At 43.5% G+C, this 144,179-nt stretch overlaps 2 protein-coding genes across 3 annotated transcripts in view; both read right to left on the bottom strand.

Moving 5' to 3' along the window:
* Positions 1-39,823: 39,823 nt before the first annotated feature.
* On the bottom strand, positions 39,824-116,368 carry LOC147630508 (Nucleic acid-binding, OB-fold-like protein). Of its 2 annotated transcripts, none has more exons than XM_086810393.1 (14): positions 115,999-116,368; positions 87,942-90,025; positions 62,570-62,810; positions 62,380-62,478; positions 62,013-62,291; positions 61,812-61,925; positions 61,581-61,652; positions 61,267-61,353; positions 61,009-61,080; positions 60,798-60,887; positions 48,838-48,954; positions 48,571-48,639; positions 40,359-40,585; positions 39,824-40,243 (listed from the first exon to the last, which is right to left on the bottom strand). In XM_086810393.1, the coding sequence occupies exons 1-13, from the start codon at positions 116,284-116,286 to the stop codon at positions 40,505-40,507; spliced, it is 3,693 nt and encodes a 1,230-aa protein (XP_086666519.1). In that variant the 5' UTR covers positions 116,287-116,368; the 3' UTR covers positions 39,824-40,243; positions 40,359-40,504. The 2 variants fall into 2 exon arrangements, with proteins under 2 accessions (XP_086666519.1, XP_086666520.1); XM_086810394.1 differs by having other exon boundaries at positions 40,437-40,585.
* A 27,508-nt stretch (positions 116,369-143,876) lies between these two features.
* The window catches only part of LOC147630507 (uncharacterized), a 1,975-nt gene continuing 1,672 nt past the window's right edge, over positions 143,877-144,179 (bottom strand). Inside the window, exon 3 of the mRNA XM_086810006.1 lies at positions 143,877-144,139. Within this exon, the coding sequence (XP_086666132.1) occupies positions 144,056-144,139 (84 nt within the window). The 3' untranslated portion in view covers positions 143,877-144,055. The remainder of the gene's footprint in view (positions 144,140-144,179) is intronic.

Raw genomic sequence — 144,179 nt, 5'->3', positions numbered from 1 at the left:
GTCAAGCTCAACATGAGCTGACACTCACGAGGCGCCTGCATGACCGTTTCACATTTATATCACTGGCGGGTTTGGTAGTTGGCACTGACATATCTTCACCAGAGATTCTACAGCTGAACTACACTGACTAGTCTACATCTACTCACTCCTCTTAGCGTGTTCACACTATGGACCGCTTGTATATACTCTATTATGTGTGTTAGTCACTTTATCTTCTTTGTAGACCTCTTTTCTTGTGTGAAGAAGAAGAAGAATTTTTTAGCCTCTCACCTTTTGTGTGTTCTCTTCTAGGGTTTGTGTGAGTGTGTAAGTGCTTGCAAGAGCTCAAGCTCTCTTCTCCCCTATATATTTTCACAGTATCAGAGCTTGGTTTATCCTAAGGATTGAGCAACAAGCAAGAGAAGCATAAGGAAGCGGTACGAGGGTAAGAGCTTTATCTACTCTTCCCCCTTTGTGTTGGCTACTACACCCTTGTCGAGAGCTCTTCGGGAGACAAACAAACTTTGATTGAGGAGCTTTCTTCGTGGGAGCAAAGCTATAAGGCATATATACATCTGATTGGACAAAAGTTTTTGGGCCGAAATCGCGTTTCGGGTGCGTTTAGACCTCCGTTTTTCAGTTCGCATGCGTTCACAAGCACTGGGGGTAGGACTGAGCAACAAGCAAGAGAAGCATAAGGAAGCGGTACGAGGGTAAGAGCTTCATCTACTCTTCCCCCTTTGTGTTGGCTACTACACCCTTGTCGAGAGCTCTTCAGGAGACAAACAAACTTTGATTGAGGAGCTTTCTTCGTGGGAGCAAAGCTATAAGGCATATATACATCTGATTGGACAAAAGTTTTTGGGCCGAAATCGCGTTTCGGCAGGTGCGTTTAGATCTTCGTTTTTCAGTTCGCATGCGTTCACAAGCACTGCGGGTAGGTTTCGATTCTTTGCAGAACTCTGTTTTTGGAACTATAGGAAGGGCGATTGGTTGTGCAAACACTATGTGTGCTGTAAAGAGGTCTCAAAGTTGCCATTGGGTATATGTATGCAAAGTAAGGTCACTGGCTATGACAGTTTGGGTGCAGTATAGTACCGTTGTAGAGAATATAACAGTTTGTGTAGGTCAAACAAGAGTGCTGTTGTTGATAAATTTGTGTTGCAGAAAAGATGTCGAATGATGGAATAAACCAGATTGTTGCAGAGAAGCTTGACAAGAATAGCTTCCATGCTTGGCGGTTTAGATTGACCAATTTCCTAATGGGAAAAGATTACTGGGACTACATTGAAGGTGAACACGAGGAGGCACCGGAGAATAATCCAACTGCTGCAGATATAAAAGAGTTCAAGGATTGGAATCAAGGAGCAAGGAAAGTCATGTATTGGCTTTCTATCAGCATATAGGATACTATGATTGGGCATATACAGGATGCCAAGTCACCTAAGGAGACTTGGGACACCTTGGTGAAGCTGTATGAAACCAACACCAAGGCACGAAAAATTCAGTTGAAGAATGAGCTTCATACTATGGAGAAGAAGAATATGTCTGTGAATGATTATGCTTTGAAGATCAGGAATCCCTTGCATCAATTGGTGCTTCTGTGGATGATGATAATAAGGTGGAAGTGTGTCTGTGGTCTCGGGCCTCAATACAAGGCATTTAAGACGTCTATTCACACTCGGGAGAACATTCCCAACTTCACAGATTTGGTGTCAATGTTGATCATTGAAGAGAAGAACTTGGATGAAGATCAACAGTCTTCACAAAACAAAAACAGTTCAGAGCAGCAGGCCTTCTACACAAGTTCAGGTAGAGGACAAGGTAGAGGTCGTGGAGGTGGCCAAGGTGGTGGCCGAACAGGTAATCAGGATTATGGTTAGTAGCAGCAACAATCCCAGGATTCACAACAACAACATACAAGTTGAAGAGGCCACTTTAGAGGTAGAGGGAGTCAACGAGGTCGTGGTAATTGGCAAAGGCAACATAATGATACACGAGGTTGTTTTTACTGTGGTAAGCCTAGGCATATACAAGCAGATTGCTATAAGAAGAAAAGTGACATGCGAAATTGAAGAGTGCAACAAAACAACTATGCATCCTCTAGAAGAAATAATGAGGATAATGAGAGGTTGTTTGTTATGCAACATGTGCTTAATGCTATGTCTGGAAATGATGTAGTAGCATGTAAGGATGATGTATGGTATGTTGATCTAGGTGCTTCAAACCACATGACAAGTCATGGTGAGAGTGGTTCAAGGAAATGAAGAGTCTTGAAAGACCAGGTTTTGTTGAAACAGGGGATGACACTGCTCATCCGATTGCCCATGCTGGAGATGTGCCATTATCTATGTTGCAGGATAGTAAAGTGAAGTACCTTGCAGATGTACTGCATGTTCCCAACATTACAAAGAATATGGTTTCTATTGGCTAGATGATTGAGCAGGGTTTGTAGGTTCGGTTTAACCCTGATGGTAAAAGACTTCAAAAGGCAACGAAGTGGGCAGAATGTTTACATTGAATGTGAATATGCTTGAAGTGAGTGCTGCAATGTTTGCAAATGGTTCAGGAGTTGTTGTAGATACAAACATTTGGCATAAGAGAATGGGGCATGTTAATGTGCAAAGAATGAAGTCTATGCAAACTAAAGAAATTGTGACCTGCCTAAGTTTAAAGTTGAAGGTATGCACAAAGTTTGTGAAGCATGTCAATTTGGAAAGCGAACAAAACATGTATTTTCACATGACAGAAATGTGAGTAGGAATGTACTAGATGTTGTGCATTCAGACGTATGGGGTCCTGCAAAGACTATGTCTATGGGTGGCTGCAGGTACTACGTAATATTCATTGATGACCACACAAGGAAAGTGTGGGTGTACTTCATGAAGGAGAAGAGTGATGTGTTCACTCATTTTCAAAATTTCAGAGTTATGGCTGAAAAACAGTCAGGAAAGTATGTGAAGTGCCTAAGGTCAGATGGAGGGGAATAATACTTCTCTAATGAGTTCTCTGAATTCTTACAAAAGAATGGCATTCAGAGACAATTTACATGTAGATACACTCCGCAGCAAAATGGAGTTGCTGAGTGAAAAAACAGGCAAATTGCAGAGATAGCATGAGCATTGATGGCTGAGAAGAATATGCCACATAGCTATTGGGCTGAGGCTGTGTCTACAACAGTTTATATCATGAACAGGACTCCTATTGTAGCCATACATGATGTAATGCCAGAGGAGAAGTTTCCATTAGGAATTTTTTGGACCCAAAGAGGGCCTCTTGGATAACTTTTGATTAGGAATGGACTAATATAGGAGGAGGGCTCGGTGCACATTTTCGACTTCTTTGACCCTAGGGAGCCTAGGCTTTGGTTTGCTAATGGGGCCTAATTACTACTCTTGTCCCCCTACCTCTTGGGCTCAAACTTAGAGGTCCCCCCACACCGAGAATCGTGCAGATTAAAAACCCTAAAAATTTAAATTTTTTTAAATTTTTTTCCCAAAAGTGTGTTTTCCCTCTCAAACTCCCCCCCAACATACTCTAGGTTTGGAAAGCTCATTTTGAACCTCTTTCTTCCTCTTCTAAGCTCTCCATTGCTGCAGAAACTCCATACCTCTCAAGCTTTCCCTCCTTGTTAAGCTCCCTTAGTCTCAAGCTCCCTCTTCCTCTTTCTTCCTTTTCTAAGCTCTCCATTGCTGCAGAAACTCCATCCCTCTCAAGCTCTCTATCCTTCTTAAGCTCCCTCCCTCTCAATCTCCCTCTCTCTCTCTCTCAAGCTTCCTCCCTCTCCATTGCTTTGCAGAAACTCTATCCCTCTTTAGTTTACTCTAGGTTCAGGAAGCCTATTCTCAAACTCTTACCCTCTTTTAAGCTTTCCATTGCTGCACTGACAACCCTGAACTTTCTCTCCTCTCCACTCCTCTGTTGTAAAACAAGATTTTCTTTCCCCTTCTTCTCCTTTCTTACCGCCATGGCCTCTTCCAGTAATGTGAGAAGTCCTAGGGAGAAGAGCTTGTGCTACATAACACGAGATGAGAATGGAGTTTGGGCTCCAACAAGATTCAGGGTTGGGGCTTGGGTCTACATGCAGCCAAGCTCTAAGGGACCACATCAAGTGCGTCAACTGGGGAATATGCTACATCATTTCCAAAGGGGCGGCTACAAGGCTTCAAGCATACTAAGAAGGAAGGACTAGTTGCCATAGTGCAACATGTGTATACCCTTGGAGACCTGTACATTCAAGGCCAACGACCAATGTTTCCTTCAAATTGTCAGTGTAACATAAACACAGCTTTAACAACACGGTAATATTGGATTTTTTGTTTCAAATTTTCTTATGATCCTCCATTTTCTTATGTCTCTCTGTAGATACTTTCCTCTCTAATTATGTTGAGGAACAACCACTCCAAAGCCTCATTGGAGTTTTCTATGCTATGCATGCATCCATTATCGGAGAGGCAATGTTTGTATCTCAAAGTCCAAGTGATCTTGTACAAAACAATACCTTTTTCTTTTCTCACTCATATTTTGTAGATACAAAACCAGGTTTATTTGGCAAGCTAGAAGAGATCCCCAACCCCCCTCTTAACAATCCCAAATGGCCCAAACTAGATGCTTGGACCATCTTATGCTTAAAGTTTAAGATGGTAAGTAATATCAAGACATCACTCAAGTTTTCAAAGGCATCTAGGTTAGTAGGGCTAAATTGGTTTTGTCCTTTACATGTTTTTGTGCACATGTTCAATTCCATGCCAATGCACCAAACAAAAATAATGTATATTTGTAAGGAGGTACGGTCTGACGGAATTCAAGGATTACTAGGAGAGGGTTGGGAGGTTAATGAGGGGTCACATCAAGGTGATGTGTATAAGTGCAATGTAGTAGATTCTACAGTGTCTTGCAGGTTCTTGAAGGCACGCTCTATTTTGTACATGCGTTTGCACTACCAAAGATGGATGCAAAATCACGGGACATGGATCCCACTTTAAGCCTCAGAAGAAGAAATTATGCTTATTGAGGTAGCTGTGATGATGCAAAATGGATGGATTGAGCGAGTGGCAAGCAAGCAAGCATTGGAGCCTAACAGACCTACGTCAACACATTAGCATCATGGGCTTTGACAATGTGGAAGAGTCAAGTTTCAAGTTGATGAGAAGAAAGGTATATCTGATTCCACTACATGTCTAGAATTAACCCTTACACTTTCTGGTTATTGTGCCACTTTCTATATTTTTACAGTTTGGGAAGTGTAAGGAGGGGACAACCATGGGAATTATGTATAGGAAAATATTTTGATTTTTCCTTTGATTGCAGAGGGTGGTTGAAATTGACGCATTTGCAGGGAGAGGCGGCGGCAGCAGAGACCAGGCCAAGGTCCATGGACATGATGCTGCATTGGTGCACTATCTTGGTCGGTTTCTTGTGGATGGCATCACCATTATCCACAGGGACTACACCCCTCAATATGTCTTCACTCTCTTTGTTTTGAAAGCCCTCTCTAAGGTGCTCTATGTAGCCTCTATGGCACAGAGTACCAAATGTATAGTTCTGATTAAAAAATCCCTTGCCTTCGATGTTTTTGGTTCTCGATTTAGGGGTAAGCTTCTTGCTCGTATAGGTATAGCCAAAAGCATAGGCATAGAGGATCCTCAAGAAATAGCCCAATCACTCCTTGAGCACACTTTGCCCAATAAAACAAGAGAAGGAAGCTCAATATTGTAAGAAGGCTCTTGGATGATGTATCACTTCTTATTATGAATACAATACAGTTTTTTGCAAATAGGGGAGAGTGCCAGAACAGTGTGAATTTTGAGCCTGCACTACTGCTGTGTAGAGCCCAAATTCGCACTGTTTTGGCACAGCTTCCTCAGCCCTTCAGGAGCAATTCTGATGCATTGGATGACAAATAATGTATTTTTACACATGATTAAAGGTATTTTTATCTTGTAAATTACTGTTTTTCATAATCAATGTACTCAACTTCATTATAAATGCATCATAAATGATTCTGAGTGGCTGGGGAAGCAGTGCCAGAATAGTGCAAATTTTGAGCCTGCACCGCTGCTGTAGAGCCCAAATTCGCATTGTTTAGGCATAGCTTCCCCAGCCCTCCAGGAGCAATTTTGATGCATTGGATGACAAATAATGTATTTTTACACATGATTAAAGGTATTTTTATCTTGTAAATTAGTGTTTCTTATAATTAATGTACTCAACTTCATTATAAATGCATCAAAAATGATCGTGAGTGGCTGGGGGAGCAGTGCCAGAACAGTGCAAATTTTGAGCCTACAGCGCCATTGCACAGCCTAAATTTGCACTGTTCTGGCATAGCTTCCCTAGTCCTCCAGGAGCAATTCTGATGCATTGGATGATAAATAATGTAATTTTACACATGATTAAAGTTGTTTTTATCTTATAAACTATTGTTTCTCACAATTAGTGTACTCAACTTCATTATATAAATGCATCAGAAATGATTCTGAGTGGCTAGGGGAGCAGTGCCAGAATAGTGCAAATTTTGAGCCTACACCGTTGCTATAGAGCCCAAATTCGCACTATTCTGGCATAGCTTTCCCAGCCCTCCAGGAGCAATTCTGATGCATTGGATGATAAATAATATATTTTTACACATGATTAAAGGTATTTTTATCTTATAAATTACTATTATTCATAATTAATATACTCAACTTCATTATAAATGCATCAGAAATGATCCTGAGTGGCTGGGGGAGCAGTGCCAGAACAGTGCGAATTTTGAGCCTGCAGCGCCGCTGCAGAGCCTAAATTCGCAATGTTCTAGCATAGCTTCCCTAGTCCTCCAGGAGCAATTTTGATGCATTGGATGACAAATAATGTAATTTTACACATGATTAAAGCTGTTTTTATCTTATAAACTATTGTTTCTCACAATTAGTATACTCAACTTCATTATAAATGCATCAGAAATGATCCTGAGTGGCTAGGGGAGCAGTGCTAGAACAGTGCAAATTTTGAGCCTGTATCACCGGTGCTGCAGAGCCTAAATTTGCACTGTTTTGGCATAGCTTTCCCAGTCCTCCAGGAGAAATTTTGATGCATTGGATGATAAACACTGTATTTTCACACAGTTTTTATCTTGTAAACTCCTGTTTCTCACAATTAGTGTGCTCAACTTCAATGCATCAGAAATGATCCTGAGTGGGCTAGGGGAGAAGTGCCAGAACAGTGTGAATTTTGAGCCTACATCGTCGTTGCAGAGGTCAACTTTGCATTGTTCTGGCACAGCTTCCTCAGTCCTCCAGGAGCATTTCTGATGCCTTGGGTGACAAACTGGCACATGATAGACACTCCATGTTAAACAAACATGATGACACCGAGACATTGTAAGAGAAACTTAAAATTTTAATTATCAAAAGGTTACAAATGAAAGCCAGATAGGCTTGTTACAAAGGGGGGTTTGAAACAAAAGAGCTGCCTTAAAAAGAAGGTTAACATCTAAGATCTCTAGATCGTGTCTCACTCACCTTGAATGCGCCAAGCTAGTTACATGTCCTTGTTGGCAGATATGGTAATCCTCTTTGCATGTATTGCAAGGAGGTTGGTGTCTTCAAAAAGCCCAACAAGGTAAGCCTCGGAGGCTTCTTGCAATGCTTCAGGGCAATCCCCTGCACACGGAACTTTGTTCTATATCGTTGGAGAATCTCCTTCACTGTGCGAGCGAAAGGGGCTCTTGTTATCAGCAACTTAGTGTTCCTCTAATAAAACTTGATTTCTTGATTTATTGATGCTTGCAATTGAGATTGGAGAATATGGATTTGCCAAGCTCCACTTGTAGTCAATCTTCTGCAGTATCCTAGCAAGCCAAGCTCTCTTTCACCAACAAATTGCATAAAAGATGATAAATCACAGAAAGGAGGGTTTGCTCTTAATGGAGGGTCAATTGGATAGAGATGCCCATCAACCCAAAGATCTACATTTTTCTCCTTAGCTATCCTATGAGCTTGGACAGATTGTGCATCAGTAGGATGGGTTTTTTTAGAGCTACTATACTCTTCAAGAATATGAATGTGTAAATCAACCTTCCGTTTTCTAGCTTCACAAGGGGCTACACACAGAGCTTGCAAAGGCTCCATAGCTAAGCAGAGGAAGAAACTAAAGCTCCTCATCAGCGGGAGAGAGAGAGAGACAAAGAGAGAGAGAGAGAGAGAGAGAGAGAGAGAGAGAGAGAGAGAGAGAGAGAGAGAGAGAGAGAGAGAGAGTGTGTTAAAACTTTGCTGTTGGAAGTTTAACACAAATCCGTTTTTCTAAGTAGAAAATGTTATTTTTGATATACAAATATACTAACATGGAGTTTCTCATCAATAAATTACATTTATGAGAAAATTTAAAAAATAATAATTTTTGGGGTCCCCACAATTTCGGGATCTCATGGATGTAGTGGTTTCTGACAGTTAGTTATGTTTATGGGGTTGTGGGGACCTGACAGTTAGTTATGGATGTACTGGCTCCTCATAGGCTTCTGACGTGACCCTTGAATTACAAGCTTTTTGGAGAGAAAAAATTATTTTCATCATACATATTGGTTGGGTAGTGTTTTTTCCACCTCAAAATGTAAAAAAATAAAAAATAAAAAATAAAAAATTTTCACTTTTTGGGGCCCACCTAAATACGAGAATGTTTTGCTAATGTGGAAGGGAGATATGGTGGGAGTTAATGAGAAAGGAGATTTCAAAATGACAAGAAAGATTCAATTTGTAAGAGTGAAGATAAAAAATTCATACATATTGGTTGGCTGGTGTTTTTTCCACCTCAAAATGTAAAAAAATAAAAAATATTTTTTTAACTTTTTGGGGCCCACCTAAATACGAGAATGTTTTGCTGATGTGGAAGGGAGATATGGTGGGAGTTAATGAGAAAGGAGATTTCAAACTGACAAGAAAGATTCAATTTGTAGAGAGTGAAGATAAAAAATTCAAAAAGTAAGAGAGAAAGTATGAGAAAAGTCAAAAAGTAAGAGAGAGAGTATGAGAATATTCCCTTTAAAAAGTGAAACTAGGGGGGTATGGCTGATGTGGCTAGGCAAAAAATAGAGGTCATCATAGCCTTTTTCTCCCTTAAGCCCAACTTTCTAAGCTCTAATTGAATCCTTAGGAGGCCCTTTTGGGTCTAAAAAATTCCTAATGAATGGCAAGAAACCTGATTTGTCTCACTTGAAAGTTTTTGGATGTATTGCATATGTGCATGTGCCATATGAGTTACGTATCAAGCTGGATCCAAAAGTAAAAAAATGTGTGTTTATTGGGTACTCCCTTGAGCAAAAATGATATAGATGTTATAATCCTACTACACGTGAATTGAGGGTAAACATGGATGTTGTATTTGATGAGATGAGTAGTTGGTATGCTATTGAAAAGGATGTTGTTGGGGCTTATGTAAGTGGAAATGTGGTTGCATAGAATGCAGGTTAGCAATCACAATCATTGAGTGGACCAAGAGAGTCCTCATCTAGTGGTTTTGTTGATAGACCATGGAGTGGTAGGCTGCATCATAATACCAATCCTAAAAATGTAGTTGGTAAATCACATAAAGAGAAAGTGGTTGAGCCCCTTGGTATGCCTGACATTTCTGCAGGGCATTCTCTTGTTGATGGAGATTCTAGTGGCTCAGAGATGAGCCTTGAAGAGGAGCTTGGGATTCTAGCAATGAGAACACCTGATGTGAAGAAGGCTATGGAAGCCATGAATGCAAAGTTATGAAGATCTGGAAGAGTCAAAAATTTTGTGCAGAGGTTGACTTATGATGATTATGTGGCACATCACTATGCATATATGGCAAAACTTATGCAAGTTGTAGAACCCACATGTTTTGATAAGGCTATTGGAAATATGTGTTGGGAGAAAGCTATAGATGAGGAGATGGATGCATTGTATGGAAATGAGACTTGGAATTTGGTGCCATTACCTAAAGGGAAGAAAGCTATTGGCTGTAAGTGGGTGTATAAGGTGAAACATAACAGTGATGGTAGCATAAGTAGGTACAAGGCTAGATTCGTAGCCAAAGGATATGCATAGACACACGGGATTGATTATGAGGAGACATTTGCCCCAGTTGCAAAGATGGCAACTGTGAGAGTTGTGATTTTGCGGTGGCTGCAGCTAAAGGATTGTTTTTACATGAGATGGATGTCAAAAATGCGTTCTTGCATGGTGACATGTAAGAAGAGGTGTATATGGACCAGCCACCAAGTATTGAGGATACAGGTCACCCAGAGTACGTGTGTAAGCTGCGTAGGACCTTGTATGGACTGAAGCAAGCTCCACGAGCATGGCATGACAAGATTGTTGAGTATCTTGTCATCACGATTGGTTTTCATATGGCAGATGCAGATCACTCTTTATATGTGCGCAAGAGTGATAAGGGTATTGTTATCATCATCATTTATGTAGATGATCTTATTATTGGGGGTGACAACTTGGAAGAGATTGAGCATGTGAAAAGTCTTCTCAAAAGGAAGTTTGAGATGAAGGATTTGGGAGATTTGTGCTACTTTTTGGGAATTGAGGTCATTCGCACACCTGAAGGTATTTGGCTGTCCAGAGACAATATGCATTGGACATGTTGTCCAAGTATGGGATGGCTGATTGTAAGCCAATCTCAATGCCATTAGATCAAAATGACAAGCTTAGTGCGGATGTAGGTTATGTGTTGGAGGATCCCACTATGTACAGGAAGATTGTGAGGATTTTAATCTATGTCACGATCAACAGGAGGCTAGATTCGAGCTACACTGTTAGCTTAGAGAGCTAGTTTATGCAGGTTCCATGTAAACCACATCTTGACAGTGTGCAACACACACTTTGATATTTGAGGGCCACTATTGATTATGCATTGTTTTATGCAGCAGGTATACAAATGGAGCTATATGGGCGGTACACAGATGCAGCTTGGGTAGGTAGCATCTTGGACAGGAGATCTACTAGTGGATTTATGTTTTTATTGGAGAGTGCTACTGTGACATGGAGCAGCAAGCAGCAGTCCACAGTTGCCTTGTCAAGTACAGAGGAGCTGCGGTGGTAGCATGTGAGGTAGCTTGGTTATACAAGCTACTTGTTGATTTGGGGTTGCATTGAAAAGATGCAGGGGAGAAGAGAGCTTGAGCTCTTGCAAGCACACACACACTCACAAAACCCTAAAAGAGAACACACAAGGTGAGAGGCTGAAAATCTTCTTCTTCTTCACACAACACTCAACACACCATATACAAAGATAAGAGTACTCAACCAAATACATACTAGGTTCTCTATAGTGTGAACCCAACTAAATGAGCTGGCGCTATAACTATGCCAGTCTCTAGAATAGCTGTCACACAACCTATCATCTCACTGGCCGCATATCACCCATGATCTCACCAACCATGCCAGTGGTGTGAGTGTGGGGCCTATCCCCCAGGCAGGTCATCATCAGTGTCCACTGCCTCACTAGATGAGCTCGATATCTCAACACTCCCCCCCTCGAGCTCAACTCCATCTCATGCACACCCAGCAAAGTCCTGAATCTGCGGAGCTTCTCTGTACCCAACGCTTTGGTGAAGATGTCAGCAGGCGACCTGATCCTATGTGCTTACATAAACAAGGTCAATGTCTCCTGCCAAAACCTTCTCTTTGACAAAATGGTAGTGGACCTCTATATGCTTCCTGCGAGCATGAAAAACTGGGTTCTTGGCCAATTGTATACTGCTAATGTTGTCACAGAAAATGACAACTTGTCTATCCACTGATAGACAACTTGTCTATCACTGATAGACCCAAATCTGCAAGTAGCTTTCTTAACCAAGCTACCTCACATGCTGCCATAGCAGCACCTCTGTACTCGGCCTCTGTACTACTGGATAGAGCAACCGTAGGCTACTTCTTGTTGCTCCAAGTCACAGGAGCACTCCCCAAAAAAAACATGAAGCCACTAGTAGAACTTCTATCTGAGATACTACCAGCCCAATCAGCATCTGTGTATCCATGTACCCATATCTCTGTCCCAGTTTCATAAAATAGTCCACAATGCAAAGTAGACCTCACATACCTCAGTATGCGTCTTAATGCATCCAAATGTGGCTTCCAAGGAACCTGCATAAAGTGACTCACCAACCCAACAACATAGCTCAAATCTGGCCTGGTGATCGTCATGTAGATCAAGCTTCCTACTATGCTCCTATACATAGTAGGATCCTCCAAAATCTCTCTTAAATCTGCACTCAACTTGCCATTATGATCCAATGGCACTGAGATATGCTTACAGCCTGTCATACCATACTTGGACAACATGTCCAAGCCATACTATCTCTGTAGTAATCCAATACCATGTGGTGACATAATCACCTCAATTTCCAAGAAATATCTGAGCTCCTAGATCCTTCATCTCAAACTTCTGTCTAAGCAAGATCTTTACATCAAAGATCTCTGCATCATGGTCCCTCGTAATGATTAGGTCATCTACATAGATGACAACAAGCACAACCCCTCTATCACTATGTCTCACATACAGCGAGAAATCTGCATTGGCTACATGAAAGCCAATAGTGACAAGATATTCAGAAATCTTGTCAGACCATGCTCTTGGTGCTTGTTTTAAGCCATACAAGGCTTTTTTCAACCTGCAAACATGCTCGGGGTGACTCACATCCTCATAACTAGGTGGTTGCAACATATACACCTCTTCCTATAAATCCCCATGCAAGAATGCATTCTTTACATCCATCTGATGTATAGACCATTGCTTTGACGCAGCCACTGCTATCACAACTCTCACTGTTGCCATCTTGGCAACTGGGCTGAAAGTTTCCTTATAATCAATGCCATATGTCTGCGCATATCCTTTGGCTACCAATCTAGCCTTGTACCTACTTATGTTTCCATCACTGTTATGTTTTACTTTGTACACCCACTTGCATCCAATGGCTTTCTTGCCTTTAGGCAATTGCACTAAATCCCAAGTCTCATTTCCATATAGTGCATCCATCTCCTCATCTATAACTTTCTCTCCCAACACACATTTCCAACAGCCTCATCGATGCATGTGGGCTCTACAACCTGCACAACTTTTGCCATGTATGCATAGTGATGTGCCACATAACCATCATAGGTAAACCTATGCATGAGATTCTTCACTCTCCCAGATCTTTGCAGCTTTGTATTCATGGCTTCCATAGCCTTCTTTACACCAGGTGTTCTCATAGTAGCTGGTATGCCAAGATCCTCATCAAGGCTCATCTTTGAGCCACTAGACTCTCCATCAACATGAGAATGCCATGTAGAAATGTCAGGCATACTAAGGGGCTCAACCACTTTCTCTTTGCCTTTATGTGATGTACTGATCACATTTGCAGGACTGGTATTATGACGCAGCCTGCCACTCCATGGTCTATCAACTGAACCACTAGATGAGGACTCTCTTGGTCCACTCAAAGACTGTGATTGCTGACTTACACTCTGTGCAACCACATTTCCACTCACATCAACCCCAACAGCTTCTTTTTCAGTAGCATACCAACTGCTCATCTCATCAAAAACAATATCCTTGCTTACCCTCAACTCACGTGTAGCAGGGTTATAACACCTGTACTCCACCTGTATCCCTTTTGCTCAAGGGAATACCCAATAAACACACATTTTTTTAGCTTTTGGATCCAGCTTAGTTCTCAGCTCATCTGGCACATGCACATATGCAATGCATCCAAAGACTTTAAGATGAGACAAATCAGGTTTTCTGCTAGTAAACCTCTCTTATGGAGTTACATCATGTATGGCTGCAGTTGGAGTCCTATTCATGATGTAAACTGCTGTAGAAATAGCCTCAGCCCAATAGTTATGCGGCATATTCTTCTCTCCCATCAATGCTCGCGTAATCTCAGCAATGTGCTTGTTTTTTCGCTTAGTAACTCCATTTTGCTGCAGAGTATATCTGCATGTAAACTGTCTCCGAATACCATTCTTCTTCAAAAATTCAGAGAACTCATTTGAGAAGTACTCTCCCCCTCCATCTGCCCTTAGGCACTTTACATATTTCCCTGTTTGCTTTTCAACCATAACTCTGAAATTCTGAAAATGAGTGAACACCTCACCCTTCTTTATGAAGTATACCCACACTTTCCTTGTTTGGTCATTAATAAATGTCACATAATACCTGTAGCCTCCCATAGACATGGTCTTTGTAGGACCCCATACATCTGAATGCACAACATCTAGTGCTTTTCTGCTCACATTTGTGTCACGTGGAAATACATGCTTTGTTTCCTTTCCAAATTGGCATGCTTCACATATTTTTCGCATACCTTCAACTTTAAACTTTGGCTGCCCTGTCACAATTCCTTTAGTCTGCATAGACTTCATTCTTTGCACATTCACATGTCCAATTCTTTTATGCCAAATGTCTATGTTTGCAAAAATTCCTGAACCATTTGCAAACATCACAGCACTCACTTCAAGCATGTTTACATTCAATGTAAACATTCTGCCCACTCTGTTGCCTTTTGCAACCAACCTGCACTTGTCTTTAAAGTCTTCAAGTCTTCAACATAACAACCATCAGAACCTACAAACCCTGCTCAATCATCTGGCCAACTGCAACTCTTTGTTATGTTCGGAACATGAAGTACATCTGCAAGGTACTTCACTTTGCCATCGTGCATAGACAATGGCACATCTCTAAGATGGGCAATTGGATGAGCAGTGTCATTCCCTGTTTCCACAAAACCTAGTCTTTCAAGGTTTTTTATCTCCTTGAACCACTCCCCATGACTTGTCATGTGGTTTGAAGCACATGAATCAACGTAGCATACATCATCTTTATGTGCTGCTTCAACATTTTCAGACATGGCATTAACAACATGCTGCATAACAAAAAACCTTTCATTATCCTCATTGTTTCTGCTTGAGGATGTATACTTGTTTTGCAACAATTTTCCATTTTGCATGTCAGCCTTCTTCTTATAACAATCTGCTTGCACATGTCCAGGCTTACCACAATAAAAGCATTCACGTGTATCATTATACTGCCTTTGCCAATTTCCACGACCTCTTTGACTCCCCCTGCCTCTGAATTGGCCTCTTCCACACCTGCGTGTTGTTGTTGTGATCTCTGGGGCTGTTGTTGTTGTTGTGATCTCTGGGGCTATTGTTGTTGCTACTGTTGGGGGCCATAATTTTGATTACCTGTTCGGCCACCTCCTTGGCCACGTCCATGGCCTCCTCTACCTCATCCTCTTCTTGAACTTGTATAGAAGGCCTGTTGCTCTGAACTGTTTTTGTTTTGTGAAGATTGTTGCTTCTATCTTAACTTTGCCTTTAGGCTTTTGAGAAGGGGGAACTAAAGATTTCATGCATTTTCAAATCTTTAATGTATATAGGCTCTAGTGTTGGATCTCTGTGCGATATCTAATGTGACACAAAGAATGCATATCCTTGCTTATAATAGTAACCCTATGTGCATATCCTTGCTTATAATAGTAACCCTATGTGCATGGGCCACAAAGATAATGCTATCTTGAAAAAATTCAGCGAGCCAATATTTTTCATTCTCATGCAAGCACAAGGCTGATGATTGCCACCTCATTCCTATATTGTACTACTTACAAACTTGCCTGACCAATCTCTAGAAAGGAAGCTTTGGCATAGCCATATTTGTGCATTTTTTGGCTCTTCTGGGTTCCCTGCTATTGAGTGTATAAGTATGTTGCTTGAATCTTCAACTTCTTCCTAAATTAAGGCTTTCCATTGATTTCTCATAAGACTTTCCTTTCTTAGGTGTCTTCGGTACCTTGCTCATGGATGCCATCTCCTTAGCAACCTTTAGACCCCTAGTAACTTTTCTTATAGTGCTCTTTGGTACATGTCATATCTAGACAACTAACACATGCAACAAATAAGAAGTAATACAACACGGTAAGTTGGATAGACATAAGATGCATCAGACATATCGCGTTGTGATGAAATAGCACATGAAAAAGAATCACATGCAATACAACACAATATGGTCGACAGACATGAGATGCATTAACCATATCGCGTTGTGATAAACCAGCACATGGAAAAGAATCACAAACAATAAAATGCGATATGTTTGACACGCATGAGATGAATCAACCATATGACATTGTGATAATCAAAAATTGATTTCCAATGGATAATAATATGAGCAACATTGTGATATACAAACTAGATGAGTGCCATCACGTTGTATCTTGCCACAACCTGAAATAGAATCATGTGCAATACAACTAACACATAAAATAGAATCAAATGTAATAAAATGTGATGAGTTGAATAGATAGTACATACATCAGCCATAATGCGTTGTGACAAAAATAGCACATGGAAAAGAATCACATGCAATACATACGATATCGATAGACATGAGACATCATTCATATTGTATTGTGATGAACTAGCACATGGAAAAGAATCACATGAAATACATCATGATATGTTGACAGACATGAGATGAATTAACCGTATCACGTTGATGAACAAAAAAAAATCATTTCGAATAGATGATATGAGCAACACACTTCATTATATGGACCAGATATATTTTTTAATAAGCGACATCACGTTGTATCATGCCACAATGTGAAATAGAATCAGATGCATTACAACACTCAGAATTAGATGTAATACAACATGGTGAATTGTAGGACCACAGAGAGAGAGAGAGTCATATTGCATTTTACGGACACATGAATCATTTTAGAAAAACATTGCCAAGATTAGACTTAAGTAAGAGAAGGACATCATGCATACAAAAAGCAGAATACGTCCCCTAGAAAGTGACGCATAGTGTAGACATAAGGAACATAGTGTATCATGTTTAAGTGGAGGACACACGAATCATTTTAGAAAAACATTGTCAAGATTAGACTTAAGTAAGAGAAGGACATCATGCATACAGAAAACAGAATATGTCCCCTAAAAAGTGACGCATAGTGTAGACATAAGGAACATAGTGTATCGTGCAAAGATTACCAAAATTGATGCAGGATGATGGAAAACCGATCACATGATGCAATATCTCGTAGAGCTAACCAAAACTAATACTAGGCAACAAAAAACTTAACAAAAGACAGGTTATCTCATAGAGTTTTCTGAAATTGATGCTCCACTATGGAAAACCTTACGTGGGATCAAAAGATATGTGAATGATTAGCGACGATTGCAAATCATTAGCAAGCGAGCATGCTTAAGAGACCACGTATGGTAGCACGCTCTTTGAGAAAAAGTGGTACGACAATACATGTGAGTTAATGGCCTCCTTGCCACATGACATTCATTAATTCGACCAATTACATCACCTTGATCATTACATCAACGTGGTGTTGGTGGAGAGCGATTGTCGTACGCCTGTTTCTCAAGAACCGTTCGAAATTAATGACCGTCATAATAGAAATCATTTTGCTCGATTTCACACACACTTCACACCCGTTTCTACCCATTCATCCCTTAATATTCTGAATATTTTGTCTGTTATGACCATCCTCGAATACCTTAACTCATAGATATCATGCCGCACTTGAGTTTTGACCTTTCCACTGTTTCCTTGAAAAGCTATTTCGCACTTGAGTTTTGACCTTTCCACTGTTTCCTTGAAATGCTATTTCGCACTCACCTTTGCCAATTGAAAGTCCATTTTTCATGTTCTAAAGGTATACAAGTACGCATCGTATAACTTTCATAGACTCTTTATTGCTGCCATTGATTGCAAAACTTTGTTAGGCTATCAATTTAAGTTTGTTTTTATGTATGTTTCATTACAAAGTGATATTGTTGTTTCACTTATATAGGCTTGTGTCTATCACATTGTTATGCATCCCTACGAGGCTTCCTTTTCAGTCAACTCAATCTTAAATATAGATTCATGTTTTCTTCTCATCAATTCAATACAAAGCAATACCGTTATTTTATTGGTATAGATTTATCCATATCGCATTGTTATGGAAGCTCCCTTCTCGGTTAACTTATTCTTAAATATAGATACATGTTTTCTCCTTATCATGAAATATAAAGCGATAACGTTGTTTTATTTATATAGGTTCATCCATATTGTGTTGTTATGCATCCCTGTGAAGCTCCCTTCTCGGTCAACTTATTCTTAAATATAGATATATGTTTTCTCCTCATTAATGCAATACAAAGCAATATCAATGATTCATTTATATAGATTCATCCAAATCATGTTGTTATGCATCCCTATGAGGCCATCTTTTTGGTCAACTTATCCTTAGATATAGATTGATTTTTTTTCCTCGTCAATGCAATACAAAGCAATACCGTTGTTTCATTTATATAGGTTCATCCATATCGCGTTATTATGCATCCTTGTGAAGCTCCCTTTTTGGTCATTAGCTTGTTCTTAAATATAGATACATGTTTTCTCCTCATCAGTGCAATACAAAATGATACCGTTGTTTTATTTATATAGGTTTAACCATATCGCATTGTTATGCATCCTTTTATGAGACTCTTACTTGCTTAATGAGTTACCTTCTCAACTATATCTGAATGAGCCTCACTGTCAATATTAATTTGTTATTTCTTTATTCATGCATTTGTCTTTTATTATTTGCAATTCACCGATGAAGTTCTTTTCAAAGTGGAGCAAGATGTAATTCATGTATTTATATCATGTCTTTTATTATTTGCAAATGGCTGATGAAGTTCTTTTTAAAGAAGAGGAAGATGAAAATGAAGAGGAAACTCCACAATTTGTTACACAAGATTAACCAGCATCATCTTTGCCCAAAATTTAAGGAGTTGTTCAATATGCAATTTAGTTTGGTTGATATTCTTAGGAACACATTATATTATTTGAATGAGAAGCTAAAAGAGTATAAAAGAATCACGTACATAGATTTTGTGGCTTTTGAGAAAAAAACGTTTGTCCACATTAATGTCTTGGTTCCTTTTGAACATTTAAGGAGCAAGCTGAATAGAAGCATCACAAAGTTGACTGAAGACTATAAAAGAACAAAGCCCAAGTGTGTAGGCACATAAAAAATGCAAATTGTTCGATTATCACATTGGATTTGTTTGCTATCTTTTCATGCTTTTAGAGGAAGATAAAAAGGAAGAACATAAAAGTCCAAAGAAAGAAACCAATGTAGTGGAAACAGACCATTTAGAAAGTCTTTGACATAAGGGAGGATAAATATCTTATAATGATTGCTCAACATTTGGAACAAGAGCAAGCTTTTGTTGCCCGACAAATATTTGAATGATAAAAGACAATGAATATATGTATGTTGTAAGTACATTTTCTCTTTTGTACAATGATGCTCATCATTACCAGGCAGAAGGGCTTCCGAGCGAAGATGAATTTCAACAAATACAGAAAAGGTTAAATATTGAGTACATGGGGAAGATTCAAGAGAGGAGAGTCCTCTTCATCTACTTCACATTCAAGCATCGACCTTTGGATGGATGCGGTGCTTGTCAATGATGAAAATCAAAAGGTATCTAAGTTTCCCTTGCATTCAAGTACTTTATTAAATTAGAGATCAATAGTTATGTTAAACTTTTTACGTGTGGTGGTGTAGCTTCTAGTCCATGAAGACAAGTTCTTGAGTCAAGCAAAAGGTAAAAGAGTTGGTGGGCTTGGAAAGGATGCAGCATTGTGGCAGAATATCTAAAGTGGTTCAAGAAACCACAATTCCTTGTATTTCACAAAAAACTCTCCACCAATGTTCAAGCTGTGGTACCATTGTTTGTCACATCAAAACACTCTCTAGTTAACTAGCTGGATATCTAGTACGGTGGCATGCCAAAAAAATAATGATTTTGAAAAAGCAATTAGCTTTGCACATATTTAGACAAGGGCTAGGAGTTTATACATTCAAAAATGCATATTATTTGACAAACTTATCATATGCACTAGCATGTGGAATAGAGGAGCCAAGTCAACTTGCTTATTATGAAAAACATGAGCTTGTTCGATACAATAAGAAAATGTCATTTCCTTGGCTAGAGATTGAAGATCAAGGAGAGGTTTTAACCCCAAAAAAGAGAAGATCATGTAAAGCCAAAGATATCTATCCAATGAAGAGATATCCTAGGCCTAAGGAGTGATTTTTCCATTTTTTGATTCTATAATAAGGCTACCAGATTCTAAAGTAGTGACCCATATTTTTTTGTATCTTTTTGTCTTAATGCCCTCCATTCAAGATATTTAAATGCTCCATATGATCTATGTCAAGCTTGTTGTATTCTTTGTTTTTGAATAAGTTGTATTGTATTTTTCTCCCTTATCACTTGAAGTTTTTGTTCAAGAGCTTGAATCCTTTCTGTATAATTTTTTTTTGAAGACTGTTCTAATTTTTGTTTCATGAAATCAATCTCACAAAGACCCAAGTTGATTTTCTACTTTAAGAACATCATATTTCTTGTATTACCATAAAAACAATATCATAAATTAAAGCTTTCATACAAAGACGATAGAGTTAATTGTAAGTAAATCAGTTCGAGTAGGACATACGTAAAAGAAGAAATAACACAACGAAGAAAAAAGGTGAAGATCTTTTCAATGATAGCATCGTCGTCTAGGAACGCACAACCATAAGAGCCAATCAACTTGAAGCTATAGCATGAAGTAGAAAAAGTTGATCCTTCTTTTATTGCAAAAGATACCAGTACATAAAACATGATGGATGCGCATGTTGATGAAGCAACAAGTACAACAAAAGAGCCAAAGGATGCAGCTGTGTCTAGCTTTCTTTTGTGCTTAAGAGAGTGCAACTAGAATAATGTGTATAATAGTGTTGTTGATGTCTTAACATTTAAAGCATTCTTCTTGTCTTTTAGGTACTTGTTATTAAAAAAGTCATAAAAGTAAGTCAAATTTATATAAAATCTTGTTATGTTTATATAATCTATTATAATATATTGAGTCAAATTATACCTTTTGATTATTTACTTAAAAGAAGAAGTTGTAGTAGGAAGCTCTATGTCTTTTTCATTCTACTAGTCAGTTCTAAGTTGTGTCAAAGAACATTTTTGCCTAATGGATATTTACTGTTTTTATTGATAAAAATGTCAATATCCATGAGTGGATTATCATAGAAGTCATTCAAGTTCTAATCCAAAGGAACAAGTAGTCTAGCCACAGTGTGCCAACATTTATAGTATAAAGATAGGAAAAAAATTTGACTCCCTATCATGTATTTATATGACAATGAATATGATAGGACTTCACATTCCACACTGTTTTCTATTCTCTTATTCCATCCTTGCTCTAAGAATTCTAAATCTAGAGACTTGCATATAAACATCGTCTTTGTAATTTGAATATCTAAATCTGAGAAAAAATTGACAAAGACATTTAGAGGCATGTTTATCTTTATTTTTATTTGCTAGAGTAGGTAGCTATATATAGTTTCATTGACTTTTGTAATTCTTGAAAAATCTTGCGTCTACACTCTCACTAGTACAAGGCTTGGAAGTAACCACTCCTCACCTCTAAAGTCGGGCAAAGTTAGGCTTTGTAGTATCCCAAGTCTAAAATATTTTATCCTTCCCTTCCACGATGAGATAAACTCATTTGAACTTGATCTTTAAGACTTACATTTTTGTAGAAGATCCCAACTTTCTTTTCCAATTGCTGTAGGTATTCAATTGTTATCTTCATCGAGTGTATTTGATATAAAAATAGAAGTAATCAACGAAGAAGGGCGATGAGAATGTAACATTGTTTGTAATAATGTATTAAAAAATGATATACATATAGATAAGAGATACATAGATAATAGAAGATAAGGAAGAAAGGTAATTGAAGACAAAGAAGAAGATGGTACTGAATTTACTTGTTTTTAATGAATAATACGCCTTTTACGAGATCTTATATATAATAAATGAGTTTTCAATAAAGATTAAGTACAATTAGTGTCATATTTAAAAGTACTATTCAGATATTTTAGGATATTTATATACTATGCTATTATACTAAAAAATAATACATGATAAATAAGAAATTTCCGTGACATATGCCTTTCTCTTATTGGTATGTGACCCTTCTTTCTCTGGAATGAAATGATAAAAAATGACCTCCCAATTCTCCTAATGGTATGTGTGATTGTACGTTAAGGAAACCCTACCCTAACGTATTTTGGGAAGTTGCCTATTCGCCGAGCTCGAGCTAGGCTCAAGAGCTCCACCGTAGCCGCTCGTCACCGCCGTCCTTCCGCACTTGTCACACTGAGGCGGTTGCTCTAATCCAACGGGTGATGCAAGCTCTCTCCCAAAGATCATGTGGGATCTCCGTGGAAGAGGATCACGTTGGTTAGCCTAATCACTCAAGAAAGAGAGATGAAGTAAGAGGGAATAAGTGATTAGTACTAATCACTTCCAAACCCTAACCCTAAGTCACCACATGCTAGATTAAAGTTGCAAGAGAGAGAGAGAGAGAGAACACTCCACTTCTATTGCACAAATGGGAGAATAAGTAAAAAACAAGAAAAATTGGCTTTTATAGTTCCAAGCCTTTTCCCAATAGCCCCGCGACCAGGAGTAAGTGTCCCGGGCGCCCAAAATATAGTTACAAGGATTTTCTCTATGGTTTGGCCAATTGACCAAGATCCTCTTGTCTATCCTTTGAAGCTCAATACGTGGGAGCGTCTTTAGGGCGTTTCCCTCATCAAATCATGAGATTTACAATATATAGTGCCGGCGCCCATTACATAAGTGTGCGGACATAGTTGCCATAGGAATGTGTTAACCAACATGTGGTTAACATACTCCCCTTCCTAAAGTCGATCATGCCCTCGTGATCGGCGAGGGGTTGTCGAGGCACGCGGGGACGTGTCGTACTTGGTTCGTTCTCATGTGTCTCCGAAAATGAGAGAGTGTGGGAGAGTTAGCAAGATGAAAAGAAGTTAGTGGAGTACTGGTGATTAAGTATCTAGCTAGTCTGATGGGCGCTTATGAGTTTGATTTTTTTTTTTGTATGTGCCTAGTAGTACTCTTTATTTTGTTTTTGCGGTTTTTCTTTTTTTGTCGCCTTTGCGATGGAACATTCTCATTAGCGAAGGCAGAGTACTTGAATGAGTAGACTAGCACTGAATACTTAATGACTAGTATCCAAGTGGTAGGTGGTATTATTAAGGAGGGGTTAATAACAAAATCAGGTTAGTAAGCAAGTGGTAAGGGGGGAATTCCGGAGGGACAAGAAGGTAACACACATGTAGACTGCTTGCGCTCTGAGATGTTGTATGTCGATGGCGATGTACATGAAGCTCTAGAATCTTTGTTAAGACACCGTGATGGGTATCTTGGCTCCAGTGAAGGTATCAGTTTACGGTGTTCTCTCTGTTTCTTTTGTGCATTGTCTTCTTCTATCATTGGAACTTTAGGATCTTGTGGTGATAGGAGTTGTAATAGATGGAGAGGATCTGGACATGTGGAGCCGAGGAAGAAGTTAAGGGATGATTGATTAGGCATGAAGCACAGTTATTCAGGTGAAGTAGGGGTGATTAAGATCCAGGCGATGGGTCGTACCATTGACTAGGCTTGTGCCCACCATGGTCCCCCCATCCAGAGATATGTACTTGGATGGCTGTCGAGGATGAAGCTTTGTGCGGTGTGTGTGCATAGGACAGAGCCCCTGTGAGAATTGCAGGTGTTGTGCATGGACGAGGGTAAAAGGTGTACCCGTGGTCCTAATCACCTAGAGACTCCTTTTTTTTTCTTATTATTTTTTCTTTTTTTGGTTATTGGTCAACGCCTCTAAAGAGGGTTTTGTATTGAGTGGCTCATGTGGCTAGATTTGTGAGCTTACCTCTGAGTTTAGCTTTGAGTGGTTGGATAAGCACAACCATATGTAGCACTGCCCCTTGGTTTAGTGACAAAGTTGAGGGGCGGGGTGGAGCCTCGTGAAGGAGGCTCCATGGTGGGGGAAATGGAGTAGGCAAATTGAGCTTTTAAGTGCCCATGGGTTGGGTGTGGGCAAGTCCGTAGGATTTTGTCGAGGAGGAGGGGCCTTGCCGACCCGTTGGTCGGTAAACCATCTTTGTCAATTGGACAGGTACTGGCTTGGTTGGCGTGGTTTGGGTGAACTGTGGAGGGTTTTGCCGTGGGAGCCAAATGATGGAGTTTCCATCATGGAAGCCTTAGGCTTCTAAGAGGCGTGCGGGCACCCATCGTTGCCGAGTGATGAAGGTCAGTGGTTGTCGAGGCTTCCAGCTTTTTTGTCGACGAGGCTTTGAGTTATGATTTGGTTGTTGACGCGGAGGATAGGCTTTTGATTGTGGCTTTGGGAGCCACGGGTGTGTGTTGCCTTCATGGAAGCCTTGAGCTTTAAGTACATTAGTAGGCACCCAACGTTGTTGGCTATGCTGTGTTTGGGGTTGCCTTACGCGTGGCTATGGGACCTTTTGATCGACTTCCTGGAGAGTTCCTATGGGGAATGAGTACATGCAGCATGCTTGGGTAGCCAAAGGCTAGTGTTGCCTTCATAGTAGCCTTGTGCTTGTAACAGGTGGTCGGGCCAACGTTGAAGCTATGGTTTAGGGTTGGTTTTTGTTGGCGTAGTTGGTTTCTTGCGCTTAGGTAGTGGAGATGGACGTTTGGGTATCCATAGTATTGTGTAGCCATCGTGGAAGCCCAAGCTGCAAGAAGGTTCTTGGGCACCCACCATTGGTTGTCATGATAAAGATATGAGGTCGGAGTGCTTACAGTGTGGATGATCGAGGATGTAGAGTTGAGGAGCAATGTCGACGATGAGCCTTGATTGTCATTTTTGGATGGTGTCAACAGTGACCGATCGATGGGCTTTGGTGAGGCATGGAGTGTGGTCACAGGGGAGACTGCCAGTGAGATGAGGATGGGGCGTGAGGGAAAGGGCAGTCAAGGGGTGAGAGTGTGTATGATTTCCTTTTGGGGACACAAGAGGACTGTGGCCTTTTTGCTGTTGATTTCCACGGTGTCCGTTTCTTCGCGTCAATTGATTTGGCAATAGTGAGTGGCATCAATCCACTCTTTACCAATGATAATCCGGCCTTAGAGTGCCCCTGCATCAATAACATGTTTCCTATAGAAATTTTAGGAATGAAATACCCAACACTCATCAAACGCATTTCATGTGAAAATTGCATATAATTGTTTTCTTTTGTCAGTGTGGGTTTTTCAAGAGCTTTCCATGCCTCTAAGAATATGAGATTGATGTGGACTCTAGGATATATGTGGGCTTGTCACCATTGTAGACCATTTTTGGTCGAGAGTCCAATCCATATTCTTGGTGGGTTGAGTTCAAGGAAAGTGGAAGACTTACCAGTTATTGTGGGGGGGTGTGAGAATACCCTTTGTGCAAGTAGTTGGTGGGGGCAGAGGGTCAAATTTGAGGCACTCCCCGTCCGAGAGGATCATTGTTACCTTGCCTTAGAGAAGCTGTAGGGTAGCTGTGTTGTCAGCAGAGTCGATTGTACTTATAGTGTTCCGGACCCAGCTTCCTCTGAGGATAACCGCTTTCTTTATCTCACCTGTGGGAACCACATAGAACTTACAAGCCAATGGGTTAGATACAATATGTACGGTTTGTGTAAAGAACCCAAGGCTTTGTATAGGTTTCCACTAGGTAGGTATATAAATTGACCTTAAGCGTTTGCGACCCTTTGTGGAGGTAGACATGATGTGTGTCCCAGTCATGGATTAGTTGTGTTTGTCGCATGAAGGGTCTATCCAAGATTCTGTCATAGGCGGCATTACGAAAGTCCATGACCACAAATGTGAGGTGCAATGTCATGTCACAGACTTTTACCTTGAGGTCATGCACTATCCCAAGGATTTTGCAGATTTCCCATCCGCAAGCTTAATCACCAATGTGGTGGGATCAAGGTGTGGTTGGCCCTAGTTTTCCCAGCATGTTTGTGTGAGGATGCTTACGCCAGCACCTCCATCTGGGATGCCTTTGACCACATATCCGTTATAGGAAATGGGCAAGGCAACGTTGGTGTCCTCGCCTTGAAAGTAGTGGCCCAACGTATTTACGCGAATTGTGGGTGTGCGTTTGGGTTCTAGGTTGTGGTGATGGAGTAAGTTTGGATGATGGGGCTCAGATTCATCCGAGGAATCTAAGGGAGCTTCCTCCTCCACAGAAGCCTGGAGTTTGCGTTCCATCCAATCCCGAAGGTCATTCCATAAATTTGGACTAACTATTAACAAGGTTCCAATGGGCATTTGGATTTGGGACGAAAGGAAAGTTGAGAGGCCGGCCAAGTCGCGTTGATGTGAGTAGGAGCTTCCTAAGGTGCGGGGCCTTGGATCATAAGGTCGACCATCAATAGTATATGGAAGTTCATTTTGGTCCTTATTTGACAGGTGTGGAGGTTGAGATTTGGTTGTTGTAGAAGGATAAAACACCTCAAAAAATTTGGTGTGCGGGCCTCGTGAGTCGTTGTCGGACTTTTTGTCACTGTTCGCATCGAGTTATTCGATGTGAACATGGGATTTGGGCTTGGTTGTTTGTGGAATAGGCCTTGGAGGATGAGGAGGGTTATGAGAGACAAAATCGTCGTTTGTCAACATTACGTTGGCGAACGGATGTTCATCAACTTGGAGCGGGAGCAAGGGCTCCTGCCTTATCTTACCGGCTTTTACGAAAATGTAGGTTCAATTGGAGACGGTGCGCACTCAGGCACTGGGTCAAAGGTTACAAAAACAGGTGGCACTTAAAGTCGAGCCTGGTATTGTTTTGCCAGTGCTTGGGCGAAGACATTGCTTCTCAAGGATGGCATTGGGATATATGGCCAATCATTTTTCCCATTCAGTGAGTTTTTAGTAGGCTGCATGGGGGAGTGGTAGTTCGCATGATCATCGCTCCTGGAGGAGGAGGATGTGGTCTTTGTTAAGAAATGTGGATGCTAACCCGATCTTCTTTGTGGCCAATGTGCTTAGAGCGTGGTTTATTTTGGGATGTGGCCTTCTTTAGCTTGGCTTGCAATGACCATGTGACGACATTCAATGGGACAGTCGAAATCTTCCCATGTTGAATGTTCAACACGTTGAGAGATGGCATGCTTTCAACAATGGATTAAGAAGCTGATTGCAAAGGACAATCTTTGAAATAATGGTCTATTCCACATCCATGACATTGTGGTTGCATTGGCAGACATTTCTTTTGAGGGCATTTAACCACGCACAGGAAACACAGAAGAGGTGATCTCCCTGCGGGTGCACCTATAGCGTGCACAAGTGGTTTAGGGTCCATGTGAGGCACTGGCAAAGGGAGATGAGGTGTTAGAGGTGTCTCGAGGATGGTGGAGCGCGTGGGTTGTTTCACAGGTTTAGCAAAGGACCTGGTTGGAAGCTTTCCATGCGCAATAGGGTTTGCCTGGAGAGGCAATGGTTGGAATGGAAAGATTGGTACCAGAGAAGGTTGTGGTGGCGCTTTGTGTAAGTGGTTAGTTTGGGGTGGTGCCACCAATAAGCCTTGGGGCTTGGGAGGAGAAGAAAGGAATGCTACAAATAATCTTTGGTTTGGCATTGGCACGGTGGCCAATCGTGTTGTGAAATAACTTTCTCGCATGTTGTCATCGAGAAAGATCACCTATTTGCAGGCCTGATCAAAGATGGAGAGGTCCTTGACCAACATGTGGTCATATAGTCTTGGATTGTGCAACCCCAAGAGAAAACGATCCATTAAGTGCTTGTCACTTAATTTTTCCCTCTTTGCAATGCAAATCAATGTACTTAATGTGTGCGATGTAATCGTGTAATGCTTCCTCGGGTTTTTGTTCCAATTGGAACAGTTGGATGATGGGGCTCCATTTGGGCCCATAGGGTGCAAAGCCAAGAATAAAGGCCTCTCTGAGTGCTTTGAAAGTGCCTTTGTGCCAAGGGTCCAAGGATTGAAACCATTGCACGACCTTGCCTTCAAGGCTGAGTCCTAGAAGATGAACTTTGTGTTGCATCATCAAAAACTTCAAATGCTGACAGATTTGGTTAAAGATCTAGATGTGGTATACGGGGTCTCCAACTCGGTGGAATTTTGACAGAAGTTTAAAAATTTTCATCCACATAGGTTTTGTATGTGAGATTTGTGGATACAAGTGTTGTGACACTCCCCTTCCTAGCACATGGTATGGCCGTACACTCGGTTGATACGACCGTACGCTCAAGATGGTACACCCGTGGCTAAGGTTGGTACGGACATACGCTCAGAATAATACGCCCGTGAAAAAAAATAATCCCCGAGAATGGTACGACTGTACGCTTAGATTGGTATGATCGTACGCTTAGGATGGTACGCCTGTGGCAAAGGTTGGTATGGGCGTGTGCTTAGGATGGTACGGACATGCGCTTAGGATGGTACGTCCATGGTAAATTTTTATTTTTAAAATTTTGAATTTATTTTTTGGTTTCATACGGGCATACGCTTAGAAGCATATGCCTCCTGTGGCCTTAGGTGTGAACGGCTGTGGTTGGCAAGTTAAAATTTGAATTTAGATTTTAAATTTGGAGGGAAGTGAGTGGGAGACAACTAAGACCCTTTCTTTAATGTTAAGTAGGTGGGAAAGAGCTAAAGTTAGAGGCTATCTCTAAATTTATGAATTTTGATTAATTTAGAGCACTCTAACTTAACTAATGATTAATCTTCTTAATCCCACTATTAAGCACTCCTTAATCCTCTTCTTTGCTCTCTAACTAGTCCTAATTGGTGAGGAGTTTAAGCATGAAATTTTGATAGGTGGATTAGCAAATTTTAGGCTAATCCAAAGATGTGATTCTTCCTAAATAATCTCACTAATTAGATCTCAAATTAACCCACTCAAAAGAAAAAAAATTAGACAAAAGAGAACAAATTAGTACTGATTCTTGCTAATTAAGATCTAATGGGAGTGGACTAAACATAGATTTGGATCAAGAAAAGTGTTTAGAACTATAATGCCACTCTAATTAGTCTAATTACAAGCAATTAGACTCATTTTTTTTTAGTTTTTTACTCTCTTTAAGTATACTAATCACACCAACTAATAGATCTGTGATAATTAATAAAAATTAAGAGATAGTTTATGATTTTTTTAATGGATTAGGATTCTATCTAACAATGCTAACCTACCTATGCAAAAGAATAAAATAAAAGAAACAAGCTTAAGCTAAAAATTAAGAAAAATAATCTAAGTTTAAGTAAAAATCCTCTTGATTAAGCTCTCTAATCACCCAAATCTCAAGTTTTTTAATTCAAACAAGTAGTAATCCTACTCTAAACACAAAGCTATACATGAATCACAACAAAAACATCAACCAAAACCATGCAAAAAATAAATAAACCGCATAACAAAGAGCTTACCTAACACAGAGCTATGGAGGCTCCGTCGGATTCTAATCAAAGATTGCGTAGATAAGTAACGGATTGGCGCTCCCCGACATTAGTGCCACAGATGTTAAGGAAACCCTACCCTAGCATGTCATGGAAAGTTGTCTATCCACCGAACTCGAGCTAGGCTCAAGAGCTCCACCGTAGCAGCTTGTCATCGCCGTCCTCCCACACTTGTCACACCGAGACAGTTCCTCTACTCCAACAGGTGATGCAAGCTCTCTTGCGAAGATCGTGTGGGATCTCCATGAAAGAGGATCGCGTTAGTTAGCCTAATCACTCAAGAAAGAGAGAGAGAGATGAAGCAAGAGAAAATAAGTGATTAGTACTAATCACTCTCAAATCCTAACCCTAAGCACACCACCACACATGCTAGATTAGAGTTGCGAGAGAGGGAGAGAGAACACTCCACTTCTATTGCATAAAGGGAGAATGAGTTACAAACAAGAGAAATTGGCTTTTATAGTTCCAAGCCTTTTCCCATTAGATCGGCTGAAACTAAGTAACCTAGGATGCCCAAAACATAGTTACAAGGCTTTTCTCTATGGTTTGGCCAATTGACCAAGATTCTCTTGTCTTTCCTTTTGAAGCTTAATACGTGGGAGCGTCTTTAGGACCTGTCTCTCATCAAATGACAGGATTTACAATATATAGTGCCGACGCCTATTACATAAGTGTGCGGACATAGTTGTCGTAGGACTATGTTAACCAACATTGTATGTATGTATAAATATACATATACATATAAAAATATTTACATGATTTGATTATATGATAATATGTGACAAAATTGTTATAGGACATGTTTTGATTATGTATATGTAGATGTATATATTTATATTTATATACATACATACATACATACATACATATATGTATGCATGTATGTGTGTGTATATGTATGCATGTATATGTGAAGATATATATGTGTATATATAATTAAATACATACATATGTGTGTATGTGTATGTATATATGTACGTACATATGTATGTATGTACGTACGTATGCATATATGTATATGTATGCATGTATATGTGTGCGTGTACATGTGTGTGTAGATGTATATGTATATATATATTTACATGTATATAAATATGTATCAATCTATATCTTTCTCTCTATGTATCTATGTGTGTGTGTGTGTGTGTAGATATATATTCATATATATGTGTGTGTGTATAGATATATGTATATGTATATGTACATGAATATGTATCAATCTCTCTCTCTCTCTCTCTCTCTCTTTGGACACACATATATATGTATGTGTGTGAGTGTGGACATACACACACACATATACATACACACCCCCACACACACATGCATATGTATGTGTGTGAGTGTATGTGTATATGTATATATGTGTACATATACATATGCATGTGTGTGTGTATATATACATGTGTGTAGGTGTGTGTGTGTGGAGGCCGCCGAAGACCTGCTCGTCTGCTGTCGACTTGTTCCCTTGCTCTGTCGACTTGCTCGTCTGCTCCCTCATCCTGTTCGCCTGCTCGTGTGAGAGAACGTGTGGTGAGGTGCTTGTCCCAGGAGTGTATCGACCCTGTAGCCTTTACTGTGTCAGCCCTGCAGTAATCTACGCGACCTTCTGAGGCTACCCAGATGCTCTTTTTTCTCATCGCCAATCTGCTCTTCTTCATCTCTTCCTCGACCTGTGTGCGTGTATAGGAGTGTGTGTGTGTATGCGTGTGTGCTGTGCCTCGCTACAGGTCTATTTTTCCCCTTCTGTATAAGTCGCTTCAGCTCTCTGTTTTTCCTCTCCTTGTAAGATTGCATTCCAATAGTGCTGTTCCCCCTTTTTTTCCTGATCTGCGTCTTCCTGCTGAATCGATTGGTCTCGATGGCAGAATCAAGCAAGTACTATGTCAAGAGAGCTCTTTCTCCTGAACCTAAAAGACAATCAAGGGAATCTCTGCCCCCCATAGCTCCTTCATCTGAAGATGCTTCCTATGTGTTTGACATGTTGAATGAGGATTTTCAACAAAGTAGAAGGGAATGGATACTACCTGCTCCGGAACTCACTTACAAGATGAAGTTACCTTCTCTTGTGCATCCTCTGAAGAAGCTCTCTCAAACTGCAGTCATCATCTTTTTTCCAGGTGAAATACCCTCGGCTAATGATGTGGGACAATGGGTGAATTCTCTCCTAGGTGGATGCTATGTAGAAGGAGTCTATTTTGCCTCCAGAGGATTTTATGAAGTTCATCTCTTGGATGTATTGACAAAACAAAAGATGCTGGAAATGTCCCCTTTATTTTTTGGTCGTCAAATGGTGCACGTCATGCCCTGGTCTCCTAACAAGGATTATCAGAATCTCATCAAACATCACTGCCCTGTATGGGTTGAAGTTGTTGATTTCCCAGATTATATGAGAACAGAGCTTCAGGCTTAGCAATGACTTTGGGACAAGTGATTTGTCCCCCTCGTCCCACAGGTAACAAAAATCGTTTTTGCATTTTATGGGATACTGATAGACCAACCCCCTCTTCTATTGCAGTTGAGATTGAGGGTGTTAATTTGGGAAAGAAATATTTCACTTTGAAATGGGGCATTTTTGCCGGAGCTTGTTTCTCTTGTCACAAGTTCGGGCATCTAGCTTCGGAGTGTCCCTCAATCCTTCATCCGCCTCCTCCAGCTGCCATTCCTCCATCATCTAATAAAGGAGGTCAAAAGACTTATGTGGAAAAGATTGAAGCTAAAGGAGCAAAGCCTTCACTTCCTACAAGGAGCCAAGCCAATTTAGCCCAAAATAAGGATAAAGGAAAAAGCAAGCTAGTGGAAAATATTTCATCTTCTCACGAGGGTTGGCAGAATGCAAAGAAGATGGTGCCTCTCAAACAAAGACCTCTCCAATCTCGCAATTGGGATGCTTCTGCTCCGTCTCCTGGCCAACCTTCTACCTCTTCGGACAGCCCCATCTCAAAAGCATGGGTCAATGCAGTTAAGAAGGGTATTCCACTTTGTGAAGAAGATGATTTAGTCAGGGAATTGGATTTTGAGGGTCAGCAAGACCCTGTGGCAATGGCAGAGGCTTGATGCCTCCCTTTCTCTTTGAGGACTGCTCATCTCTTGTACATATTTTCATGCGTACTTCTCTTAAATGTTTTTCTTATAATATACAGGGCCTCTGTAATCAGCACAAATGGAGACTCCTATGGCATTATATAAACAATACTCATCCTGATGTTGTGTGTCTGCAAGAGCATAATCAGCATTCTTTTGCTGGCCAGCATGGGTTCTTTTCAGGCTATGATATATTTTAGGCTATGATATATTTTATGCAGGATCTGGACAATTCTCTGGGCTGTGCATTTTAGCCAGACATGATCTGCAGCCCTGTGTAGCATTTAATGATCCTTATGGCCGATGGATGATTATCCAATGCATGATCAATGGAGAGATTTTTGAAATAGGCTCCTTGTATGCTTATCAAATTTCAGCTTCCAGAGCTCAAATGTGGGATTCCATTAACCAATATCCTTGGTCTTCAAATGCTTTACTTTGTGGTGATTTTAATAATTCCCCTCACTGGAAAGACAATACCTCACATAAATCCCATATGATTCCCTCTGAAATCCAGCGATGGGAACATATGAATTCTTCTCTTCATACTGCAGATTTATGGACAGCAATTCACCCTTCGGTTTTGGGATTCACATATCATCATAATGCTTTTACAGAATATTGGGCCAGGCTTGATAGATGGTATCTTATTCATGCTCAGCAATATGATGATTATACATGTCAAATGTGGACTGATTATTCTCAACAACTATCTGATCATACTCCACTCTGGCTCAACCTTTCTTTTGGTATGCCTCTGGACGACATTCAGCTCTCTTTAGTCAGACACTTGCAGGTTAATCAATTATATCTTTCTCATGAAAAATTCCAGCAAATGATCAGATTGGCTTGTAAGCCATTGTTAGCTCATGCTCAGGAGGATCTGGATTTTGCTTGGAACTCCTTTGTACATCATATTCAAAATGTCATTAAGGAATATGGAAGATGGTACATGGCAGAAACTAGACAACATATCCAGTGGGCAAAATCATACAAGTAGTCCTTGGTACAGATTAGCCATCAAAGGTCTCTTTCTGCTTCTGAACAGAATTCATTGTCTTGTGCTTCTTCCATAATTGATGCTAATGATAAACGCAAGCTTTCCAAATGGCAGACAAGGGCTAGAGTTAAACCTATGCTGGATAAGGGCTGCTCCTCGAAATCTTTCTTTCGAAATTTACACACGTACAGACAAAGTCAATCTATCATGAGAGTCAGGAAATCGGATGGTCTTTGGACCCAGTCTTTATCTCAGTTAGAAAAACAATGTCTGGATCATTTTCGGCTTCTTTTTTCTCTACCATCTTCTTCTACATCTCAGGCTGCATTGGCTCGGAGCAGATTTATTGAGCTTGTTTCTCCTATTGTTTCTTTGCAAAAAGCTTCAATGCTGGAAATGTCCTTTTTAGATACAGAATTGGATGAAGCCCTCAAGCATTTGGGTAAACATAAATCCCCTGGTTGGGATGGTTTGACAGTTGAATTTTTTGTAGCCTTCTGGGCTGAATTGAAGGGTCCAATCTTGAAGCTCGTTAATGTAGCCTGGCAGCATCAACATCTTCCCTCAGCTTGGAAACATGGTCTGGTTAAGCTTCTGCCCAAAAAACCTCTGTGTGAAACAATGGATGACTGGAGGCCTATCACTTTGATGCCTGTTATATATAAACTTATTGCTAAAATGCTGGTACACCGGATAAAGGATATCCTTCATGATGGACTTCATCCCAGGCAATATGGTTTTGTTCCAAGAAGGCATATACATGATAATATCTCCAATACTCTCATTGCAATGGAATATGCAAAATACTCTGCTCAAGATGTCTTGGTCATGCAGGTGGATGTGGCAAAGGCATTTGATACGGTGCAGTGGGATTATGTTTCTCAAATCATGTCTAAACTTGGTTTTGGGCCAAAGCTAGTTAATGTCATATACTGGCTTTACTCAGATTCCACTGCTCAATGCTTTATAGGGAAACATTTGTCTGAGTCTTGGACTCTAGAACGATCAGTTCGACAGGGATGCCCTCTCAGTGCTCTGTTCTATGCTATTGCTTCGCATCCTTTGCTTCTTTACATGGATCATCTGGTTGATACTAGACAGTTAGAGGGGCTTCAGATTTCTGGTTCACGGCCTTTCATTGCACAGGCTTATGCAGATGATTCATTCTTCATGCCAAAGAACAGTCCTGTGGAGCTTCGTCTATTGATGGATACTCTTTCAGATTTTGGGTTGGCAGCTGGTTTAAAGATTAATTTTCAGAAATCAAAACTCTTACCTCTCAAGCATTGTGATTGGCATGCTATCCTGTGGCCCGGCCAGATTATTTATCCGGAAAGCATAGTAAGACACTTGGGCTATCCCATTGGCTGGAAAATCAGAAATAAGCAACAAATATCTTGGGTGCTAAACAAAATTAAGGACAAACTAGAATATTGGAAGATCTCCACTTGGCCATTACATGTACGGCTTCGAATTGTTCAGTCCATTGTTCTGGCTTATGTCCAATTCTACCTTCCTCTATTACACTGGTCATCTCGAGATCTTTCTTCTTTTATGTCTCAAGCCATGGAAATTTTTTGGAAAACTAAGCTTCATAAAAAAGCTTTAAGGTTGCTCAAAATGGACCTGCTTTGCTCGCCAAAAATGCATGGTGGTTTGAATATTATAAACATCAAATTTCATGTGCTGGCAAGAAAGATCACTATGCTCAAAACCTTCTTTCAACAAGAACAGCCTTGGTCTATCATGTTGGCTATTCTGTGTGGTCGGATCCTCACAAATGCTTATGGTCGCTGATTGGTTGATCCATCGGAAGTAGTGCTTGGCAAATTTCAAGGTAAAATCCCTGGTTGTCCATTTTCTACTTCCTTGATTCAGGATTGGAAGAAAGTGCTCTCCCGCATCAAATGGTCTCCCCATCTTGCTTCTATAGCTTCCTCGCTTCGAATGGAAAGCATACATTGGAGTGCTGTTTTTTACTCTCCCCTTGCTGTACAACAACCAATCAGAGCTTACAATCTTATGAAATTGGGCATCCGGTTCATCGATGATGTAGTGGATACTACAGGGCAAATTCTTTCTTTTCCGGCAGCTTGCCAACAATACAATCTTGGGATGCATCATAGATCTATATGGAAAGCTATTGCAGATCTCTTACACCCTTTCATTCCGATTCCAACATTGGATGTAAGAGACAGGCTTCAAGATTGGCATCTTCAGTCTTCAGGCTCAAGATTATCCTCTCAATCTTTGCATCAGTTGACTTCTATACAGGCTTATCGATTGATATTACCTCCTCCATGGATTGCTCAACATGCTAATTCTCTTTGGCATCTGGATAAGTCTTTAGCTTGGTGGAAAGCAAAACTGACTTTGATATGGAAGTTGAAAATGCCATTGAAACAGAGACTCTTTCTCTGGAGATGCATTGTTGGTATTTTTCCAGTGGGAGTGAAATTGGCTCAAAGAAGGATTGCCTCTCCTATTTGTCCAAGATGTCATCATACTACTGAGAGTGTTCCGCATTTATTGTGGTCTTGTTCATGTTCCAGAATCCTTCTAGACAAGATCTCCTATTTTTTATCTCTCAGATTTCCTGCACACAGATTCTACAAGTTTTTCTGGATGTTTGGCACCTTATCTGACCTTAGCAGTTGACTAAAAACCCTTCCAACTCACACAAATTGATCAGATGCTGACTAAAAACTAATTCAGATTTTGGCTGCTGACCCTAGTCAAATGAATGTCATCTAAGCAACCAAAAAATTTCTCCAAACCCAGCTAACTTCAAAATACTTTCCTCAAGGCTTCACTGGACCTATCAACACACTCTTGCTGACTCAAGTCTGACCTAGCTGACCCAGATGATTCACCTGAATTAGATCTAACTCAGAACACTTCATCCCAGTGTTCGCTAACACCTCCAATCCCTCAAATCCCACAAGGACTCACCTCCACAGACTTAAGGCAGACAATAGCTGACACCTTTCTAATCTAATATAGCCCTCGGCTCAAACCCACAACTTATTAGACTCACTTCTGACAGTTCTCTCATTGTCAGACTAGACTTCACAAGTGTCAAACGTCACAGTATTCTCTTTTCTTCCATTGGATCAGATACTGGGCTTTGTGGACCCTCTGGCTACAGCGAAATCATACATATCTGAATTCACCCCTTCAGCAGCCTTATGAGTTCTTCCGAGCCTCGTTGCGGCAGTCTTTATATGATGCTGTGCATGAGGGAGATTTGGATGTTTCTTGTATTCAGCTTTTCTTTTACTGTTTCTGATAGATAGGGCATAGGCTCTTTTCTTGAGCACTGCCCTGCTCTTGCATAGAACTTTTTTACTGTTGTTTTTTGAGTTCTAGGGTTTAGACATCCTCCTGATGCCTAACCCTTTTGTACATTCATGATATAATGCAATTTCAACTAGTTTTACTAAAAAAAAAAGTGTGTGTATATATACACGCACATATACGTATACATATACATATACATGTGTGTGTGTATGTATGTATATGTGTGTATGTGGGTGTGTGTCCACACACACACGAGGATTAACACACTCCGAGCTACTGAAACCGAGCAAGAAGCATCTCTGAGCGAGTGCAAAAAAATCTAGCCAATGATGATATCAAAACATACATTCAGTGTGTTAAATATAAGAAGCCAAAAATATCGTCGGCTTGGATTCATTGTCACCCTTGACCTACCTATGCAAGCTAGAAATATATCTCAGTCGCATGTCAAAAACGGAATGCTACACCATCAAACAAACAAACCTACATCCAACACTACAATAGAACTCACTTGCCTTCATATTCCTCGAGTCCTCATAGAAGCAAATTTTTACAGCTCCATTTTAGCTAGAGATTCATTGCAAAAAATATAAATCCACTCATGTGGAACACCTCAAAACAAGGTACATTCGACCTTAATATACTCTAGCATAAATAGTCTACGAGGATTTCAACAAGGACCAAATCACAGACAAACAACCAAAACCCAAAATTTACTTTCATCCAATACCACTTCAATCGAGAGATTTTTGTCCTTTGCAATTTTTTCATTTGACTCCTTTGTCAACTTCTCCCTCCATCGAACTACCTTGCCGACTCTATATTTAGGACGTATACCGTTGACTAAACTTGGAGTGGTGTGGTGATCTCTCTGCTAATTGGAGGTTGAGCTTCCTCTCTCCAAAACAAAACCACTTCAAAACCACTTGCATGAAGATCTTCAATCTCAACAATGGTGAGGCTCGTCTCAGTAGCAACTGGCCAAACGCTAGGAGTCGTACCATGTGACCCCAAGACCTTGGATGTATCCACAGTCCATGAGTGTGTGCTGGTGGAGTTGCAGAACCATATAAAGTCTCAACTGCACCACCGGGGTATGGACATTGACCCGAAAAACCAGGTATCATGGAGAGCATGGGAGTGTTTTCCTTTTTGCTAGCACTGGTGGTTATGTGTGCAAGGATGATTGTATTATGGGTCCAATATGTATGTATTCCATGCATGATAACAAAAGCAAAATCCCTAGGGCCTATATGTATATATACAATGCATGATGGCAAAGCCTTTGCCAAGCCATGGCCAATAGTGTTGAGACATGGGCAGCTTCCCAACAGCCAATAGTATTGCTTGCATAATCATGGCCACGTATTGATTGTATTATGGATACAATATGTGTGTATTCCATGAATGATGGCATAAGCAAAATCTATGGGCTCTATATGTATATATACTATGCATGAGAAAAATTACAATGCCTTCCATGGCAAGCAATGGCCAATGGTGTTGGGAAGCAGCCCGTGTCGACCCAACACTATTGGCCATGGCTTGGCAAAGACTACGTTTGTAAACTCGGCCATGTTTCCACTTATCCTATGTGGCAATTTGTAAAGGATCTAGAATCTTGTAATTCTTTTCTCGATGGATTTGTAATTATGTGTATTTAAGCACACATCAAAGGATACATGTTATTTGCCATATTAGTGAATGTAAGTGGATAAAAGTAAATGGATAAAAAGGTGAATTCAATGATGTAAGCAAGGAAGAAAGCTTCACATGGAGGTGGAGATGATTGAGGATTCACATGGGAGAGGTCAAGATGATTGAGCTTAGATCATGAATCTTGAAGTGGAGGAAGAGAAAGGTTTGCTCTTGAAGGAGGAAGATGAAGAGTTTATTTGTATCTTGGCTATTGAAAGATCCACAATCTAATATGGAAATGGGTGAGTGAAATTGCAATGAAAAAATATGGAAGGATAAATGTATACATAGAGGAGCAAGGGTCAGAGGAGTCATGAGAGGAGGGGTCAAAGGAGGAGGACTCAGAGGAGAGGTCAAGAGGAGGATTCAGAGGAGCAGTTAGAGGAGGAGTCAAAGGATTGGAGGACTCAGAGGAGGAATCAGAGGAGGCATAATAGAGGAGTCAGAGGAGGGGTCAAAGGAGGGGAGTCAGAGGAGTCAGAGGAGGACTCAGAGGAGGGGTTAGAGGAGGAGGGGTTAGTGGAGAAAGACTCGAAGGAGGGGCAACACCCCTCTTCTGACTGCCTATACTAACTCCTGTCTGATTCAGCCTTGACTCAACTGACTTCAGACCTTTCCACTTTTGTGTCCTCTAACACTTACAAACCCTCAAACACCTTAGATCCCAAAATGATTCAACACTACAGTCCCTTATCTAACATCAACTGACCACTGACCTCCAGCTAACCTTGTTTTTTGACATCCTCTAGCTCACAAAACTTTGTCTGACTCTGATAGACTTTTGGCTATCAGATTTGACCCTAAATGGCTCCGTCTCAGCCCAAAAGTCTTATTTACCCTTCTACACTTTCAGGTGACTTATCTTGACACTCAGCTGACACTAACTGACCACTGTTGACCCTCAGCTGACCATGTCCCTAGTCGAGGTCATTGACTAGGGACATCATAACCACCATAACCAAAACACCATATCACCTAGAGCACTATATGGTTTTTGCAATCGCTCGAGTTTGGATCTTGCTCAGTTATGTTCACTCGGTGTATTGTAATACTCCATATACACACACACACCCATATATGTACATATACATATACATGCACATATCCGAAAAATGTATGCTAATAGATAATGCATTGTATATTTATTGAGTTTTAGCATGACCATTTCAATGATTTTCATGGATAAACTGGTTATCTTGTGGATAAATGTTGTGTACAACATCAATGCATTCTTTAAGTGGAGGGCAGACAAGTGTAGCTAGTGGGAAAGAGAGCATGCCCAAGCTTGTTAGGTGTTGCAAGAATAGTTTCACACTTGATTTGCTAGGCATGTCCCAAATTGTTCGCATATGACCAGAGATGAGCACTTTATATAGCACTTTTGATAGACAATTATCATGTCCATTGGGTCAGTGCTGGAAAAAATGGCATTCTAGTGTATTTTTACCAGGCCAGAAATGAGCACTTTATATAGCACTTTTGATAGACACTTATCATGCCCACCGTGACTGGGTACGGCTAGCAGGTTCAAACCTGTGTCCTCATCTTAAAAGATGTGAACACCTTCATATAGTATACTAATAATAATTAAACTCCCAAAAAAAAAAGTAGAAACAAAATGGCTTGTATGGACTAAAATAATTAAAAAAATAAACCTTACACATCTGCTAATCGCAATGGTTACAAACAAAAGGCGATACACAGTTCTCACTGACATAATGATTTCAGATGAACTACACTTTGCACCTTGCTTTGCATGTCATAGAGACATGCAAATCGATTGAGAATCGCATACAGCCTTCTCATCTGTTCCAATGCTTTGAAGATGGCATTTTGTGTCACTGCTTAGCCTTCTGTGTCCTGCTCAAAACCACATTTCTTGCAATATACATGAAGTAGAAAATGGCTTTCTGCATATAACAATTGATCAAACTAGTGCTGACAATAGTAATGGGTGCCTTGAAACCCTACCAACCTGCATTGAAATCTTCTAATAAGATGAACCTCCAAGATTTACATCCATAATAAGTTTGGGCGGTCCTGGCTTTTATACCTGACTTGTTGTGTAAACCTCCTTGATCATATGATGTTTTGACATCATCTCTACATACTCAAAATTTGTCAGTATGAGGCCTCAGCGAATGTGCATAGTCGAATGCACTCCTTCATCTTGTCTCGATCGAGCGTTGTATTCACTAGAACCTGCAACCCACCCAACTCACGGTTCAGAAAGACTACCCATACTACATCAGTCATCGTTCCAACTTCCAAGAGCTCTTACTAGATAGTACATGGTATATCTACTCCCAGAATGAACATAGCTAGGTTGCGGGGGAAGGAAAGGAAGTTTTTATTACTCTTCAAAAGCTTCTTGGGAGGGCCTTTTGCATATTCTCAGAGCTAGGGACTCTTGGTATAGCTGCCTCTTCAGCCAAAGCCCAACGGTAGCAGCCATGCCTCTCATCGTGGAGGTACTGGGTTGGAATCTACCCTGGTGGCATCTAAATTCTGTACCCACTCTCGCATCGAAGGTTTTTAAAAAAGGACGAGTTTCAGACACTTGCTCCAACACCCAGTTTTCAAGGTCTAACAGAAGATATGGCATGTAGAATTAATCCTAGGATTATGTGGACAAATGGACCTTGGATAGAGGAGGTATGGTGTGCATTGCATTGCATACCACCACCTGACACCACTTTTTTAGAGGTCTGTCTCCTTGCAACTTCACAGGTTGATTAAGCCCCCATGATTCATGACCCTAAGCATACTTAGATTAATGATGTGCGTGGGACTGGTGGTCAGTCTCCTAGTCATTGCTCGAACCCGCAACCCAGTAATTCTAACCTCTCCAGTTGGATCCTTGAAGAGTGGTATCAACTTCATAAGAAGAGCATTCAAACGCCCGATCCCAAACCAGAACTGTAGCAGTGTGCATAGGGCCATAGGCACATCGAGGGTACCGGTTGGAGTGGCACAGACCCACACAAAGCCAGCTCAAGATCTTAATCAACAAACGTAACACATGATTGATCTTCAGATAGGGCAGCCAGTAGCCAAGAATGTTGTGGTGCCTCCGAACAGGGGACCATCAACTCAGAGACCTGCGATTGCTCCATCTATAACCATGCATGCCAATCCAGCGATGCAAACAACCCAATAACCTATCAAAGGACCCTATCTAGACCACGTCTTTTCAGGAAAGTAAGCGCTTCTCAGACTCAAGGAGACCCCTTCGCACAATGTGCTGGCAAGCCTTCTACACCTTATGACCCTAAAACTATCGATGGGGAAGGAGAGGTTGGTGAGTCATTGCTACAGCAAACATTTTCTCTAACCCCTCGACAACCTGCCCAGAGTCCATGAGCTCCTGCTTACAGTGCACCACCTCACCAACCTGCTGCAGATCCTAATGCATTGCAACATCAAGCACATGTGCAGACATTATCCAATCCATGAGCCATCTTATGATTCATGGGATATATTGACCCAATGACACCCAGGAATACAAAAGAGATCTAGTGATGACTGGTTGGGATGTCAACATTTGCAAGAATCAACGTAATTATGCTAGTTAAAAAGGAACCAATGACAGTGGAAGCAATGCTTTCACAAGCATTAACCATTTCTTGGGATTAGTTACAAACTTCTAATTCAAGGCAATCAGCTTCAGATTGCAACCCTTCTTGCAGAATTCGATTCATGACACTAAAATAGGTATTATGTAAGAAAGGAAGCTTCTTTACAATGTCTCTTAAATTTGAGAGGCAGTAGAAAGAGTCAATGAGAGCAATTAGCCCCTTGCTATTTTAGGGCTGAGCATTAAGAAAGCATATGATAGGATGGACTCGGACCTCGCTCCTTGCTACCTATTTGGGAAGTACATCCTATATAAAGGCTCTTATGTTCCTTTTATTAGGGCTCGCAATCCGTAGCAATCGTTGGGTCACACGAACCTAGTGTTAAGGTTTGTGGGGCAATGGAAGCTCATGCACACACAAAAGAAGCAAGTCAATTGAGAGAGAGAGAGAGAGAGAGAGAGAGAGAGAGAGAGAGAGAGGGAGGAAGAAGTCCTTGCACGTATATTCACACAATTAGTATGAAAAGTGACAAGTGCAAGTGATAATAATAATTATAGTCCAGGTGTCCTTTCACGCCAAATGTCGAGGGGAAAAACCCAAAGGAAAAAAGTGACAAGTACAAGTGATAATAATAAACATAGTCCAGGTGTCCTTTCATGCCAAATGTCGAGGGGAAAAAAAGTGCCCCTGCATTTTGCATAAAATGCTCCCTTCACATACATGTGTAGGTGGAAGCTCCACATGAGGCATATCCTGCACCATGGATGCCTTTAGCAACAACAAACTGCCATAACTCTGCCTCTTGCATGGGAGAAGTAGAAGTGGTGGCCAAACATGCATCCTATGCTCTCTTCTCAAATGAGTCCAGGTGATGCAGGCCTAGGTGGTACAAAGTCCCAGAAGTGAATATCACGTAGTCTTTCTCTCTCTCTCTCTCTCTCACTATGCATCTATCATCCACATAATCTCTTTTGGCAAAAGAGAAGCACATTTTGCTTTATCCCTGGCACATAAAGTACATCTGAAATGCGCAGGTCTGAACCATCTGCAACTGTGAGTATGATCTCACCAATGCCTTTGACAGGATAAGAAGAGTTATTTGCACATGTGACTTTCTTGCCTTTTGGGGGCAGCCCTCAATGAATTAAACAAATCCCTCTTGGAGGTGGTATGTCCGGAGGCTCCACTCTCAAGAGACAAGTGCTCTTGTGATGCGTCATAATTGCAAACCAAAAAACCCTAATCTTCCTACACAAAGTTAGTTGATTCATCAGCTTTGTTGTAAATCAAAACATCCTAGGAGAGCCAAGAGCTATGGGGGATGGAAGATCTCCATGGTGAGTGCAAAAAGAGAGAGAAAGAGAGAGAGAGAGTGGAACAAGGCTCTTAGAGAGTATTTGCACAACTCAATGATAGCTTGATTAGATGTGTTGAGTACATGCTTTTGTAGACTGTAAGCCTTATCTTTTGACTGAAGGGAATCACACACACATACTAGACAAGTGACACATGGCACACTCATCTTATCCACACCTAAGGGTGGGTTCACACACACTAACACACTTACCTCTTTTAGGGGCTGTTCACACAGACACAAGCGGGTACACAAACAAGGGTACACGTACACGATAGATACACACACACATAGACTCTCAAATACCCAACAAACCCCCCTTCGGAGCGATGGTGGAGTGACATAAGACAACCTTCAATAGCCACGGTGATTTAGGCTCGACATTGCACTCTAATGCTCCATCTAAGACATGTTCCCTGCTATAGACTCAGAGGCTAGTAAGTGTGGTTCAAAAGCCAGTGAGCTTGGCACAAAAGGCTTAGAGGCTCAACAAGCATGGCTCAGAGGATTAACAAGCATGGATGCGCAGAGAATTAGAGGCCTAGGGAACATGTGCCAATAGATCTTGACCACTCATGACTTGCATCAGTCTCTCAAAAAATCAACCCCTCCTCGACCTACATAGGAATAAATTGAAATACTAAAGCCTTTTATAACACAAGGTGGTACAAACACATAAAAACTGACATACATGCCGAACACACCTTACAAATCTTTTTCAGGGGACGACCCGGTAGAGGACCCATGACACTCACACACATAAAGATAAAAAATCAATATTTTATGGAAGTTTAAAAACTTACGAAGCTGGTGAAGTGTTAATGAAGATAATATTTTCGACAGTGATGCCAAGCAATTGACGCTTGGCCATTCATTTTAGGCCTGAGGGCCAGAGGACCCGGAATGTCTTCAATGTGTCGTAGGAGGCTTCAATTTAGAAGATCCCCAAATTTTGGATAATGCTAAAGCCTTAATTTGATGGAGATGATTCAATTTTAAAACCCCCAAATTTTGAGTGTTGCAGCAGAGACTTCAATCTTGGGCTAATTTCTCTGATCTTATAGAATCCCCAATTTTTTTTGTGAAGTGCAGGCCTTCAATTGACTGATTTTAGTACATTTCTGAAAAAAAATCCCTAAATTTAATTAAATATATGCTTGAATTAAATGATATTCACCACTTTTGATGCTGATTTTTCTGCAGGTACAGGTGGCTGGAGCAATAGTTTGCAGATGGTGAAGTACTATGGCGAGACGCTGGCCTGGGCATGTTGGCGAGTAACAACAGCAGTTTGATGGCAATGGGCAAATCAAGTCTAACAGGCGGCGGAAGCAAGAGCAGTAGGCGGAAACATGGCTCTGATACCATGTTGTAAATCAAAACATCCCAAGAGAGGCCAGAGCTATAGGGGATGGAAGATCTCCATGGTGTGTGCAGAGAGAGAGAGAGAGAGAGAGAGAGAGAGAGAGAGAGAGAAATGAAATGATATATTAACATCTCTAAGAGGCCATAGTGGCCTATGAGACCAAAACTGAGAGTACATCTGAAGTTGGTGTCTCATCAAAGAGAACAACTAAATGAGACTAAAAAGTACAATAAACTGATTGTCCTACAATTATAAGAACAGAACTGTAGGACTCCGAGATGATACTGAGTAGAAAATACTAGAAAATACTGAAAAATGTATATCAGGTAGATCCATGTATGCTGATCAGTTGAAGTGTTGCCCTCTCCTTAGATCAAGTATCTTTGCCATGGGGCTGTCTAGAATGGAGAGGTCATAGAAGCGAGGTAGGTGCTTCCCATACCGAGCAATAATGGCTCTGATCTGGCGATGGTGAGGATGCCGTGGTCGGGATCCTATTGGGCGTGGCCGACGAGCACGACATAAGATAACTGCTCTATCAGTGGTGACTCCCTAGGAGCGTGGTCGGTGCCTGATGGCCCAATGGAGGAGGTATCAGGAGGTGTGTGGGCTGGGTTGCTCGTGCTGGTGCTGGTGCCGAAGAAATCTGTCAAGGTCCTCTGTCTAGGTACATCGTGGCTCGAGCATATCAACGTGACGAGCAGAAATGCTGGACGTTGATAGTAGCATGCATATGGGTAAGAAGGCCAACCGTTGCTGCAAGGAGCATTCAAAGCATACACTACTGAGAGTACACTACTGAGAGTAACTCCAAGTCATGGACGGCATAATTCCTCTCATGTGTTCGAAGTTTTCTGGACTCATAGGCCACTGCATGACCTTCCTACATTAGAGCACCGCCTAAGGCAAATCCACTGGCATCAGTAACTACCTCAAAGGGTTTGGTAAAATCTGGCAATTTAAGAACAGGGTTGGTTACTAAGGCTGTCTTTAGCTTGTCAAAGGCACTCTGATACAATGCAGTCCACTGAAAAAGTGTACTTTTCTTGAGAAGGTTAGTCAAAGGGGACGCTATCTGAGCATACCTAGGTATAAAGATCTTATACCATCCGGTTAACCCTAGGAAACCTCTGACTTCCTTTACTGACTTGGGTTCTGGCCATTCAACTACTGCTTGGATCTTTGCGGAGTCAGGAGAAATCCCATCCTTTGACACGATGAATCCCAAGCATTCCACCTGGTCAACAGAGAAAGAACATTTGCTCTTCTTTGTAAAGAGTTGGTGTTTCCTTAGGATTTCCGGGACCTTGCGCACATGATCTTGATGGTCTGTAGCATTCTTTGAGTATACCAAGATATCATCAAAGAAGACAAGAACAAAATCATCCAAGTATTCTCTGAGAATATCTTGCATAATACGATTGAATGTCGCCGGGGCATTAGTCAATCCAAGTATTCTCTGAGAATATCTTGCATAAGATGATGAACAGATAGGCAGTCTACCTCAACAAATGTGGCAGTCTGCCTTAGCAAAAGGCTTGCAATGCATTGAGGTGGCATTGCAATCCCTCTGGCAAGTCCAAGATGCAGACTATAGTATTTGCATATAAGAGGATATGCCCCATCGTCTGCGCTAGCCGCGACCCGTGCCACCCAATTGGTCCCTTTCTTTGCTTTTTATTCCCTGTTTGCTGAGGTTTCTGCATCTTGTTGTTAGCGCTAGTCTTCTCTAGTCTCCAGTCATGCTGTTGTCATGGCTGAACATTTTATGCACGCGAGTATGGCTATGGATACACTTGGTGGACAGCCTATGTCCCCTGTTCCAGAAGTGCAAGAGGGTTCTACTCAGTTCACGGATGTACCACCAGGGATTCAAGTACAACCATCTATGACAACTCAAGTACCGCCTCCGTATGTGGGACAGCAGGTTCCCCTATGGTGGGTTCTGGTATCGATCCTAATCTTTACTATGCTTTTTTCTAAATACTCTCAGCCATATCAAGTATGAATGGGCTATGTGCAGCCTCCTCTACCTTCCGGACAGCCTTCATGTGCTCCTCAACCTCCTGCATCTCCTTTTGTGGATAATCTGTATTCCTCCGTTCTTGATTTGGAGAGCCAGTTAGCGGAGTACGCTCATAGTCTCCCCAAGCTACAGCTAGTAATCCTCCTCGTTTGCAAGTCTCTTTTCATCCAGAACCTTTTTCAAGTGAGAAGAAAGAATGTGAGCTTTAATTGGATTGGGTGGCTTGGGAAACGACCGCCTTTTTTTATCTATATAAGTAGACTAACGCTCAATGCATTAGTTAGATTCAAATTATGATTCAGCATAAGGCGTCTGCTGGTGGAAGGACCTCCGTATGAAACCTATAACACGACCTAGTGAACCAAAGTAAGGCCCTTGAGGAGCCTCATGTGTTGGTTTACATGTTATACCTATTCGGCCTTCTGCCGGATCATCAGAATGAGGTTCTTTGGAGCCACATACATTCACTAGACAACATCTACAGATATGCCAATAATTTCGATGATGCCCTTGCAGTCAAAAGGGGTGGTGGACCTGTAGGTGATTCCTCACACGAGCCGAAAATCCTTTGAAGACAAGAAGCGAGGGCATGTTGTAGCATCCTAGGAGTGTCACTCATCACAGTACAATCCCAAGAAGCGCTCCAAAGGCAAGAAAAGGTATCTGCGGCTTACCAAGAAACACGTGGCAAAGGCACGAAAGGACAACCTATGTTCCTACTAAAGAATTGGAAATAATTCTTTGTACGCATAGGACTTAAATTAAAGTTGAATAGAATGTCTTATGGAATTAAGAATTAGCTTCGAGTGCAATCAACCTGGTCATCACTTAATGGATTGTCCGAAGAAGAAGTCTTTGGGGGGTAAGACCTCCGCACATATTATGGAACTACAAGGTAACTCTTTGATCTCTTTTATTGAAATTCATCATCTGGATAGTAGTTGTTGCCAGGGTTGTCATATTAGTGAGTTTGTCTTTGGTCCACATGATCTCCTCCAAGCTCAGGGATCTATAGGCGACCATCGGGTGCAGATTCTGTTTGATGACGACTATACTCACAATTTTATTTCTTCACGTTTGGTGTAGAAACTCTGGCTACCCACGGTGGCAAGTGATCACTATTATGTGGTCAATCTTGGTAGGGTGTAGACGTGGAAGTGTGGGATCGAGAGGTGCCTAGGCTGGAGGTCTAGATTCTGGACTACCAAGAGGCTTTGGACTTCCACATCATGAACCTTGACAAGGTAGACGTGATCTTAGGAATGTACTAGTTTTTTTATAAAAGCGAGACCATAACGTTAGATTATCGATCTCGTAGGCTCTCCTTTGTTCATGACACTGAACTTAATGTAATCACGGGTGATGTTCCCTGTGGATTTTTGGATGTAAACTCAACTCAAACTTCAATCAAGGATTTATGTGAAGGAATCTAGAACGTATCGAATCCACTTCAAAAGTCATAGAGATGTACCACCACAGGAGGTGGACATTGCTACATTGTACACCATTTAGGAGAAGGAAGAGCTTTGACTCTCTTTTTTGTATACACGGGCTCACATAGTATGTGGGCCCGTTTATTTGGTAGATGTTTATTTTTTTCCATGTTTTTGACATCAAGTCAAAAAGAGCTTTGACTCTCTTTTTTGTATACACGGGCTCACATAGTATGTGGGCCCGTTTATTTGGTAGATGTTTATTTTTTTCCATGTTTTTGACATCAAGTCATTTCAATCTCATAGATCCTTTGGGTCTTTTGTAGACATTTAATATAATCTTTCTTTCATCTGAATCTGAATACCTTGTTAGATAAACATTGCAGCCCAATGATATTATTTTGAAAAAGAGCACATTAATAAATGTTACCTCTTGTATCTTGTTTCCAAAACGGGCAAGAAGCTTATAGCCATCAATTTGAGGCGTTGATAAGAACACCTGCAAGACACAAATGAAATCGTTTGATAAAGATGCAAATCGCACTTTGGCATTCCCACGAGATTATGAGATTGAAAACAATGGCATGGGGCAAATCCGTATAAGGAGAGTGTATGGTAAAGATCATGCATTCCTAGAGCAGGTTTAACACTTTACTGAATCACAATCACAACATAGTGTATAAGGTGGATTGCACACCTGAAAGGTAGGAGCTAAGGCAGCACTATGTAAACATCGTCCCTTTGATACGTAGGATATGTGCTCCATTTGTTCTAGTTTTTTTAGAAGATCTTCAAGTTCAGGCCAGACAACTGTCTGTTAAAAACAAAAAGGCATACAGTCTTATAAAGACAAAATACAATTGCCAAAGGAAATATTGTTTTTTTCTGAAAGAAGCCATCATAAAACACAAAGTATTCTAGGCTACTCAAATACTTTCATGCACATAAACTTATCTATAAACGTTTCACTATAGCACTTTACTTGCAGCAGCCAGTTCAAAGGTTGGCTTTCCAAAAAGAAACTAGACATTCATCTTGACTGCCTTCACTGTAGAACACCACAGCATTGAAAGTAAATAAACAAGGAAACACATTATCATAAACATTGCAAAAGCTGGTTGTATATCATTGGTAGCTTGTTCTCTTTCATTTGATAGATGGAGTGTACAGATTCGAATAATGGAGTACATGGCAAAGATGGATTGACTGTCCTTGTTTGAAGGACTTATAAACAATGTGGAATGAGCTTCAGCTAAGTGAAGCAGCAATTTTTGTTTCATAATTTAACAAAGAGAAAATTTCCCTTATAGAAGGAGAGTGATGGGGTGCCACTGTCATACCTTCAAACGGTCACCACCCTCCTTGGGAATTAAGTGAATGAGCCCCTTTCGAAAGCCCCTTCGGCAACATGAGGCGAGTGATCAAGATCTCATTGAAGGCCGCCCATGTGTGTTGCCACACTCTCTCACTGCCTTGATCTGGGGCGTGAGGGCCCAGGGGACCAGTCGAGAGGAGCTCTTTGTAGAAATGTGTGGCAATGGCCCATATCTGAGGGGGGGTCTAACTCAATGGTGCCATGTGGACTTTTCAGCCACGGACCCCGTCTCGGTGGTGAGGGTTTGTACTCTCGAAGAAATCTCACATGACCCTATCGTCTACCTTAGGAAAAGAAGGATGCACGGCATAGTAACACGAAATGCCGTTCTTGGTGGTCTGGAACGGGGAACGGTGTTTCCTATGCACAAGGAATGCCGGAACGGGCTGCTGATGTGGCATTGTAGTCGGAACAGCTGTTGCCATTTTGGGAACGGCTTTGCCATTTCTGGAACGGTCGTTTCATGTGACAGTTGGAAATGCAACTGTTGCCAGTAGCGTGTAAAGGTACCTTTGAGGTACCACAGGTACCTAAGGTACCTAATATATTAGGTGAGGTACTAAAGTACCTTCAAACAGAACTTTCTCCAAGGTAACAAAAAAAACAAAACGGGCTACTGTAGGAATGCGCTGGCCGCCCCCTCCCTGTGATTGAACTGAGCATTCTCACTTGTCATTCGACCTCCTTCAAACTTGAGGGCCCAGGCTTGGAAGTTTACAATGTCCTCCTCCTACTACTTTCATCTTCTTCTTCTTTAACAATCATTCAATGGCACCTAGAGCTTCAGGCAGCAAGCGGTCCAAGAAGCAACATGGTGGGAAGAGGTGGGCTGTGATGATGAGACATATGCAAGTGGAGGTGCTAGGAAATGGAAGTGCAGGTATTGCAAGCAAGCACAAACAAGAGGTGCCAATCATGTGCGAGCTCATTTGATGCATGAACCTGGCCATGATGTGCCTTTTTTGCCAATCAGTTCCAACAAAGGAGTTACACGAAAAGCTTAATGCACAGGTGTTTCGAGCTCCACCTCCAAGGTCTGTGGCTGTAAATCCCTCTTTATTTTTTTTCTTCTAGTGCATCTAGTGGTACTTATGCAGCATAGGCTAGGAGTACTAGCTCTACTCCGGGTAATCCTCTTGGGCCTTTTGTTGTTCCCACGGCACCACCATCATGAGGTGGCCAAAGAACTATTCCTGGATCATGGGATCCTCGGAAGTGAGAAGCTGTGGATGCTGTAGTGGCCAGGTTTTTCTTTCATGATCACATTGCATTCAATGTGGCAAGATCACCTTATTTCCAAGAGATGGTCCGTGCAATTGTTGGATTTGGACCCACATATACTCCTCCATCATTAGAGACTTTGAGAACCACTTTGCTGAACAAGGAGAAAGAGGCCATTGATGCAGCATCGGAGAATATTCATGTTGGGTGGAAGAGAAATGGGGTGTCTCTTAGCACTGATGGCTGGAGTGACTCTCGCTCTCACACCATCCATGGTATTGTGGCTTATTCACGAGGTGGTGTGCATTTCTTATCCTCACATGATGCATCTGAAACAGGGAAGAGCTCCAATGTGCTTTTGGAGGAGTGGGCAAATGCTGTTGACACCATTGGTCTAGAAGATGTGATTCAGGTCATAGGAGATGGAGAAGCATCAAACAGAGCGGCAGGGGCAAAGTTGGAGTTGAGGTATCGCCATATCACAGTCACTCCTTGTATCGCACATGGGCTGAATAATTCGTTGAAGGACATTGGGGATTTGCCATGGGTGGCACGTGTTCTTGAGAAAGGGAGAGAGATTGTCAGTTTTATCACTTGTCACCACTATATTCTCTCAGAGTTCAGAAAGAGGCCTCCCCAAAAGGATATCTTAAAATACTCTGAAACCCGCTTTGCCTACAATTTTATTATGTTGGAGAGGCTCCAAAAGGTGGAAAATGTTTTGAAACAACTTGTGGTGAGTGATCAGTGGATTAATTGGCCCACCTCTCATTCAGTTTACAGGTAGAACATGCTACATGAATGTGATCCATGATGCATTTTGGACTGATGTGGGCCATCTTAATGTTGTTGTGAAGCCCATCATTCACATGTTAAGGATTGCGGACAGCAAGCAACCTTGCATTGAGGGCATGGACAAGATGATAGAGCACATTAGAGAGGTGGAGCCTAATGAGGAAAGGTAAGAGGAGTTTCCCAAACTTGATGGGATAACTATCATTCACCCTTGCATGTAGCTGGTTTTGTGCTAGCTCCAGAGTTCCATGGGTGCAGCCAAGAGACTAATGAGGAGGTCATAGATGGCTGGGAGAAAGTATTGGGAAAATTGGTGCCAGATCCTTCCCAAAGGAGGTCTATCAAAGATCAAATATCAATTTATAGAAGCAAGCAAGGAAGATTTGGTTTAGCAAATGCGCAAAGAGACAGATGCAGTGTGGGTGCTGCTTTATGGTGGGAGGATTATGGAGCAGGGACTCCTGAGCTTCAGCGTCTTGCCATTCGTATTTTAAGCCAAGGAGCTAGTTCCTCTCCTATTGAGCAATTGTGGAGTGTATTTAGCCACATTGCATCAAAGAAGCGGAACTGACTTGCTACACAAAGAACCAGTGATTTGGTTTGTCTCTAAAAATCTGTGACTACTTAGGCATCTCTACAGTCCAGAGGCAAAGGGTTTTGTTGATGCCCACCCTTCTTCAGATTCAGATGATGATGCAGTGCATATGGACATGGACCATGATGATGAGATTGGGAGCTCTTCTAGAGCAGTTGCTGATGATTTAGTTGTTGATCTTGACATTTGATATGTTGTACTCCATCTTTTAGTTTTTTGTCATTTGACATTTGGGATTTGCTCATGCGCATTTTATCTATCTTTGTAGCTCCTGCCAGGGTTAGTTCCGTACGTCGTACGACTGAAATCGTACGTACCTGCCGTACGGTACGGTACCGTACGTATTCGTACGATACCGTACGTTTTTTTTTTTTTTTTTTTTTTTTTGGGGTTTTTGTGCGGTGTTGTTGTTGTTGTTGTTGTTGTTGTTGCGTGGAGCAATTTCAGTCTTCTAGAGAGCCATTCATCGCCCTTTGCAGCCTATAGGAAGCTGTTTGTCAGGAGCGTGTGCACTTGCCATTGCCATATTAGGCAAGCGATCATATTGCCCGATGAGGAGGAGGAGGCAATCTTCATAGAGCTCTATAGTGAGCTTCCATTGCCCCCTCATGATGATACCCCACTGCCTAGAGAGCCCTTGTTTGATGATGATGGCAACCTACTTAGCGAGAATGATCCCTAGAGTGTCTCGTCCACCTTCGAAGAGTCCTCTTCAGAGAACTCTCTTGATGGACACTCTAGTAGTGATCATGTTGATGATCATGCAGATGTTGGTGATGATGTAGACTTTTGATATGTTATAGCTCTCTAGGCATTGGGCATCTATCTCCTTCTAGCCCATCGATGATGTATTGTAGTATGTAGTATACTGTATCATGTATGTACGCATGTTGGCGGTCGCCCATGCCATGAGTTTTTGGCCTATCCTTTTGTAGCAATTTTGTACTCTAATGGCATGATGACATTATGTTCATGGTTCTACTATTTTGTAACTTCTTGTCTACAATTTTTAAGTTTAGGAAGTATTTTTTTAAAAAAAACGTACTAATATCGTACCGTACCTCAAAAAATTTTAAGGTACCAATTAGTACCGTATTTTATCGTACCGTACCGTATCGTACCTTTCGTACTAACTAACCATGGCTCCTGCGCATTGCGCCTCTCTTTGTATTGTTTTAAGTACACTAGTTGATTGTGGAATCTGGATTCTGGATCTATCTTTCTTGAGTATTCAAGATTGGCTATGTATAATGTATCGTGTTTGTCATGTTTTAAATGAAATAGCTTTTAATGTGTTTGTGTGTGTGTGTGCGTGCGCGCGCGTGTGTTGACGTGGCGTTCCCCTTCCCGTTCCCTAATCCCTATATGCCATTCCCGTTCCAGACGGCATGGGCCATTGCATTGTGACTATGCTTGGCTTGCCTCTCTTCAGCTCAATGGTCCTTGCTTAAATGCAGCTCCAAACACCTCCTGATCCTGACAGTGCCTGATTTGGACGCTTCAGCTTTGACCAATTCTGCTTCAGACAGCTCCTGATTTGTATGCTTCTGATCCTGACACTTCTTGCTCTGACCAGTTTTGCTCCATACAGTCCTGATCGGACCAACTCCTAATCTGATGCCTCCTGGTCTGAACAGCTTCTAATTCGGATGCTTCAACTTCGACCAAGTTTGATTCCTGATCCGACAGCTCCTGATCCAAATAGTCAAACTCCAATCAATTCCAATCACCTCCTAATTTGACAGCTCCTGATCCAAATAGTCTAACTCCAATCAGCTCTGATTAGCTCCTAATCTTAGAACTCGTGATCCAAATAGTCTAACTCCAATCAGGTCCGATCAACTCCTAATTTGACAGCTCCTGATCTAAACAGCTTTTGAACTGACAGCCCTTGGTCTGAACAGCTCCTATCAGTCTTGTTTCGGACAGCTCTGACCCGGACAGCTCCTGATCTAGACATCTCTTGATCTGACACTTTCCTGTTCCAACCAGACTAGCTCCGACCACTTCCTGTTCCGACCACTCTTAATCTGACTCTTTCTTGATCCGACAGTCTTACTCCAACCAGTCCTGATCCAGACAACTCCTAATCTGACTCTTTCCTGATCCAACCAGTCCAAGAGAGGATGTGAATCTGCATGTAGCTAGCACTACAAGAGGACTGGGTCAGGCTAAACTAGGAGAAGACACCATGATTGAATCTCCTGTCTACCATACTCTTACTAATAGATAAACCTGCACCTGCAAGAATCCCACCCTCTAGACTCTGTTCTCACACTGAATTGCTATGCTCTTTCAAGTTTCAACTCACACCACACTCATTAAGACAAACAATTAAGAACCACAGGAAACTATGTCCTCACTGATCCAATAGCTCCTATCTCATAGAAATTCAACAACCAACAAGCATGACAAGGTCATCATCACAGACAAACGTCCCAATTAGCGACATGGGGTCTATGGGACCACATCTGAGGATGGCAATCTGGAACTGCAATGGGACTTTGTGGTCACACATTGGGGGATTCAAGGAGACTTTCACATGCTGGGACATCATCTTCTACATAGAGACGCACCAGGGGACTACCACACATGTATCGGGATACTAGTGGGAGTCAGCTTACCGAGGGGATACCCGAACAGCAAGAGGGGTGAGAAGATTAGGAGTAGTAGAGGTTTTATTCAGAACACACTTACAGCCCATGGTTAGCATAGTCAATAGGGATGAGGAGGCCCGCTACATGTGGGTTCGGTTACAGATAACAACCTCGAGATGCATCTATGTGTCAATGTGCTATTTCGTCCCGGATTCTTCACAATATGCCCCACAGGGGCGGAGGGAGTCTCCATACACAGCTCTCTCCGAGGATATCGTTGGCTTCTTGGGACTAGGCGAGTTCCTCTTACCTGAGGACTTCAATGCTATGACCAAGAGTGAGCAGATACAAATATATGATTTTGAAGACCCTATCAGGTTCATAGTAGTTAGGAAACACGTTTCCTCTACAGGGAAGAAAACTCGGAAACGTTTCCTTGTAGGAAACGCGTTTTTTTCAAGCAAATTTTCTGACTTTTTTTTTTGCCCCAAATCGAACGTTTTTTATGTAGTGTCATGTATGGTTTTTTTTTTGGTGGCATGGAATGATGGATGATTGGATCATGGATCATGGAAAGTGAACCACGATCTATGAATCATGATCATTTGACATTGATGATGGATGATTATATGGTTTTTCTTATTTGTGATTCAAAGACTGTAGAAATCAAATTGATGTTTCGATGTATTCTATGCATTTAGTGTTATTTTTACATATTTTGTACAGTATATATTTGAAATTTGTACATGCAAAAACCTTAAGGTAGGAAACTTGTAGGAAACTTTGGGCTGATTTTACCAAACTTTTAGGAAACCTGTTTCAAACAACCCCCTAACTACTATGATTAGGTTGCAGGTGAAAGAATAGAATGGCACAGGGCTACAACAGATCCCATAGGACCATGGAGCCATCACTTTTATGGGAGATACCTCCTTGGCTCATGCCACAACCTTTCTATCTATAATGGGATGGCATGGTGGCGTGCATCAAGAGGACTTACTACTCTTCCATACAAGGGGGGCACCAACAAAGTCCATTATCTTATGGGATCGCCAGGTCCATGCAGAGCCCATATACTGAGAACCAAGTGGAAACTAAGGCATACCATACTCCCGGGTGGCCCTCAAGTGCTAGCCGTCTAGAGGTTCTGTATTGGCTCTTCTAGGTATTTCGGGTCCATGGGATGGTCCAACCGCGGTTCCTTGGAGTGACTCCCCATTAGTCACCTCTGTACGTCTTTGCAGAACCAGGAGTTCCATGTCTTGTAGGAACGTAGGTTTATTGATCATCTGCTCAATATCCTTTTTGGTGTAGAGTCATTCCTCTACTTCACTTGCCATGCTAACCACGTTACCCTCTTCTTCTATGGTTGTAAAGCCTTCCTCTATTTTGGATTCCTCGTTTATGGGTTCCAAGTTTGGGATTTCTCCCTCACTTCTACCCATAACTATTTTTGGTTCCTTCCCTTGTGATGAGTAGGTTAAAACTTCTCGTTTCCTTTTGCTTAGCTCTCGTCCTTCGAGTATCGAGCTCTTGTTTCCTTAAGCTCACAGGGCAAGCCTCACGTACGTGCGGGGATCCATGTGACTCATGCAATGGAGGTATGTGACTCTCTAGAAGAGTGCATCCACTATCATCAGGGCTACAGCAAACTTTGACTAGATAATCTAATGTGGGACTCATGGTTTGCTGCGGGTCATACGAGAGAACAACATGGCCTCTCAACTTGCTGCCAATAAATCTGGTCCCTTGTAAGGGTGCTCCATACATCAAGGTTGGTGTGATGAGGGTGTCAAAAAGCCAACTCTTTGTCCTAGGCTCCTAGAAATGTGCCTAAAAGCACTGCCCCATAGTAAGCTCAAGGCTACATATCCATGTGTGACTCTGGCATGTGCTGCGGCGGTAAGCATGCTAAAGCGTGGGCCACTAGAAGTGACACAAAGGTAGACATAGGATGAGACAATCTCCATAGGATCCCCTCTGTATGTGAAGCTCAATCTGGATGTGAAGGGGTGGGAGGTATTGAAGACCATTATCTTGGTTTTACCAAGGTTAACAGAGAGGTCCCGCTAAGCGCAAAGTCCTGTAAGGCAGAGGACGATGATGTCATCTACATAAAGTAGTAGGGGGATCAACATGCCTGCCAGTGTTGGACCAGCCCCGCCTAATCCATCAATGAAGCTCAAGATCTCATCAATGTAGAGGCCAAAAAGAGTGGGTGATAGAGGGCAGCCTTGTTTCACCCCAATAGTGCTGGAAATCTCCTGCAATGTACCTGTTGAGGCTCTCACTCGTCCGGTGACAAACTCATAGAGGGCGATGATGCTCCAAACCATGTCAAATGGGACTCCTATCACCTATAGATGATGTAGGAGGCGGGCTCGGGGTGCAGTATCAAAAGCTTTGTGGAAATCCACAAAGGAGCAATAAATCCTCTGATGTCGTGCTCTACCTTCCTGGATGATAGCACGGTTGGTGAAGATGTGGTCAAGGGTAGAGTAGCTCCTCCGAAAGCCTGCCTGTCCTAAGGCTCTGCATCCCTGTCTCTCTACAAATGAACTGAGCTCCACCTCTAGCACCGATCCATAAGAGTTTGGCCAATGTGTGGCCAAATCAAGATTGTCCTATAATTATTAGGATCAAGTATCTCCGGCTTTGAGGGTGGGGGTGGTGTTAGCAAACCAAGAGGGTGGAAATCCTTCACAAAGGGCTCTATTAAACATGTAGGCTAGTACAATTGATGTGGTTGGAGTAAACAGGACCTGGGTGTAATGTGAGATGGGAGGTGGTGGCGAAGGGACCGGTGGTGTGCCGGTAAGAGTGAAAGAGAGGTAGGCATGGTCAACTTCAAAAGGGGGTGGCGGAGATCCATTAGGTAGTCCACGGTGCTAGTACCTCTTGAGTGAGGGAAGGAGGTGAGGGCGTCAGAGGAGGGCCATCAGGACATCCCATTATAGATAACAAGACCATGTACAGCTCCCAGCTCTAAGAAATGTCTCCAATACACCATGACCTCCTCAAGGTCATGTGATGATCTCTGCAGCCCCTTGTTAGTGATGTCCAGCTCCTGTAGTCTGATAGGGTCATCCAAATCGACTAGCGGGACCTGCTAACTCCTCCTCCTTGCATTGAAGTCCCCGCGCACGAGGACTTCCCCCCACTGTGAGAACTCTATAATATCCCCTTATAATGGTAAGTATGGTGACTAGCCATGCTGTGCGGTGTAAGAGGAGTGGCTCGGTGCAAAATAATACATAGCAATGTGGATGACTCTATTGCCGCTAAGCTGTAGCCGCACCCAAATGATACCGTGCATCCTCGTCCTTCCGGACGATGCTGAGAATCTGTTAGAGATGGGATCTAAAAAGGACCCTCCTGAGCCACGTACTCCTGGTGGTGTGCGGGTCTCGCCACGGAAAGCTGACTCCCACTGGCAAACCCCTCTCAGGACTCTGATGAGTCTCTGTATAGAAAATGACATCCCTGCCTGTAAGAATCTCACTCAAACCTCTTGGATTTGACCATAGGGTGCCATTGCAATTCCATACTGCTAACCTCAGGTGTTTGGTCTCATAAACACCACATCCCTATTTGGGATGGCACTCAGTGATAATGACCCTACCATCTCTGTAAATAGCCCATTTGCCCGCTTTACCGGCCTCATGAACTGTCACCATCGCCTCACGCCGTTTTGTCATCTGTGTTGGGGTGAGATCATCCCCCATGCACCCCTGTATGCCCTTGAGGGCAGCCCGACTGTCTAAGAAAGCCTGTCTGTTGGTGGCATCAGGAAATCAGATGATGAGGGGCTGCTCTCATGTCATATTCTTACCTGCCCTCAATGTATCTAGGAGGGGGGGAGGGGGGGGGGGGGGGGGATCTCGTCCACTCCTATCATCTGGCAAAGCGTCATGGCATCAAGCCCCCACACTCAAACATGGAGGGCCCTTCCTGTGTTTCTCCTCCTTGAGAGTCTCATGTATGATGCTCTGTGGAGGTTTGTGCTTCACCACCACCTCCACCCAATCTTTCTTGGTGGTCTGCAGTTCTTCCCGCAACTTATCACTCGCAGCCTTCAGCTGCTCCAAGTCTGTCCTTAGACCCTCCTGAATATTCAGTTCTGCTTCCTCCACTGTATTATGGTCCTTGACACTAGCCTTTAGGGCTTCCATTTCTGCCCGGAGTTCCCCTATCACTAGGGCAGCCTCTGGCATCGCATGTTGTTGCATCTGGGTCTCCTTCAACATCCGAACCTCCTCCTCCTGGTGGTTCACCTTTGCTGCCGATATCTTCAATCTTGTTATTCTTGCCCTGTATCTCCTTGTGGAGGCCTTCCAACTGTTTTTCATGTTGGTTCAGGACCTTGTCCAGCACCTTCTTCTGCTCGACCAGCGCCTTCTTGGTGTTGTCCTTCAGAGTCTTGATGTATGCCTCCAGCTCCTGTAGGTTCATACTGGCTATTTCCCCCTAGTTGCTGCCTTGGGGGTCTGAGCAGGGTGGGTGGGATAAGGGAGGCAGAGGGCACGTGTGCAGTTTAGACAGTAGAGAGGGCAAACAGCAGCGCAGCTGGGCACACGTGACAGCACAAAGGGCAAAGCAGTGCAGACAGCTTTGAGGAAGACCCTTCAATGAGGAGTACACATAACAAAGTCACACGTGTTCAGCTGGTTCAGCAGTAAGGTGGGGATTTCAGCCTAGGAATAGATCCACCCCACCCCCTTCTTCCTCTCACTCCACTCCACCCATAAAGCAGCAAACATAGCCCACAAGACCTATACAGCAATCCAAAACAGCCCATACCAGCAGCAAAAGTAAATTGCTTTCCTCTAGCATATAATTTCCAGCAACACAAGCGACTAAAATTGACAGAAGTTGCTTAAGTCACAGTCTTGTCATTTTCACAGACAGCAACATAAGCAACTAAAATTGATGGAAGTTGTTTAAGCCCCCGTCTGTCACTTGCACACAGAGAGCACATTGAGGATTTTCTGATTTCATCTGCCGTTTGGGATCTGGCACTGTGTCACTGTGGATATTTGACCACTACATGCGCGCTGTCATTGTGGATATTTGAGTATGTGATTCAAGTACCGACAATAGTATTAAATTAGATCACTTCTGCCAGACTGTCTGATATGGACATAACAGGATTGCACAATCACATCAACCTGACGTGTGTTCCACAAGATACTTTGTTTAGAGATCCCAGGAGCCATGAAAGCAATCCACAACTCCACAATGTCCAATTATGCATAAGCAGGCAGAGCAGTGGGAGTTTTCCAACCTGGGTGCCCCTAGCCAGCGGTGGCAAAATGACAAGGTTTCCACTCATGTCCTTGACACAAAGTCTTGAATGGGCCAATAAGGTGATAGCTCATGTGGTAGAGGTGTTTGGCAGTGAAAAATGGTAACTATGGGAGGATCTTGGGCCCTAAGGCCAGTTGGGAAAAAAACAAAAAAAAACAAAAAAAAAGTCTTGAATGGCATTAGAGGGGTTTAAATGTGATTCTTTGGCTTATATGTGGTCTTTCTAGCTGTTTAGCCACAGCAGGACATGCCCTCAGATGTGCCTCACTACAGTCGGGAACAGCGTTTGTTGCAAAAACTCACAAGGCAATGGCTGCAAAGTAAGCTTCTGTCTATCACAGTCACCCCTTCTGCATGTAATGATGATTTAATCTCATATAGATCCTTCACTTGATAAATATATACCTTTGTGTCCTTCCCCACATCCATATCAAACTCATGCTTATATGTGTCAAGGAGAAATAAATCACTGACAGAGACAGAAGAATCCAAACGGCATCCTCTCACTTATATCTACTCTTGAACTCATACTCAACTCTGTTTTAGGGAAAAAAACATCACCACTCGAGCACAACAATGTAACAAAGAACCTTAAAGTGTGCATTGTGCATTCACATGATTGTTTGAAAAATTGGTGAATTATTGGAGTAACATAAACATCACCAGAACCTTACGGTCAAGGAAACCCACATTGGTGCCAAGAACATGCAATTTGTGAAGTACTAAGAAGCAGCTTGATAAGTTACTCAAACAGGGTAAATAGAAACCTCGGATTCAATGGCTTCAAGTTCGTGCATGGAGGCATCACTTTCTGAATCTCCAACAACAGACTCCAAAGTCAATTTTAATGGATCAGGCTGTTCACAGTGACATAAAGAATTCAATGGAAGTGCTAGCATGAATTTTTGTGACCCCACAAAATTTGTGCTGTCTGAGACCTTATAATCTATTCATGAGTCAGATAGGTTTCAATCATACCTGCATTTGCTTAAGGGACAAATTAATGCGCTGAAGAGTTCGATCCAGCCGGCATACCCTAGCCTTGATTACCTACATACCCATCCAGTGCAAAACTTGAGTCCCTAACTTTGAGTATAGCTCCCTAGTCACCATTCACGGCTTGTTAATCATATCCCTTGAGTCACAGGATTAATGATGTTTTTGATTAGAAAGACCTTCATCCATCTTTAAAAAACATAAGTAGAAAGTGTTTAAGGTCCATTGCGAGGTTCTGACCTCTCCGATGCTTATTAAAGATGCTGGATCCACCCTCGCATTCCACGAAACTTCTGAGTGATGAATCAGTGCCGCCACGCCATCCAGCTGCAGTTTCAGAGAGTAGATAATGACTTTGAATACAGCATGGCAATTCTACAAGAAGCATCTTTTGCTAGAACTATTTTCACTTGTTGTCAGGGTCCTTGCCCAAGTGGCTATCAGACCACACTGCCTAGCAGGGGGAAGTGTTCAAACCCCGATACCTAATGTAGATATCACTCTCCCCCCCCCCCAAAAAAAAAAGTTATCCCATATTTAGGAGCTTAACTGACCTCAACAAAGACACCAATGGGTGTGATACTCTTCACTTCACAGGTAACAACATCCCCAACTTTAAGCTCAGCCTGCCAAGAGTATATAGCATCTAGTTATCTTCTTTAAAAACTTTCTTGAAAAATAAAAGGAATTCCTTTTCTTTCACACTCAAAAGCTGAAGAAATTGCATGAACTTGGCAGGCTAACCACATCGATTATGGTAAGATGCAGCCATCAACATTACTAACCATCAGGTTGGCCTTCTTCTGAGCAAGTTCACGGCTGCTTGGATCGGCTTCCCTCTCAGAGAATTTGAGCCTTCGCCCACTCTTGTCAAGTAGTTTAACAATCACTTTTGCTTTCTGCATACCAACAACACAAACCAACTTAAGTAACAAAAATGACTCTACCTTAAGCAATGGTAACTATCAAATACCACAGCTACATACCTCCCCAACAAAGGTGGACATGAGTTTCGAAACCTCCTCTTTGTACTTGTTTCGAAGCTCATTGAGGTCTCCTTCTGTCAGTACATTAAGCCTACCGTTTTCTGTGTTCTCGACGGCTGTAGCAGGCTGGCCAGCATCATTCACACCACCATTTATCGACCCACTTTTTTGCCTTAAATCAATACCCTTCTGTTGAGCCCAGGCAGCAAAGTCGACTAGACCTCTTTTGGGACTCAACTCGAACAATGGAAGGAAACCAACCAAGCAACCAAATGACGCCTGCAAAATAACCAGCTTTTAGTCATGCTTTTGGCATAAAATCAAGTAAATACTGCCTTGCTTAAGACACCGGTGGAGAGGTTCTTACAAACAAACCAGCTGAGTTACTGCCAATCAGCTTCACTTCCACCTGCTCTTTTGATTTCAAAAGAGCGTCGGCTCGTGCCCATTCCTTTTCCTCGTCGTCCTGCCACATTATAGCGGCCTAAGTCTACGGCAAGTGGTGCATGGTTATATAAAAAACACGAGGTAGATATTATGGCAAGTTTAAATTGAACCTTAGCTTGGTGCCATTTTGTGTCTGAGACCCCAAGATCCTTTTGCTGGAGATGTGGCCAAGAGACCTCTCCATAGGCAGGTTTTCGCAGCATTTTCTTAGACTGCTGCAATATATTCTCAAGTACTTCCTTAGGAGCAGAAACACTTTCTGTATAATCTGCAGATGCTCCATTGTGCAACGCCTCCTTGGTTTGATCTACTTTTGGCACTTCAATCAATTGTTCCTGTGTTGTTTGATGCCTGTAACAATCAGCCACTTTTGTCATGCTGTTCATCAAATCTCTTCTGACACAACCCGGTATAGATGAAGGGGGAGCATAACTTTTGGTGTTATAGTTGCACATGTGAAGGTTTATAAGGCCTGGAGTCCTAAGGTTATTTTTATCATGATTCATTGGTGAATATAAATGGGTGAAGGTGAAAGTATCATTTATAAGGTACATATATGGTGCTAGGCAAATGGTTTGAATGGGATCACAAGCTTTGCACTCGTCAGATGTGATGTACCATGGAGTGTGAAAAGTGAGTGTCATTAATGCTCTCTTGGAGCTATTTAAAGTTGTACTTGTCGGTGAGAGATTTGATGCAATACAAGGACTTGAGTTTGAGCTTCCTTATTGTCCATTAAGCTTTCTTATTAGTGTGATTAAGTATTGATTATTTTGCTTCATCAATCATGTGTCTAATCATGGTGTTAGACCCTCCTTAGATCCAAGTTCTAATTTGGTATCAGAACCTCATATGAAGGTGATTAGGAATGTCCTCCTAGGTTAGGATAGGATTAGGGAGTAATTAGGAGAAAATTAGTGCATTTTTGTTACTATCATCCTCTTCCACCTTGTCTTTGTGTGTGCTAAGGCATTCACTTCACCATAGTGATAAGAGTGTGAAAGAACCTGGCTGGTTCAGCTGACTGAGCTGACTCAGATCTTTTCACTTATGTATCCTCTGAGACTTACAAACCCCCAAGCACCCTAGACCCCACAAAGATTCAGCTTTACTATCCCTAAACTGACCTCAGCTGACTCTGTTAGACATTACTCAGCCCACAAAACTTTCTGACTGACCTCTGACTGTCAAACTTGACCCAAAATAGCTTCCTCTCAACCCAAAAAGACTAATTCTACCCTTCTACACCCTCAGCTGACTAGTTATGATACTCAGCTGACCTTGTTTGACATTGCTGACCCGTTGATGTTATCTAACTCAAACCTGACTCAACAGACTTCAGATCTAAAGAATCATCCCTTAGTGCAAGTATGTCTGAAAACATGTAAAAGCAGCTGCGGTGACCTCTCTGCTCGCTGAAGCTTTCGCGCCCCCCCCCCAACCCCCCCCCCCCCCCCCCCCCCCCACCCGAGCTGCCGCCTGCTCGCACCCCCCCTCCCCGCCCTCGTGACTGCCTCTCCCCACCTGCTCGCACCCCCCGCCCTCCCTTTCGCGCCCGTCGCCCCCTGCCCGCCTGCCCCGTCTCCTTACGCCCCCCGCTCCCCCCCTTCCTCCGCGTCCCGCCCCCCCTGCCTGCCCCCGCCCTCCCCCCCCCTTTCGTGCTTTCCCCGCCCCCCCCCTTTCCTTCCCCGCTGCCCCTCCTTTTTTCTCCACCTCTCCACCATCTTCCGTATAGTTGGCACTCACCCCAACAGAGGGGAGATCCGGGATCTTCTCCAGGCCCGCCTTCTTGCAGATGTGGGCAAGATCCTGGACGTTCAGTTACTGGGCCGCGGACACTACCAGATTGAGTTCGCGACAGCCCAGAGCGTGGCCCAGGTCCTAGCCATGAGTCCCCTTGACATCAGGGGCGCTCGGGCCTTCTTCAGACCCTGGCAGCATGGTTTCGACCCAACAGCGGCCGAGTAGGGAGAGCACCTATTCCATGTCACAATTTGCTTTCCTAGACTCCGCCGCAAGTACCTTCCGCTCCTTTCTAGGATAGGATCATTGGTGGGCCCCACAGCAGCTTCAGTGGTGGCTAGAGCAGCTGGCTTGCCTTCGGTCAGAATTTTGGTTCTTGACATCTCCTCCCTTCCGAAGGTCATTTAGTTACCTAGGATAGGGGGGGGATGGATCGATCAGAGAGTGGAGTTTTCCGGCCTCCCGAACCAGTGTTTTATATGCAGGTAGGTCGGCCACCTGGCCAAGGCCTGCCCTCGCAGGAGACCCCGACCTTCACCGCAGCAGCAGACCCCCGATGGCCCGCCCACAGATGCGGCTCGGCAAGCAGCCTCCGGGACACCTGCTCAGCCCACAGAGACCTCGGATTGGCAGCCTGGACAGGGGCGCCGTAGAGGGAGACAGCCACAGCAGCCTGCTGCCCAGAGACCGACGCAGCAGCAGTCACAGCCTCAACATCACTGGGTTCCAGTGAGGAACAGCTTTGCTCCCCTCCAGGAGGAGACCCTAGCGCAGACTGAGGATCAAGAGATGCCAGCACCCCCCCCCTCCCCCGTCCCCCCCTCCCGCCTCGCTTCCACCTTCGCCTCCTCCCGTTCCCGCTCCCGCTCCCGCTTTTTCAGCGGCTCCTTCCCCACCCCCTTCTCCCCCCCCTCCTCCCCCTCCGCTCGCCTCAGCTCCCCGGAAGGCACTGGCAGTACCCTGGCGCTCACCTGCAGTCCGGCGGGCACTGAGCACTGCAGAGGAGACCTACCATGCCGATTCGTGCTTCACGGATATCCTCTATCCGCAGTCGGCTGAGTAGTCTCGACACTAGACAGCGCTCGGAGGCTTTCGACTACTCCTTCACATGCCTTTTTGGAGCGGAGGGCCTCCATGAGCCAGCTCCCATCAGAGTTCATGTGGTGATACCTCCGGCCCGAGGGGACGAGGCACTTGATTCAGCGGTGGCCTTCTCCTTCCCTCTCTGCGGCACTAGCGACCGGGAGTGATTGGATCTCGCTCTTAGTATTTTGAAGACTCAGGCAGTTGAGTTTTCTCACCATGTGAGCGATCTGGAGATGACAGACATGATAGTCCGACTCTGGGAGTTGGCACATTTCTTTGATACCGGGAGTGCAGATGCCTCCGGGATTTGACATTTGGTGGTTCGCATAGTGGCAGACCTAGCACGAGACCTTGGCTATGTATACATACATGAGGTTTCTCTCTCAAAGCGGGAGGCAGTCGCCATGGGACACAGCCACTGGCGCCTGGTCCGAGACTCTTGCAGCACACCGGGTGGGCAGATTCGTAGCTGCTCGGATGGGGACTACTCTCCATCCAAGCCGCTTGCGAAGGCCCGCCGTATGGCTGAGACAGCCTCCACCTCAGCAGGTCATCCATGAGGATCATCTCATGGAATGTACAGCGCCTTGGCGGCGCACACTATGTACGTTATCGTGGTTGCTTGAGGCAGGAGCTTCAAAGATGCCTGGTTGGGGGTAGTATTGATATTCTGATGATGCAGGAGCACCATTTGAGTGAGAGCAGGATTCGAAGATATGGTTCGGTCGGTTCGGTCATGCCTGGTAGATGGGACACATTTTGGTCTGCACGTTTTGGCCCCTTGGGTGGGCAGGGAGGAGTATGTATGGTCATTGCGGATGTATCGCGGCAGGCCATTGTGGATCGCGGGGTCATTGTGCCTGGTAGAGCACAGTATGTTATTCTGAGGATGCACGATGAGCACTTTGGTGTGCTCAATGTCTATGCGCCCAACCATGCCAGTGCCAGAGCAGATTTCTAGACCCTTGTTACAGATGCATTGCCCGAGGCCGCACATTGGTGTGTCGGGGGAGACTTCAACATGCTTGAGGACCCGGCCCATAGGGTGGGAGGCAGTCATGTTACAGTGCACGGCACGGAGCTTGCGGCTTGGGAGCGATTTTGTATGACACTGCGGATCACTGATGCATGGTAGCATGAGGCTTTCTCCCGCTCTCAGGACAGTCTTAGTTTTTCTCGGTCGGGGATCGCCAGCAGGGAGGGACTAATCTATCACGGATTGATCGCTTCTATGTGGGCGACAGGCTCGGGGAGCGTGGTGGCTCCGTTGGCATTCTCGTTGGCACCTCTTTTTCAGACCATGCGCCAATTATTTTGACACTTGAGGAGAGGACACGGGAGACCAGCTTGCAGTTGAGGATCCCAGAGAGGATACTTACAGATCCTAGTCTTTCTGAGGACATTGAGAGGATGTGGCATGATAGCCAGAGCTTTGGCCTGGATGCAGCACGCCAGTGTGCCCAGGGACTCATCAAGCTCAGCTCTTTTTTGCATGCTACAACCTTGACACGACTGGGAGAGACACGAGAGCGGGAGCGTTGCTTGAGACGTAGCCTTGCTTCGCTCTAGCGTCTTCAGGAGCAGCTGCCTACATGTGAGTGGGTGGCGTCCCAGCTGAGCCAGGCACGCCAGGAGGTTAAAGAGGCAGAGGAGCAAAGACATGAGTTCTACTATCATCGCCAGGCCTCTCAGTGGACGCAGCTTGGTGATAGAGTGACTGGGGAGTTTTTTGAGATCACCGAACCCCGCCATGCTCGAGCAGGAGTACGCCGGCTCAGGAGGCAGGAGGGATTGTTAGCCACTGAGCCCGGGGAGATTAGAGCCATTGCCACTGAGTTCTATAGAGACCTGCTTTCAGCGGAGCCAGCCGCGGAGGCACGTGATGCTTGCAGACAGACTGTGTGGGCCCATGTGCAGAGGAGGGTCACAGATCATATGCGCACAGTTTTGGGTGAGCCCCTTTCAGAGGATGAGCTTGTTGAGGCTTTGAGGGTCCTTCCGCGTCATAGCTGCCCTGGGGAGGACGGATTGACGCCTGCCATTTTTATGCGCTATTGGGACCTTTTGGGGCCAGGCCTCCGCAGGGGCTTTCAGTATGTTTTGGACACTGGGGTGATGCCACAGAGCTTTTCAGAGGGCTTGATCTTTCTTATCCCCAAGGGGGAGGGAGTGTCAGATGATATTCGGCATTGGAGGCCTATTACGATCCTCAATACTGTCTACAAGGTCCTAGCAAAGGCCTTGAGTTTGAGGATCCAGCCCTTCCTTGGGGAGTTGATTCATGCTACCCAGATAGGATTCGTCAAGGAGCGCAGTATCCTTGACAACATTTTCACCTTCTGGGAGGCAACGGCCCGCCGAGCTAGATTTCTCAGTGAGGACTTGGTCGTCATGCTTCTCGATTTTGAGAAGACATACGATAGAGTCGATTGGGGTTTCCTAGAGGGCACTATGCTTCGCCTGGGTTTTGAGCCAGACTGGATTCGAGGAGTGGCGGCTCTATATTCCACAACTCGTAGCCAGGTGTTGATGGCAGGAGGACGGGGGCCGAGTTTTGAGTTGACCAGATCAGTCCCTTAGGGATGCCCTCTCGCCCCTTTCCTTTTTCTCTTCTTTGTAGAGGCTATGAGCATGTATTTGACAGCAAAGGAGGTTGGTTTGAGAGGACTCCAGCTCCCAGTCCGAGGTGAGGACCTGCTCGATTCTGAGTTTGCTGATGACACGGGATTGTTTCTGCATGGCCAGGAGGCCAATCTACAGAGGGCAGAGCAGTCGCTATAGGTTTTTGGTGTGGCTTCGGGAGCATTGATCAATTGGCGCAAGACAGTGGCTTTTTGGATCAGTAGCGCTCCCGCTCCAGCATGGAGCCCAGACCCGGGTTTTAGATGGATTCCTCTTGGCACAGCAGTGCGGTATCTGGGATGCCAGATTGGACTTGATTTGTCACCTGAGCAGCAGATCGCCCCGCTTCTTCTGAGCATTCGGAAGAAGCTTTTATATTGGTGTACAGCTCGGCTATCCTTGGCTGGGAGGCTGGTGGTGACAAATCAGGTGCTTTTAGCGACTATGTGGTACATCACGTCTTGCTGGATCTTCTCGAGCTCTTGCATCAGCCACGTACAGAGGCTGATCAGGAACTTTCTTTGGTCTAGGGGCGGGATGGTCAGCTGGCCCGGGCTAAGGTTGCTTGGGCGGTTATTACTCTTCCGCTGGCCCGGGGGGTTGGGCATTATAGATCCAGCTGATCAGAGTAGAGCCTTGTTGGGGAAGCTTATTGTTCAGGGGCTGCTTCCAGGCGCTGAGCCTTGGAAGGAGCTTCTATTTCAGCGGCTGTAGGCTAGAGCTCCCCCAGCAGGGCGCACTTGGGCACCAGAGATACGGTGGACCTTCATAGAGATGAGGAGTACAGGCCTCAGTAGAGGATGGGAGGACAGATTTGCCTTGAGCATCCTGCGAGCTTGGGAGCTGCTGAGACCGGGGCTTTCTCAGAGACTTCCCACTTGTGATGAGGAGCCGGCCAAACAGCCGCTCATCTGGAGCCCCGCGGTACGCACAGAGCAGAGTCATATGCTGGGTTCTTGGCCTCGTCTAGCCTGGGGACCATTGGCGGCAGGCCCAGCACGTAGTTCTGGAGATTGGCAGGCCTTTTGCAGTCTCCCGGAGGAGATCCAGGCGGAAAGGTTGAGTCACTTCAGAGGGGGGCTAATTATGAGGGATGACATTCAGGAGGCACTCACTGAGGAGTGGTTCACGCCTTTCGAGCTAGCGGCCCCACGGTGGATGGGAGCCTTTACACAATCAGAGATCCTGATTGCTGTCAGAGCTTGCACTGAGGATGGTAGATGCCTCTACTATGAGATACAGGATGAAGGCAGACTTCAGAGAGTGGAGGCGGAGTCGCCTTTGGTTGCAGAGTGCATCTTTCAGAGGATACGGGTAGTGGCCGCCGCTTCTCGGAAGTGGCATATTGATCCAGACCCTGTAGATGTGAGCTCTGATTGGCGCATATGGGCATATGCTGCACGCCCCTTGGCCCGGCTCCAGTGGGACCCTTGCGAGTACAAGTGGCATGATCCTTATGCGTCCCCCGAGGCCACAGAGATCACCTTTTTCCAGTACACTGTTCGGTTGGGGAGGCATATTTTGACTGCGAGGAGGATGGTCTCTCCAGCTGCATCGGAGCATTGGCGGCTACAGGGACTCTCACAGGAGTTCCTGGAGGATTTTTGGACCAGGCTCTAGGCTAGCCGACAGGCATGCAAGATCTCGACTTTCCAATGGTTGGTTGCCCACAGGGGCTCTGCAGTTGGCACCTGGCTTGTCTTCAGTGGCCTTCCGTCGGCCTGCGTCCGATGCGGCCACCCATTGGAGACACAGAGACATTGCCTATGGGACTGTCCACAGGCGCAACAGATTTGGCTGAGGATGCTGCGCATTTTGGCCCCCCTCTCTCCAGAGGGCATGTATACGTGGGGAGCCGCTGCTTGGTCGACTTCGTCAGGGCCTGCTCTGGGATACGAGACGGAGCAGGACAGCTAGGCCATCAGATTCATTAGGGGCCAGCCTCGCCTTGTTCCTTCACCGGATTTCTCGTCCACCGGCTGTACACAGGAGAGGGATCTACGATGGGAGCTCCTCAGCAGCCTCACCATATGGTTCACCTGGAGAGCCCGTTATTTCAGGGCCTTTGAGGGGAGACTGGAGCCACCAGCAGAGACTGTTCGAGGGATCTGGCAGGAGCTGATTCACACCCTGCGAGGACAGTATGACCGCATCCGGGGCGACTCGGATCGAGCGATCTTGCGGCGCCAGGCCTTCCACACCACTTGGCGCAGCGGCCCCTTCTATACTCTACACGCGGGTACCCCCCGCTGGCACTACAGGCCACCTGTTTGGATTTTCCCCCCTCCTATTGTATGATATAGCCTCTCAGTTATTTGTACTCTTATGTGTACTTTTTTGCACCTAGGGAGAGTCTCCCTAGCTGCCTTGATTGGCTCTCTGCTCTGCCAGGAGAGGGTTTTGTAGCCCAGTGGGCGTTTTTTTATAACTAATGAAAAAATCTATTCTCGGGGGGGAGGGGGGGGGGGGGGGGGGGGGAACAGACTTCGGATCTTCACTCGCAAGTGTTTTTTTCGCCACAATCTCAATCAAATTAACACAAACAAAACATCATAGCACAAAAACTCATCCATCCACTCTCAATTAATTAGACCAAAGCACTCTGTCTTCTTCAATCTTGCAAAAACAAAACCAATCTCAAGAACTCTGAGACCCTGAGCTCAAACAAGAGTAAAAAACCACAAAAACTAGGAGAATCTCCACAGCATCAAACTTCTTTGATGAATACTGCAGCCACCTCTGTAGATCTTCTTCAAACACAAAACTTGTTTTCTGCTTCTTCAAATAGCAATCTATAGTTGAGCAAATTGGGTAGTACCAAGCTCAAACAGAGATGCAATCAGAGTTTCTGGACTTGCCTCTACAACCTTCAGTTGACTTTGTGACTCACATGCACTCCCTCTGCTTTGGTCCAGCTCAAACCTTCTCACATTGCTTACCCTCTTCAATGGGAGAATGCTTGCTCTTCTCTTCTCTTCTCCTCTGGCATTCTACGCGCTCCTTAGCCCAAAAAAACCGTTTCATTCCACCAACAAAAGACGTTCTTCTTCCTTTCTAAACATGAAAACACCACTTGTGTATGGCTTTCTTTTTTTCTCATTTAGATCTCTCCCTGCATTCCTTCGCTTATACAACCACTCTGTTTAGCATGCGTATGGCCTTGATCTCAGTCTATTACACTGCTTCTATACTAAGTCGACTACACACTACATTCTAGGCTGGTTTATGTACATCACACTCTTCCTACGACCTGTTGTTTCTCCCCTAAGCTTGTTTATGTCATGACTTCTTAGGGCTCAAAAAACCTCTCACAACATGATGCAATCTAGAGTCCAAACCACCATGACAATTGAAGGTATATTAGGCATCTCCACCTTCGCGGTTTGTTGGGAATTCGGGGCTCAATGTGTGTGACCACCCTCTTATGAGAGGATAGGATAAGTGTGCCATGTGTCATCAAGTTTGCGTGTGCGTGTGCGTGTGTGTGTGCGCGCCATTGCAGTGGAAGTAGACGAGGTTCATATGGGTGAAGCTTACTATATGTTGAAATGTGGTGTACTTGTTGGTGCATGCTACACGTGAGGTAAAATTGGTCATATAGCCACTCAATGTCCCAGAGTGTTGCATCCTCCACCACCTGTTGCGGTCCCACAATCAACACTAAACATCAACGTGAAAGTTCAAGCACCTCCTATCTCACAATGGGCAAATCGATAAAGCAAAAAAAACAACCTCATCTGTTGCAAATGCAAATGTATCCTATTCACAAGCTACGCAAAAAGGCAAAGAAAAGGGAAAAGAAAAGTCAACAAATAATGTTGGCAAACACCTAAAAGACCAGCACAGGCAACCGCCATTGCCAGCAAGAAACTGGGCCTTGCAGCGTAGACTCTTATGGAAGTGCAAGAGATGGAATTACTAATGTAGGCACATGAAGATGCAATGCAAGAAAATATGTTACATAATGATAATGGGGAACACATGCAAATGGCAGCTGCCTGAGAAGGCCGTGTCATCTATTTTCCTGTACATATTTCTCATAGTAGTCCCTCTTAAATGCTTTACATACAATGTCAATGGCCTCTGTGATGTAAATAAATGGAGGCATTTCTGGTGCTATGTAAATATGACAAAACCGGATATAGTTTGCTTGCAAGAACACAATCAAAATGAGTTCGTAGGGCAAGTAGGTCACTTTGCTGGTTATGGGCCATGGCATCTTTTATGTAGGACTAGGCACCTATTCAAGAGTTGTCTTGTTGGTCAAACATGAGTTACAACCGGTTCTAGTGCATAATGAGCTGGATGGTCATTGGTTGGTGGTTCAATGTCTGATAAATGCTGACATGTATGAGTTTGCAGCTCTTTATGCGCCAACTGCTTTGGCCAAGAGAGCAACGTTATGGACGGAGATTTGTGATTACCCTTGGCTGCATAATGCTTTCTCGTGTGGGGATTTTAACAATGCCCCTCAGCAAGGGGATAACTCCTCAAGACATTCGCATATGCTAGCTTTTGAGAGGTTCCGTTGGAATGCAATGATATACGCTTTATAGGCTGTTGATTTGTGGACTCACATGTGCCCTAGGGTGTCCGGCTTCACTTTCCACCACCACGCTTTTTCTCGATATAGAGCCCGCCTGGAAAGATGGTATTTATTACATGCACATCAGTATGATGATTTTATATGCAAAATTTGGGTGGATCACTCACAAGAGTTATCTGATCATGTACCACAATGGATGGGGCTATACTTCGAACTGCAATTAGATGATCGTCCTCTATACCGTCGTCGTCCACTTCTAATCAATAACCATTACCTCTTGCATGACATTTTCCATAACTTGGTCAAAGAGGTGATTACACTACTAAAGTTGCAAATGCTGGAAAGTACGGATGTGGCCTGGTATCATTTTGTTCAAAGGGTCCAACTCATCATTATATGCATGAGGAAAAACAGAGGGTCCATAATGCAAAAGCAACTTGTCAGGCTTTAGCGGAGCTTGCTTACCTGAGGAATCTTTCGGTGTCTAAAGAGGAGAATTTATAGAATGCAAAACATGTTCTTGCTGAAAATGACACACGTAAGCTAGAAAAATGGCAAGTCAAAGCCAAGCAATGGCCATTCAAGGATAAGGGATGCTCTTCAAAGGATTTCTTCAAAAGCTTACACTTTGAAAGGCAAAAAAACCATTAAACTATTAGAGAATGCACACGCAGAAGCATAAACAAGACGAGAGATTGTGGACAAGATCACCTTTTATATTAGCTTGAAGCTTTACAATGGCAATAGGCTAGCAAGAGATGTTGAACTTGTGCAAGGGAAGTGGATGATTTAGTGAATAATGGGGGAACTCCTTATATAGTCCATGTGTGAGCTCGCCAACTGGCACAAGACAAATAAATAGGAGAAAATTACATAAAATACCAAATAAATGGTACAACCCAAATACACTAAGATGCATAAATTCTAACACCCCCTCTGCAGCTCATAGTGTGCAAGAGTCGGAAGACGATAAGTCCATGAAGATGCAACCATGGACCCTCCAACATCGCGAATATTGGAATCACCTCTTAGAGCATCCACCAACCTGTTTCCTCAAAACAAAATGCCACCACGAACAACAAGGAACTATGCTTGGCCACGAATTCCCACACAAGTGTGTAGTGAACTCCAAGAAGATGATGAGGTGTTGAACACACCGCGCCCATAATCCCCAACAGTGGACGGAACACATCGCGTCCCAAGAGCCTCGAACAATGAACTCGGAACAGATCCAGTACATAATCTCTGCTATACAAAAGATAACCGTTTCTTGCCAGATGTCTAATGCTTGAAACTCCGAATCACGGTCCCCATGCACCAGTAAGTGGAGCTGCAATCAGCCCCCTCTCCCACCCACAAGCCTCCTCTGGCTGGAAGCGCATGGGCGAAAACTGTATGTGTACTAGAGAAGTACACCATCTGGGATCTCCTGAGCCGGGAGGGCCCTGTGAGCTCTAGAAGTGGTACTAGAATCTATATCACTATCCTTTGTTATGTCTTTGCCTTTTCTTTGAGATGAAGCCTTGCCCTTGGTCTTGTCTTGCACCTTCGAGTCCCAATTCTCCTAGTCTTGTAATTCCGCAGCAAATTCATCCTCCTATCCTGTGTCCACCTCCTAGGGTTTTGAGGACGCTCAGGCTTCCTCTTAGTGCCTTGAACAATATCCCACAAACCCTTGTGGATGAACCAGATCCGCATCTAAAGCTTCCAATGGGTATAGTTGGGTCCTTTCAACTTGTCATCCTTGTTCGTACAGGGGGGAGCCATATCCAACAGCAATAAGAAACACAGATCTCAGCTCTCAAACACTTCTCTCAAGTGCTTTCCAACGAATCAAGGCTCCAGAACCAATCAGCCCCCTCTCAAACCTGAGAGAGGAGGAGGCTGGACAGCAGCAAAACAGTCCAAGAAACTGCCGGGAAACTCCTAGCGGAAGGGTAGGGACTCGTGGAGGAAGGAGATGTACAACCACTTGTCTGGCAACTCCACATGTAAGAAACTCACCAACAACGGATGCCAAAGCAGAATTTGCAGCCAAAACTCTAACGCTTGCCTCTGTAGAAGAAAACGCAGCCAAGTACCTAGCCGGCTTGCCACTGTAGGAGAAAATGCACACCACCCTAGGGCACTGAGCAACACCGGTTGGCTAGGCTCCCATCTCCTAGCTGTTGCTCTCCCCCAAAAACCTGGCCGGAGGAGATATCTATGACAAGGTGCCACCACACCCTATATATGGCTCTTCGACTTCCCATGCTCTTGCATATGGGATAATACACCACAACTTCTAGTCATGCGATAACCCGAGAGTAGCTACGAGAATTGCCACCTCCAACACCCTCCTTCAATCCAAGCACCTCGATCAAACAGAGGTTAGGATCGCCCAGGACCACATAGGCCGAGCTCTGATACCATGTTGGAGAATGCACAGGCGGAAGCATAAACAAGACGAGAGAGAGTAGAGAGAGCTTGTGGACAACATAACCTTTTGTAAACCGGCCTCGGCCTTCAGACAAAACCAGAGGGCGGTGCAAAAACAAACTTGCACACAAAACACTTCAATACCTTTGAGGACCAAGAAAAGGAAAACAAATAGGGGGAGCTAGAGTGCTCTTGCAAACAGTACACGGACACCGATTGGACCCAAAACGCAGTGACACCCCTTGCGGTATTTCTTTAATTGATTATAAGAGAGATTTGATTACAATAAGGTTGGAAACTCAGCCGTCACAATAGAACCCTTGAAGCCTGCAAAGACCCTGCATCATGGCTTCTTGTCCACTTGGCATCCACAAACAAGTCCAGCCATTGTTCACACCGAAAGACTCTCTCACGTTGAGTCCTGCATACAAAAGCTTTCTCCCATGATCAGGGCTGCCACAACCATGCATAGCCTCTCACCCTATGAACAGCATCACACCCTGACACATCCAATGCTTCTGCATCACAACAACTCCCAAACTGTCTCCCAAAAGAGAACTCGCATCACACCAAAGCATACCATACAGTCGACACACCTGTACCAACCCTCTCTACCTTCCAAGGGTACTATCCATCTCAGTCATGGATTCCCGAACCCCTGTCCAATCAGCAACAAGGCTGTACCAAACATGTGTCCATTCCTGTACCCTCTGCCTACATGTGACCTATCTCCTGGAGAAACCCAAAAACATGTTTCCACATGAAACAAAGACCTGTTTCAGCAAACATCGGGTGACCTGTTTCCCCATTAAACATCTGGTTTGGCCTAGCATGGAACCCATGTCCTGTTTCCACGTGAAAACATTCTTGGCACATACTCAAATGTAGTGCCAACACAACACACAAACAAAAGAGGGAGCTCTTATTGAATATGTCTGGCTGTATTTCTGCCCCACAACTGTGTTACATAGGTAAGCCTAAAACTGCAGGTCCCTCTGTTCCTTCGAAGCAAGAAGAAAGCAATCTGCTCCATGGGTATGCACCCATGAGAGCTTGCGTCGCTCCCATGCCAAGAAACATGTGTACTTGCAGCCAAGCAAAAACAGCCCATAAACAGTCTCAAAACATGCCCTGTTGCAAGGAGGACCAGCATACTTGTGCACCTCTGTCCAGCAGCCAACTGGTCTTCTCCCTCCAAAAAGCAAAGAGAGAGAGGAAGGTTCAGCGCCTGTGTTTTCTGTAGCACAGCAGCCAATCAGCCAACCTTCTCTCTCCAATTATAATGTTTTTAAAGGTTTTTAAAATCTTTTGTCCCCTCCCCCCACATGGGGTTGTGAAAAAAAAGACCTTTTTTAAAACCTTGAGTCCTTTTTGACTTCCAAACCGATGCCATTCACATTGTCCACCATGTCCCCGTGCACACCTGCATAATGTCCAAAGAAAAACATAGGGTCGTGCCACCTTTTATATGAGCTTGAAGCTTTACAATGGCAATAGGCTAACAAGAGATGTTGAACTTGTGCAAGGGAAGTGGATGATTTAGTGAATAATGGGGGAACTCCTTATATAGTCCATGTGTGAGCTAGCCAACTTCCTCTAGGGATGGCCGACTGGCACAAGACAAATAAATAGGAGAAAGTTACATAAAATATCAAATAAATGGTACAACCCAAATACATTGAGATGCATAAATTCTAACATAAATGCGTCAAGACCTCAACGCAAACTTGGACATGTTCCAAACAACAATTGGCTGATGAATGTGTCCCCCGCTATGCGCATGCCTTTGCTACTACAAGCCCTACGAATGCACAAGTTTGGGCAGCCAGGGATTAGTTTCTCTCTCATGTTTGACACAAAGTATCACAAGAAGAGGCACTCTATATGGAACAATGCTTCACGGAGGAAGAATTGCAATTGGAAATCTCCAGGTTGGAATAGTTTAACTATGGAATTCTTCTTGTACTTCTAGGATGACCTCAAACATGCCTTGCTTTTCATGATAAATAATGCTCGGCGTACTTGGAAAATGCCCAAATCATGGAGAAGGCTTGTAAAACTTCTCCCAAAAAAGAGCCTGTGTGAGACCTTCGCGGATTGGTGGCCAATAACCCTAATGCCCGTTGTATACAAATTGGTCACCAAAATGTTGGTCAACATGGTAAAAGGGGTACTTTATGCAGGCTTACACAAGGCACAATATGGTTCTGTCCCGCGTAGACATAAAACGGATGTCTACACAGTGCAAAATATGCAAATATACAAAACAAGATGTGTTTATTTTGCAAGTGGACATAGAGAAGGCCTTTCACACAGTGCAATGGGATTTTATTGCGGAGACCATGTGCAAGATGGGGTTCGGAATTAAGATGTCCAATCTTGTGTTTTGGTTGTATCAAGGCAGTGAGGCATCATGTATTCTTGATGGTGAACTCTCTCAATCGTGGTCTTTGGGTAAGTCCATGCGTCAAAAATGCCCTTTGAGTGCCTTATTATATGCCATAGCAACTCATCATCTGCTTCTATACATGGATCATCTTACTCGGCAAGGTGCACTTCGTGGTCTTCAATTGCCATCTGGCAAGCATTTTGTGGCCCAAGCTTATCATGCCACAAGATGATCCTCATGATCTCCATGTTGTAATAGATGCCTTGGATATGTTTGGTACAGCTGTAGGATTGCGAATTAATTTCCGTAAATCCAAGCTTATCCCTCTCAAGCCACAAGCTTGGCACAGTGTCTTGTGGCCAGGGGCTCTTGTTCCCTCCAATCAGTTGGTTAGACATTGGGTTACCCACTTGCATGGCACACGTCGTTCAAACTCCAGGCTGATTGGGTTTTGCAAAGAATAAATGCTAAATTGCAGTATTGGAAGTTGCCCACATGGGCCTTACATGTTAGACTCCATATTGTGCAGTCCATTCTCATTGCATATATATAGTTCTTCTTGCCGTTGCTTGCTTGGCCAAAGAAGCACTTGGATGAGTACATGTCTGCTATACTAGAGAGACTTTAGAAAACTAAGCACAATACTAAAGGCCTCAGATTGTTGCGAAAGGACAAGCTATGTACGCCAAGAAATCATGGGGACGTCAACATTCTCAACCTTCATACTCATGTTATTGCGAGGAAAGACACTTTGCTCACTGATTTTGCAGCTCAAAAACAGCTATGGGCACAGATGTTAGCAGCCATGTGCACCACTTTGAAGTCCGCCACATTTGGTGCATGGACCACATACTACTGGGAGGTGGTTTTCAGGCACTTTACAGGAAAAATCCCAGGCTGCCCCTACAGCTCTAGGCTACTCATGGACTAGAAATTGCTGACATAGAAACTAGAATGCCATGGAAGATCACCCGAGGTTGGAAACACCATGCAGCTGAAAATCATACATTGGAGTATGTTGTTTCGTGCTCAGTTAGGCCTTCTTGAAGCCATGGAAAGATTTCTTCCTGTCACCAAAGGGTGTACATTTCGTGGCAGATGTGGTCAATGATGAAGGCTATGTTATCTCCTTCCCAGTACCACGCCAGATGAATGGGTTAGACATGCACTACAGGCCTCTATGGCATCTCATACGCACCCTCTTACAGCCTCTTCGGCCAGCGCCCATGAGGAGCATTTGAAGCACTGGCGGGTCGCTCCACCTCAAGCTACAGGGTTACATGAACTAACAGCTAAAAGGGTCTATATCAAACTACTTGTTCCTTGGATCGCAGATCATGCTAATGCACTTTGGACAATGCACAAAACAGATAGATGGTGGGTGGTTGTTTGAGGAGCATATGAAAAAATGGTTTGCCACTGAAAGAAAGACTATTCCTTTGGAGATGCATTGTGGGAGTTCTGCCTGTCGGTGTATTCTTAGAAAAGAGGCACATCGCTATGGCAAGATGTCACCGTTGCATGCTACGCAATGAGACAATGCCTCATTTGCTATGATATTGTGATTTCTCTCATGCCCTCTTGAACAACTGTCAGGGCATCTTCGCATGCAATTCCCGAGAGCTCAATTTGGGAAGACATTCTAGCTTTTGCGTGGATTCCACAACCATATACCAACTTCAGAGTATTCATCGCGTGGACTACTTCTTGGGCACTGTGGACAATATGGCAAAATAGAAATCAGACGCATTTTGGACACATTCCTTTGGATCAATACACCTACTTCTAACGCTTGTTGAGACAGTCTCTACATGAGAGCTGAAACTTGCAACAAATAGACGACCAGCAATACATGGCCTTCTTTGACTGCTTCTAGGCAGTCAAATCCCTGGCCCCTATATAGGGGCCTCAGTTGTATCATGATGTTTTGTTTATGGGTTTTCACCTCACAATGAGGTTTCCCATTGGTAATATAAGAATCACTAAAAGAAAAGTGTGTGTGTGTGTGTGTGTGTGTGTGTGTGTGTGTGTGATTTCTATATACTGGTTTTACTAAAAAAAAAAGTGTGTGATTTCTATGTGTTGGGGTAAAGGCACTATGCCCACCCTTATAGTGTGTACAAGCCCATAAGTTATAGTACATAGTACACTTAGTACTTTTAATGTACTAAGTGCACTATGTGTACTAGTGCAATATACATGTGTGATAGGGGAGTCACACACTCATCTTCCATGAGTTGACTTATCCCCAGAACTCTCTCTCTCTCTCTCTCTCTCCCTTGTTCTCTCTGTGTATGTCTCCCACATGAATCTCTAACCCTAACTCTCCCATTCAACTGGTATCAGAGCTATGGTCATTCCCTCCCTCTTGATAGCATCTCAGGCTGCATTTCAGGCTGTGGAGCAGGTGCTTACAGATAGCATCTTCGGCCAGCATAGAACAGTGAAGCTAGACGGCTACAGGGTGGCCAGCATAGAACATTGAAGCTAGACGGCTAGCTTTCAAGCGTTGGGTGGCGCACCAGGAAGGGGGCGAACTTTCAACTAGCTGGGCGTGAGCGACTACCCGCAGGCGAACAGGCATTTTGGTCGCAGGGGCTAAGCTGCTGCGCAAGGAGGTCAAGGCTCTTCAATCAGAACAGAGAGCGCTCTGCGACACCTCACGCACAAGCTTTGGTCGCTTTGCTGGTCCACAAGGCAAAGAGTGTAGGCAGGAACGTTAACTGGCGTGTCAGGCGCCTACAGCAACCAGGCGGAGGCGGCAAAGGCAGCGTGGCGACGTGTAGCGCTGGCCCTTCGCTCCTCAGCTCCACAGCTCATCGCCAGAGCCAGCATCGTTTTTATGTATTTTTTTTCCTACGCCCGCAGCTCTGTGTGTAGCTCATACCCCTTTCGCTCGATCGACTTGTCTGAACTCCAATTGGGCTGCTGCTGCTGCTGTGGGCGTGGGAGCCCTTCTTCTACAACTTCGGGGCAAGCGATGCTCTCCTTCAGAAAATCAGAGCATCTCATCTTCTTCTGAAAAATCTGCACTAATATAGCTACAGCAGCTTCATCACCCCCCTTCTGCAACAACAGCATCAGATTTCTGCAGCAGCACCAAATTCAGCACACCCCCCTTTCCTGCAACAAAATTCAGAAATTACAAGGTATCTTGCTTCAATTTTTTTTTTGGGACTTGCAATTGAGCAGGTACAATCATCAATTGAGCAGGTACAGGTGCCGAATTGCTCAACTTCTGAGCAAAATTGGCAAAATTGGGTGACATTGGTCACAATCAGGATCAATTTGCAGGAAATTGGTCACAATCAGGATCAATTTGCAGGAAATTGGATGTCGAAATTTGGGGCTTTTGATGTACTTGTGCAATTAAGCACTCATACATGCTGTATGATGTGAGAAATCACACATTCGGGCAAAATTGCAGCAAATTGCAGTGCAAATCAAGGGGCTTTTGTGCCGATTTGGTTGATTTGCATGCAGGCAATCGCATTTGATGCGGTGGATAATGTGTTGATGCCTTACAAGCACTCAATGTGCCTGTAAATCAAGGGGCTTTCATGTATTGGATGTATATGTGGCCAGGGGGAAGCATCGCAAAGACTCTGGATGCCTTCATGTGCGTCAATGTACCATGTATGATCAGCAATTGATCTTAAATCAAGGGGCTTTTCAAGATTTTATGCTTGTTGAGCTCGGCAAAGCAGCAGGCAACAATTTTATGCCTTGAATCCTCAGAAATCAGCTTGCAGTCAAGGGGCTTTTGCCCAATTTCTGTTCGGGACTGTTGTATGCAGTGTTCGGGACTGTAAAAGTCTGATTTTCACTCATTTGCACACATTCGGGCAAAATTGCAGCAAATTGCAGTGCAAATCAAGGGGCTTTTGTGCCGATTTGGTTGATTTGCATGCAGGCAATCGCATTTGATGCGGTGGATAATGTGTTGATGCCTTACAAGCACTCAATGTGCCTGTAAATCAAGGGGCTTTCATGTATTGGATGTATATGTGGCCAGGGGGAAGCATCGCAAAGACTCTGGATGCCTTCATGTGCGTCAATGTACCATGTATGATCAGCAATTGATCTTAAATCAAGGGGCTTTTCAAGATTTTATGCTTGTTGAGCTCGGCAAAGCAGCAGGCAACAATTTTATGCCTTGAATCCTCAGAAATCAGCTTGCAGTCAAGGGGCTTTTGCCCAATTTCTGTTCGGGACTGTTGTATGCAGTGTTCGGGACTGTAAAAGTCTGATTTTCACTCATTTGGACAGCCAGGATAGCATTTATTGCTACTGTACCTGCTGGTACAGATTTGGCACAGCTTTGTGCAAGTTTTGGCATGGCTGCACATTGATTTGAGTGAGCAAAAGGTTCATTTACAGCTGCTGTACTTGCCGGTACAGGTTTGGTACATCATTTGTGAGCAATTGGTACTGTTGTACAGTACTTTGGAAGGGCAATAGAGCACATTTAAGGTGCTGTCCAAAATCTGCAGCAACCAGATTTTGGTGTTTTCATCACATACAGTGGGAGAAAAGTTGCATTTGTACTTCCGCAGTGGGAGATAAAGCTTGGGAGAACAACTGTGAGCACTTGGTGTGCTTTTGGTGTAGTGTTTGCACATTTTGCAGGGAGTCAGGCATTGACAGGTTGCATATTGCTATGGCAACCACAGGTGAGAGCTCTTCAGCCGCTGCTCCTGCTCGCGAATCTCTCCCAGCTGTGTCAAAGCTGCACCGTGCAGAAAAGAGCTAAGCTCCATGAGTCCCTGGGCACACTGGCCTGCTGCATCCGGGTTAGAGCACTGACTATCATGCCAGATCCTCTCAATGTCCTCTGCGAGACTAGGATCTGTAAGTACCCTCTCTAGGATCCTCAACTGCAAGCTGGACTCCCGTGTCCTCTCCTCAAGTGTCAAAATAACTGGCGCATGATCTGAAAATGAGGTGCTAGCGAGAATGCCCACGGAGCCCCCTCGCTCCCCTAACCAGTCGCCCACATAAAAGCGATCAATCCGTGATAGATTAGTCCCTCCCTGCCGGCGATCCGACTGAGAGAAACTAAGACTGTCCTGAGAGCGGGAGAAGGCCCCATGCTGCCATGCATCAGTGATCCTCAGTGACATGCAAAATCGCTCCCAAGCTGCAAGCTCCGTGCCGTGCACTGTAACATGACTGCCTCCCACCCTATCGGCCGGGTCCTCAAGCATGTTGAAGTCACCCCCGACACACCAATGTGCGGCCTCTGGCAATGCATCCGTAACCTGGGTCCAGAACTCCACTCTGGCACTAGCATGGTTGGGCGCATAGACGTTGAGCATGCCCAATAGCTCATCATGCATCCTCAGAATGACATACTGTGCTCTACCAGGCACAATGATCCCTCGATCCACAATGGCCTGCCGCCATACATCTGCAATGACCATGCATACTCCTCCCTGTCCACCCAAAGGACCAAACCCTGCAGACCAAAAGGTGTCCCATCTACCAGGCATCACCGAACCATATCTCCGGATCCTGCTCACCCAAGTGGTGCTCCTGCATCATCAAAATATCAATGCTGCCACCAACCAGGCATCTCTGAAGCTCCTGCCTCAAGCAACCACGATAGCGTATAAAATGTGCTCCGCCAAGGCCCTGTACATTCCATGAGATGATCCTCATGGATGACCTGCTGAGGTGGATGCTGTCTCAGCCGTACGGCAGGCCTTCGCAAGCAGCTTGGATGGAGAGTAGTCCCCATCCGAGCGGCTGCGAATCTGCCCACCCGGTGTACTGCAAGAATCACGGATCAGGCGCCAGTGGCTCTGACCCATGGCGACTGCCTTCCGCTCAGATAGAGCAACCTCGTGTATACATACATATCCAAGGTCGCGTGCTAAGTCTGCCACTATGCGAACGACCAAATGACAAATCCCTGAGGCGTCCACACTCCCGGGATCCAAGAAAAAATAAGCCAACTCCCATAGTCGGCCTATCACATCTGTCACCTCCAGATCGATCACATGGTGAGAAAACTCAACTGCCTAAGTCTTCAAGGTGCTAAGAGTGAGCTCCAGAGTCCACTCCAGGTCACATGGGCCACAGAGAGGGAACGAGAAGGCCACCGTTGAATCAAGTGCCTCCTCCCCGCGGGCCGGAGGTATCACTACATGAACTCAGATGGGTGCTGGCTCATGGGGGCCCTTTGCTCCAAAAAGCCGTGTGAAGGAGTAATCAAAAGCCTCCGAGCGCTGTCTAGTGCCGAGGCGACTCAGCCGACTGCGGATAGATGATATCCGTGAAGCCCGAATTGGCATGGTAAGTCTCCTCTGCGGTGCTCGAACAAGATCGGTGCTCAGAGCCCTCCTGACTGCAGGTGAACGCCAGGGGACTGCCAGGGCCTCCCGGGGAGCTGAGGCGGGCGGGGGGGGAGGAGGAGGGGGCAAGGGAGGTGGAGAAGGAGCCGCTGCCGAAATCGGAGCGGGGACGAGAGGCGGCGAAGGTGGAAGCGAGGCGGTAGGGGGGGATGGGGGTGGGGGGGGTGAAGGAGGGGGTGCTGGCATCTCTTGGTCCTCACTCGTCGCAGGGGTCTCCTCCTGGAGGGGAGCAAAGCTGTTCCTCACCACGGGAACCCAGTGATGCTGAGACAGTGGCTGCTGCTGCAGCGGTCTCTGGGCGTGCTGCTGTGGCTGTCTCCATCGATGGCGCCCCTGTCCAGGCTGCCACTCCGAGGTCTCTGTGGCCTGAGTAGGTGTCCCGGAGGCTGCCTGCCGAGCCACATCTGTGGGCGGGCCATCAGGGGCCTGCCGCTGCGGTGAAGGTCGGGGTCTCCTACGAGGGCAGGCCTTGGCCAGATGACCGACCTGCCTGCAAATAAAGCACTGGTTCGGGAGCCCCGAGAACTCCACTCTCTGATCAATCCATCCCCCCCCCTATCCAAGGTAGCTGAATGACCTTTGGAAGCGAGGAGATGTCAGACACCAAAACTCTGACCGAAGGTAGCCCAGCTGCTCTGGCCACCACTGAAGCTGCTATGGGGCCAGTCTCTAGCACCGAACCCACCAATGCTCCCAGCCTAGGAAGGAGCGGAAGGTACTCCCGGCGGAGTCCAGGGAAGCAAACTGTAACATGGAAAAGGCGCTCTCCCTCCTCGGCCGCTGCTGGGTCAAAGCCATGCTGCCAAGGTCTGAAGAAAGCCCGAGCACCCCTGATGTCAAGGGGACTCATGGCTAGGACCTTGGCCACGCTCTGGGCGGTCTCGAACTCGATCTGGTAATGTCCACGGCCCAGTAGCTGAACGTCCAGGATCTTGCCCACATCTGCAAGAAGGCAGGCCTGGAGAAGATCCTGGATCTCCCCTCTACTGGGGCGAGTGCCGACTATACGGCAGATGGTGGAATGTGCCTGAAGGCGTTCCACCTCTGCGGCGAGGCTCGCTTCCTCTTCCGGCGAAAGAGAAAGCCTGATGGGGGTGTCCTCAGGGGCGGGCGAGGGGGCTGCTGATGAGTCCCTCTAAGGTGGGGCGGGAGGAACCTCCATCAGAGTCTGAAGCTGTGTCGAAGGCGGAGCGGATACGGAGAACCTGCAAGAACCGAGCTGCACACGAAGGAGGGGGAAGGCGAAAGGTAAAAAAAAATAATAACCCCTGGGGGCGGAGAAAACCAGAAAGAAGGGGAGGGGGGGGGGGGGAGAGATGGCGAAGACAGAACCCGGGGGGGGGGGGGGGGGGGGGGGAGGGGGGGTGTGCGCGAAGGCGAAGAGCTACGGGAGGGGGGGGCGCGAAGACGAAGTGCAGGGGAGGGGGGCGCTTCAGCGCAGGAAAACCAGGCGGAGGGGGGGGCGGCGCAAACCCGAGGGCAGGCGGAGGGGGGAAGGCGCGAGGGCGGGCAGGTTGAGGGGTGTGCAGACAGAAGCACGAGCAAGGGGGGAGAGCGGGAGCTTCAGCGAGAAGTTAAGCTTTTACTCTTTGGGAAAAGTCTTCTTCTTTTGCAATCTTGAATGGAGACTTCTATTCTGAAAATCAGAATTCAGCCAGCTTCTTAGTGTTTTTGGAGAGAGAAAAACTTCTATTTTGAAAATCAGAATTCAGCTATCTTCTTAGTGTTTTTGGAGAGAGAACAATAAAATATGGTTGGGAAAGTACTTTGCAACAGGTGCACTGGGTAGAGAAATGCACAAACTTCAAAGGCCAATTAGTGTGCTGAACAAAGGCTGGAAATCAGTATTTATAGAGCTGAAATCAGCCTAGAAGGAGGTGCCAAGAAGAAGAAAAGGGATGGAGAGTGTTGCTCATGAAAAATTGTGGTAGAGTGATTTGTGCATGACTTTTGGATCAACATGTGGAGAGTGTTTGCATGGGGCATGCATGGGGGTTTCTGGCTATGCAAGTCGCATGCATGGGGGTTTCCCATCATGGAGAAAGAAAGAAAGAAAGAAATTTGTATTAACGTCTTCAAAAGGCCAAAATGACCTATGAGACCAAAAGGTTATATCATATCCATGAGGTACATCATCCTTGGTACAAAATAGTAATAAAGAAAGATAACAAAAATCTAGAACTATAAAATCTGATCTAGGCACATGAGCAGAGAGCTCTCATATCACCCTAATACATCCTTCATGGGCCGCTGTGACATGGTGCTCAAGGTGGTAAAACTGAGCTGGCGCGAGAAGGTCTTGCGATGATGGGTTATGATGGCCTGGATCCTCCTGTGGTGGCGTGGCCGTGGGCGAGGGCCATGGGGTCTGGGGCATCGAGCTTTGCATAACTCAGTGGCTCTGTCGAGTGTCACACCTCTCGGCCGAGCTCCTGCACTAGCCTGTGTTTTGAGTAGGATGGGTGGATCGGCCCTCAGAGTGCTGGTATGGAAGAAGTCGGTGAGAGCTCTCTGTGCTGGTCCTTGAGCAAGTACAACTGATCTAGATCTCACTAAGGACTCCCTGTGTCTATGGAGAAGATCACCAACCATAAATAATTGAACTACCATGCATGCATGCATGGAGATAGAAAACCAGCATAAGAGTGGATTGCCTTCAAATATCTGCTATTCCTGTACAAATCCATCATTACAAGTTAACTGAAGACAGATTATGCAGCATACTAGCCCATGGGTGCAATCCAAGCGTACCCAAATCCATGAGCTTCACATGCAATGAAATCCAGGCATTGTCCAGGCAAACAAAACAGTAGACACAAATAAAATAAGCCGTGCACATAAATGTATGCATCTAAAACACATATTTTGAAAGAAACCCCATCTATTTACATGTACTTGAAATTTACAAAGGCTATGGCATTTGGCTCTCCAAGATCCATCAAATGTCCATAGCTCTATGTATTACATTTGGTTCTCCAAGATCCATCAAATGCCTAACATGCTTCTTTGCAACCAAGGTCTCGTAGATACAGCTGGTATACACATACATGGGAAGCTTAACCATAAACATACCATGGCTACATGTAGTGTCCAACACCCATGTCCATGGATAATCCCGAGAAATTAGGGAGTAGTTACAGAGATGTCACATGCATCACCCATGTGAGTGCCACATGGACATGCTTCTCACTTGCAGCCGCCTCAAGGGCCAGATTTAAAGAAGAGTATGACCATGTATTGATAACACCTTTAAGCAATTAGAACAATTTGAAGCACACCTCCCACTGTCCCAAAACAGGTCCAAGCTCCACACACACCAAATCTCACAGGTAGATAGAAAGGTGCCCATCTCACACTATCAGGCAGGAATCCTCTCACACTTGCATTGATCTGGCAGGAATGCCGACATTGGAAACTCTCTGGCTTTGGAAAGTATACACTGGAGCAGAGTGTTTGAGGAAGCACTAGCATTATTGGAACCTCAAAAGGCTTATTTTCTATCCACCAAAGGTATTCGATATGTGCAGGATGTTATAGATGCAAATACCTCATTTTCTTTGGCACTGTCCATCTTCTCGAGCTCTTCTTGATAGGCTTTCTGCATATTTGAAGACACGTTTTCCTCGGCATCCTTTTTCCAAGCAATTCAGGCTTTTTGGTAGACATTGCAATGAATTATCAGACTACTCACAGTTTCTTGCATGGACAAGATTCTGGGCATTATGGACTCTCTGGCACGATAGAAATCAGCGAGTCTTTACCAACCGATTAGTTGATACCTATACTTATTTTAGACGCTCTTAGCGTGAATCTCTCCAGGACTCTTATGCCTTGGGTGAGATCACTACTAGGCAATTAGATGTGTTTTTCCAATGTTTCTAGCTTGTCCTTCCTCATGGACAGCTACGCTTGTACCATACCTTGAGTAATTAATTAGACAGTGGTTTCACAAAAAAAAAGTATGTGTGTACATAGATTATATACGTATACATGTATGTGTATGTGCGTATGTGTATGCGTATATGTGTGTGCGTGCGTACGTAAGTACACACGCACGTATATGTGTATGTGCGTATGTGTGTATGCGTATATGTGCGTGCGTACGTACGTACACGCATGTGCGTGTTTATACACAAATATACATACCTATATTACATCAACCTAGAAGAGGCAAAGAATAAGAAGGAAGAAGAGAAGAACTTCCTATTATTTGAGAAGACTTGGACTTCTAAGAGGCAAGTCACTGTCAATTCCAATCCGCTCTCCCATTGGAAATGAGAAAATAAGACACTTAAAAAGTCAAAATGTATAAGGCAGCTTACTTCTTTTGATCCCCTTCTGAAAGGGTTTGCTGTGACAATAAGTTTGCCACACTGATTGGTTCAGTAAGCATTTGAGTTTCTGATGCCTCCTTTACTTCATGTTCTGTTTGCAGGGTACTTGAATCAGCGGCAATGTCCAACTTGTCAAGCCTGTTTTCCTTTTCTACTGCAGATTCAACATTTGATTGCTGAGAAAGCACAGAATCGGACTCTGGTTCTTGTGAAGTGTTTGATGGCACATTGCTAACTTCGGATGCATTTGCCTCGGCATCATCTAACGATGAAACTCTGACTGGCTTTTTCAAAGCTGGAGCTTTCACACCCTTGATTCCTGGGCTGCGATCTACATCTTGCACCCCACCTGCTTGAGCTACATTGGACATTTTTTTGCTCATTTGACTTGAACTATCCAAATCATTGGAAGGTTTGGGTCGTGAAAGCTTCAGATGGGGTTGAGCTGGTCTTTCAGTATCCAAAGATGACTTCACTTCCAAAGGCGGCCTTTCTATCACCGACCTCCCTTGGAAGACAGTGGTGAATGGTTTATCCTGCCTAACACTTGATCCTGCTGTCATTTGCACTGATTTTTCAAAATCAAACATCTGTGAGGAGTCAGTTTGGACACTCTGTTCGTTAAGGTCTCCTACAAGTAACTCTCCTCTGATGACATTGTCCTGAGTTGCAAGCAACACTTCTGCTTGTGACGTTGGTAAAAAGGCTTTTTCTTCATTCATATTAATCCCATTCTGCGGTAAAACATCATTTACGTTTCTTGTTTTTACATATATCTCTGTGTTAGCCTTTATCATCTCGGGCCTGCGCAACAGATCATCATCAATACTTTCATCTGCAGTTTCGAAGCTCTGAATTTTCTTGATTAAAGACACAGCTGATGTCTTGGATTCTGTTGGTGACACTGTGGCCATATTGCCTGTTTGAGTTTGATTCAGAGTAGGTTTTCGAAGCAAAGACTCATCCACAACTTCATCAGTAAGGCTTTTGATGGATGACCAAGTTGCCCTAGTTCCTGCCCGAGCTGGCTGAGAAAATGTACCAAGTGACCCTTTGTGTCTTGATGGAGGAGAGGCAAGGTGAGGAAGACCAGACTGTGCATCTAGCATATGCAAAAACTTAAGCTTCGATACCTGAAAAGACTCATCATCCTGAGAATCAGTTAACCCTTCAGCCTGTAGCATTGGTGACGGGGCAACCTCATCACTTGGTTGATCACTCCCTGGTTGCAAAACAAGGGCCTTTTTAACTGTACCAAGGTGTGGCCTTTCAGGGGATGATAACTTTACCCTAGTTTCTTTCTGAGTTGTTTGAAGTGATATGCCAAGTGAGTTGTTTTGTCTCGCTGGGGGCGATGCAAGATTGGGAAGACTGGAAGATGAAGGGTTGAAGGACTCATCTAGCAAGCGTTGGAATTCACGCTTGGATGCTTCCATGGACTCATTGCCCTTTGAGACAGTTGAAACTTCTGGTTGAGACCTCTGAGATGAGGATTTTTCTGTATTTGGTCTGATGCCTACAGAACCTGAAGTAACAGCTTTTGAATAAAAAACTGAGCTACTCTCCTTTATTGGATTATTTGAATCAAGTGAACTTCCTTTGTTCTCTTTTATCATGGAGGGCCTGCGCAACATTTCATGATCTATGCTCCTTTCTTTTGCTGACTCAGAGCCGTGCCTTTTCTTGCTAACCATTGCATGTGATGTGAAAGCCTCTGTTGGCAACGCAGTAACCACCCCAGCTGTTGAACTTTGACTGAGGGATGGTTTCCGAAGCAAAGACTCATCCAATATTTCCTGTGTTTCATGTTGTGGTGCCACCCTTGCTCCTACCTTGGCTGTCTCGGGAAAGTTAATAGAAGGACTTTTTTGTCTCACTGGAGGAGATGCAAGACTAGGAAGACCTGAAGCCGATGTAGAATCACTCTGCCTTGTATCATTATTCACAGCAGCCCTTTTTGGGCTCTCTATCTTTATTCCATAATCAGCTTTGCTCATGGACTCTTTCCCTCTCTTTGCTTGTTTTTCGATCCCTATGTATGTTGCACCAGGATCCATCTTCCTCCTAACAACCTGCCAAACAACAAATATGTAAGTACATTGAGCTGTTGACCACATGCCTTGAAGCAATCATTTTCTACAAAAAAAGGGGGTAAGATTACTTCTTGACCAAACCTTTCTTATCTTTCTAATTTTGTCAGTCCACCGCTGTTGGTAGAGGCTCAGAGTCCCAAAGGCATGGTCCAGGTTTTGAGTCTCTCTGTGCAGCTGGAGGCAACATCATACAGGGGCAGGGGAGGACCCGTCCATGGGTGTGGGTCAGTGTACATAAGTAACTCTCAAAAAAAAGGAGTTTGCCTTCCTCAAAAGTGCCTTTCAAATTAGCATTCAGCAAGGTGCAGCCTGCAGATTGTCAAAATATCTTGTGATGGACATTGGTTTAGGGGGAGCACAGTCCTTGGATTAGCCACTAAGAGGAAAGGAGGAGGAGTATATCAGGTACAGCTCCTCTGTTAGCATTCATGCTGCCAGGATGGAGGCTATGGTGGATGGTGGAGGATAGCCATGGTAAGTGCATGGGAAGAGAGAGAGAGAGATGTGATAAAGCTCGAGAGAGAAAATGAAATGATATATTAACGTCCTCAAAAGGCCAAAATGACCTATGAGACCAAAAAGGTTACAACAATTGGTGGATCTGATACAGTGTCTGTGTAAGAAAAGCTAAAACAACTAAACAACTAACTGAAACTGAAACAACAACTATAAGGAAAAGTAAGATACTAGGAGCTCCTAATGGATAACATTTGGGAAGGGAAACTCCAGCAACAAAGGTAAGCATCATATACATCACTATCCAAAGATGTCTCTCATCGGTCGATGGCGGATATCCTCAATGTCCTCCATGGTGAGTACTCTGACTGGACATCTCCCATGCCGTGCTAGTATGGTCCTGATCCTTTGTTGTAGTCTCCGTCGGTGTTGGGATGGGCCTCTCATCTTGGGGCGCCTGGACCGCCCCAGCTCTATAGCCCGATCAATTAGTGTACCTCTGGTGCGGCTATACTCTGGGGCTAGCTGCAATGCCTACTGGCTTGACTGCTCAATCTCTGGTCGAAAGAAGTCTGTAATCTGCCTCTGTAGGTGTCTCTCCCTTTCTGATCCCCTCCCTCTCAAGAGACCCTCTCTATGTCTACGCAGCTCCAGCAAGTATAATCCGAGGCATCTCTGATCCTGGTATCTCATGACTCTAGAAAGTGGTCGGAAACCCTCTCTGAACAGGCAGTGAGAACGGACTCGTATCTCATAATATATAGGACAGTGACATATGTAATGTAACTCTGTCTCTGGCTCCATCTGGCACAACTGACAAATCCTGGCCTCAGCTGTACTCCTCTGAATCTACCAGTCTCAATCTCTAGCTGGTGTGAGGATGTGCGCATCTGACCAATAGCACACCGTACCCCATGAGAAAGATGAGTATCCATGTAGCTGGGTCTAATCACAAACCCATCCTCCGTGAGCTGGAGAAGATGATCTCTATAGAAAGCCATCTTCGTACCAAGCTCGTGTGTCGGCTGTATCCATGTCCTCCTAGTGTCCAGCTGAGTCAAGTCCTGCCTGATAAGTCTGGTAATCTTTGGCCGTGTGAGAGAGAGGGAGGGTGCATCCAGGGAGTACTGAAATGGAGGTAGCCTGTCCATACTAAAGCCATGTAGTTGGAACCAAGCTGTCATCTGTGCATACCAACATGATCCGTCTCCCTGTGATGCCAATTGTCGTGAAGACTCCAGGGCTAAGCGAGCATATCTGTCTCTAGGGAGAGCCCAAGTGCTATGTATAAAGGAGACTCATCGAGTGAGTGCCTCTACTACCAATGGGGGGGCAGCCATCTCTGCATGGATAATATCATGTGGTATGGAGGCCTTGCTGTGGTGATGCACTAAGGGTCCCCATATCTCCACTCCATACAGCATGGCTGAAGTGACCAAAGTTTCAAAGAGCCAAAGCTTTGTTCGAGGTTACTGAAACTGAACCTGTGAACACATTCTCTCTAGTCTCCCCAATGCTGCATAAGCTCTCGTCAATCTGGTCTCTGCTGCTCTCCTCAAGGAAAATAGTGGGCCACTAAAAAGGTAAGTATATGCATCTATATACTCCACTGTCTCCTGACCATATATAAAGGTGGGTACTGACCTCCTAACCCACTGTGCTGTGGTGTTAAACACCATCACCTTGGTTTTACCAAGGTTAACAGACAATCCACTGTCCTGTGCAAACGTGTGCAATGCATCCAAATGACGCTGCATCCCCTCTGGAGAATCTAAGATCAGCACAATATCATCAGCATCATACAATAACAGCAGAATCCATGTCCCTGCTAGCTGTGCTCCTCTGTCACCCTCCCGCTCTACATAGTTCGAAACCTCATCCACATACATCCCAAATAAGGTGGGAGAAAGGGGGCAGCCCTGTTTCACCCCAATAGTGGAGTGAACCATCTCAGATATACCCTGAGTAGTACGTACCTGCCCCACAACGGTCCTGTATAAAGCCATGATTCCCCAAATAAGCTCTGTGGGCACTCCCATCTCCTGTAGTCTGCGCATCAGTTTGGCTCTCGGTACTGTGTCAAAAGCTTTGCGGAAATCCACAAAGCAACAATAAATCCTCCTGCCATATAATCTGCCCTCCTCAATAATAGCTCTGAGTGTCAAGATATGGTCAAGAGTAGAGAACCTCTCCTGAACCCTGCCTGCCCTGATGCACGTATGCCCTCTCTCTCTGCCCATCTACTCAACTCCTGCTCAAGAATAGATGCATATAATCTAGCCAATGTGTGACCAATCATGATGGTACGATAATTCCCAGGAAGCATGGAACTTGATAGGTCGTGGACATATTCCAAGTCTCAGGAAAACCCTCACAGATGGCTCGGTCAAACATCATAGCAATAAGCTCTGCAAGCATATCTCTAGCATGAATAAAGTGCTCTGCTACCAAACCATCATGATCATATGCTCTCCCAGACCTCATCCTGTCAATAGCTTTCCTTACCATCTCAGCAGTAAAGAAATCACATGTCTTTGGGCATGGCTCCGATGGGTCTGGCAGGGGCGGCTGTCCTGGTGCTGTGTACAGGGATGCTGCATACTCACCCCAAATCTCTGTGGAGGTAATGGCAAAGTTATTGGGTTGTTGTGTGAAAATACTTAGTTGAAAATTATTGTTGAGGTTGGTAGAGTTGGTAGCCAATTGACCAACATTAGACACTATAAATAGGAGTCTAGGCCTTAGCTATATTCATTCATTGATCGGTCAGCCATCATTGAGTCACTGAGAACTCAAGAGGAGTGCTACCATTGAGCATTGTATATATTTCATGTTAGCAATACATGGTAGATTAGGTCATCTCTCTCTAGTGTGGGTTGAACATTAAGGAAGAAGCAGTTTGTGCATGGGTTTAGGTCTCTAATTAGACACTAATCGCAATCAATCAGTTCATAAGCATGCTTCCACAAGCACCCATGTCACATTGGTATCAGAGCTTAGGTCGCCCTTGTGGTAATTAGGGTTAGCACAAAAGTAGCTATGGGGGATCAGACAAATCCATGGTGTTTCGTAGTGTGTGCAAAGAAAGAAAGCTGGAGACAAACTTGATTAGAGATAGAGAGAGAGCATATGTACGACTCAATAATACTTCTATTGATTAATGTTAGTACAGTGCTTTTATAGGCTTTAGGGCCTTATCTTTTAATACAACACACGTTGGGGCAATGATACATGGCAAGTGCCTATGACATCACTACTTATCACATTCACACATAAAACGGCCATAAGAGGTTGTTTACACACATAAACACACTAAGCCATCTAAGGGTTGTTTCACACATACGTGGACACATAAACACATACAAGGGCTGGTATACACATACAAAGCTTCGAATATATATACCTAGATGAATCCAAGAACATGCCCAAATTCACCTTATACTTATAAGTGCAATTTATAACCTCATGGTAGTCATCCACAAGACAAAAAACCATCAACTCCATCATGCATAGTATGGACTAGATACTATGACATCCCTACTAACGTCATCAATGCCCAATAGTGGATGTAGAACTTGGTATCAATGTAAGTTCTCACACGCACACCCCCCTCGTGCACACACACACACACACACACACACACACACACACACACACACACATAAGAGAAAACCCCCCTTCGGAGTGAAGGTGGTGAGACCCAACACGCAAAAGAAGTAGCTACCTTCTAACTCCATCACATGCTGCAAGGGAGTGATCCGCCCATCCGCACCTCTTGTGCCATGCTGATCCTCCATTCAACAAGTGACCGAAGCATCAAAGTCAACTCTTTGTCACCGTCCCTAGCTTCCAACACGGATGAAAGATAACACGGAGCCTTTTAAAAGTAAAGGTGATACAAACATATAAAGGAAAAACACACACAAGGATTATTTAACTCAAATTTAAAGGGACTCCCATGCAAAGAACCCATGACACTCACACACATAAAAACAACTAGAATACCCAGTCATAGTCTTCCCCATTGGGGGAGACTTGGGTTGTTGCTGCAGCTAATGGGCCAACAAGCACTGAAGACTCTCTCACTTCAGCTCCCATCAAGAAAACCTCCTTGAAGACAGCACATTGAGAATGTCCTCAGACTCGAGGCTGTTCTTACTAAAATAGCTCACGAGTCACGGGCATGGGTTCTACAACAACTTTGAGGCAAGGATCCAGGCGTCACATTGCTTTCACTTTCTGAAAACCCTACGATAGAGGCTTCAATGCTTGTGTCAAGGTAGAGATCTCTCACATCAAAAGCCCAACTTCTAGACCTGTACCGGTGCAAGCCAAAGTCTTCATCTTCGTCTTGAAAATTGCTGGTTCTTGACATAAACTCTTGCAGCCTATCTACAGGATCATCAGAGTTTTCTTCATCGTCGTGGCCAACTCTTACACCAAAGAACGCATGCAGCATGTTCATCCTGCGGCGCCGTACTGCCTCGCGGAAGCTACAAAATCCTCCCTCCTCTTTCAAAGTCTACTCCATCATTGACACCATCGCGACAAAGAGGTCCAGCCATGGACAAAGCTCACGAAATCCTTCTCTGCAGAGCGAGGGCAGATAGGGTGGAAAAGCGGCGAACTAGGCAGAGGCTTGCCGAGTTGAGCGGCGGGAAGCAAAGCAAGCCATGGATGGCCGAACCACTAGCAGATAGCAAAGATTTAATAATTGGACGGAGGCGGGTGAAGCAAGCCAAGGGTAGCTGAGCAACCGGCGACGATGGACCTCTCCCCCACAAGTGCCGCCAGGTAAATGGGTGGCGGAGGTGCCGCCCAAGATTGGTGTCACCATTTGGTCCATCTCCATTTTTGGAACCACTTCTACGGGATTATCACTCCATAGAGCAGCCAGATTTGTACCATGTTCACATGTGGCCAAGCTAGTGTCCCATGTGAAAGGGTCAATCATTTGGTGTCATAGAGACGGGAACCAGTTTTGTGCCACCCGTGTGTGACCAACATTGTGCCATATGGACGGGAGCCTATTTGCTGCCACCCGTGTATGACCAGGATTGCGTCTTATCCATGGGACTGTCACTCCATGGTAGGACTGTGATATTTGTGTTGACCTTGTCTATGGGATTGTCACTCCATAGGAAGGCCCATGCCAGGACTTGTGTTTTTCCTATGGGACTGTCACTCCATTGGAAAACCAAGACTTCACATTTCTGTCGTGCCACTTTTGTGCCCGAAAAGAAATCCTTATACAAGTTTCATGAAATGGAGATTTCGTCCATTACATGTGAACATGCATTTATGTTTGCATGCATAAACTTGTTTTCGCATGACTTACTTTCATGTGTTTACCTGCTATGTCGTGCTAGTACACAGGACAGGGACGCCCCAAGAGTACCGTGGGTGTGCTATCTGTTGAAGAGTTGGTGTGGCGTGTTAACAGGTGGTAAGTATTACCCTTTTTGGCCTTTTCAAATGTAAAATCCCTTAAGTAATGTCAACCTTAATATAAATATATACCTAAGTAATGTAAAATCCCTTAAGTAATGTCAACCTTAATGTTTATAAGGTTGGGTGTTCACACACATTTAAACATTGGCTGGACATTTGCTCTAATGTGGGTGCCCAACATTATTAATAATATTTATAATTAGTATTGTACGAAGAAATTCTTCTTCCCCCACACGTGGATGGTTGGTGGGAGGGTGGTAGATAGAATGTACCCGCCTCTGTCCAGCAGCCTGAACCCACCTCTGACCTGCAGCCAGTACCCGCCTCTGTACCTGCAGCTTGTACCCGCCTCTGTACCTGCATCTTGCACCCAACTGTTCTGCTCTCCAGTACTCGACTGTGCTTGCAGCTTATACACGCCTCTGTCCTGCAATTTGTACCCGACTGTACCTGCTATTCTGCCAGAACCAAATTGTACCAGCTGCTACCCAACATCTGCTATTGCCAGTACCCGCCTACAAAACTATATTAGTTGCTGCCCAATACCCGGTTGTACCCGCATCCCTTGTACCTGCCTACAGTTTGGGAGTACATTAAAAAAGGGATGAGCTTCTCTCCTGAGGATTGAATTGGAATATTTGTCAGGTATTTATCTCTGTATTTTCAGATTCAGTAATTATTTAAATTAAATGTTGTTTGCACAAGTCTTGTCAGGCAAAATTATCACATCCCGTTGCCTTCATTAAGTAAGGCCACCGGGACGGTGACTTTTTCCCATGATTACCCTGACTGCGCCCTCACAGTTTGAGGAGCCAGTGAAGGTCATTTGGGATATGAGGAAAACTGGGAGCAAGGCTGATTCGGGAGTACCAGGTATTACTCCCTCCGCGGTGTTTCACCTTGCCAGGCGTGCCTGTTGGTGCATGGTCCTGGAAGACCAGTGAGGACAGGTGCTCATCCAGTGACGGTAGGAGATTACTTGTGACTTGGTCTACTCCAACAACTGATTCTTCACAGACAAAATACTCACTCCTTGTTATGGAGAAATCTAGCCTAGGGCCCGTGAACACTTGTACATATAAATTGGAACAGCACAAGTGTGTTCCTGAGCAAAAATATTAAAAGATTCACATTTGGGGTGCCCGGACAAATGAAATGATGTGTGGACACTTCAGATGTGAAAGGGGGGACCAAGACATTAATGTTTTTAATGTTTTATTGATGGTTGCCCCCCCTAGGCCTTAGTGGCCCCTAGGGAACTTTAATGTTTATTAAAGTTGGGGCCCTAGGACATTTTTGGGGAGAGGCCACTTCACTTTTGGAGTTGCATGCCTCTCTCACATCTCTCTCTCTCTTGCTTTTGGGAATCGTGCAAGCTCAAGCGTGGAGAAGAGGAGAAGAAACGTGGGACTGCTGTCTGCTGTGTTTTGTTGGAGTTTTCTGTGCAAAACAGCCCGTACAGTCCAGTCGTACAGCTCTGTACGGAGAGCAGGTGCCGTGTACGACTGCTACAGGTCAGGCGACTGTTTTCTTTGCTGCAGGTTCATCTACTGGTACAGGCGGCGCTGACAGGCTGAGCAGGTACAGGCGGTGTTGTGAGTACTGACAGAGGCTGTACTGCAGGTACAAGCAACTATACGACTGCTGACAGCCGACTGGCTGCAGGTACAGAACTGTACCAGCTAGTACAGTCAGGTACAGAGGCTGGTTTTAGGCAGCGCAGGCAGGTACAATGCCACGTGGACTGCTGGTACATGCTGTACGGACAGGTACAGTGCTGATTTTCTGGTATGTACAGACAGGTACAGCACTTCCAGTTTTGCAGGCAGAGCTTTTCCAGAGCTTGGTTGGTGCGATAGTCAAGTGGTTGCAGGGGAAACAGTACAGACAGTCGTTGTCAAGTGCAGACTGGTACGAACTATTCCACGGGTGCAGAACCACGTGCTGACTTGGTAAGCTTTGAACTTGTTCATCTGTCTTTCTTTCAATTGGCTTATGTCTGCTGCAGAGTTGTGCTTTCTGGCCCCTTGTGAGAGGAGGGGTATGGCAGATTGAAAAGGGTGGAAACAAAGATTGGACAGTGAATGTATGTTTGTGCTGAGTTGTGGAATCATGTGCATGAGATATGCCAGATGTATGCTCAAGGCTGTCCTGCTGAATGGTCTTGGCTGATCAGAGGGAAGCACAGAGTGTTGCTTTGAGACACAGATCTGTGTGTGTGAAGCCTCTGTGCTAAGAGGTATTGTGGGCTGCCAGATTGGACATACAGGTGTACTCTCTTGGTTGGTTTTGTTGTACTCAGCCTTACATATTTTTGAAATTGAATAAAGAAATACCGCAAGGGGCGCCAAGCTTTGGGGCCAACAGGTGTCGTTCTATTTTCAGATTTGGGGCACTCTAGCTCCATTCACATTTGTTTTTATATCTGGACTACAAGTGGAAGGGTGACTGCTAGTCTACCGCACTTTGGTTTCTACCAGAGGCCGGTTTCAAGGTTCCGTTGCCGGGACCAATCATCAACTTTCTTAAGGGGGTGAGCTCGTGGTTGCCTCGAGGAAAGTCATCGCTGAAAAATTCAGCAACATGTCTGATACAGAAGACGAGTACTTTTATCATGAAGAGAAAGAGCAAGAGACCTCTCCTGAGAGAAATGCATCTGAGGATATTTTTGTAGGAGAACACGCTGCAGATGATGAGCATTATGAGGATGTAACACAGCCAGAAGATGTGCTTTGTAAAGAGGAAGATGATGCTCGGTTTAAAGATCGTTTGGCTAGTGTTATGGATGTGTTTATGCAGCTCACACAAAGTGAGAAGTTTGCTGAATTTATGAGATCCCGTATAGAGCCCGAAAAGAAGAAGAAGAAGGTGCGTTCTAAGAACCTTCCTTAGGGTCATAGTGGTGCCATCCCACAGGATCCATATTTTGGACAATTTCCGAACATGCAACATGCTTATGGTGCTAACTCTCAGAGTTCCTTCTTTGGACAGCCATCTATTCCTCAGCAGACTATGCATCCAGGTTATTTTGGTGGTGGCTCTGTGTTCCAATCTATGACTGGGGGTTATCCTCAGGGAGGCATGGGTATGCCAGGGCCTTTTGGAGCAAATTTTCAGCCTGGAATGCAGGGGAATATGTATGGTGGTATGCAGTCCGGAATGCAAGGAAATATGTTTGGGAGCATGCAACCTGGAATGCAAGCAAATATGCATGGTGGCATGCAGCCAGGTATGCATAATGGTATGTTTGGAAACATGGCTGGAATGTATGGCATGCCAGGTGTGGGAATGAGTAATGTTGACCCTATGATGGGCATGAATGTTGGGGCAGCAATCTTGCGAAGCCACTTCCATATGATAATCTAACGCCTATGGCTAAGGCGAAAGATTATAAGGAAGCTCTCCTTCTGCAGGGCATAGCACCCACTACTTGGGTACAATTTAAATAGGTCTTCTCTTCCGTATGGCTCACATCTACATTTGAGGTGGATGTTATGACTGCATGGCACAAGTTGGATGCTTCAAAATGTGAAAATTTGGAAGATTATAACAAGAAGTTTTGGGAAGCTTTACTCCCAGTGACTTCTTACCGTGTAGTGCCTTTGTCTGAGCAGGTAGAGAAGTATTGTTGTGGGCTGCCCAAAGAGGTGCGAGATTATTGTATCAAGACTCGAGTAACGAACATGTCACAGATGATAGAGAATGCTATGACAGCTAATGCGTTACTCACTGGAGGATCATCTGGGTTTAAAGGAAGTAAGAACTCGAGCAAGAAAGCTGAAAAATCTGGGCATGCTTCGCGTGATGCTAAAGGGTCTTCAGAGACGAGGTATAAGAAGTTGCCAATGCCCAAGAGAACTTCTGAGGAAAGACAGGCTTTGAGAGATGCTCGGAAATGTTTTTACTGTACTGAAGAGGGGAATATGTCATTTAATTGTCCCAAGAGAAAGTCCCAAAAGGACTCTGACAATAAAGGAGAGCCCAAGTCAAAGAAACCAAAACCTTCTGCAGGGTTAGTTCCTGATCTTGTGGGGGAACAGCCAGGTGGTGAGGAGACAGAGTGGGGATTCGTGCAGAGGACATGGGGCCGTTATATGAGGCTAACATGGCTTGTCCAGGGTATGCAGAACCCGTTACTCCTATCATTGGGAAGCTCAGGCTGCATTTGCAAGGTTATGTGGACAGCGAAGAGTTTTTCATCATGCCTCTTGATGGCTATGATGTTTTGTTGGGTATGCCATGGTGCCACAGAGTACATGCGGTGGTGGATACATACAATAGGAAAATCACTTTGACTCATAGAGGGAAAGAACATGTTTTGGATGTAAAACTTAAAAGAGCCCTCCCTAGTCCCATAAAGGATCACTCATGTGCATTGTTTGATGGGATATGAAGGCAAAGAAGATCTAAGTGAATCATTCTTTGATGATATGATTGTGCATTCACAAACTGAGGAAGAGCATAGAAGGCATTTGGCCATTGTGTTGCAGAACTCAAGAACCATAGGCTGGTTGTTAATGGCAAAAAGAGTTGAGTTCTTTTTGCAAGAGATACATTTCTTGGGGCATATTGTGTCTAAGCATGGAGTCCATATGGATCCAACAAAAGTGGAAGCAATTCTTAATTGGCCAGATTTGAGGACCGTACATGATGTACGCAGCTTTCTAGGATTGTGTTCCTATTACAGGCGGTACATACGGTATTTTGCTGAAATTGCTTCACCCCTTCATGCCTTGACAAAGAAGGCAACTCCGTTTAGATGGGCTATCGGGAAATTACAGCATTCAAAAAGCTCAAAGAAAAGCTCACTTCGGATCTAGTATTGGTGTTACCGGACCTCCGAAAGGCTTTTGTTGTCCAGTGTGATGCATGCGGAAGTAGCATTGGGGCACTTCTCATGCAAGAGGGAAAATGTGATCGCCTATGAGAGTAGAATATTGCAAGATGCCGAGAAGCATTTACAGGTTTATGAGAAAGAGATGCTGGCTGTAATACACGCTCTTTCTACATGGAAACACTACTTGCTTGGGGCTGATTTCACTGTGCAGACAGATCATCAGACCTTGCGTTATTTCCTCACGCAGACTAAGCTTTCAGAGAAGCATATGCGTTGGGCAAACTTTTTGTCTATGTTTCACTTTCAGATTGTGCAGGTGGAAGGCAAAAAGAATGTAGTGGCAGATGCTTTGTCACGCAGGCCACAGGTCTCAGCAGTTTCACTTGCTTATCATCATGAGCTTGATGAAATGAAAGAGCAGTATGCCCATGATGAAGACTTTGGCAGGTTGTATGTTCAGATGTCTGAGGGTCAGCGGCATGAGCATTACACTCTCAGAGATGGGTTTTTATTGATGCATGGCAGACTGTGTGTTACCAGGCCATTGCGACTCAAGGTTATGATTGAAAGTCATGCTCCATCGTATGCAGGTCATAGAGGTATTGACGCCACAGTAAAAGCAGTGGAGACTTTCTTTTATTGGCCAACCTTGAGAAGAGATGTTGATGCCTTTGTGAGGCAATGCATCGTATGTCAGAAGGTAAAGTTTAACCGTCAAAAGACACCAGGGTTATTACAGCCTTTACCTATTCCAGATAGACCTTGGGAGAGCATTGCCATGGATTTTATATTTGATCTTCCACGGACACAAACGGGCAATGATGGCATTTGGACTATCATATGTAGGTTCAGTAAGCAGGCTCATTTCATTTCCGTGCGTAAGACGATCAAAGTGGATCATATGGTGAAGATGTTCATGGCGAACATCTTCAAGTATCATGGCTTGCCTACGTCTATCATTAGTGACCGTGATCCACGGATGACAAGTTTGTTTTGGAGAGGGTTGTTTGACAACATGGGTACAACTCTCAAGTTTTCATCGTCATTTCATCCACAAACAGTTGGTCAGTCGGAAGAGGCTAACTCTACAGTGTTAGATCTTCTCAAGTGTTATGTGTCAGAGCACAAGCAACAATGGGAAAAGTATCTTCCTCTGGTGGAGTTTGCATATAACAACACTGTACATACCTCGACAGGCAAGGCGCCTTTTGAGATTGTGGAAGGAGGGAAGAAGGTACCACCCATTTTGCATACAAAGGATAAGATCTTTGAGGCTGATCAGTATGTGGAGAGTATGGATGAAGCTTATCGGAGAGTTAAGTTGGCACTCCAGAAAACTCAGCAGAAGCAAAAGAAAGCCGCAGACCGTCACAGACGTGCTTTAGAGTTTGCATTGGGTGATTGGGTTCTTTTGCGCTTTGAAAAGGCTAGACTCAAGAAGATGAAGGATAAAGAGCGCTTATTCCCTACGTTGAGCATGCGTTATTATGGGCCTTTTCAGGTATTGGAAAAGATTGGTGAGGTAGCCTATCGTTTGAAGCTACCAGATCACTGGAGGATTCACAATGCTTTTCACGTGAGTCTCCTTAGACCTTTCCGTGTGGGGATGTGCCTGAGGATGTATCAGATGAGGCTCAGCCAGAAGTTGAGGAACTTGATGAGGTTCTGATTCCAGAGCAGATACTGGCACATAAGGAAAGAAAGGTACGAGGTAAAGTTTCCCGTCGCTATCTTGTGAAGTTCAAGAACTATTCACCGATGGATGCGAAGTGGATGGAGGAAGGTGACTTAACAGATTCACCTCAGGTTTTGCAGTTTTATCTCGATGCCTTTGAGTTAGAGCCGACTCTTGTTGTGGCTCATTCAGGTTCAGTAGAGCATGGGTCTGGAGCATTACCTGATGCTCAAGAGGGGGGTAGCACCTCCACTCCCTTGATACAGACAGGCTCATATGACATCTAGAGGTCGCTTGGTGCAGTTTTTATCTCACCCGAAGGTACTGATGGCTGACAGTACATCTGTTTATGGGACTTCTATGATACATGTGTACTAGTCACATGGGATATTGTGGTTGTGTATGGTTCACAGTGGTATACAACTTGGACTACTACTACGCCATTGGTTTGCAGTGAATGTTGATACATGTGCATGGCTTAGAGAGATTGGGACGCTGATCTTGCCATATTGTATATTTCACTTTGAATATTTTGCTATATCACTAGAATGCAATCGAGGACGCTTGCCATTTTTCAAGAGGGGGGTATGTCATGGCCCTGTGGAAATGGAACAGCACAAGTGTGGGCATGGTGGTTGCTGAGCAAAAATATTAAAAGATTCACATTTGGGGTGCCCAGACAAATGAAATGATGTGTGGACACTTCAGATGTGAAAGGGGGGACCAAGACATTAATGTTTTTAATGTTTTATTGATGGTTGCCCCTAGGCCTTAGTGGTCCCTAGGGAACTTTAATGTTTATTAAAGTTGGGGCCCTAGGACATTTTTGGGGAGAGGCCACTCCACTTTTGGAGTTGCATGCCTCTCTCACATCTCTCTCTCTCTTGCTTTTGGGAATCGTGCAAGCTCAAGCGTGGAGAAGAGGAGAAGAAACGTGGGACTGCTGTCTGCTGTGTTTTGTTGGAGTTTTCTGTGCAAAACAGCCCGTATAGTCCAGCCGTACAGCTCTGTATGGACAGCAGGTGCCGTGTACGGCTGCTACAGGTCAGGCGACTGTTTTCTTGCTGCAGGTTCATCTACTGGTACAGGCAGCGCTGACAGGCTGAGCAGGTACAGGCGGTGCTATGAGTACTGACAGAGGCTGTACTGTAGGTACAATCGTACGGACAGCAGGTACAGGCAGTTGTACAACTGCTGACAGCCGACTGGCTGCAGGTACAGAATTGTACCAACTGGTACAGTCGGGTACAGAGGTTGGTTTCAGGCAGCACAAGCAGGTACAGTGCCACGTGGACTACTGGTACATGCTGTACGGACAGGTACAATGCTGATTTTTTGGTCTGTACAGATAGGTACAGCACTTCCAGTTGCAGGCAGAGCTTTTCCAGAGCCTGGTTGGTGCGATAGTCAAGTGGTTGCAGGGGAAACAGTACAGACAGTCGTTGTCAAGTGCAGACTGGTACGAACTATTCCACGGGTGCAGAACCACGTGCTGACTTGGTAAGCTCTGAACTTGTTCATCTGTCTTTCTTTCCATTGGCTTATGTCTGCTGCAGAGTTGTGCTTTCTGGCCCCTTGTGAGAGGAGGGGTATGGCAGATTGAAAAGGGTGGAAACAGAGATTGGACAGTGAATGTATGCTTGTGCTGAGTTGTGGAATCATGTGCATGAGATATACCAGATGTATGCTCAAGGCTGTCCTGCTGAATGGTCTTGACTGATCAGAGGGAAGCACAGAGTGTTGCTTTGAGACACAGATCTGTGTGTGTGAATCCTCTCTGCTAAGAGGTATTGTGGGCTGCCAGATTGGACATACAGGTGTATTCTCTTGGCTGGTTTTGTTGTACTCAACCTTACATATTTTTGAAATTGAATAAAGAAATACCGCAAGGGGCGCCAAGCTTTGGGGCCAACAGGTGTCGTTCTATTTTCAGATTTGGGGCACTCTAGCTCCATTCACATTTGTTTTTATATCTGGACTACAAGTGGAAGGGTGACTCCTAGTCTACCGCACTTTGGTTTCTACCAGAGGCCGGTTTCATATTGTCCATTGTTTGAATTAGTTAAGTAATCGAAAATATGTGTATTTTATCTTCCGATTTGTAGGCCTCCTATAGGGAGAGGTTACATTGGTATCATAGCCCGGTCGTCTCTCTTTCTCAAGAGGAGACATGGTGTTTTGAGATCGAAAGCAAACACAAACACTTGACTCAATGGACAGCCAAGGCAACCCTTTGGAAGTGCCAAATTCAAGAGACTAGTCTAGTGCTTCTCGTGATTCCGATGCATTGCATGGAAGGCACAAGCCTTTTGAGAGAGTTTATGACAGTGCATTCATGGGACAGCCATCCCGTGGAAAAGAGCATGTGCATGAGGATGAGCCCAATGCATTTAGGGCTGAATTGGAGCACATGAAGAAGCTTTTGCAGGCAAAGGAGCAAGAGCTGAAATTCTTGCATGAAGATCCCCATGTACAAAGTGTCATTGAAGCAAGGAAAGCTGATGCTATGGTGGATATGACCTTTGAGTCTATGGCTCGTGAAGTGGGCAAGAAGCCAAGGGAGTTGGCACTCTCCTATCTCATCCGAAAGGGTGATCTCAAAGAAGGAGAGGATGGGGAGTTAGTATTCAAGAATCCGCCTCGTTTGAAGCAAGGAGACCCAGCATCTCAACGGTTGAGGTCTTTTATACACAAGAAAGAGGTATCGGTCACTTCTCGCCATACATCTACTCCTCATGGGTCAGGAGGAAACAAGTATGTGCATGTTGGAGCTAGTGGGCGACACAATGGCCTTGTGGATTCAAAGGATGTATATCATGGAGAGAGTGGTCGGCATGCAAGCCGAAAAACTTTGCCCATTGAGTTGTCTTGTGGAGAGTCATTGCATCATTTGGGGAGGTCACATGCATCTGGGCCACAGATTCATAATGCACATGCCACCGTGCCTTGTCAAAAATCTTTGGTTGCCCATGAAGACCATGCAGAGAGGGCTGCCCCGTTGGATAAGGGGAAGAGAAAGAGAGAAGAACATGAATCACATCCCAAAAAGCTCAAGGAGTTCAAGGCAAGAGACAAGTCCGTGAAGTTTGATGCCTTTCATGGAGAGTATGATGCCTCCAAGGTGCTTGCTTTTGTGGCACAGTTTGACATTGCTTTTAGTGATGAGGACTTCACTGAGAAGTCTAAAATTCGTCATGCAAGCATGTTTTTGAAGGGGACAGCTGCCCTTTGGTGGATCACTGAAAAGACCACCAAAGATCCCATTTGCACTTGGAAAGAGTTCAAGGACAGATTTTATGCACAATTTTTGCCTCCAAATGCGAAGCAAACTCTCACACAAAAGTGGGATAGACTTGAGCAAAAAGACAATGAGAGTGTGCAGCAATATGTCAACAAATTTTGGAAAGTCTTGCTTGAGGTAACTCCCTTTATGCAACTCTCCGAAGATGAAAGGAAAAGGAAGTTTTACTCCGGGTTGCAACCAACTTACCATTCGGGCATCGAATTGCACCCGAAACACACCCTTCAGCAACTCATAGCATCTGCTCTTGCTATGGAGCAATTGGTGCTTAAAATTAAGCAAGATCGGGGAGGTTCTAAGGGCAAAGAGAGGGCTGTCCCAAACCTGCAAAGGTGGATAGCCACCTAAAAAGAGCTTTCGGGAAGTCCAAAAGAGAGGTAAAGCTGAAAGTATCCCATCCAAGGACATTGCACCAAAGAAGAATAAGTTTGGCTTGACACCCGAGCAAAGGGAGCAATATGAAAAAGAGGGGAAATGCTTTTCTTGTAGCAGTAAAGAGCACATGTTTAGGCAATGCCCTACCCGCAAGCAAAAGCAAGAGGACAAGCCACCCAAGGCAAATGTGCATGCCATTCCTAATATGCAGGGCAACACTGAGCATGATGGCAAAGAGAGTGGTATGCAAAGCTTGGAGACAAATCAAGGATCAACCTGCCTTATTCATGTTTGATGATTGTGCAACAGATAACTTCATCTCTACACAGATGGCAGCCGCCTTGGACATAGAGATTGGGGACATGGGACCCCACATTGAGGCAGAGGCTGCTTACAGATGGTAGCCGCCTTGGACATAGACATTGGGGACATGGGACCCTAGATTGAGGCAGAGGCTGCTTTTGTTGGCAAAGAAGTGCACGTCACTCCTCTTATTCGCAAGTTGCGCATACATATACAGGGTTATTTGGATCATGAGAATTTTATGATTGCCCATCTCAATGGATGTGATGTATTGCTTGGTAAGCCTTGGCATCATAGGCTTGAGCCCCACAAAGAATATAAAACCAACAGGATCACCTTTATGCATAAAGGCCACATGCATGTCATTGATGCTGGCAAAGAAGGGGATTCTATCCCAGCAGTATCCCATATCCAAATTAATAAGGCAATGAAAAAGAGTCTTTCTGCGTACTTGGTTTTTGTTTGTGACAAAATTGACCAAAGTAATTTAAATGTGGATGTATTGACTCAAGATAGACTGAATTCTTAATGCATATAAAGATTGTTTTGCCGATGCATTGCTAGGAGAACTACCTCCTGAGAGACCCGAGGATCATCGCATAGATCTTATGCCAGGTAGTTCCCCACCTAACAAACCTGCATATCATGTGAGTGCCGCACAACAAGAGGAAATCATGAAGCAGGTTAATGAGATTCTGGAGAAGGGTTTGGTTCAGCCAAGTTCCTCACCCTTTTGTTCTCCTGTGCTTCTTGTACAAAAGAAGGATGGATCCTTCCACATGTGTGTGGATTATCAAGCTCTAAACAAGCTCACCCTCAAGAACAGGTTTCCAATTCCACGCATAGATGACATCTTGGATAAGCTTGATGGCTCGGTTTGTTTCAACCGTATAGATTTGAAGAGTGGTACCACCAGATTCGTGTGGTACCTCAGGATGTCCATAAAGCCGCATTCAGGACAGCTTTTGGATTGTATGAGTTTTTGGTTATGCCTTTCGGCCTTACCAATGCCCCGGCAACATTCAACTGTATGATGGACAGGATATTTTGAAACCGATCCCGTCAAGTGGGAAAGACTCCGTTGGACACCCACACGCTTAATAGCACAACTTTAAAACCACAAATTTGAAATGGACAACTTAAAACAACTTGAAAAATAATTGAACAGAAATGGAAAGATGGACACCAGCACTGGGGCCGGAACGGGCCGACCCCCCCCTCAATATATGATATATTTATTGGGAGTATTTAAAGAATACAATGCTCCATGGGTTCTGAGAACCAGATAATGTCCATGTACATATGAAAACAGTACCAAACAAGTAGGCTCGAATTTCGATGTAGAGACTCGAAGCAGAACGACCACTAGTGTGGTCCAATCGCTACGGTCCTGTGCTTTCACTGGACTCCGCGGAGAGCGCCTCACTGGTGTTCCGAGACCACGCACAAACAGGCGCTCTCGTACTAACGCCTGGCTCTCCCGATCTCAGCACCTTTGGACCGAGGTTCGCCAATACAGCTTGGACAACCCGGCACCGAACGGGTGTGGCCGTAGAGGGATGAATCCCTTATCAGATTTAAACATTAAATGCTTTACTCAAATCTGAAGATCACTTACTTGTAGATGGTTGATAGGAAACCAATACCCATGTGTGCAGTTCCTAGTGACGAACACCAAGAAGCAACAGCACGTCGAGGGGAGTAGTGGCCTGCAGAAAGATATAGCCTCCTGAAGAAGAGAGAGCAACCGCCTATGAAAGAAGACACAACCTCTTGCCCAAAAAGAAGTTGGAGTAGCCGCCTTAGGAGAGAATTGCCTTGCTGACTGCAGTGGAGGAAAGGCAGCCTGATGGAGGAGATGGAGGCACACAGCCACCTGCAGCCTGCTGGACAGAGGGAGCAACCACCTTGTTGAGAGAGCACAACTGCCTGCAGGAGAGGAGGTGGAGCCACCTGTGTGCAGAGCATAGTTGGCTGGTAGAGTCGCCTGGTGAAAAGGGCAGCCTGCTGGTGAATCAACGCAGCTGCCAGGTTCAATTAAGGCAACTGTCTGGTTGCAGCCGCCTGGTTCAACCTGAGGAAAAGATGGTGTTGAGTATGCAGCCGACTGAGAGGGTACGTGCAGCAGTAAAAGGAGAGATGGCAGCCGCTTGTATGGATGGTGAAGCAGCCACCAGGTGTACAGTACAGCCAGCCGCCTGGGAGAGTGCAGCGTGGAGTAAACAGCCGCCTGTAATAACTCTCAGCCACCTGTAGAGGCAGGCGCAGCCAGCAGCAATCGCCTGGGAGCAGAAGCGCATACAAACCAGCAGTCGCCTGAGGTGAACATGCGCAAGGAAGGGTGGTCGCCAGTTCTCTACGTAAGAGGGAAGCGATGCATTCTATGCTTGAAGGAGAAAGCTTTTTTTTAATAAAATTAATGTGTAGTTAACCTTAGTAAATTCTACGCATGCATGTGGGGGAACTAGTGGGGGTTGGTGACCATGCCCACCCCCACACTCACTTAAAAGTGGGGCTCCCCACCTTGGCCCCAAAGTGGGTGCCCAAAGGGGGTGCCCACTTTTAAATAAGTGTGAACACCTTAACTTTATAAAATAAAGGGTTAGAGATAAAATATTAAAACAACATGTGTAACATACTTACCACCTGTTCACATGCACTAAAACTCGTCAGAATACAGAGCAGACTTCACGACTCACTGGCAGGCGTCCCCGCTCAGTAAGTAACACGTCAAGCAGGCAAACACACAAATACATGTCATGCGAAAACAGTTTCAAACATGCAAAATATGTGTGCATGTGCAAAAAGTAACATGGACATATCTCCCGTTCATGGAACATGTACAAAATATCTGTCGGCACAAAACTGGCACGACATAAAAACATAAAAACCTGGTCTTCCTATGGAGTGACAGTCCCATAGGTAAGACACAGTTCCAGGCACGAGTTTCCCTAAGGTGTGACAGTCCCATAGGTAAAACACGGCACGAATACTGGCTCTTCCATAGCGTGACAGTCCCATGGATTGAACACAGTCCAGGTCATACACGGGTGGCACTGATCTGGCTCCCGTCCATACGACACCATCCTGCTAACACGGGTGGCACCAGTCTGGCTCCCGTCCATGTCAGCAAAATACTGGCCTCTTCACATGAGACACCGGCCTGGCCTCAAGTGAACGAGACGCGAAAACTAGGAATGGACCAAATGGTCGGCCAATTGGTGACATATTTCGACCCCATCGTAAATTCACAGGTGTATTCTTTGATGATATCTTGGTTTTCTCCAAGAATGAGGATGAACATAAGACTCATTTGGCTACAGTGTTTGAAGAGTTGCGAAAGCATAAACTCTTCATAAATGCTAAGAAAAGTGAGTTCTTCCTCTCAAAGATACACTATTTGGGACACATCATATCCAAAGAAGGTGTAAGAATGGATCCTGCTAAGATTGAAACCATTCGGAATTGGCCAGAGTTGCAAAATGTACATTAAGTACGTAGCTTTCTCGGGCTATGTTCATACTATAGGCGATTCATAAGGCATTTCGCTAAGATTGCCTTACCATTGCATGATCTTACAAAGAAGAAAGCCACCTTCCAATGGACTTCGAATGAGCAAGATGCCTTTTTGTAACTCAAAAATGCTATCATTTGTGGGCCCGTTTTGATTGTTCCCGACTTGCAAAAGCCATTCACGGTGGAATGTGATGCATGTGGGAATTGTATAGGAGCTATCCTAAATCAAGAGGGTCATGGATTTGCTTATGAGAGCCGTCGATTGCATGATGCGGAGATCCATATGGACATTTATGAAAAAGACCTCTTGGCTGTAATTCATGCCTTGAAAATATGGAAGCATTATCTTCTTGGGGCTGAATTTGTAGTCAAGACAGACCACCAAAGCTTGAGGTACTTTCTATCTCAAACAAAGCTCTCGCAGAAGCAAATGAGGATGGCAAACTTTCTTTCCATGTTTCATTTTCAGATTATACATACTCCGGGAAAGAAGAATCTAGTGGCAGATGCTTTGTCCAGGAAGCCTTATATAGCTGCAGTTTTAGTGGCCTCTCATGGGGACTTATCTGCCATGCATGATTTGTATCATTTGGATGCTGATTTTTTCCCTATATGGACTGATTTGATGGCTGGTCACTCACATGCCTCTTATGTGATCAAATAGGGTTATCTTATGAAGGATAATTGCCTGTGTGGTGAAGGATATGCGTCCAAAGGTTTTGGAGGAATGTCACGCTCCACCTTATGCTGGTCATAGAGGTATTTTATCTACGACACGCATGATAGAAAGATATTTCTTTTGGCCTAGCATGCGTAAACACATTGAGGCTTATGTACGCGCATGTATTACCTGTCAAAAGGTGAAATTTGATAGGCAAAAGCCTCCAGATTTACTTCAGCCATTGCCTATTCCCTCGCAGCCATGGGAAAGTATTACTATGGACTTCATTATGGATTTGCTTAGATCCCAGCATGGGAATGATGCTATTTGGACCATAGTTGACAGGTTTAGCAAGCAAGCTCACTTTTTGCCCGTCAAGAAAACCATTAAAGTTGATCATATGGTGAAGCTTTTCCTTGCTCACATATTCAAGCATCATGGTATGCCTAGGTCCATTGTTGGGGATAGAGACCCCAAGACTGCGAGCCTCTTTTGGAGGGCTTTATTTGATAACATGGGCACTAAGCTTGAGTTCCTATCTGCTTATCACTCCCAAACGGATGGTCAAAGTGAGGCTGCAAATTCGGCTGTGTTGGATTTATTGAAGCGTTATGTGGCAAATCAAAAGAGTGCCTGGGAGAAGTATCTTCCACTTGTAGAGTTTGCCTACAATAACACAGTACATGCCTCCATGGGAAAGGCCCCGTTTGAGATTATTTATGGCAGAGTGATCTTGCCACCCATCCTTCGTACAAAGGATGAGATTTTTGCAACCGATGAGTATGTGCGTGACTTGGATGTAGCCTTTGCTCAAGTGCGGACAGCCATTGCAAGATCACAAGACAAGCATAAGAGGGCTGCTCTGCCGATAAGCATAGAAGGGACATGCAAATCAAGGAAGGTAATTGGGTATTGCTAAAATTTGCGAAAGCTAGGCTTCGGAGGAGGCCAGAACGAGAGGGATCGTATCCAAAGCTTTCTACTCAATATTATGGACCCTTCAAAGTGATTGAAAAGATCAATGAAGTGTTCTATAGGCTTGCTTTACCCAGCCGTTGGCAGATTCACAATGCTTTTCACGTGAGTCTTTTGCGGAAGTATGTGGGACCAGATCCAGAAGAGCCTGTCACAGAAGATCCGCCCGAGATTGATGAGCCTGAGGAGATCCTCCAGCCAGAGAAGATTGTTTTTCACAAGGAGAGAAAGCTACCACATGGAAAGCTTTCCAGGAGATACCTTGTGAAATTTAAGAACTACTTACCCATTGATGCAAAGTGGGTAGATGAGGATTACTTTATTGACTACTCCGCAGCTTTTGCAGGCATATCTTGAGGCTTTTCAGTTGAGGTCAACTATTTAGAAGCCGGGCGGGATGTCACCATTTGGTCCATCTCCATTTCTGGAACCGCTTCTATGGGACTGTCACTCCATAGAGCGGCTAGATTTGTACCATATTCACATGTGGCCAGTCCAATGCCCCATGTGAAAGGGTCTATCATTTGGTGTCACATGGACGGGAACCAGTTTTGTGCCACCCGTGTGTGACCAGCATTGTGCCATATGGACGGGAGCCTGTTTGCTGCCACCCATGTATGACCAAGATTGTGTCTTATCCATGGGATTGTCACTCCATGGTAGGACTGTGATATTTGTGCCGACCTTGTCTATGGGATTGTCACTCCATAGGAAGGACCATGCTAGGACTTGTGTTTTGTCTATGGGACAGTCACTCCATAGGAAAACCAGGACTTCACATTTCTGTCGTACCAGTTTTGTGCCCGAAAAGAAATCCTTGTACAAGTTTCATGAAAGGGAGATTTCGTCCATTACATGTGCACATGCATTTATGTTTGCATGCATAAACTTGTTTTCACATGACTTGCTTTCGTGTGTTTGCCTGCTATGTCGTGCCAGTACACTGGACGGGGACGCCCCCAGAGTACCGTGGGTGTGCTATATGTCGACGATGCGAGAAAGAAGCACATTGAGTAAAGCTTCACGAAGAGGCATGTCAAGCCCAACTTCTGCACAAATCAAGGAAAAATGGGTGCAGTAGTTCATGGCAACATTGGGAAAGGCCAAGGAGGAATCACCTAGGGTTGTGAAGCAACCCAAAACCGAGAGCGTTGACCCAAGAAAGGGAGAGCTTCCAAGATAGGAGTTCTCGGAAGACGTGATCATAGGAGGTGCCATTACCTGGGATGCACATGCCAAAGCCAGAACCGAAGCCAGAAGCCAAACCAAAACCAAAACCGTAGATCGAGCAGGTGAATCTCTCCAAATCCCACTTGGAGGAGAATTGGTCAGCCCAATAGTTTCCGAGAAGGTAGATCTCTCCAAATCCTATTTGCAGGAGGATGAGGTCAGCCCGATAGTTTCCAAGGAGCTTCCAAAAAATCTCTCCAAACCCTATGAGGAGGATAAGACAATATGTGATTCAGAAGATCCAGATACCAAGCCAGAGAACTTGAAGACCAAGTCAAAGAGCTTGGGGATCGAGCCAAAGGATATGAAGCGGAGTCTTCAATTGGACCATAATGGAATCGGAGCAAAGGTGTATGAAGTACCCTAGTGCTCCAAGCTTAGCACAAGGGGATGTCATGTGCATCCGTTAATCCTGATGCTCATAGATATGATTATCTTTTCTAGCAAAATTTAGAGGCAGACTTGGACCTCATTCTAACGCCCTACAAGTGCCCGGAACATGCACCCATGGATGGGACACATTTTGGGTAAAATTTCAAGGCCAAATATGACTTTTTGGGCATTATTATGTAGGTCAAAAAGGCAAAATTGACCTAAGCACGACTTTGATGGCAGAAAGGCTGCAATTTGTTTTCTCATAAGGGCGTGGAGATCCATCGTGAAGAACCCCATCACATTTGTGTTTTCGCTCAGGTTAGCATTTTTTTCATCAAGGTTGCGTTTTGCAAATTCTATACCAGATAGCGCTTGTGTGGTCAAGTGAGTACAATCTTTGTGTTCCATCCTAGAGTACACTAGAATGTCATCAAAGAAGCTGCAAATGAACTTCCTATGATCACAAAAGATGCAATCCATCATTCTATCAAACATTGGTTGTTTGTTGGTCCACCAATTGTTGGATGCAAGCCATCCAACCAACCAACAAGCTCAACAAGCCACAACAATGCAAACTCTAATATGCAATTGGAAACCCCATATAATCCACACTTGTCCCTAGCATGTACAAAATGATATTTGCTTAATAGATTCACGTAGTCAGAACATTGAACAAGTTCTAGTGTCTTGGACTCATCTGAACATCTAAGCTCTCTAGCAATCCAGCCTTTGGATCATCTACTACATGGGGCGTCTACTACATGGGGCGTTAACTCCAGCCCATGGCGCAGAAACCATTTCGACTTAGACTCTTCATGACCAACCATAGCATCCCATTCACTGCAGCCACCCACATCAAGGTGGCATCAAGAGAAAACAGCCTGCATTGCTGAAGGTGTCTTCTCCTCCACATCATTGTTTGGAACAGCAACCCAAGGGAAGAGTAATAAAACCAGCCCACACAGCGGCAAATTCAGCCATCAAAGCAGCTGAAAATATGAGCAATTAAGGCAGATTAGTCAAGGGCTTCCTACTGCATCAGACTAAGCGGCTGGGAGAGGGCTATAGAAGGTTTTGTTACTCTGTTCATGATCATGCTCTCTAGCTTAGTAAGAAATTTAGTTCTTATAAATGTAGCAAGTTCTTTACATAACCTTACAGCACATAGGAATTGGACAAAGAGGGCATTCAAAGTGCTGCATTATTTCTCGATTTGTATGACAGATGAGATGTTATGCCATATTCAGGACACAGATAATCCCAAGGATGCATGGGATACATTGGTGAAGTTGTATGATACAACTACTCAACCAAACAAGATGTAGTTAAAGCAAAAGATACATAGTGTGACTGAAAACAACAGGAGCATCAATTACTAAGTGTAGGAGATTAAAGGATGTGCAAATGCACTTGCATTTATTGGTGCCCCTATGGAAGATAATTATTTGGTTGCCATTACATTGCATGGTTTGGGCCAAGACTACAAAGCATCTGAAACCTCTATCAGGGTTAGAGGTGGAGACTCTCCAGATTTTGATGAGTTGGTCTCTTTACTTATTATGGAAAAGATGAAACTTGGTTTAGGTACTTCATCTAGTATTAGTAGGCATGCAAGGGACCAGGCATTCTACACTCACAGAGATACTAGAGGCAGGGGGAGATCTAGTTCGAGAGGACTTACACGTGGACGTGGTTGGCATGATAGGCCACCCCCAACAACAAGAAGATTAATAGCCATCATTTGGTACATATGGTGGTAGAGGTTTTTATCCTCATGCTAGAGGGAGATCTGGATCTCGTGATAGAGGTTGTTGGCTATCATAACAGCATAATATGCATGGCACTGAGTGTCATTATTGTGGTAAACTTGGGCATATGGCTAGAGATTGCTACAAAAAGCAAAATGATGTTCGTGGTGGTAGAGTGCAACATGAAAATTATGCATCATCTAGCAATGAAGAATATACAGATCATTTGTTTGTCATGAAGCCATAGTCACAGGAATGGGCATTTTTAGACTTGGAAATGTTAGGGATGGCAGCATCTTCCCGTTCCCATTCTCGTCCCATGTCACTCTATAGTCAGAGGGAATGGCCATTCTCAAGCTTTTCTGTCCCCGTTCTCCGTCCCCATTTCATGTCCCATGTGACTATGCATGAAGCATGTGATGGGTACTATGACGCCTCACAAAGAGAGTGATGAAACATGGAATATGGATTCAGGTGCATAAAACCACATGACATGTCATGGAGAGTGATTTGATAACATGATCCCTACTCAAACTCAGGGTTATGTTGCTACAAGCAAGGTTGCCATTTCCCAGAGATAGTCAAATGAGTAGAAGACCACTTGAGATTATGCATAGTGACACTCAGGGTCTCACTCAAACCCAATCAATAAATGGAAGCAGGTATTACATTACATTTATTTATGATTTCAACAGGATGACATGGATTTATTTTCTAAAAGAGAAGAGTGAAGCATTGGAAAACCACCACCACAATACTTCTTGAAAAATTATGGGAGTTATGTTCGATGAGTGATGGAAAAACTCGACCGATCGCACATACAGGCTGTGGCAGAAAAACTTGACGGATGGGACATGGATACAACATGCTTGTGTTTAAAAGACCCATGTTATTTACAAAATGGCCAAAGGGTCAGTTCATATTAAGCTGCATTACAATGCTAAGTTCTCCAGTGCTATAAAAACATGCATGCATTAGGTCAAAAAGCAAAGATAACCCAACAACTAGCCTTGTATTACCCACTCAATTTAGATACAATTAAAGCTTACCTTGGATATGGTTTTCTCCTTGGACTCGCCCAACAGGCGCCCAAACTCCAGCGCCATTAAATCAAGATTATTCAAGCTAACCTCTTTGCTGGATTCTCTCTTCCGCTCTGCTGCGCAGGTCACCACTAATCTCCTCTGAATCCATCTTAACCGAATTAGATTATGTGCAGCTGGTAACCTGTTGATTCGATGCAATTGGGCGTTGCTAATTGAGGTATCTCTGTAAGGGAGAAGCACGGCATGGGATTGAAGCGACATGCTTTGCGTCTCGCATATGGCCCTCGGCATAGGAAAAATTATCAGCTTAGCCACCAATGAAGACAACTATGTGGCCAGCACACACCAGCCACGTAGATGATATTATAATAATGTTATATTATTATGATTATGAATACTAGTATTGCACCCGCGCGTTGCTGCGGCCGACCAAGGTTCCAGAAAAGAACTATTTCCTCTCTACAACCATCTCTCTCTCTCTCTCTCTCTCTCTCTCTCTCACACACACACACACACACACACATGCCCTCTCCCTTTCTCTGTCATGTACACACACTCTCAAATGTTGAAACTCTCTCTCTCTCTCTCTCTCTCACATGCACACACATATACACACCTGCTCTCTCTCTCTCTCTCTCTCTCTCTCTCTCACACACACACACACACACACACATGCACACACACACACTCCCTCTCTCTTCTTACACTCTCCCACACATAGAAGCGCTCTCTCTCTCTCTCTCTCTCTCTTTCAATCTCTCTCTCTCACTCACTTACACACACACTCTGTCTCTCTCTCTTTCAATCTCTCTCTCTCTCTCTCTCTCTCACACTTACACACACACACTCTCTCTCTCTCTCTCTCTCTCACGCACACATACACATATGTAAATATTAGTATATACAATATTATGTTTTAGATACATAAACCTATACATAGACACATATACTTATACATATATACATGTATTTAAAAATATAAATACAAACATCGACATAATTTAATTAATTTTGATTAAATTTTAATGTGCGGAGATGGGTGATAAGTTGTGGTCACTTTTAAATATATAGATAGATATACATACACATTTGAGTGACATATTGTCTTGGTAATTTCATCCTTCTTTTTCTTGCCCGAGAAGTCTCAGACAGATTATTTATATGGTTCATTTGCCTTGTCCTTTCTCTCAACCCACTGGGTGTGTTTTTGAGATTTTGCAATTTACCACTTAAGTACTCATTTAAATCTTTAAGATATTTGAGTTTTCTTTCAGGATCAATAACATGTGTTTGAGAATTTATCAAAGCAGTGCTGAAGTTCAAAATATGATGTGCTTGTTCATTCCTAGATTGGCAAAACCTTGTATAGTATCCTAAAAGACCATTTACACCATCTCCTACAAAACAGATAAGATCGTGAACAAAATAAAAAGAAGTAAACCTTCTAGTTGAGGGATCTTTTAGGTAGATATTACCATCAACCCATAAGTCGATGTGTTTCCTCCCTTCCATCTAAAGTCAGTTTACTTCATTTGCATCTTGTATAGATTAAGAAGCATGCACATATCATGTTTCTATTACGCTCATCTAGTCATTGATTTCATGCACTGACTCTTGTCTTCCCCTTTTATGTAACTCCGGTAGCATTATTCCACACCTTCAATTCAAATACAAAGAATACCATGTCCCATAATATAAACAAACCATGCCTCTACGTCCAAAAAAACAAATTGCTTAAAAAATCCTATATGCTTCAGGTCAGATTTGACACGATTTAGTGTACAACATGAGACCTAGCCCTTGCAAAAGCAAACAAATTGTTAAGATGCGAAGAGTCAAAACTGCATTGGCAGAAGTGGAGTGGGTAGAAATCCATTCACCTAGAGAGAGAAGTAAGTTTCATGATATAGAGTGTCGCCTTCTTCATGGAGTGGGTTGCTTTGATGCTACCGAATGACTTGTCCCAACTGCGCTTCCAAAGCTTCCGGTTGACCTCTGTGTCGTGCTCATAGATTGGTTCACACGGACCATAGCATGCTTAAGATTTTCTTTGGTTGAAAGAAGAGGCACCTCAGCTTCGAATGCTTTACCACTTGCCTGTGCACTAAGCTTCTTGTCCACTCTGCTTCTGCAATATTTTTCTTCATGATGTCCAAGCACCCTTCAATGCAGTAGTGCAGTCACTCTGCATTGCCTCCCAATCCTCCTCTAGCGTGAGTGTGGATCGCATTCGCTCTTGTTGGCTTTCCTACCGAGGTAAATCGACTTTTCTACACCTAGCCTTCCCCGCTGCGCAGAGAGAGAGAGAGAGAGAGAGAGAGAGAGAGAGAGAGAGAGAGAGAGAGAGAGAGAGAGAGAGAGAAGCGCAGTCTCAGTGTTAGATTTGCCTGCACTCAGGTCATCGAAGAATTTGCTGCAGAGAATGTCATCTACATGGAACTGCAAACAACTGACGACTAAGCCTGTTCGGGCTGGTGAACAACGCTATCATGATGGCCATGATTTGATGATCATGTTCGTGATTGCCACCTACACGTTGCTTGAGACCAGCCTCCCAAAGCGACTTTTCTACACCTAGTCTTCCCCGTTGTGGTAGAGAGAGAGAGAGAGAGGGAGCACAATCTTAGTGTTAGATTTGCGGATGCAGGTGCGCTGAGTTTTGTCACTTTGGCAGCAAATAAGGCAACGGAAGAGGACGTGCAGGGGCAATCTCTGCGTCACCTCCGACTTCTGCTCCCAATCTCTGCCATCACCTTCAACTTTTGCTCCCCGTCATTGACTTCTACTCCACCTCCATCAGCGCATGGTAGGCCATGCCGCAAAGGGCGCGCAAATCCACCAGCAAGCTCATACGGGAGCAAGCAGATGCAGGTGCGCTACGTGTTGTCACTTTGGCAGCGAATAAGGTGACGGGATAGGGGCTCCGCCATTGCGGCATTTTCTTGCTGAAAGGCATGTTGGGAGGCAAGAAATAGGAAGCTGCCGAGCTCCTCGCTGATGAGAGTGACGAAGCAGCCAGAGTAGCTCTCTCTCTCTCGCTCTCTCTCGCCCCCCTTAAAATTCATCGCGGCTCTCTCTCATATTCATTGCTAGCCTGCCAACGCTGTTTGAAATATAATATAATAATGTTTGTTGAATTCCTCCAGCTATCTACTCCTGGTGTTCAAAATTGGTAACGGATCTCTGGCGCTCTCTGGCTGGAGGGGTATTTTCAAATCCAAGCGTGAACCTCACGCTTGCAAGGAGGAGGGAGTATTTTGAAATAGGCCCCCCTCCTTTGCCCACGTGGAGGGAGGGCCAGTCTCCCTTAATCCTGTATAGATTATTTGTAGTAACAAAAAACCCCTCTATAATAAGATGGGCTCTACTTGCAATACCCTTACACGAGAGTTTGGGCATTTTCCAACTCATCTCAATTTTACAAATCTCCAATAAGCAGTTGTAACTTGTTATGTTGAGACACAATGCACCTCGTGTGTCTGTAAGCATACACAAAAGGTGGGTGTGCTTATTCAGGCTTTAATTCCATATAGCCACACTGCATAAAATATTAGGTGTCACTGTTTGAATGTCAGACATGTATGTCGTCGGTAAATCCAGGGTGTTACTGCTCAATTTTTTTTCTTAGGATAGCATTAAGTTATATAGTAAAGTTGAGTGAAGAAGCAGTTGATGTTGCTAATGATGCTAGTATCATGTAATAGCATCTATGGACCTAGACAAAACTTTATGGTTGCAGTGGATCAAGGGGAAATCTAAGTTCTCTACCATGGAAGATTCTAGAAGGGCTCACCTTATAGGTGACCATTTTCATGCATTGGGTTGATGTACATTCACATCATCTTATTATGTAAGGTAAAGAGATACAAATGTTTGTAAGGCGAAGAGATACAAATGTTTGTAAGGCGAAGAGATACAAATGTTTGTGGATGTTAAGAGATGCAAACGTTTGTTTAATTTATAGGTATTTAGTGATGTCCCCCTTTACGTTGCATATTTGAAACTTCTTACATGATTTGGCATGCCAAGTTGGACGCCTCCAAGATAACTCTAGCTACACACACCAACATGCTCGGTGCTTCACTAGTGAGTTCACATGATCAAGTGTAAAGAAACACGAACATTAACTAGGTTGAGTGACCCACTACCTTTATGTTTAGAGACTCGTAACGTTGGCATCATGTTTGTAACATTAACTAGGTTGAGTGACCCACTACTTTTATGTTTAGAGACGTATAATGTTGGCATTGTGTTTTTAAGGTACCAATGTGATAAAAGTTGCTTTCTATGCATTACAACAAATTCATTTTTTGAAAGTGGCACCTTATGGATTAGGCTTGCACCTTATGGTGGAATTTCATAAAAATTGGCACCTTATGAAATTCTAAAGACTCAAATGAGTGGAGCATGAATTTCTTGCAATAGAGTAAATAGGTAGGCTAGTAAGGTATTAGGAAAGACTAATCAAGCAAAAAATCACCCCAATAAATAATGTTTCTCTTTGTTTTTTGCTAATTTTAACTATTCCACTAGTTTTCATACTTAGTATAGTCAAGAGATGAAAAATAAAAAAATTTGTTGCACATTATGTTAATTGGGTCTCATTGAGCTCAAAATCATAAACCAAGAGAAGAGATGAAAAATAAAAAAATTTGTTGTGCATTATGTTGATTGGGTCTCATTGAGCTTAAAATCATAATCCCCCTATTTAAGAGAACCAATCTAGGGCATGAGAAATCGTTGAAAACACCCAAAAAGAACAATATATGTAAGTTGTTTGGTTTCTCATAGCCGATTGGTTTTTTACGCCATGAAAATCCTCCTGAGATTTTTTTTCTTTGGATTTTTTCACCGCATGAAAACCCATAGACTGCTATGCCATAAAAAAGAGTTTTCCACATATCAGAGTTCTTCGTGGAACACAGCCAATTCATGGTGTATGAGTTTTTCACGTTTGAATTTTTCATGATATGGCCAATTCATGGTGTACAAGTTTTTCACACACGAGTTTTTCACCGTACGGCCAATTCACAACATGCAAAAGATTTTTCCACATCAAATTTTTTCTTGATGTGAAAAATCAGAGTTTTTCACATCGTGAAAACATAGCTAAGATCAAGAAAGGGAAACAAATGGACAAAAAGAAATGGGGAGAAGATTTGGAAATACCCTCTAAAAGCCTAGAAGATGTCGAGAGGAAAAAAGTCAAGACTGAAGACATCTCCTCAAAGTGCCTGTTGGACTTGGGAAGACCACATAAATTTTTTATCTCAAAAGAGTGGAGGGTGAAAATTTACCTCAATGGCTCATACAAATATTCATAAAAAACCTCCACATTTTGAGGCTACACCATTTAACTCCAAGGTTACTTGTGCTTGTTCAAGAACACAATTGGGATGGGTGACCTCCCAGGAACTCCTTTCTCCACATAGTTCATATGCACGAGCTAGAGTTTGGAAGATGTCATGGATGCACATGTACAAAAGAGACAAGATCAGCCTATGGTAAGCGATGTTTCTTTTTTCTACACATAGTTGGAGTTGTTGAGAAAGCTGGGCTACTTGGCCACACTTAGGCCTAACTTAGGGACTCTTTAACACACGCAAGTGCACCCGGGAACCCTCTTTGAGTGCATACATGTGTAGAAACAAAGAGAGACCAACTATCTTAAATTCAAACCATGTACATTCTTAAGAACTTGTGCTTACGTTAAGGTGTCTTTGAGTTTTAAATTAGATTGGCTAAACATTTATATTTCACTGCAAGCAAATTATTATCTCTTTTCCTACTAAGCAAACACGAAAAGAGGGGGGGGGAGGGGGAAAGAGAAGGGGGGAAAGAAGCTAGAACCTCAAAAAATCAAACAAACACAAAATCTAAAACATCCAAACATATTGCACACTATATGGTATACCTTCTCCACCTAAGAGGATAGGTCAATCTAAGACAATCAAAAGAGCAACATAAGGACAAGAGGAGAAGGGAGTGAGAGCCAATACAACCTGCTTTGATACCAATTGTTGGATTGGAGATCAATGTAGCAGTAATACACACATAGATGCACACATAGATGCGGCAAGAAAGGAGAGATAGATGGAAGCACAACACTTGAAGTAGATTGATGAGAATAAGTGAAGTACAAGTGAAGTGACATGATAAGGTCACTTACAGACACCCATAGGAGTGCGTACATACGTTCAGGAGAAAAAGCCTCCTAAAGATGGTCAAAAAGCCCTGGCCCATTATTAGCCTATGTCCACACATCACTACCATATAAATGACTATAACAATGTCTCTACAACAATTGTGTAAATGTCACCTCAAATCCAAGCAATCCCATGTTCTCGTACCCAAAATAGAACCTAAGGATAAAAACTGCTAAGGAAGCGATTACATAAACATTGTAGTGCTTCTATTCATGGACTACATCAGGTGGTAAGACTACCCTACTTGGAGTGTGTCAACAACTATGATGTGGCCATGCCATATTTGATATATTAGGATTTAGAGAATAAAGAACTAAATGATAGACTAAGGAATGACTTTTACATGTTTTAAGGTACACTTTAAGGGACCTTTACATGCTACACTCTAAGGGACTTTACATGCCATTTTTTATTTTGTGAGCTCCCTATTCTACTTTCCCTCCTCTTTTGGTGCTTCAAAATGTGGTGCTTTATTGGAATCTCTAGTTACATGGTGCTTGTGATTGTCTTGGTTGCCATATGAGCCATTGTGTGTTGGTTTTGTAAGGAGGAAGTGTTGCTTAGCTGAAGGTTGATGTTTATGCAAAGCTTCCTTTGAGTGGGTGAGCATGTTTTGGGTTGAAATCTCATGCTAAAGTGGAGGGGATCCTTGATGTGGGAAGTGAATGAGATGAGGGGAAATGAGAGGAAGATGTGTATAAGAGATAGCAAGAGGAGGTGTGGAGTAGAGGAGTGGGATTGTAGAAGTGCTTATAAGTGTCTAATCGTGGAGGAATCTTTCATTTTTTCTTGCCTTGTGTAGCTTGAAGTAGGGATTGCACAAGGAAGCATAGTATTGGGGGTGAAGGAGAGAGAAGAATGAAATAGGCTTTTCATTTGTAAACACCATTACACATTCTGGTGTTGACCATATTATCACTCATACCATGCCAATTTCTGATTGTGAAAAGTGACTTCACATTTTAATTGCCACATCATTAATTTATATGTAACTTCAAAAAATGGTTACCACATCATCATTGCAAAAGTGACTTCACAAAATGGTTACCACATCATCATTGCAAAAGTGACTTCACAAAATGGTTACCACATCATTAATGTATCAGTGACTTCACAAAATGGTTGCCACATCATCAACATATAAGTGACTTCACATTTGGTTGTAGCCACATTATCATCGCTTACGTGACTTCACTATTATGGCTGACACATCATCACTCACATTTGTGAACATCCTTACACATTTGTGAACACTATTATCTACACACCATTACAAACATGCCAATCACTCAAGTTACAAGTTACGTGACTTCACTATTATGGCTGACACATCATCACTCACATTTGTGAACATCCTTACACATTTGTGAACATCCTTATACATTTGTGAACACTATTATCTACACACCATTACAAACATGCCAATCACTCAAGTTACAAGTTAAGAAACAATCATGCCTTTGGAAGACAATATTGGGATTACCTCGGGATCATAAATATACATGTAAGAAGATTGTAAGGATAGACTGAGGAAACTTTGTAAGTACGAGTAGGAATAGCCATTGCATCTTGGGGCTCAAACTCCTCTTGTTAAACATACTTTTTACCACTATGCCTATTATGTTATTGAAAAGCCTTAAGCTGAATTTCACCAAAACAACTCTTTGGAAATAATCATCTAGTGTTGCTAATGATTCTACTATTTCCATCCTAAGTACTACTCCGGTGGATCCCTTAATTGAGATCGGAATAATAAAGTGTTTTCCCTATTCTCTTTACCTTCTATCTTCCAACAATAAGATTGTAGCCTTTTTTTCTGTAGTCCCTCACCTTATCCTTTTTCTATTCTAGTTCTCTTAGCTAGAGAACTCTCTCATCCCAAAATCCTATGACTTGGAACATAGTGACAAAGGCACCTCATAAATTATCACATTCCTCCTTTGTGGTGGTGAGACATACTTGCCAAGAATATTGGAAATGTTGGATTTTTAGTTTAGTGAGGGTCATAATAAATCCATCTACAACCACCTGTTCTAATGAAGCAAGTCATAATGTATCCATATATGACCACTATTATAATGAATCCATCTACATTGACCATTGTTATAATGAAGCCAGCTCAAATACTTGGTCATGTAATTAGGCCATGTACATATTGGCTAAAATAAGAAGGCTAATAGGCCAACAAGGGAGGCCAAGACATAAGTGAGTGTGAACATGGCCAAGAGTATATAAGTCAATTATAGGCTTAATTGTAACTACCCAATTATGACAAAACATTTACACTAATTACTTGTCTTGCTAAAGTAAGCTTCAATGGTGATCTTCACCATGTAAACAAGTTAACCCCCAATTCCCATTCTTACAACTATGCATGTGGTCTCTAAGTGTTGTAAGAACTTAAGTTCATCATTGCCATGGTGTGTATACTTCTCCATGTGCTTGTGGTAATGGTGGTTAGTTGTATGCTCAAAAGTTCCTCCGATCTTTTCAGATATCCAATAAGGGCTGGTCTAATGGAGCTTCAACTTTTGGGATGCAACTAGATCACCAACTTCAAACATCAAGAACTTGATATTCCAAGCCACCCAAAGTTTTTGGTGGTGTTGAATGACATCAACCATCTAGAGACTTTGGAGTCGCTTCTCAACAAGAGTAGGTGCTTTCTCTTGGTGGAGCAAATAATTGCTTCTCACCAAGAACAAGTAATAGCAAGTAATTGGTCTCGAGCCTACTTCTCACTAAGATCAAGTAATTGCTAAATCCGAATCTCCTTAGACTCCTTTAGAGAAAATTTGGTGGAAACTACTAATCATAGATTTGGAACTACGAATTTCATTGGAACCACTGTTTCCATATACCATTGAAAATGGCATTTACCCAATTGTAAGCCGTCTGGAATGCCCAGAGGGTAGAATGAAGTCTCTGGTCCCAATTTATCTAATTTTCATTAACCAATTTCTTTAAAATCTTCTACAAAATCTTTTTGGGGGACTCATCTTGACCATTTCCTTCTGATAACACACAGTAGATTTTTTAGTGTGCTCCTAGGTTAAGCTTTGTACGACTTCATTGAGAAAATTCCCTTCTTGATCACTAACTAATTCAATTGGACATCCAAACCAAGTCATGCTTGACTTATATATACAAAATTTAATGGATGTCTCTTTGTTATCGCTTAAAGCCTGAGCCTCAACCCACTTGGTCGAATAATCCATTGCCCACTAGAATATATTTATTGTGATGATGGTTTGGTGAGAGTGTAAGATTCCTCCTCAGCCTGAATAATGAATAAGCTTTTACTTCAATCCCCTGTAATCATTCCCTGTTTCTGAATGCAAGAAAATATTATTTTTCCTTGTTTTTGCCTAGACAGATAAAAAACTCTAGCGAGAGGTAATTCAGTATTGAGATATTTTTAGATATAAAAAATTCTATAAATATCAAAAATATATTTTCCTAAAACATAAATTCAAAATAAATTCTCCAAGGTGCATTAGGAATCAATTAAAAATGATAGAAGTGACTTTAGCCTAAGGGTCAAGATTTTCAGAAATTTCTAGATTATGGTCCAATTAAGGTTCCAATGGGCCAATAGGATTAATCCAAGTGTTGGGATGAGATATAAACAAAAATATCCAAAAATGAGTAAATGCTCACATAAGATGAAGAGTTGACTGAGTATAAGGTTTATTAGTTAAAAATTAAAAGATATTACTTAAAAAATGAGATATTTTGAAGAAATCATGAATTTTTGACACCTTGGTAAGGAGAGGGGGACCTTTGAGGTAGGCGCCTCCTTCACATGTGTGGGAGGGTTTTTAATTCAAAAATATTAAGATATTTTTATCTCTCCTCTCTCTTGGATCGAAATGAGAGCTAAACTAGTCCAAATCTTGTCCAAATTCAGCCAAACTGAAGCTGGAAAATTCTAGAACTTAGTTGGACTCAGTTAGTGGCCTTCCTCACCTATAAATAGACCCTCATTCTTTTGTATTCTCATTTGTGAACTATACCATGCCAGTATTACATAAAATACTCATATTTTCTATTATCTCTTAAAAGTCCTCTATTTTTGGAGAGATTGGAGCTTCTCTCTCTCTCTTCAACAATCCTTGCAGCTTTCTTCTCAACATACTAAACCAATTGATTGGTTGGGGGCTACCTTCTAAGATAAAGAAGCAAGCCAAATCTAGAGGTAAGAAGTAATTTCATGGTTTTCATTAATATTCTCAAAAGATTTCACTTCTCAACCCCTCTCAAGCTTGGAGGTTTCAAATTAATTGTTTTCAATGCAAATCAAGCGTTCTATAAGAATTCTAATGACTAATCACAAAAAGTTAATCTTTATGCTTAATTGGGATGCCTTTTATGTATATCTCTCTCTCTCCCAAAACAATAGTCATTCCTATGACTAATTCTTTATTGAAATGGATGCTTCTCATTGATAAATTCTTAATTCAAAAATCAAACTCTATGCTAGTTAAGCTAGAGGTTAAGAAAATAGCTATTTTATGACTTTATGCTAATAAAATTATGGTAAACTTATGATTTAATTTCATAAATTGGATTTAAGTCTAAGGATAGTTATTCTATCATAATTGTATTACAAAGTCTTATGCTTTCTAGAAGTATTAAAAATTATCAATAATAGCAACGAAGCTATGTCAAAAATTTTAGAAATTAATACATAACTCATTTTTATGCATAATGTGAAAAGAGGACTTCCTACCATATTCTAGGATTAGTCATCCTATGCAAAAAGAATAATTTATGAAAAACTAAATTTTTAGTATTTATGCATAAATAATTAATTAAAAAAAGAGAAATTTTTGTATTTTTTAAATGCAAAAAGAGGAATTCCCATGATAATGGAGATGCATGTAATTAAATGGAAAAAGAGAAAATTTGATATATTAAAATAATAAATATTTTTATTTAAATTTAAAGAGAAATTTTAGATAAATTTATTTTATGCATGAGAAAATTTAAATGATAATAGAGGAATTCCCATGACATTTGAAATTTAATCATTTAAATGGTAAAAGTGGAATTCTTGGCATATTTGAAGTAATGGATATTTTTATTTAAATTTAAAGAGAAATTTTTGATAAACTTATTTAATGCATGAGAAAATTTAAATGATAAAAGAGGAGTTCCCATGACATTTGGAATTCAGTTATTTAAATGGTAAAAGTGGAATTCTTGGTATAATTGAAATATTGAATATTTTTATTTAATTTAAAGAGAAATTTTAGATAAATTTATTTTATGATAAAAGATAAATTTCCATGAAAATTGGAATCCAATCATTAAATGAGAAAAAGAAGAATTTTAAGCTTATTAAAAAAATAGATATTTGTATTTAGTTAAAAGAAGAATTTTTATGGTATTAAGTAGAGAAAGATTTGAATTAAATTTTGGTGATAAAAGAGGAATTTTCACCATAATTCCACCTAGAGAATTAGGGTTGATAAATTAAGTGGTAGAAAGAATATCTTTAGATATTTTATGTGGATAAATCACCAAAGTGATATTTACCCAAAATTAGATTAAATGGAAGAAGAGTATTTTCCTAAAAATTTGATATTCTCATATAAAACCATTTCTTAATCTATTATGGTTAAGAAGAAATGAAATTCATAAAGTTAGAATTTTCTTACTGTTAGAAGTTCGCGGTAGATGTTTATCTGAAGAAAATCCTTGGAATCAAAGCTAGAACTAAATCGAATGATTTTGGCTAGACCACGACTATGAGAGGGGGACGGTCAGTAAACTACTTGTCCATCTCTCGATCTGAATCAAACAAAAACTTCGTGACCAAGTCTAGTTCTTAATACAAATAATAGACTACTGTTGAATAAACCTAGTTTTTCCTTGACCAAACTCACCAAGACTATAGTTGGACAGTCAGTCAAATGATGGGTAGATTACCTTGATGAGAGATCAATGATTCTCATTATGAAAATATAGATTAAGGAAAAAGAGTTTTGTGGAACCAATCTCAAACTGGGAATTTTACTTGCATAGAACCTCTGTTTTCTTTTAAAGGACTGTTTTACGCCAGAATGTTGGAGGAAGAATTTGGTTTGTGTTTCAACTAAGAAGAGGTTCGTTGCAACAGCTGGTGGGGAGTCATCGAGGGACGTCGCTCCTTGTAGCGGCAAAGCTTGCCGAGGTCTTGACCACCCTCGGTAACGGTTAAAATGGTGCGCTTTCGGTACGATGGGCGAGGATCGACAAAGCGGTCCCTGAGTGAAGTGCTAGGACATCTAAGTAGGATCCTAGAGGGTTCTGACCAGGTGATACACAGGCTCATGGTTCCTAGGACACCCATGCATGCGTCGAGGAAGATTCGGATGGAATGAAAAGAATGACTATTGTGAATCGAATTTTGATATTGGATCTCATTGGTTGACCAGCTGGTCTTCAATGGCGAGTCTAGATGAAAAGAATGACTCTTGTGAATCGAATTTTGATATTAGATCTCATTGGTTGACCAGCTGCTTCAATGGCGAGTCCAGATGATATAATTTGTAATACAATGGACTCAATATTTTGGAGGATTATGATTTTCATTGAAAGATTGTTTTAAAGACAGGCGAATCTGTTATAATGGCAATTTCATATTGGGTGTGTACGTGGTATCCCTACCTTAATTTTTGCATGAAATGTCGGCTAGGGGGCCTGGGAACTCTTTTCCTTGATACTCAGGCAAAAACATAACCAAATTTTTATAAAGAAATCCCACCAATACAGTGGTCAGGTGGATGGCTAACCCATGGGCCCCGGTTGGTTAGGCTGGATCGGCGGGGGATTCCTGCGATACAATTAAGTTAGGATTAGTTACGTTAGTTAGATTAAATCCTAGGAAGACCCTTGTTCTGATGTGGGAGGGAATCAGTGGTGGCTGTGCCTCGTTAAAGGAGGGAAAAAGCGGTGATTATATGGACCAAATGCAAGTCTCTTCTTTGATCTGACCATGTGACTTTAGGTTCGGTCGGATCAGTTTAAATAGTTAAGACTTTGACTCGTTAGATTAATTCCCCCGCTAGATAATTTTCCTGGAGGAATCGCCCGTGCCTTCCGGGCGAGGTTTCGGAGGAACCGCCGGGCTAGCCTCTTGTCCGGACATCTGTGGGTGAGGCCCCGAGTGTGGATCCCTACCCCGCGCGAGAGGCTGACGTTGCTTCCGTCGCCAGCGCCCTCGGAGGAGGCACCGCGGAGGGGGCGGGGGTCTCACAGCTGGTATTAGAGCTTTGTTGAAAGCTATTAAGGAAAAATGGATTCTTATCAGAAATTTGTAATAAAAACTCAGAAAGAGCATTTACGTGTTGTATTTTCATTCCTTAAGCTTCATTAATGAAGATTTTTAATCAAAGAATTTGATTTTATAGATGGAAGTTCCACACTTATCTGGTGTTCCCGACCTCACCCAGTCACAAGATATGACTGTGTTCGCCTTCGAGCATCTCATCTCTTCTGCTACAACTCGAACGAGTCGAGCCGAGCCGAGCCAGACTTGCAGGCCATCTCATCTCTTCCGCTACAACTCGAACGAGCCGAGCTAGATTCGCAGACCATCTCATCTCTTCCGCTACAACTCGAACGAGCCGAGCCAGACTCGCGGGCCATTTCGAGGATTTATATTTCCCTGACCCAATAGAGAGACGGCAGCACAAGTGGTTTGCAGGGGCAGCATGTCCACGCCTCTTGCGACCAGTGCGCGATGCTAAGTTAGAATATCTCATTGGCCATGATTCTAATGAGGCTAAAAAAAGTGATACATGGTGTTATTTTATATCACCCTAAGCCTCGAGATTTCAGACTTTCCTGCCATATCTACAGACTTTCTTAGTCGCTTTATTCCTAATAATAAGGAGAAGATAGTAGCTCCCTTGGCAGTAAGGGAACATTTGTATCAAGGCATGTTTATAGCCCAATATCGCTGTCTTATGCGTCTCCCGAGGAGATTTTGACTTCTGGAGCCGAGATGCTCTATGTACATATTGCAACCTTTATTTAAATAAAGAAATGTTTTGTGAAAAAATTCCCTGTTGTATAAGTGATTATTTAATATATGACGAATTGATGAAGAAAAATCATTTACTCGGACATATGTCATAGATCTCCAATAAGATAATTTATCTTGTTTAAGAAATTGTTTTTCGAACCTCTTAAGTCTTAGGATTTCATGGACGAAATCAAAAATAAAAATTTAATAATGTATCATTTTTGGTAGAATCATGAGGCGAGGGAATCGTGGCCGTGTCAGCCAGATCCTCTCACTGATGAAGAAGAGCTTGACCTCGACATTCGCAAGGCTCTTCACAGAACTTAGCCAGGACCCTTCAAAGGTGAAGGGGAGAACTTGGGCGAGGCTGTGGAGACGTGGGTTAAAGCAATGGAGGAATATTTTGATGTCACCGGATACAACGAGAGGAGCAAAATGGCTCTCGCTAGGCTGAAAATTGTGGAAACAGCCAGGGTGGCATGGAGAAACCATTGCGACACCAACCATCTGGATAGGAATACCCAGTCCTAGAATGATCTTAAAGCCTATCTAAGGAAGAGATTTTGTCCCCGCGGATTTTTAGAAACCAAGATGAATGAATTTTTAGAGCTAAACCATTGAAGAATATTACTAAGGCATTTTCTCTTCTCCTCAAGTACTCACCACCTCTAGACGAAGAGCAACTTATGGCTAGGTTCATTCGGGGAATGAACGAACCCTTAGACACACTGGTCAAGAATGCCAAACCAGTCCCCATGGCAGAAGCTGTAGGAATGGCAAAGGACTTCGTGAAAGCTTTCATCATAAAAGTCCCGCCAAAGCCAACTCCCTCATCCTTCAAGAGATTCCAGACATCGGGGAAGTTCTTCCAACCTTTCGCCTCCAAAGAGACACCAAGGTCCCAACCAGAATCTGGAGTCAGGAAGTTTCAAGAATGAAGGAAGACCTTTCCCTCGAAGTACTTTCTCATGAACTCTGACTCTCTCAAGAATGCAAAGGGAAGAGCTTCGAAGTGAGAATAGGTGCTTGGGATGTCAGGGGTTTGGGCACCAGCTCAAGGATTGCCCATCTCCTTCTATGGACCAAGGAAGCCAGGGTCCCAGAATTCAAAGACAGACTCCTTTGTATCCGTGTCCCCCGCGCCAGAATTAGGGCAACCCCTGAAGAGTGCCAGCTCAGCCTGCAGCCTCCATGGCAAAGCAGTCTCCGAACTCCCTCCCAGAATTGGGGAAACCAAAGAGAGAGAGTTCCACCTCAGACTGAAGAAGCTAGAGCCGTCACTATAGCTGAGGAAGTGGAGGAAGAAAAAGGACAAATCTATGCCGCAATAGAGCATTAGGGGAATAACCGTCAATTTTTAGGCCTCCAGGCTCCAATAGAGTACCAGGGTAAGCAATTCAAGCTTTTGATGATTCAGGCAGTACTCATTCTTTTATTTCCCTAGGATGTCTGCGTAAGTTAGTCCTAAATCAAAAATCAGGGAAACCTATGCAAGTGGAATTGGCCAGTGAAAAGATTCTTTTCACACACCTTGAGACAGTTTAGTCTAGATGGGAATGTAACAGAGTGCCAGTTCAGAGCCCTACCCTTGGGAGTCTATGATGGAATCCTTGGAATGGATTGGCTCCATAAGAATCAAGCTAACATTCATTGTCACAAGGGAACCATCTCTTTCCTCGACCTTCATGGGAATAAAGTTCAAGGAACTGGAATTTCTGGATCCCATGCTGCAATTAGTCAAGGCTTCTAAATTGTTAAAAGGGCTCAATGCAAGGCTAAAGAACCAGAGTGGTTAAGTGAGTATGTAGATGTGTTCCCTGAAGAGCTGATTGAGATGCCTCTGTCTCGCGAAGTAGATCATGAGATCGAGTTGACCCCTAGAGCTCAGCCAGTAGCCTAGCGTGCATACAAAATGCCAGTCCCTGAAGCCATAGAACTTAAGGAATAGTTAAGATAACTATTAGAGCAGGGTTTCGTCAGACCCAGTGTCTCACCTTGGGGTGCGTCGGTTCTCTTTCAAAAGAAGAAAGATGGAACGTTAAGACTCTGTATTGACTACAGAGGATTGAATCAATTAACAATTAAAAATAAGTATCCTATCCCTAGGATTGATGAACTGTTGGATCGGTTAAGTGGGACCCAAATGTTCACAAAGATAAATCTCAAATCCGGGTACTACCAGATTAGAATCAAGGAATAGGACATCCCGAAGACAGCATTCAATACTCGCTATGGGAATTATGAGTTCACAGTCATGCTGTTTGGATTGACTAATGCCCCAGTGACGTTTAATTGTCTTATGCAGGATATTCTCAGAGAATACTTGGATGATTTTGTTCTTGCCTTCTTTGATGATATCTTGGTATACTCAAAGAATGCAACGCGATTTGCCCTGCAACATTCCATAGCACAACTAGAATCAATCCAACACATTTATACTAACATATTTTCATGTATGATCTGCTTGCTTTGGACATGCACCTTCCATATATATGCATGAGGCTACAAGTATGCTTATGTTAACAATGCTTGTGCGCATGTATAGAAAGTGTGGGAGTATCAAAGGTGTGTATTCTCCAGTGTGTTGTCAGCATGTAATATGCAATGTAGTGTCACTAAAACTCAATAAAACACTATTGCCCACAACTTAAATTTTTCAAGGGATGTTTTGGTATGCAACACACTTATTACAATACACGACAAGTGAGGAGTCATCATTGAAGCAAAAAATTTGTTTTGTAAGGAATTTGTTTTGTAAGGTATTCAATAGGGACATTGTTTCATGGATGACATTGTGAGCACACTCACTCCATTACCCCCTGGAACAGCATGGTAATACCCTAACATGCATGTGCAACACACCTCAAACACAAGGCTATAGTATGAAATGCTACGCTTGAGGTATATGTTGATAAATGCCTAGCAAGCAAGGCAATGCAATCGTTAGGCAAATGCATAGAGAAGAAGCAACGTTAGACCATCTAATGTTTGTATTTTCTCCTCAAGCATGTGGTGTTCTTGCTAATAAAGGAGGAGAAGAATCAACCAAGTCAACATCTCTAGAAATTGGAAGCTCTTTGCATGCCACAGCTTAACTAGCAGGCTTTTGCTTAGGGGCCCTTATGTTAACAATGCTTGTGCACATGTATAGAAAGTGTGGGAGTATCAAAGGTGTAGAAAATGTGTTCTCCAGTGTGTTGTCAGCATGCAATATGCAATGTAGTGTCACTAAAACTCAATAAAGCACTATTGCCCACAACTTGAATTTTTCAAGGGATGTTTTGGTATGCAACACACTTATTACAATACACGACAAGTGAGGAGTCATCATTGAAGCAAAAAAAATTGTTTTGTAAGGTATTCAATAGGGACATTGTTTCATGGATGACATTGTGAGCACACTCACTCCATTACCCCCTAGAACAGCATGGTAATACCCTAGCATGCATGTGCAACACACCTCTAGAAAAATTCACACAAGCCAGGCACCTGAACAAAAATTGGCTGCACAACAACATGTGTAAAGATGCTCACCTCTGTTCTTGGAATGGCATTTGAGCCCAGCTGCATGTTGAACTTCTTGCTTGGTGTAGTAGGTGATTTGGGTGAAAGAGGATAATGCCCCTTTCTTATAGCTCCTTTGGCCTTTGCTGCAGCTGAGGAAGGAGAGGAGGAAGCTAGCACCCTGCGAGATTTCCTGGCTGGGGATGGATCTAGAGAAGATTCAAAGCCCGAGGGAGCAGGAGAAGAAGTGGGAGAGGAAGTTCTGCCTGCAGCATTTCCCCTGTGTGTCCTGGTGTGTCTGACCTCCCTCTCGGCTGCTTTCTTGTTGCTCTCAAGCTTCTAGCATTTCCACGCTGGCAAGCTCCCCCCCCAGACGAGGGCCCCTGCTCTGCTGCAAACCGACGGGTAATCCTCAAATTTCCACGCTGGCAAGCTTCCCCCCTAGATGAGGGCCCCTGCTGCTGCAACAACCGACGGGCACTCCTCACATGATGGTTGCGAGACATGCAAAGGTAGTGCCCCCACTCCTTTGATTTTGCCGCACCCTGAATTGAATAAATTAAAAAACTTATTGAAGTCTTTTAAAATTCCCAACATTCCTATGGCTACCAACAACTGAGCTACTTCCCAGCTCCCAACCCTCAAATCTAGTAGCTAGTGTACCACCTATTCATGCATATACCCATAGGGGACCCCTTGGGTACTTTGCGAAAAAGAGTGGGTGGTATATTGTCCCGATCATCCGAAATCTGATGGTGGTGAAACTTTACGATGACGAGTAGAGAGGTAGCAGTTCCATGGACCCATGCTTGCAAAGTTTCACCCACCATCAGACACCGTATGATAATGATGCCATATCCAGCACACTGTCCCAACCATCCGGCGTTCGATGGTGGTGAAACTTTGCCAGTGGAGGGGTAACAACACCATGGACCCACTCGTAAAGTTTTGCCCTCATCGGATTCCATATGATAATGATGCATCACCCAAACCCACTATTTTTTGCATATGGGACCCCTTGGAAACTATGCAAAAAATAGCAGGTGACAGCACACTGTCGTGCCCATCGGACGTTCGAATGGTAGTGAAACGTTTTGAGTAGAGGGATAGCATTCCTATGGACCTGCTCGTTTCACCTGTATCATCGGATGTCATATGATAATGATGTCCTACCTAAACTCGCTATGTTTTGCATAGGGTACCCCTTGGGGACTATGCAAAAAATAATGGTGGGTGGTAGACACCGTCCCACCCATCCGGCATTCAATGGTGGTGAAACATTGCGAGCGGAGGGGTAGAAGCCCCATGGACCCACTTGCAAAGTTTTACTTACATCATCGGATAATGTATGATAATGATGCCCTACCTAAACTTGCTATTTTTTACATAGGGGACCCCTTGGACACTATGCAAAAAACTCGGGGGTTCACCTAATAATATGCAAGTGTAGCACATAAGTTCATCAGAAGGGGTATATTAATTAAAAAAAGTTATAGAATTACATTTATAAGAGGGGTTTTTAACCAATTTGGAAACAAACCATAATTTTATGAAGAAAAAGGGGTCATTTTATTCATAAAAGTATGTAAGTGTAAGGCATTTTTTAAATACCCCTTGAACGCCGCACGTGATACATACAATTTCCTAGAGATGACCCCCCCGAGGCAAAACATAGTGAGTGGCAGCACACTGTCTCACCCCTCCGGCATCCGATGATGGTGGTGAAACTTTGCAAGTGGAGGGTAGTAGCCCCATGGACCCATTCGCAAAGTTTCATCCACATCGGATGCCGTATGATAATAACGCCCTACCCAAACCCGCTATTTTTTGCATAGGGGGCCCTTGGGCCCTATGCAAAAAAAGTGGGGGAAGCACACTGTCCCGCTCATCGACGCCCGATGGTTGTGAAACTTTGTGAGTGAAGGGGTAGCAGCCCCATGGACCACTTACAAAGTTTCACCCGCATTGGACGTTGTATGATAATGCTACTAACCACATATCGAACACCGGGTTTGGGTGGCGCATTATTATCATACGACGTTTGATGCGGGTGAAGGTTTGTGAGTGGGTCCATGGGATTGTTACCCCTCCACTTGCAAAGTTTCACCACCATCGGACACCGAATAGGTGGGACGATGTGCTGCCACCCACTATTTTTTGTATAGTGCCCAAGGGGTCCCCTATGCAAAGAATAGCATGGCACCTTACATGTACAAACTTTATAGAAATAACAAACACAAAATACATAGTCCAATATATAAAACTTTATAGAAATATAAAATCACAAAAGACCTAGTCCAATTATAAATCAAAATTGATACAACTGGTGGATGTTATACATAGAAACATGAGGTCATAAATACAAATGGCATGTAGACTAGTTGATACAAAATCATGATGTGATATACATGTACATGATGGATAATCCTCATCTGAGAGGACTTGATATGCTCTAGGATGACATGCCCGCGACCTCCTCCTCGGCTCCTATACAACCAGCTCTGTAATGGTCCTTTGAGTAAGACGCTCCTCTGCCATGGCTAAGAACTCACCACATGTAGCAGAGGAGCTGCATCACAAAGCTCTTGGTCAATCACCTCACCTCTATTATCATGTCTCATCTCCCATAAAGAGAGGAGGTCAGGGTATATGCGAGAAACAAAACGACCACTTGTAGACTGTTCCATTGACCTGATACGTGCCTCAAGACCTCGGTCCACCAAAATCCTTGCTCTAATTGGGGTGCATAAAGCAACCTGTCAATCTTGTAAGATGAACTCATCGATGCGGGGGCCCATCGTACTCTCTGTGCCTCCTCCTCCTCTGATGATGAATCCATCTGTACAGGAATCTCAAAATCTTTAGGCATATCCTCAGCAATAAATCCATCATCTTCCATGATATCTAGGATAGCGTATCGATAATCAGCCCTACCGATAGGCCTCCGTGAGACAAGATCCACAATCATTGCTGACCCTGGGTACAAGTTGTCTATCCCCCAAAGGCAATATAGGCCAAAATCTACACTACACTGACACGTCTGACATCTCCAATGAGCGGACAAGGTAGTAAAGTTGAAACTTGTGGTGGAACCCTAATGTGTACCACCCCCAAGTGTTAAACTCCCCAAGGCAAACTCCACAATTTTCAGTACCAAAGAGTTTGGGAAGGGGATAGATAGCAATACTCGGCATCACACGATGGTGAGTTGCATCTCTGCCAAGTCTAGTCCACTCCCTCATGTAGTGCTCCACGCGATAGTATGTGATCCGTCTCTCCATGTACACCTCATGGACTAACTGTCTCTGGTGTTCAATCTCCTTGTGTACCTTCAACTCTAGAGTGAGCTGTGATACTTGTCGACGAAGCTCATCTAGCTTGGTATCCTGAAACGTGAAAGTGATAAATATTAAGACAATTACAAGAAAACATACTTGAGCAATGGGAAAATAATTTAAACAATGTTCTCACATGGCTAGGGGGTGCTGGTAAAGGTGATGCTACCCCAACTCTCTCCTCGGCCTAGTTGGAAGTAGAAGCCTGGTGTGAAACTGTGCAGGACCCTGCACAAACAAGATAAAATAGAGGTGGATAACTCCTCAATGTAGATATATACATCATAGTTAAATTACTCTAGAAGGCTTTTGGAGAATACCATGCTAGTGGTTGGCTCCGATAAGAGAGCCATGGCGTGTCGAATAGACTCTACAGCATGATGGAACTGGTGACCAATCTGCACACCTAGCTCATGCACGATGGCAAATGGTAGCATCTCCAATCCACGAGGTGTCCAAATTGCAGGTGGGAGATGCCTAGCTTGGTCATCACCAAGCCTACTATCCTGGTCTTGAAGCTAGCCCACACCATGGCCACCACCGGCTCGACGTTTATGATAATCTACCTCAAGCCCCAACACGAACTCTGCATATAAATGCTGTGCAAAATAGATCAGAATCTCATGAGATGATGGGGCAAGGCACTATAATACATCACATATCGCGGTAGAATTTGGGCTTCCATAGAGCTCTGCATGGGTGCACCAAGCCACCTTAATCAGCGCGACTCACCCATCCTCGAACGAAGAGCTGTAATGTCCTCTCTCTAATAGAGGACAGTTGGGATACCTCTCAATGAGACAAGCTGCGATGTACTTGTCCACCCTGTTGTGTCTTTAACCATGCTGTCAAAGTTGTCAAAGACTCTATGTCATCAAGAGAACATAGAGTCTCTAGCATGCCCTCCAACGATGCAACAAGATGCATGGTGGAGGGATGTGGATCTCTCTATTCGCAAAGTTGAGTGCATGAAGCCTCTAAGAGTGTGACCATCTCGGGGATGGTCTCTAGACGTGCCTCACGAACCATGACAAAAACTATAGGGTGCCACGCAACCGAAAGGTCATCTCTCTCTCTCTCTCTCTCTCTCTCTCATTCTCTCTCTCTCTCTCTCTCTCTCTCTCTCTCTCTCTCATTCTCAATAGTTTTGTATCACACCCAAGTGAGATGACTACTTGCTATGTAGGCATTGTTTAGGGCCTCTATGGGCTCTTTTATGTGCCTAAAAGGAAAAATAGGCCGTCGCTTGGAGGCCAGCTTATGTAGGCTTGAAACAATTTTAGAAATGCTCTTGCGGGCCATTGTAGTCTACATGAGGCAAGAGGGTCTTTTATTTTAATGATGGACAAAAGAACCTCATTTCTTTGGGAGCAATGATAGGTTGCAGGGTTGGTGATACATGCATATGTGCCAAGGGATGTGAGTGGTTGGTTGGACAATTCGCTAGTACTAGAATGACATGTAAGGTTACTAGGGGACTACTATAGAGTTATTAATAATGAGAACACTAGCTTAGGAGAGTATAATGTGTCCCCAAAATGTTGTTTTCATCATTAATTAATTAAACAAAGATGGGGAAGACACCAAGACTAAGGCATCTAGGTCACTGCCCAACCATAAAGCTTCTATGATTAAGTCTTTATGCATAAAGCCCTATGATTAAGTCTTTATGCATAAGGCCTATAAAGCTTCTATGCATAAAGCCCTATGATTAAGCCTTCATGCATAAAGCTTTGAGGCTTAATCATAAAACCTCTATGCATAAAGGCTTCATGCATGAAGCCATAATGCATTTTGCATAAGGCTTCATGCAATAAGCCCTTATGCATAAAGGCTTCATGCATGAAGACATAATGCATGTTTCATAGGCCTTCATCCATTAATCCCTTATGCATAGAGGCTTCATGCAATAAGCCCTTATGCATAAAGTGAAAGTTCTATGTCCCCTCCGTGTGTAATGAATTCAAGGGTACTAGCAGCGGAAGTAGTACTTCCTGCATGGGGCATGGTCCCTCTCTTGGGGCCTTGCCCACCCACGGATATCCGGACAAGAGACTAATCCATCAGCTCTTCCAAAACCAAACCCGGAAAAACTTCCTCGCCCAAAAAGCACGGGCGATTCCTCCAGGATAAATTTACTCTAACGTAGTCAAGAGCCTTAACTAACAGAATTGATCTGACTCAACCCGGAAGTCCCATAGTCAGATCAAGGAAAAGACTTGCACTTGGATCATAGAGACCAACATTTTTTTCCTTATTGCGAGGCACAGCTGTTGATTCTTTTCCATAGAACAATTTTTATCCGGGATTTACTTCATCTATCATACCATAACAGAATTGAGTCTCATTTTAGGGATCCATCAGTCCAGCAGTCCCGTGGGTTAGCCAACTGCCCAACCACTGTAGCGATGGATCCATTTAAGAATTTGGTTAGGTTTTGTCTCGGGTACGAGGGAAAAGAGTTCCTAGGTCCCCTAGCCAGATATTCATGCAAACTTAAAACTAGTCACACCACTTACACACCCAATATGAAATTGCCTTTTTCATAGATTCAGCTGTCTTTAAAACAATCATTTAATAGAACTATAGTATCACTGATCATTATCCTCCAAAATATCCGGTTGAATCCTAATTTCTAATTTTTCCTTTATCGGTGTACCTATGGCATCATTGGCAACTAGAACGCTCACCACCTATCCAATTAGGGGTCTTTTCGATAGTTCATAGCTCATAGTACCCAGCAATATATTCACTTATAAAAATCAAAATGGAATCTTCGTTGAAGATCAGCAAGATCAACCAAACAGATCCATATAAAAGAGCCATGGACTCATCCGTTGAGGACCAGCAAGGTCAATCAACCAGATCCATGCCCGAATTCAGAAAACAACTCTTACTCCTTGTTCCAATATCTTCCACGACGCATGTGTGGATATCTTTGGCGACCCAGAGCCCGAGCACCATATGGTCAGCACCCTTTAGGATTCTTTGCATGTCACCTAGCGCTTCACTCATAGGCCGCTTCCTTAGTCCCTCATCCACCGTACCGGAAGCTTGCCATTTAAATCAAACCGAGGCAGCCAACCTTGCTACACGAGACGTCCTCCGTTGACTCTTTGTCAGCTATTGCAACTTTATCAGATAGGTCTCCCACGACCTCATTCACAAGACGGTCAAAATGCTTCCCTAGCATTCTTGACATAAAATAGTCATTTAAAAATAGTCATAAATAGAGTTTCTATAACAAACTCTCATCTTTCCACATTGTTTCACATCAATCCACATCCATTTCATATGTATTCCCATTCTCATCCAGTCACATCATTTTTATCTCATCATATCTTTCCTCATTTATCCTCATCAGATCTCATCCACTCGCATCTACCTATATTCACATCTCATCACATCGCATTCATTCACATCTCATCCATTCATATCTGCCCCGATCCACATCACATCACATCACATCACATCACATCCATTTCACCTCACATCTATACATCTATCCCGATTCACATCCCATCACATCTCATCCATTCACATCACATCTCATTCATTCACATCTATCCTGATTCACATGACATCTCATTTATTCATATCACATCTCATTCATTCATATCACATATCATCCATTCACATCTATCCCAATTTACATCACATCCATTTCACATCACATCTCATTCATTCACATCCCGATTTGAAAAGATGCAGGAGGGGAGAAGAGAGTTTGAGCTCTTGCAAGCACACACACACTCACAAAACCCTAATAGAGAACACACAAGGTGAGAGGCTAAAATCTTCTTCTTCTTCACTCAACACTCAACACAACATATACAAAGATAATAGTACACACATATGAAAGGTACTCAACCAAATACATACTAGGGTTCTCTATAGTGTGAACCCAACTAAATGAGCTGGCGTTATAACTATACCAATCTCTAGAATGGCTGTCACACAGCCTGTCATCCCACTGGCCGCATATCACCCATTATCTCACTAACCATGCCAGTGGTGTAAGTGTGGCGCCTACACCCCAGGCGGGCCATCAGTGTCCACCGCCTCACTAGATGAGCTCGATATCTCAACACTCCCCCTCGAGCTCAACTCCATCTCATATACACCAAGCGAAGCCTTGAATCTGTGGTGCTTCTTTGTACCCAATGCTTTGGTGAAGATGGGAACATGAAGTACATCTGCTGGGCAATTGGATGAGCAGTGTCATCCCCTGTTTTCACAAAACCTGGTCTTTCAAGGTCTTTCATCTCCTTAAACCACTCCCCACCTGAAAATGTACCATACATCATCTTTATGTGTTGCTTCTACATTTTCAGACATGGCATTAACGACATGCTGCATAACAAACAACCTTTCATTATCCTCATTGTTTCTGCTCGAGGATGCATAGTTGTTTTGCTGCAATTTCCCATTTTGCATGTCAGCCTGCTTTTTATAACAATCTACCTGCACATGTCCAGGCTTACCACAATAAAAGCATCCACGTGTATCATTATACTGCCTTTGCCAATTTCCATGACCTCTTTGACTCCCCCTGCCTCTGAATTGGCCTCTTCCACCTGCGTGTTATTGTTGTTGTTGTGAATTTTGGGACTGTTGTTGTTGCTGTTGCTCGCCATAATTCTGATTACCTGTTCAGCCACCTCCTTGACCGCGTTCACGGCCTCCTCTACCTCGTCCTCTTCCTGAACTTGTGTAGAAGGCCTGTTGCTCTGAACTGTTTTTGTTTTGTGAAGACTGTTGGTCTTCACCCAAGCTCTTCTCTTCTATTATCAACATAGACACCAAATCTGTAAAATTGGGAATGTTTTTTCGAGTCTGAATAGACGTCTTGAATGCCTTGTATTGTGGCCTTCCACCTTGTCATCATCATCTACTGAAACATCAATAGATGCAAGGGATTCCACAATACCCTTTATCTTCAATGCATAGTCATTCCAGACATACTCTTTTTCTCCACAGTATAAAGTTCATTCTTCAACTGTATCTTGCGTGCCTCGAACAACTAAACAATAACGAGCAAAACTGTGTGTTGCCAGGTGTACTGACGTGGTAGCAGTGTAGAACATAGCTAACATAATAGCTGTGTCGTGATAATGTAGAGCAATACGGCTGTAGATATGAGACGGAACAGATCTGTATAGCTTGGAGATGGTGCAGATGTTGCAAGTCGCGTATAGGTAGTCGAACGGTAAGGTGTGCAACTGTCGAGGGGGCGAAGGCATGAAGTTGGCTTGGTGAGTGGCGTAATCAGGTGGAGTAGGCTGCGTAGGCCTAGACCATGCAGGTGTACTGATCAGCGCCAATGTGTCATAGCTGGGAAGGTGATACAGGTAGGTAGAGAAGAATGTGTATGCACATCCTTGGTGTACTGATCAGCGCCAATGTGTCATAGCTGGGAAGGTGATACAGGTAGGTAGAGAAGAATGTGTATGCACATCCTTGGTGGGTAGAGGAGGAGCCGTAGGCTCTGATACTATGTTAAAGCCTTGGAGCTCACATGGTGTGTGCAGGAGTAGGAGATTGTGTACGGTGTGATAGTGACTCAAAGTGAGTGGCAGTAAAAGCACAAGAATGATTTTCACGAGTACTTCTTTGATTGATTTAAATAAAAGTACATGGATCTTTTTATAGGATTGGCTGAGCCTTATCTTTGGCTAAATTAAATCACAAGAGATAATATCTACCTAAAAGGTACTGACATCATTGCCTAGCTAAAGGCTTAAGAGGGTGTTCCCATGTATACACACTTACTCATAAGAGTAGGGCTATACGAGGGTTATTTTTAGGAGGTAAACATACACACACATAAAGGGTGGAGAGAAGGCAAACTACGAAACCCAACATATTTGAGTAGCTACACGTGCATCCTCTTCTAAAAGGACAAGAGTAGATGAGCTCTTGGAGGAGGAGATCGGTTCTCATGCAGGGGTAGATCCCTATGATGACTAGTGAACCATGCAATTCTCTTGGCATTGTTTGTCATCTTTTTTGGTTCATTTCCAAATTTGTGGTAGAACTGATGTTTAGGACTATCATTCCTATTGACCTTTTTTGGCTTTGGCCTTTTCATATGGAGTCTTTTTTTATGATGTATTTGTGATGTTAGATGACCTTTTGGGTGATGTATTTTGGGCTTTGACCTTATCCTTCATGGCACTAGGAGTTTGGATGATACTAGGTTGTTGATTTAAATGAAGGGCTTCTTTTTTTGGATTACACTTTTTGTGGTTGTTTTGTTAACTTGCAATTTGATAACGTAATTACCTTTGACAAAGATATATTGTAGGCTTGATGCAATTGTAGCCAGCTTTTGAAAATACACAAGTAGGTGACCATTGTTGGGCTAGGCCATGCAACAAAAGATATTTTCCCAAGCATGAAAAATTATGCAGTCATTTCAAAAATCTAAAAATCCACCTTTCTTTGTAATTGTTTGGCCACGTGGAGAGGGACTAAGTTGTGTTTAATAAAGAGTAGATATAAACTTAGGGCTTTGTAATTGTTTGGCCACGTAGAGAGGGAGTAAGTTGTGTTTAATAAAGAGTAGATATGGCAGACAAAATGTCCCATTTGGCATATGGTGGGCTACGTTTAGAATGTGTTTTTGTAAAAATGCAATAATACAGCAGAAGAAGGAGAAACATGCAGAAGCATTGATATTTACGATGAGTAACCTCAAGAAACTTTAAGGCATGATATTGTAATAGCACAGGGACATCCTCAAAAAACATTATCATAAATAAGGCGTAGCTTAAAAACATTATCTTCAAAGAAGCGTGGCTCAGCCGACGGGATCAAAAAGTGGGTTTACAGATCAGGAATTGAGCAGCATGATTTTGTGGCTTCAATCTTGTTTCATTAATAATATCCACTATTTCTTGAGTATACCGGAAGGATATTACAGGGAATTGATGAGCAAATCCTAGTACTGATTGGAACACTGATGTATCTGCACCATTTGCAACCTTTACCTTGTCATTTTAGAGCGCCTTGGATGCTGCTTTTGCAAAGATATCGGCCTTCAGCTCTTCGATGTTAAGGCCAGAGGGACTTGATTTCTGTGCCTGACAGTGAGTCACATGAAACAATGAGATTTGACTAGAA

Source organism: Cibotium barometz, chromosome 16 (genome assembly GCF_041138505.1).
Source record: "Cibotium barometz isolate CiBa-2024 chromosome 16, ASM4113850v1, whole genome shotgun sequence".
NCBI classification, from domain to species: domain Eukaryota; kingdom Viridiplantae; phylum Streptophyta; class Polypodiopsida; order Cyatheales; family Cibotiaceae; genus Cibotium; species Cibotium barometz.
The sequence above is the reverse complement of the archived record's forward strand: the minus strand, read 5'-3'. Positions and strand labels throughout refer to the sequence as shown.

Coding starts and splice junctions, on each gene's coding strand:
- LOC147630508 (XM_086810393.1), bottom strand. CDS start 116,286: ATGCCGAGGGCCATATGCGAGACGCAAAGCATGTCGCTTCAATCCCAT. Junction 61,081..61,266: donor CTTTAATAAGCATCGGAGAG/GTCAGAACCTCG, acceptor ATGGGTATGTAG/GTAATCAAGGCTAGGGTATG. Junction 60,888..61,008: donor TGTCCCTTAAGCAAATGCAG/GTATGATTGAAA, acceptor CACTGTGAACAG/CCTGATCCATTAAAATTGAC.